The sequence below is a fragment of the Mya arenaria genome, chromosome 12 (assembly GCF_026914265.1).
Source record: "Mya arenaria isolate MELC-2E11 chromosome 12, ASM2691426v1".
Lineage (NCBI taxonomy): Eukaryota > Metazoa > Mollusca > Bivalvia > Myida > Myidae > Mya > Mya arenaria.
The window spans coordinates 45,829,065-45,973,243 of NC_069133.1; the positions used below are offsets into that span (position 1 = coordinate 45,829,065).

At 34.5% G+C, this 144,179-nt stretch overlaps 3 protein-coding genes and 1 long non-coding RNA gene across 13 annotated transcripts; 2 read left to right on the plus strand and 2 right to left on the minus strand.

The window, feature by feature from the left end:
• Positions 1-9,506: 9,506 nt before the first annotated feature.
• On the plus strand, positions 9,507-83,645 carry LOC128211677 (endothelin-converting enzyme 1-like). Of its 10 annotated transcripts, none has more exons than XM_052916684.1 (22): positions 9,507-9,639; positions 63,944-64,001; positions 68,332-68,430; positions 69,508-69,715; positions 70,050-70,259; positions 70,638-70,924; positions 71,139-71,230; positions 72,085-72,277; positions 72,901-73,020; positions 73,749-73,835; positions 74,667-74,824; positions 76,134-76,228; positions 76,554-76,672; positions 77,834-77,932; positions 78,337-78,414; positions 79,415-79,518; positions 79,693-79,803; positions 80,008-80,075; positions 80,382-80,506; positions 80,919-80,984; positions 81,109-81,281; positions 82,195-83,645. In XM_052916684.1, exons 1-22 carry the CDS (start codon positions 9,608-9,610, stop codon positions 82,292-82,294), a joined length of 2,682 nt encoding a protein of 893 aa, XP_052772644.1. In that variant the 5' UTR covers positions 9,507-9,607; the 3' UTR covers positions 82,295-83,645. The 10 variants fall into 10 exon arrangements, with proteins under 10 accessions (XP_052772644.1, XP_052772649.1, XP_052772646.1 ...); XM_052916686.1 differs by lacking the exon at positions 9,507-9,639 and adding an exon at positions 15,618-15,910; XM_052916683.1 differs by lacking the exon at positions 9,507-9,639 and adding an exon at positions 20,855-21,211.
• Positions 26,169-29,338, minus strand: LOC128211678 (uncharacterized). The gene is made up of 5 exons (XM_052916693.1): positions 29,229-29,338; positions 28,913-29,060; positions 27,945-28,187; positions 26,728-26,947; positions 26,169-26,423 (listed from the first exon to the last, which is right to left on the minus strand). Exons 1-5 carry the CDS (start codon positions 29,299-29,301, stop codon positions 26,202-26,204), a joined length of 906 nt encoding a protein of 301 aa, XP_052772653.1. The 5' UTR covers positions 29,302-29,338; the 3' UTR covers positions 26,169-26,201.
• Positions 36,003-37,882, minus strand: LOC128211679 (uncharacterized). Its single transcript, XM_052916694.1, has 5 exons — positions 37,798-37,882; positions 37,398-37,551; positions 36,901-37,137; positions 36,542-36,755; positions 36,003-36,303 (listed from the first exon to the last, which is right to left on the minus strand). The coding sequence occupies exons 1-5, from the start codon at positions 37,865-37,867 to the stop codon at positions 36,079-36,081; spliced, it is 900 nt and encodes a 299-aa protein (XP_052772654.1). The 5' UTR covers positions 37,868-37,882; the 3' UTR covers positions 36,003-36,078.
• A 4,092-nt stretch (positions 83,646-87,737) lies between the features above and the next one.
• Positions 87,738-89,425, plus strand: LOC128210362 (uncharacterized). The gene is made up of 3 exons (XR_008257148.1): positions 87,738-87,848; positions 88,102-88,453; positions 88,946-89,425. It is a non-coding gene; the product is annotated as an uncharacterized LOC128210362 (long non-coding RNA).
• Positions 89,426-144,179: the final 54,754 nt, after the last annotated feature.

The following is a 144,179-nucleotide window of genomic DNA, read 5'->3' on the forward strand; positions in this document are numbered from 1 at the left end:
CTATCGATTAGTTCCTTTTAAGTTTGGAATTCCAGTTAATAAAATAACAAAATGCATAAGCCCTTTATCTTTTCTCTCATTTTCTATATTTTAGATGTAATCTGAAACGATCCTCACCATGAGGCATATGAAAAAATAGTGGTTGTGAAAACTGTAGTTTAGTAGATGTCTGATAAGGTTTATCTCTAAAACTGAAGACATTGAAACTATATCATACGTAATGAGAAAAGCCAATGCTGCAACAAAAGGCTTGGTTCTACCAACTATACACCATTAAAACAGAATTGTACTTTAACAAAATATTGAAACGTTCTATTCAAGAACGGAGTTAATTAAAGAATACATACTATTTAAAGATGCACTCTTACTCCCAAATAAGATTTACAACAATTAATACAATTGTTTTAATTTACTAAACAGGATGAATAAATGTAGAAAACAATGGTTCTTATGAAGGATACCGAGTTTAATTAGAAAGAAAGGTGCAGAAAACACGGTATTTCTACCCTATTCACAATAGTAAATCAAGTAAATCTTTTAGCATTCGCCAATCATTTAATAATTTTGCGTATTCAGCTATTAAATACACGGTTACAATCTTGTTATCAGTTATTAATATTTTCCATAAATGCATTATTTAGTAAGAAATTAAATGTTTATCACTCAAAATGTATGTGGTTAAACATGTGTGTGTATTGATTTTGAATAAGAGTGTCACTTTAAACAAGGAGGTCTGGTACTGTTTGGTTTAATGAAACAATGATTTGCGCTTCTTAATTAAGAGTCGTTTTTCCCGAACATGTAAATCATATGTGTACAATAGCTTAAATTGAACGTCCTGCATTGAAAACCACCCCATAGTTTTATATGGTGTGTATGTTGTGCGTTGTTGTTCTGTGTTCTGGTTTGTGGTTGTCTGTGTTGCTGTTATAAGCTTTTGACTTGGTTTATGTTTATGTTTAAACTTTTTGCTACTGAGCATGTTTCTGTAGCTTTTTGCATATATATTGGCCCGGTGCAGTTGAGCAGGGTTTATGTTTAATATTTCGACCATGTACTTGTTTCTGCAGTTGTTCATATAAATATTGTATCGAACATCTACATAGCAGTATTAATTGAAACCGTTCAAGGTTGTGATTTGATTGTATTTCTATATGTAGATCTGTAAAGTGTTAATGTACAGAAGTTTATAAACAATAAGCTGAACAATAAGAAATAAAAACTAAACAAGATTTGAGCGTACACAGAACACTTTCTGTTGGAAGAGTTCGCTCTAGTGTAAATAATCTTGAACTAATATTAACAGATATTAAAAGTGTCGTTGTCTGAAAGCTTGACAAAAACAGGCCCTAGACGCCACAACTTATAATGCAGAATGTTCACGGCCCCTCGTTGAACCGTTAGTAAATTTTCAAGACAATGATGTTCAACTTAAACTTTTCAGGTTTTGACTAAGGAGAACAATAGATTTAAAAGTAAACTGATGAACCTAATAGGAAACTAGGTAATACCCATCTACTGACAAATTGATTTTGGTACATGAGTTAAAAAAATGTAATGACAGAGGACAAGACAACATTGACACACATTGCAAAAGAGTGATTTAATCAAAGTACATTCAATACAAATATACGAGCGTAACCGTTTGAAGTCTTATAACGAATCTATAATGGGTGTGGACCTGTCATTTTCAAGAAGCTCTTTTATGGAACTGCATGACATTTTGAATAAAGTTATGTAGATCTAGCACACAAAGCATCTGTAAATTTCGTGGTCTTGATTGTAAGAGTAAATAAACGAAGAATTTCATATGTGTATTATGTTGTGTACTAAATACAGCAAAATACATTGTACACAGGGCAAGTTTTCATGATAATACAATGCAATTTACAGAGAACAAACCCATTAGCAAAACATAATTATTAACGATCTAGATTATTTATATGTTAAGTTTATATTGTTTAGCCATTATATTATTTGTTCATTTAATATTTGTTTAATAAAAACATATTGACGCTTCAATTATGATATTATTTAATAAAGGGAGGTAATGAAACACAATTTTACTATCATTATATAGTAATTGAATTACTAAATATTTTTTATATTTAAAAAAATATCGGTGAAAACATTACTTTTTGTTACTTAAAAATAAAACTTTACCAGTAGTATGGTTTGTATTTATAATGTATTGTTACATCAACTCCTTATACTTATATTATTTAGATACAATCCAATGCTCTGTTAATGGTAAATGACGCGTAGAGAATATAAAATGAGGCAGTATGCCTCTCTGAAGTTGAAATTATAGTAGGAAAAAATGTATTCAATTCCTAGAAAAGCCATTGGCCAATAAGCCTTAAGCGATACAGATGATTGAACAACCTATACAAAAATTAAGGGCGATATTAAACTATGGCAACTCGTTGATAAACAAATGCCCAGTTTCATTATGAGTTGACTTCGGGAAACACACTACGATTTTGAATCTTGAATTTTCTCATTAGATTCTAATCGAAGGGTACAAATTGGGTGTGTGATGTGGATTTTTCAAACTCATGTTTTCCGTGTTACGCATTTAGGTAAATGTTTTCATGCCTCTAATTTTAGCTAGTGTCTGAAAAAATCCAGTAAATTATATTGTACATGATGAAAGAGACGAATGGATATATATATAGTGTGAAACTTTGCTATAGCAGTAATGAATTGCAACGGTATTTATTTCAAGAGATGTGGATATGCATATCAATTAGTAGTTTACGTGCATGGTGTTTGGTGTTTTTGAAGTTTGCTCCGACTCATGTGTCGGTGTAGCCAAATGCCAATTTGCCAATTTTTTAAGCACAAGAACATCTACTTCCGCTAAAAATATAAAATAATGCTTGCGTTTAATAATTCTCAATGGACTTATAAACAATGTTTACAATGTTAATTGTTAATATGAGGTATTCGCATTAACTAAACGTAATTAAGACGTCTTTAGACATTTCTAAAATGACTTAAAATGACATAAAATCGGGGTCGTTATGCAATAAGGCTGTTGTTTGAAACTTCAGGTACATTTGCCGAACTTGTTAACGTTCTTCAACACTGGACTTCAATACCAACAGCAATAAGCTATAGGGCACGAGGGTCTCAAACATGGCGGAATACTCGAGGCTTCCACTAGATGCGTAAGTACTTAAACATTTGTCCTTTGAACTCTAATACATATTAAAACACATAATATGCATGTGGTAAAGAAAGGGCCATGATGACTAGTTATGAATCAGTTTATGTCTATTCTCACCGTCACCAATAGTAATCTTATTACAGAGAGTATGTAGACTACGCATTACGTTCGATGCCAAAAGAGCGACCCTCTTCCCCATTCATAACAGTCTACTTCATTAACAGTCAATGTAAATGATCTTCGAAACAATACCCTGTTTAATGTATAAGATACACAAAACATGTTGGAGACAGCGGGTGCTCTGCTATCTTGATAAAATTGGTAATATTAAAGTTTAAAACTGATCAATAATGTTTAAACTTTTTTGAAATACTTAAAATATCTAATGTAACTGTAAGAAAAGTGATCCATGAAAAAATAGTTCTATTATAAAAATGCTCTGTCACTTTTTGAACTTAGCAACCTGGCCTTAAAGCAAGTAACTCCTTATTTTGCACGTAGATTTGGAGAAGAACTTTTTGAGATAAATTTATCATTCGTTCTAATCCTTTTTTAGATTTTAACATGTGTTTTATGTTTGTCTTTATGTTATGTGTGTATACGCTGATAAATAAAATATGTTTAAACTTAGATGAGGTTAATAACCATTATTGCATAACAAGCGTGTTCTCGGTCAGTTGTGCGATGTCTTAACGAGCAAAAACCGGGCAGTATCGGTAGAAAACATGCATTTTAGTACATTAACGTGTCGTTAACGACTGGCTCTTTGTTTTACATATGCATTATCAGGGCCCGCATCATAACAACGGACGCTGAGCGACTTTTGAACATTTTTTTTCAACAAATATCCGAATAATCGATAAGTATTGTGTTAAAATAATCAAAGGAATCCTGTATATTTTCAACAGCAAAACTGTCCAATTGACTGAACTGAAAGAAATGGCGTCGAAGCAAACAATGCAACTGTCGTATATTTTTGCGGCGCTGATCCGGTGTATGGTTAAACCACCGCTAATGACGCCACACAAGTACCAGTTAAAGAGGTTATTTTGAACTAATTGTTTTTGCATATTCATGATATTTAACATATTTTTACACCACAAAAGTAACTGACGGTGTGTTTTGTATGCAATAATAGCACTATTCATTTCTTCGGTCGTTACCACTTGCAAAGGCCCTTAAATAGTTTACAACCCTCATGCTACACACTCGGGCTGTAAACAATTTAACAGACCATTGCATATCGTAGCGACCGAAATAGGTGTACATAAAATTACTAATGTGAAAAACTACAGAAACAAGCTCAGTAGCCAACACTTTAAACATAAACCCCGTTTAATGGCACTGGGTAAGCGCCAAAGACATAGAACACCAAAACAAAGAAATCACAAACCAGAAACATGGAACAACAGCACAAAACTAAACAAACAGCACAGGGAATAAACTATTTAAAAAACTAGGTATGTCTATCAAGGATTGTTATGTACCGCCTTGGAACGGTCAGTTAAATAGAAATTTACTTGGAGTTTAAACCAGTTTGTGTGCACAACCTCACTCTTCTTCCAACGATCCCAAATAAAGTAATTACGTAAATGGTTGAACTTAAATTTCCAGCTGATTCTTAAGCATATGCCATTTGTTTTTGCCATAATTTTGCATAAAAAAGGATTTTTACCGTACGATTTTGGGCTTGATGATTTGATACCAATTATTAATGTGCATAATTTAAATTCAGATTTAAAACTATTACATCAAAGTTTTCAAAACCCCAAATTGTAAATTCCGCACAAGAGAATTTGGGCAATCATTGAATCCAATAAATGTTGTTGTAATGATACTGGGAGAACGAGCTGTCAGAATCTAATGAAAACGCACGTGGCTTTGTTTGTTCTACCAGCCTTGCTTTGGCAACCGATGTATGTAAAATAATCGTGTTATTATAACGGAATAGTTCTAATACATAATAAATTGCTTTATGTTTTGTAAAATTCAACTTAAGGCTGAGCATCATAGATATGAGTCTTTATATGCATGAAAAAAATAACATTTTAATTATCTGTCAAATTAGAAATTATCTCCATAGGAACTGCCAACTGAGCTATAAACAACCATCTCAAGAGGGTTCTTGTTTCCAAAATTGCGAAATAATTAGGTTATGTTAACAGTTTAAGAAATTCCTTGGTGAAATGAAATAACAAATTACGTCTCCCCATGAGGTGGCAGATTCATGGTTCCTATAGCATGATACATTGATTGTTTGGAATATGTGTTGTATTGGCAAAAAGAACAAATGAAAGAGAAGGGCTAATATATCTTATACTACCAGTATTATTGATCAGAAACTTAATTATAAGATCATGAGTGTATTACTTTAGTATTTCCAAGTTCCTGATTGCAAAACACGCAGAACATTTCCTCGATTTTATTTTTGAGCCCTAAATGATTTCAACTTAATTAATGGTGAATGTAAAAGATAAAAATAGTATATTATGAAAAACATATTGTATTCATTTCACTTCTATCCACAAAAAGAAACTTAAGGCGCATTGTATTTATCTGTTTTCCAATGAAGGTATACATGTATCTTTACCATTTAGAAAGCATTAAAAGAACAAGAAAATAACCCAATTGCTGACATAAATATATAGACATGTGACATATCAGTTTTCATGGAAAATGTGGCGTGTTAGTATGCTTGCAGAATTTATAGGTTAAAAAATATACCAATGATTCGATTAAAGGATTTATCGCCTTGTGTGTGTGTTCGTTCTATATGCCTGCCGGAGGGAGCGTGAGCGACGCCATGTTTCTGTCGACTTAGTTTTCTTTTAATGAGATGTAATATGGGATTCACCAAATATTTTCGGTGTTTTTGTTGACCGTTTAGCATCGAAAGTTTACTTAACCTGATTCAGATGTTTATAGTATTGGTTGTTTACACGATATCTTAAACAACAGTCTTACATGTTTTACATTTTTTCCAAGAGACTTAGATTGTAACTAGTTTTCTTAGGCGAACGTACGTAGAAATAATACAATCTTAAACGTTTGTAATGACAGTGATTTCACTATGATCTTTGCCAGCATTTGAAGTTAGTTATAACATCAATAGTTAGAACATAATATGAATACTTGTAATAATCTAAAAGGGGAAAGCGATTGGCTTAAAGTATTGGTTATGCTCAAGGTAAATGTTTTGTGGACACCATTTTTTTAAATTGGTCAAAACTCATATATACACTACAATTTGTTCTTTGCTATATTTAATGGTAATAGTGCATTAAACACAAATACGAATGATTTTCCACCATTGGCAATATAGCATTTTAAATGACTTATGAAACATAGTGTATTGTAATGGAACTTAAACAAATCGTTTATTTTACCATAAGATGAGAATTTATTTATAAAACGCCGTGTTTGGTAGCAGTTCTTTCTCAATTGCAACATCTTGTATGCATTACTTCTGGGTCCCATATATAGTGAACAAAACATTGTAGACAAAACACTTGAACATTTAATTTATTGACTTAAGTGTATACTAGTTTGTACGTGTGGAGATGATTGAAAGCTGATGTGAATCACTTTTGAGTCCGTTGCCGGTCGAATCCTGAACCAGTGTGATCTTTTTGAGGGGTCATGAAAACCATGGTGCGGATAGAACTCACAACCTTTTATGTGAGAGGCGGTCAGTACACCGATGTCTTTCTTACTTACATTCTCATCAAAATCAATTGGTTAAACATGTGTATAATTGTATCGCATGGTATGTGTGTCATTGTAACGTACCATGGCCTCCGTATTAATTGTATTCCTATTACGTGTATTAAACGTGCAAGATATATGTATAGATTGTATTGTGTCAAGTGTATTAAACGTGCCAGCTATAGATATATAGATAAGCTATTTTGTGCGATTCTAGAAGTCAATCTGTAAGGTGTTTACGTTATCCATGTATATTTACCCAGATATTCAACTTCTTGCAATTTTCAAAAAGCATTAAATGTTCTTTGAATAAAAGAACAATGTATTACTGTCACAAGGCTTTGAACTAACCCGTTCCATGACAAAACTTTGTATTTCTTCATATATGTCAATTGATATGTTTTATAGCTAGAAACAAACTGTCCACACTCTCCCTAACCTTTGTTATGCGTAAAAGAGACAGCTCTTGTCAGTGCCATGAATATTGCATACGAGAAAAATCCTGCCCCGGAAATGTGATGATTATTGATTTATTCTCTGTAAATAGTTTCACTTTCAAGACAAAACTGACTGTTGTAGGAACCATGAACGTTCACAAATATATGTTTTGAAAACAATATCTAACAATAGCAACTCACCTTTCGCTTTCTTGACAAATTATTTTTGTGTCTTTTTGCTTCAACTTTGTCATCTGCAACTAACAACTGACTTATACATATTATAATTTCAAATCAACACATACATTGGTCGTCTTTGATGTTTTGTACGTTATGTTTTTTTGTCGTTATAAGTAACGACACATTAGTGGAAAAAAGTATCGGAACATATTTAAAAAGGGTGATTTCATAAAATAACATGCAATACACATATACGAGAGTAACCGTTTGAAGTCGTATAATGAATCTTAAATGGGTGTTAAAGTGTCAATTTCGAGAAGTTTTTTACGAACTTCATCAGTTTTAGAGTTAATTAATGTAGTGTTAGCATGCAATGCATCTTTACATTTCGTGGTCGTGTTTTTAAGAGTACCCAAAACCGATTAGGTTATATGTGTTATTAGCTTGTGTACTCAGTACAAAAAATAAAGTAAATATGTGAAGTATTCCTTATAATACAATGCAAACTACTGGTAACAAACTTAAAAGCCAAACATATTAATGATGACAAAAATGGCAATAAACTGGTTGCGAAACAAATGCATTAAATATAAAAAGTATGTTTCAGCAACCTTTTATCAATGCCTGGCAGTTTGAACCTTATAGAAACAATTTATTAGAATTTAATAAACCTGTCATGGGCTAAGCTATGTTCGATTGGGGGCTCTTTTGAATTCAAGCCAATTGTCTTAATAAATATTCAATTATTTGTGTCGGAGACGTCCGGGCCAATACAAAGAAATATGTGTGTTGATTACTAGTTATCCTCTTCCATTTTTGTTCAGGTCGTGCCACTGATATGAGAACTTTATCTCTGCAAAAGAGCCCTCTTGTGTTCAAGTATTAGCAATGAATTGTGTGGTATTTCTCTCAATTACATAACATCATTTTAGACGTAAATATATTATCTTAAAGTTAATTATCTATATCCCTTTTCTAGGTAACTATTATATTGCATACTCAATTAGTTACCTTTTAGGTAAGCCTTCCATCGTACGGAGGCAAATATGTGTAAAGGCATTGTAGATATTAACATCTAAATTGTATTTAAAACATTACTACTATGATATGGTGAAATAAAGGGAGGTAATAAGACAAAATTTTACAATGATTATGTACCAATTATATTGACGTGTATCCCTTTCGGATGCCCAAAACAACATCAGCAGGCCAAGCGCTTAAAGCCATTTTTCAATTAAATAAATGTTATTTTTAATTTACTTGTTTATCAGTAAAGCATATATATTTCGCCTAGAAAATATCAAATAAGTTAGTAGGGTACTAAAGTTGAAATGAAAGCAAGAAAGAAATGGATTCGTTTGATGGAAACGCCATTAGCCATAAGCTCTAACCGACACTGAGAAAACCTATACAAATATCAAGAGTGATGTTTAAACATTGAAACTCGTTGAATAACAAATGAATAGTTTCACAGTGACTTGACTACGGGAAACAAGTGTTTAAATTGAATCCTGTTAGATTATCATCATATTCTAAACAAAGTTTTATATTGGGTGTGATGTGGATTTGGTAAAACCCATGGTGTTCGTGTTACGTATTAAGGTTAAAATTTTTATGTCGGTGATTAAAACTAGTTTCTTAGTTTATCTAATTGTTTTCAAAATATATAATAAAAAAGACGGATTAATATATCTATGAAAACTATGCTACAGCAGAATTGAACTGCAACGGTATTTATTTCAAGACATGTGTGATGTATATCAATCATAAGTTTACATGAATGGTGTTTGGTGTTTGGTTCCGACTAATCTGTCAGTGTAGCCAAAAAGCAATTTCTCGAGCACGAGAACATCTTATTTCGCGACATTTTTTTAAAAGTAAGAATAAAAAAATAATGCTCGTGACCAATCATTTTGTATTGATTTATAAACGATGTTCACATTGTTAATTGTTACTATAAGTATTAACTAAAATTAGTTTTAATAAGACGTCCAAATATATTGCTAAATTGTCGCGATTAGGTTTGCCATATACGTGCCGTACTTGTGAACGTGGCTCAACATTGGGCTTCAATATCAACAGCAATTAAAAATAGTGCACGAGGATCTCAAACATGGCGGAATACTCTAGGCTTCCGCTAGATGCGTAAGTACTCAAACATTTGCTCTTTGATTTTTATCTCATATAAAAACACAAACTAGGCTTGTGCTAACAATGGGTTGAAACAATAATGAAACAGTCAATCAAAGCAATAACATACGAAACGTATAAAAGTATAGCAGCAAGCATTATGTCCATGTAATTAAATGACTACAAATAATTCAATTTATAGAGTATGCAAACTGAATTTGCAGTTTTTGTTGTCATATGTAGTACAGTCGATTGGGTTTAAGCATATATCAAGTTATTGATATGATGGATATTATTTACAAGAAAATAATTGTTCTACACAACAAGTTAGCTTAAACATTACTTTTGGTAGTTTTACAGCTGACTGAATCAGTTGGAATCAGTATATTTGTATACTTATCGTCACCAACAAATTCTTATTATATACAGTGTGCATACTACTCATCACGTTCGATGACGAAAAAGCTTCCTCTTTACAATTTGTATGTTATGATTCGTTGTAATTTACCTAATTTAACAGGAAGTGCATATATAAATATTCAAAAGAATACCTTTTAAAAGAAGAAAATAACACGTTAGAGAAAGAATCATTGAATCAAATTAATGTGATTGTAATGCTACTGGGAAACCGAGCTCTCAGGATCAAACGAAAAAAAAACATGTTGCTCTTTGTCTGTCCTACCATCTTTGCCTTGGATTAGCAATCAATGAATAAAAATAATCATGTTATAATAAAATTAAGTCCTCTACATGATAACGCTTTATGTTTTGCAAAGCCAACGATTTTAACTTAAGTTGGAGCATTTTTAAAAATGAGTTTTTATCATTTCATATTGGGAACTTCATGATTTTTTTCCTCCACATTCTCCGGTTTCCACAACAACAAAAGACCACACTCTGGTGTAACATCGTGCAAACAAGAACGATCAATAGAATGCTGTAATAACTGTTTCACAATTGTTGTAAAATAAATAAGTTTAAACTAATGGAAAATTATCTTCATAGGAACTGCCAACTGAGCTATAAATAACCAATTCAAGAGGGTTCTTGTTATCTGAAATTGCGAAATTCTTATTGTTATGTTCACAGTTTAAGAAATTTCTGGGAGAAATGAACTAACAAATTACATCTCCCCATGAGGTGGCAGTTTCATGGTTCCTATAGCATGATTCATTCATTGATTAAAATATTTGATGTATGGGCAACAAGAACGAATGGAAGTGAAGGGCTCATATATTTTATACGAATGCTATTTTTGAACAGAAAATAAATTACAATAGGAACAATTATGACTTTAGTATTTCCTTGTTCCTGAAAGTAAAACGCGCAGAACATTATCTCGATTATTTTTTTTGAACTGCAAATGATTTCATTAGGATTTATTCAAACGTGAATGATAATAAATAATATTATAAAAATAGTATTTCCGATTCATTCTTTCTTCAAGTAACGAATATGAACATTTTACGCATTTGATTATCTGCTAATAAATGAAGGTATACATGTACCTTTATCATTTAAAAATCAATCAATGAACAGGATAATAATACGTCTTACTGGCATAAAGATATAGACATGCAAAATATATTTTCAAGAAAAATAAGGCGTGTTACTATGCAGGAAGAATTTAAAGGTTGATAAGACACTTATTTATGATTGGATTTAAGTCAAAATCGTATTTTTGTGCGTGCTTGTTCTATGTGTATGCCGCAAGAGACGTCATGTTCTATGTTGATATAGTTTTCTTTTGATGCGAAATAAAATAGAAACAACCAAATATTTCCGCTGCCTGTATTCGTCGTTTAGCATCTAATGTTTGATACACCTGAATCAAATGTTTATATACTATAATGGTTGTTTACATGATATCTTAAAAATTGTAATACAATACGACATAAATGCTCCAACATATTTAAATTGTTACCAGTTTCCTTTAGGCGAACGGAGGTTTTTATGCTAGTATCTAAAGTTACATAATGAAAGCGATTCCACACTAATAGTTCGGATCATTTAAGGTTAGTTTAAGCTAAAACATATTATAAACAGTCTTAATAACTAAAAGGTAAAAGCAATTGACTTGAAGTACAGGTTATAATTTAAGTGAATATTTTGTGGACAACATTTATTTAAAATTTGTTAGAACTGAAATACAGCATTTTACATCACACTTGTGTTATAAGCTATATTTACTGGTATACGTGCATTTTACAATACGAATGGTTTTCAACCATTGATAAATAACCTATTTGAAGTGAATAATAAAACATTGCGTCTGGTTTGAAACTTCACTAACTCGTTTATTTTCCAATAAGATGAGAATTTATTTGTGAAACGCTATGATTGGTAATGGTTCTTCCTCATTAAGAAAATCTAATATGCATTACGATTGAGTCAAATATATTATGACCAAAAGCACTTGACACAAGAAATCCATAAAAATTCAATGACTTTAGTGAACACTATTTTGTGATGTTGAGTCCGTTTCCGCGTTCGAAATATGTACCAGCGTATCCTTTTAAGGGCCCATGAAGAAAATCATGAACCTGATCTAACACACAACCTTTTGTGTGATTGGCAGACACCTTAAGGCTATACCACATCTCAAATGACTTAATGTCTCCATATAAGGAGAAAGAAAGGATAACAATTGTAAGTGAAGGAAGATCAGCAAAAAAACAATTAAACTGTTATTTAAACTGACAGTCATTTTTTATGAAAAACTACAGAAACAAGCTCAATAGCCAAATGTTTAAACATAAATTCCATTTAATAGCACAGGGTAAACGCCAAAAATATATAACACCAAAATAAAAAAATCACAAGCACAAATCTTCACAAACAACACAGTGCATATATACTATATGAAAAACGCGGTGTGTTCTTTAAGGAGTGTTAGATACAGCCTTGGAACGGTCAGTAAAATGTAAATATACTGGGGGTTGTGAACCATTTGCATTTATTTACCAATTAAAATATGAAGAATGCTAGCTGAGACATTAACAATTTAATCATATTTATTTGTATATGAATTAAATTATTATCAGCTTATACAATGAAATGTCGTTTATCAGATGTCTGATTAGCCTACCCTAAATACATTGAAGCTATATATCCGTGTCTTCTTAGATTATTGTTAAAGCCAATGAAACAAAGAACTGCTGCATCTGGAAAACCTATAAAAGAAATTGCATAGGAGCGTTTCACCAATTTGAATGCAAATTGTTATTTAAGAACGTTGCGAATAGAATGAGACATTGTGTTCCCGGGGTTCTTTTTTCCTCATCATTATCAAATGGTTGAAAATGTGTATAATTCTGACGCAAGTTATACGTGCCATTGTAATGAACCATGACCACTGGATTCCCGTCACATGGGTTCAAAATTTAGCGTTCCACGACAAAACTTGTTCTTACTTTAATTTTCACTTGATATGTTTTTATAGTTAAAACAAGCTGTCAACTCTCTTCCTAGGATTTGTTAAACGTTAACGGGGCAGCTCCTGTCAACGTCATGAAAATAATCCTAATCCGGAAAGGCGATAATCGTAATTTAATTATCTGTAAATATTATTACTTTTAAGACAAAACTGGCCGATGTACGGAACCATAAACGTTCACAAATATATGTTTTGAAGACAGTAATTACAACGAAAGACTTGGTTTTAAAAAACCTTTATACCATTAATAGCAGAAGCGAACTCTAACAATACATTGAAACTTGTTATTCACGAACTTTATGGATTAAAGAAGACATACTTTTTAAACCTCTTTGGTATATGTGGTAACATGACTTTTGAATGAGATTGATATTTGACTTGAGTAATTTCGTGATATTGGACTCGGCTTATATCAGTAGTTTTTCATATAAATATTGAAACGAACCCTGCCGTAGCAGTGTTATTTGTATCCCTGTTAATTTTTTAAAACGTGCAAGGTCATGATTGCTTTGTAATTCTAGATGAAGATCTGCAAAGTGTTAGTGCACAGAAGTTTATAAACAATTAGCTAAAATTAACAATATAAAGTGTATATAAGAACACTTTGTGTTTAAAGATTTTGTTGTAGCTAAAATGTGCTTTTACGTGGCAGTTAAAAAAATCGTTGTCTGGAAGCTTGATACAAAAGACAGACCTTAGACGCCACAACTAATATGGCAGAAAACTCAAGACCGTAAGTCCGTTGAACCGTAAGTTAACTTTCTAGACAACGATGTTGAATTTACATTCACCAGTTTGTAACTATGGAAAACAAAACATTTTAAAGAAAATCTATGAACAAAATAGGAAACAAGTTCATACACAGCTACTGACAAATACGTTTGGGTGCATGGTCTTAAACTAGGACTAGGTCTTAAACAAGGAACGATAATAAAGAGGATAAAACAGCATTAACATATATTAAAAAAGAGTAACTTAATAAAAAACATTCAAAACAAACATGAGAGAGTAACCGTTTAAAGTCGTATAATGAATCATTTATGGGCGTGGAACCGTCATTTCTGAGCAGTTCTTTTTAGAAACTTGATCAATTAGAGAGTAAATTTATGCAGAATTAGCACGCAGTGCATCTTTAAATGTCTCGTTCTTGTTAGTAAGAGTACCTAAAACAGATTAGTGTATGTGTATTATTAGGTTGTGTACTAAATACAACAAAAACACAGTAAATCAGGCAAGTTTTACTTATAATAAAATGCAAACTATAGGGAACAAACCCATTAGCCAAACATGTTAAGGATAACAAGATTGGCGATGAATAGGTTGCGAAACAAAGGCATTCAATATGAAAAATATGTTTTAACAACGTACTATCATTGCCTGACGTTTTGTACTTGATAGAAACAATTTACAAGAATTACTGGTCTTTCTGTACATTCATATTTCTGTATCATGGGTTAAGTTATGTTCGACAGAGGGGTGTTTTGAATGCACCTTTTTAGATGAATAGTATGATGTTATATTCAATGAAATAACTTTATTTTAGATGGAAATATATCATTTTTAAGCTAATAATCGATATCCTTTTTTTGGCAAGTGATATTCTACTGCATACATAACTTAAGGCATTAAAGATATCAACATCTAAATTATTTCTAATTTATATGATTAACCATTTGTTTTACTTTGCATATATTGCATTATTGAAAATCACCATAATGACGCTACTACTAAGATACGATATCATAATGTTTTACTATGACTATTTAGCAATTTGATAAAATTATCTTAAATATCATAATGCCTAAGTATAAAATAAGCTATCGGTGATCACTTAACATTTTGGTACTTTAAAATGAATTTTTCCAGTACAATATTTTGTATTTATGATATATCGCTCACCACAAATCCTTATACTTATATTATCAATATACAAGCCGATGCTTTTTCAATGGTAAATGTCGCCAAGGGAAGATTAAATGAGGCAGTATGCTACTCTGAAGTTATTATGATAGCAGGAAAGAAATGTGTTCGATTTCTGGAAAAGCCATTGGCCATAAGTCGTAAGCGATACTGATGTGTAGAAAACCTATAGCAATATTAAGAGCGATGTTTAACTATGGAAACTCGTTGAACAGCACATGCCTAGTTTCACAGTGAGCTGACTTCGGGAAACACACTTTGAATTTGAATCTTGTTTTTTTTCTTCATAAGATTTTAAACGAAAGGTACATATTGGGTGTGCTGTGGATTTTTCAAACACATGTTGTCCGTATTACGTATTCAGATAAACATTTTTGTGCCGCTGATTTTTACTAGTGTCTGAATTAATCTAGTAGATTACAAAATATATCATAAAAAGACGGAAGGATATAACTGTGAAAGAAACAATGGTACATCAGAATTGAACTGCAAAGGTATTTATTTCAAGACATGTGTGATGAATATCAATCATTAGTTTACATGAATGATGTTTGGTGTTTGGAAGTTTGTTCCGACTCATCTGTCAGAGTAGCCAAATAGCAATTTTATCGAGCACGACAACATCTTATTTCGCTACAAATAAGAATATAAAAACAATGCTCTTGACCAATCATTCTGGATGGATTTATAAACGATGTTCACAATGTTAATTGTGTTAACTATTAGTATTAACTAAAATCAGTTTTAATAAGACGTCCAAATACATTGCTAAATTGTCTGAAAATCAAAGTCATCACGCGATCAGGCTGTTGTTAGAAACTTAAGATAGACGTGCCGTACTTATAAACGTGGTTGAACATTGAGCAACAATTAATAATAGTGCACGAGGATCTCAAACATGGCGGAATACTCGAGGCTTCCGCTAGATGCGTAAGTACTCAAACATTTGTCTTTTGATTTTTAACTCATATAAAAGTACACACTAGGCATTTGCTAACAATAGGTTGGAACAATAATGAAACGGTCAATCAAAGCAAGATCATACAAAACGTATAAAAGTAAAGCAGCAAGCATATGGCCATGTAGTTAAATTACTACAAGTAATTTGAAATATAGAGTATGCAAAATGAAATTGCAGCTTTGGTTGTAACACGTATTAAAGTCGATTTGGTTTGTGCATATATCAAAATATTAATATAATGGATAATATTTACACTAAAACAATTGTTCTACACACCATGTGAGCTAAATTCATGAAGACTAGTTGGGGTCAGTATATTTCGGTCCTTATCGTCAACAACAGTATTCTTATAATAGACAGTATGTAGACTACTGATCACGTTTGATGCCGAAATGGCTATCTTTTTCCAATTTGTATGTTATGATTCCTAGCAGTTCACCTTACTTAACAGGCAGTACATATAAAATATCCAATTGAATACTCTTTTAACGGACAAAAACCATGTTAGAGAAACATCTACAGTGCTATGTCATCCTCATAAAAGTTGTATGTATAATAGTCTTAAGTCTATACTGAAATAAATTGAAATGTAATTGTAACAAGAGATCAAAAGAAAACACATGTTGCTGTTTGTCTGTTTTACCATCTCTGCTTGGATTAGCAACCAATGAATAAAAAGTAATCATGTGATTATAAAATTAAGTCTTATACATGGCAACGGTTTATGTTTTGCAAAGCCAACGATTTTAACTGAAGTTAGAGCATCATTAACAACAGTTTTTATCAGTATATATTCATGAAATTTTAAGTAGAATTTGAGTGTTTTAATTTGCTATGAAAGTGAACTGTATGAGCGTGTGCTAGTTTGTTTTCACCAAGCCGGACAAGTAGGTTTCCTCCGCGTTCGCCGGTCTCCCCAACAACACAAGACAACACTCTTCCGTAACATCGTGCAAATGAGAACGATCAATACAATGCTGCAATAACTGTTTCACAATTGTTGTAAAATAAATAAGTTTAAATAATGGAATATTATCTCCATAGGAACTGCCAACTGAGGTATAAACAACCATTTCAAGCGAGTTCTTGTTGTCTGAAATTGCGACATTCTTATGGTTATGTTCACAGTTTAAGAAATTTCTGGGAGAAGTGAACTAACAAATAACATCTCCCCATGAGGTGGCAGTTTCATAGTTCCATTAGCATGATTCATTCTCTGATTGAAATAATTGATGTATGGGCAACAAGAACGAATGGAAAAGAAGGGCTTATATATTTTATACGACCGCTATTATTGAACAGAAAATAAATTACAATAGGAAAAATGATGACTTTAGTATTTCCTTGTTCCTGAAATCAAAACACACAGGCCATTTTCTCGCTTTTATTTTTTGAACTGCAAATGATTTCATTTGGATTGATTGGAATGTAAATGATTATAATTTATATTATGAAAATAGTATTTTCGATTTATATAATCTTCAAGTAATGAATATGAACTTTTATCGCATTTGATTATCTGCTAATAAATGAAGGTATACATGTACCTTTATCATTTAGAAGTCAATTATCAGACAAGATAAAATCCATCTTGTTGGCATAAATGAGGCGTGTTACTGTACAGGCAGGATTTAAAGGTTGTAAAGACATTTAGTTTAGATTGGATTTAAGTCAATGTCGTATGTTTGTTTGTGCTTATTCTAAATGTATGCCACAAGCGACGCCATTTTCTCTGTTGATATAGTTTTCTTTTGATGCGAAAAAGTATGGAACCAACCGAATATTTCCGCTGTCTGTATTCGCCGTTTAGCATCTTATGTTTCATACACATGATTCAAACGAACGGATTTGTATGCTAGTATTTAAAGTTAAATAATGAAAGTGATTTGACACTAATCTTTCGGATCATTCAAGGTTAGTTTTAGTTAGAACATATTATAAACAGTAATTGTTATTAAAGGGTAAAAGCAATTGGCTTGAAGTACAGGTTTTATAATTTATTTAAATGTTTTGTGACACACACACACGCGCGAGCACGCACGCACGCACGCACGCACGCACGCACGCACGCACGCACGCAACCACGCACGCACGCACGCACGCACGCACACACACACACACACTTATAAATTGTTCAGAACTGAAATACAACGTTTCATATCACACTGTTTTAGGATATATTTACTGGTATACGTGCATTCATCAATACGAATGGTTTTCCACCATCGATGAATATCCTATTCAACGTGAAAGATAGAACATAGCGTCGGTTTTGAAATATCACGAAATCGTGTATTTTCAAATATGATGAGAAATTATTTGTGAAACGCCATGTTTTGTAATGGATTTTCCTCTATAAAAACATCTTATATACATTACTTCCGAGTCAAATATATCGTGACAAAGCGCTTAACACAAGAAAACTAATAGAGTTCAATGACTTTAGTGTACACTGTTTTGTACTCTTGAGTCCAGTTCCCCGGTCGATATATGTATCAGTGTATTCTTTTACGGGACCATGAAGATATCATAATGCTGATCGAACCCACAACCTTCTGTGTGGGTGGCGGACACCTTAAAGCAGTACCACAGCACAAATATTTTAATGTCTCCATATTAGGAGAAAGGAAAGGATAACAATCGTAAGTGAAGGAAGCTCTGCAAAAAACAATTACACAGTTAAGTAAAATGACAGTAAGTATTTATATAAAAAACTACAGAAACATGCCCAGTAGCCAAAGGTTTTAACATACTAGTAAACCCCGTTTAATGGCACATGGTAAACGCCAAAGACATAGAACACCAAAAGAAAAACAATCACAAACAAAAAACATGGACCAATAGCACAATACATCACAAACAACACAGTGCATATATACTATATAAAAAACGAGGTGTGTTTATCAAGGAGTGTTAGGTACCGCCTTGGAAGGTCAGTAAAATGTAAATTTAATTGATGGTTTAAACCAGTCTGCGTGAACAAACCTCACTCTTATTACAACACTCCTGAATAAAGTAAAAACGTTAAAGGTAAATCTTATCAAAATATGACAAAAATGTACAATAAAATGAATTAAAATGGATGATTAAATATCCGAATAGTCAAATTTTAGGTGTACAGGCAGATCCAATTTTAGGTTTGCTTATTTCGACAGTAGTGAACAATTTGCATTTATTTACCTATTAAACCATGAAGAATGCTAGCTGAGACATTTACTATTTAATCATACTTCTATTTGTATATGAATTAAATTATCATCAGATTATACAATGGAATGTCGATTTAAAGATGTCTGATTAGCCTCATTTCTACAATAAAGACATTGAAGCTATATCTCCGTGTCTTCTTAGATAGTTGTTAAAGCCAATGAAACAAAGAATTGCTGCATCTGGAAAACCTATAAAAGTAATTACAGAGGAGCGTTCACCAATTTGAATGGAAACTGTTATTCAAGAACGTTGTGAATAGATTAAGACATTTTATTCCCGGAGTTTTTTTCCTCATCATGATCAATCGGTTGAAAATGTGTATATTTATATTGCAAGTTATACGTGCCATTGTAACGTACCATGAAATTCGCGTATTTTGGTATTACTGTAAAATTTATCAAATGTACCGTCATTAGATTTTCCGTGCGATTCTAGATGTCAATCTGCAAGGTGTCCACGCTATCAATGTACTTTTCGCCCAATATTTAACCTTTTGCCGTAACAATATTCCCGTAACACCTAGCGTTCATAACGTTCATAGTATGAGGTAACAATGGATTCGTGTCAAATGGCTTTGAAATTGCGTGTTACACGACAAAACATTGTATTTACTCGTACTTCAAATTTTCACTTGATATTTTTTCATAGTTAGAAACAAGCTGTACTGTACACTCTCCCTAGCATTTGTAGTACGTAAATCGGGTAGCTCCTGTCAGTGCCGTGGATATTGTATATGCAAAAAATATTGCTACGGAAAGGTTGTTATCTTGATTAAATTCTCTGTAAATAGTATTACTTTTAAGACAAAATTGTACGGAACCGTAAACGTTCATATATGTTATGAAGACATATTCTAGCAACAGCAAATCGACTTTCGCTTCCTTGACTAATTATGCGTGTCTTTGACTATGTCATCTTACCCTAACAACTGACTTGTACATATTATATTCCAAGTCAACACATGCATGGTCTTATACATGTATGTGTAAGACATGTTAAGTGTGTTAACGCAATAGTTTGAATTCAGATTGAAAAAGCTTAAGCATCCAGAGAAATCTTGTTTCACTGACCGTTATAAGGCATTAGCCCAATTGTTTGCCAGTGGGCATGCTTCTATGCAAGTGAGGGTTGTCTGTGATGGTTTGTACGTTATGTATTAGTCGTTTAGTGTGTGTTTGGCTTTGACAATGAGATTATCGTTAATAATACTATCATCGTTATGCTTTAGTTTCCGTTGCGTTCTTGTAAAATTTCTTCGAGTAAACACCGGGTTTATTTTCCAGTCGGTACCTTACACTTTGGTTGAACTCCTGAAAATGTACAACACTTATATTTTAATGACTGGAATTATTCCTCAGGGAATACAATTGTACAAATCCTTTACTTAACTTTGTACTGAAAAAAGGGTTAATAGTTTTAATCATTGATTTTGATTCATCACTCAAACGTTGTGAACATCAAGTTAATAAAATATTAAATTGCATAAGCTCATTAACTTGTCTCCCATTATCTATATTTAAAACGTAGTCTGAAACGATCCTGAACACGAGGCATGTCAATGAACACAATGGTTATGGGATTTGTAGATTAGGAAATGTCTGATAAGGCTCAATATGACAAGGAAGACATTGAAGGTATATCATACGTAATTGGAAAAGCCAATGTTGCAACGAATAGCTTGGTTTCAAAAAACCTTTACACAGTTTATTACAGAAGTGAACTTTAACAATATATTTAAATGTTTTTAACGAACAGTGTGGATTAAAGAAGACATAATATTTAAACCTGTTTAGTTGATGGGGAAACATGACTATATATTTAGATTTAGATTTGACTTGAGTATTTTCGTGATATTGGGCTTGACGTGAATCAGTAGTTTTTCATATAAATATTGAAACGAACTGTGACGTAGCAGTGTTAATTGTATCCTTGTTAAATTTCCCAAACGTGCAAGAAGATTGAAGCTTATAGCAGAACACTTTGTGTTGGAGGAGTTCGCTCTAGCTGAAATGGGCTTGAACAACTAACATGGCAGAAAGCTCAAGACTACCCGTTGAAGCGTAAGTTAACTTTCTAGACAAAGATGCTGAATTTACCTTTTACCAGTTTGTAACTACGGAGAACAATAGGTTTTAAGTAAACCGATGAACCAAAAAAGAAACTAGGTCATACCCAGCTACTGACAAATACATTTGGGTGCATGGTCTTAAACAAGTGACGATAATATAGAGGGCAAAACAGCATTGACACATTTATTAAATAGTGACTTAATTAAAGATATTCAATACAAATATACGAGAGGTACCGTTTGAAGTCGTATACTAAATCTTTAATGGAATGGCATTTTTGAGAATTTATTTCTAGGAATTTTATCAATTTAAGAGTAAATTTATATAGAGTTAGCACGCAGTTGTTCATCTTTTAAAAGTCGTGGTCTTGTTTGTAAGAGTACCTAAAACAGATGATTCTATATGTGTTATAAGGTTGTGTACTAAATAAAACAAAACCACAGTAAATCAGGCAAGTTTCATTGATAATAAAATGCAATCTATAGGGAATACACCCATTAGCTAAACGGATTAAGGATGACAAGATTGGCAATGAACAGGTTGCGAAACAAAGGCATTCGATATGAAAAGTACTTTTTTACGTACTATTATTGCCTGCATTTTGTACTTGATATAAACAATTTATAAGAATTACTGGTCTGTCTGTTCATTTTTTTTCATTGTACCATCGGTAAAGTTATGTTCGACAGAGGGCTGTTTTGTATGCAAGCTTTATTTTAAGATAAATGTTCAAATACTTGCGTATGAAACTTCCGGGCCTACAGTTAGAATAGGTTTGACAATACTATTTAACCTCTACCACGTGCTTTCTTATCATGCTACTGTTATGATTATTAAACTCTGCAAAAGAACCATTTTGTGTTCTTGTATTTGCAATGAATAATTTGATGTTATCCCCAATGAAATAACGTCATTTTAAATTGAAATATATCATTTTAAAGCTAATTATCCATATCCCTTTTAAGGCAACTGATATTCTACTGCATACTGAACTAGGTACCCTTTAGGTAAGCCTTCCATCATTAGGAGGCAAAAAGATGTGTTAAGGCATTAAAGATATTAATTTTTAGTTTATTTTAAATTGATAATGATTAATCACTGTTTTGGATGGATTACATTATTGTAAATCACCATAATGACGCTACTACTTTGATATGATATCATATAAAGTTTTACTATGATTATATAGCAATTTTATAAATTTATCTCTTAAATATCATAACGCATATATATAAAATAAACTCTCGGTGATCACTTAACATTTCGGTACTTTAAAATGATTTTTTCCTGTAGAATATTTTGTATTCATGTTGTATTGCTTACCACAAATCCCAATATGTATACTATTAAAATACAAGCCGGTGCTTTTTCAATGGTAAATGTCGCCAAGGGAAGATTAAACGAGTCAGTATGCTACTCTTATATTGAAATGATAGCAGGAAAAAAAAATTGGGTTGGTTTCTGGAAAAGCCATTGGCCATAAGCCCTAAGCGATACTGATGTGTAGAAAACCTATAGCAATATGAAGAACGATGTTTAACTATGGAAACTCGCCGAATAGCACATGCCTAGTTTCACAGTGAGCAAACATCGGTAAACACACTTTGAATTTGAATCTTGTTTTTTTCTTCATTAGATCCTTAATGAAGAGTGCATATTGGCTGTGGTGTGGAGTTTTCAAACCCATGTTGTCCGCGTAACGTATTCAGGTTAAAGTGTTCATGCCGCTGATTTTAACTAGTGTCTGAATAAATATAATAACAAAATATATGATAAAATGACGGATGGATAGTGTGAAAGAATCTATGCTACAGCAGCAATGAATAGTATTCATGTTAAGACATGTGTGATGCTTATAAACCATTAATTTACATGCATGGTGTTTTGTGTTTGGAATTTTGTTCCGACTCATCTATAAGTGAAGCGACATACCAATTTTCTCGAACAAAAAATATCTACTGCCACGACAAACACGAATATAAAATACGCCTTGTGTACAATCATTTTATGTGTTTTTTTTACAATGTTATTTGTTAAAATTAGTTTGAACTTTACGTAACTAAAACGTTCTAAGACAGTGCTAAATTGACTTAAAATCGGGGTTGTCACGCAATTAGGCTTTTGTTTGAAACAAACACGTTCAGTACTTTTAAATGTGCTTCAATTGTGGACTTCAATATCAACAACAGTAAGATATAGTGCACAAGGATCTTAAACATGGCGGAATACTCCAGGCTTCCGCTAGAAGCGTAAGTACTCAATTCTACATTAACAAATCAACTATGGGGTGTTGATTTCATATCAAGGATTAATAAACAAAATTTAAATTGAAACAGATTATTACTACTTAAATTTAAAACAAGACAAAACAACAACAGGAACTTCACTTCCATATAGGAATTTTTGGTCAAACACTGAATCAAGTTATTGTAACTATAATGAAACTGGGAGACCAAATTACTGTATAAAAAAACACATGTAACTCTCGAACCTAGCCTGCTCTTCAAAAATACAAAGAAAACAGCAGGGACAAGCCCAAAAGACGAATATCAAAAAAAATAATCCTGTTTAGATGCACATGACAAGGGCCCTTAAGACAATGCAATAGATATACAATCGTAAAAACACCACAAACACAAAAAAAAACTTACAACACAAGCAAACCACACACTCCTCAAAATAACTTTACCAAGACATGCTATGAGTTGCTTTGTCTTGCTTAAGTTAATTGGATGTGTTTTGATACAGTATTTGATTTGTAAAGGTAAACATGTGCCAATTCGTCAGAGCTGTCTGAAAGCTACCAGTGTTGATAACTTAGTAATAGTTGATGATGAGCTCATACATATCAATTATCCAAATACAACTCAAACAGTTGTCTCAAACCTTTGCAATCTTGCACATCATAAATGTATTCATTGAACTGCTTGACCAGTAACGATTTTAAAATTATCAAATATGACTAAATTGTTAACTTTATCGAAAATCTTAACAATCGGCCCAATATTAGAATTTACATTATTATTTTCAAGAACTAAAATATGTGCTTTAAAGTCTTGAAATGTAGCTTCTTTGTTTTTAAATTGGGTGTTTACTGTTGTTGTATTTCCAAGTCTTTCGCAGTTGCCAACATAGTACGCTGACGGTTTAATATTTTAGTGAAATATTGCTTAAATCACAATTATAATTCATTTTGTTTTTTCTAATATTTTAAACACTTTAATGATAAGAGTTTAACCTTAAATGATAAACAAATAAAACAGCTCTTTTACTGGAATATTAAATTCCTGTTTTTCTCAAGTATACATGTATTGTTGTTTTGTATTTTGAATGATTTTAAATGTATTCCAGTTATGTAGGGCTTTTCCCGAAAATCATGTGTATTATTGTTTGATGTTTGTTCTTTGTTACCTGCATTGCAGGACTTTTCTTTAATTCGAGATAAAAATGGTTTAAGCGAAGTGGTTGTTGTGATCGAAGTGCACACCAAGGTCTGAAATATCAACCTCAAACTTTTTGAGAATATGATATACGTCTTAGGCGTCATAATAAGGCTCGTGTTTTGCAAATAGAACCAACTTATCTTTTGTGTGAGCTTCATTAACACGAAGAATCCACATTTTTTTATGATACATTGTATATTGTGCTCTTTGCAATTCTTTTTGACAATCAGCGTATGAACTAGTATCTGCATACAACAGGAGGCAAATGAAAACGCCCCACCTTCTGTTTTGGCCAGCGTGGTGATTTATATCTGCGATTAGAGAAATAAATTTATACTGACTGCATTAGCTCTCGTGAACGTTTCTTATCAGCTTTCTGCCTGATAACGTAAAATCGATACTTTTGTAAATGTGTATCATAAACATAAGCATTTGCATGTAAAAAAAACGTTTATTTTTATTTTCTTATGTTCAATTTTATCATTATATTAAAAAAATACATGTTTCAATTTGTTTTCCTCATACTTTCTTAAAAATAAAAACATAAAAGGTGTAAATATATGGTCTCAAGTTCTATAAGGTCTTGCCAAACCCCGCCTGTTTTTCGCAGAACAAATTATGGCATTCTTTATAGTTCCTGAGGCTTGTAGTAAGAACATTGTTAAAGGTTCACCAAAGTAACAAATTGTGATGATTTTTTTTATTATTAGTTATAAAAAAAGTTTATCTGCACCATTCGTATCTATTAATAAAATAATACGCTGACTCGTAAAGTCAAGAAAATTACCTGAATCCTACACACAGTTAAATACACGACAAATGAGAGATACAAATTCATCATTGTCTCCATATTTAAAAACTCATTCACAATACTATCAAAAGAAGATAGTATATTGATATTTGCAGACTCTTATTATTTTTTTAACGTCCCTGAAGCAAATTACGTTTACCGTAGCTGATAAATGTTTTAACCAACACCAACTTTTGAGTGAACTGCATTCCCCGTTAAGACCACTTACGAATTCTTCAATAGTCCTTAAATGGAGTTTTAAAAAAAACGGCCGAGCGTGGATACCATGTCAACGGATTTGATACTCTACAAACAATTATCTGTATGGTATTATTAATGGAAAAACAATGTTAAGACATGATCGGTTAACATTACTTAAATCCTCCGCCAATGGTGTTGCTTCCGGGCAATGTAAACCGGTGTTTGCGCCCACATCTGTTTTGAAGATAAGCTTTGGTAGCTTCGAATCGTGTTTGTAATTATTGCGGTTATTTTCTTTTCTTTTTTTCTACTCATTTAAACTAAAACAAAGATTTATTAATATGTGATGTATTTCTATGGGATCGACATGGTCGTAACTGATTTTTTTTTTCAAAACCAAGTGTTGGGGTTCCAATATAATAGTTAACGCGTACCATCGTGCATATAAGAAGTATTAAGATTATTTTCAACTACATCGTAGTTTCACAATTGTATTAAAATAAAAACACATATATGTATGCCAGCAGTCCATTTATTCATCAATCATTCATCCCACAATATCAGTACTGGTCCTTCGATGGTAGTAAAGTGCAGCGTTTGTCCCCTCACTTAGCGTGTAAAATCCGGCCCCTGACGGCTCCCAAGCCACCGCCTCTCCCTGCTGCTCAGGTGTGTATGATAATTCCGCCGGATATGACGTCATGTGACTGTAGTAGTTTCTGTCTGGTACGTGCCAGTAATACACGTGACCGTAGGCTTTCAGGAGAACCTGCAGCGACAAGTGTACTCGTAAATGATTATAAAGTTTAAAATATTTCATACACCATGGACATTAGCTAAAAATATGGCCGAACTACGTTTTATACTCTTTCACATTGATAAAGTGAAAACTATTAATGATACGTAGAAATACACATTCCACGCGCCATTGCTAGAACGAAAAAAACTCTCAATTTATCTAAATATCTGCTTAATGATAACATAAATCTTAACAGATCCATTGCCTTCAATTATTCTATTTAGTATACATGGTAGCTCGTAGAGACAGTTAAAAAAGTTCTGATTGGTTCAACCTCTGTGCCATCTGGTGAAATGTCTCCACCCACTGGGTTGTAAGATCGTGACGTCACAGAGAGGTAAACGCCCTCATTTACATACTCGCGCTGATTGGTTCCCCATGCGTGTGATGGAAGATGCACAAGCTTAGCATGGTGCCCGGCGCCGACCTTTGATACAAGGTATACTTCCCCCTTGTTGTCCACCATTACTGTTTCACAGTCGTGCTGATCCCAACTGTAACGAATAAAATACATTCTTACTTCTGATAAGATAACCACACGTGATACGATCCCCCTTTCCCACCTCATATCCGGTTGGCGATATATCCCCGCCCAAAGGATAATTCCGAATGCTGTCCAAATGAAGATGGGTGCCATAGTGGGACATATTAAGTCGTTTTCACGCGCTACAAAAACAAAACAAAACACGGCACCTCCAGGCCACCTTACATTCACGACTTGTAACATTCATTCAACATTTTTGCTTGATAATGTCTCTGCATGTTTCTGCTTTGTATGCGCATTTCATTTTGTTTATTTTGTTACGGATTTGAGCTGATGTATGAAACATATGGCAAAGACTGTATAGGATATTTTCATATTTTCTTTGGCAATGCTCATTTTGAGAATGTTTTTCCCATTGGAATATAAAAGCATGTTATGAAACAAATAAATTGTCTTGATCTAAAAGAATGTAAATACTCTGTAAACAAAGCTGATATTTTTGATTATGTTTAATTAAAGAAAAGGTAACCGAATTCCTATAAATTAAAGAATTGTGTGGTAAATTACTACGACCATGTCGCTCTTCGCTCGAAACGATCAGCCTAGTAAGATCTTTAACACATACGCCCACAAAAACTGTTTTATTTATATCAGCCCGGAATTCTTTTGATGGTGGCTTTAAGATGGCATACATGTGATGTTTTTATCTCGTTAAAACGACTTGTATATCTCGTTTAGACGTCTTAGTAACTCGTTGAAACGACTTTTTAACTCGTTTTAGCAAGTCGTTTTAACAAGATACGTTAGTCATTTTAACGAGTTACTACGTTGTTTTAACGAGTTAGAAAGTAGTTCTAACGAGAAACGGAACTCGTTTAAACGAGATAAAGAATAACACGTCTTTCATTGTCGGATGTTGAATACGGACGATTCTAAGCAGCGAGGCAGCCATTTGTGTATCTGCCAGAATGCATAATTTAGTTTCACTTTGAAAAATAATATACAACCTGAACTTAAGTACACTATCGACATGTGTGTGCATCTCCCCGCCATTGCCGTTGTTCAAATCCTGCGTCGGCTCGTGCACGCGGTAGATTGTATTTGAGTCTCCGCCGGCGTTTCCGCCCGTGTCGGCGATGTAGATACAATGTCCACTGCCGCCAGTGCAAGGCCCACACGCGATATCTTCCCAGTCATGCGCGGAGGCACCGTCCACGTAGATGGTCATCAGACGCTGGCCAGTTGTGGCACTGAATGAGAGATGGCGCCAGGAGCACTTAAACAGTGAAAATTACAGGGACAAACCAGTAATAAAAAATCTAAATATAGCCCCTGTTTAGGGACACACGACAAGGGATCAAACGGCACGGAACTAGAGCAAAAAGTTCCAACACCACTTACACATGCAGTGGCGTAGCTACATATAGGCATTGTAGGCCTGGGCCTGAAAAATGACAAAATTTAAATAACCCCAAAATGCATTTAAAACTAGTAGCTACTCAAACACTTTGAACAACATTTTTTTAACCCTGGCAAGTTTGGTGTCCATTCAAACTACATGTTTGTGTAGAGTGTATTACTAATCAGATTGAGTGTGTGTAATATGAAAAATTATAAAAGTCCCTAAACTTACTTACAAATCATCGGGCCTACAAGTTATCAAGACCCCAGCTGTGCCCCTGACATATACTTATACCACAAACAGGTCACACACTCATCACAATAGGTGTACCGATACATTATGGGCGCCGTCTTCGAACGGTCCGAGAAGCACGAGTACGCTAGAACACGAGTCGTATTTGTCGTCAGTGTTCACGCCATGCTATTTTTGGTTCGAAGTGTTATTTCTATTCGTTTAAAGATGACTAAACATATGTTGTTTTAATGGTGGAACCAAAGGTACGACTGTCGAACGTGAATCTACGACTTGGAAACCATATTTGAGTAGATAACTACACGGTAAAACATAATTCACCTTATGGCAAAGATCCTATTGGTATCCCCGGAGTCATTGTGGGTGTACAAAACGTTGTGGTGCTGGCGACTCGCGCACAAACCGGAAGCTTCTGTGATTGAGTGGCTAGTCACGTGACCCCGGACGACACCATGGTCAAATGTTGCACCTACAAACGATTCAAACAAACCGTGATTATACTTAATTGGGGAGTCTCCAAACTGGACAAAACACACAAGACTTACTTTTAGCAAGAGAAGAAATTATTTCTGTTTGTAAGATACTGAATTAAACACTACATAGAAAACATGTTAATACAAGGCTCCTTAATACTTACTTCTTTTCACGGGAGCACAGCTGACAGCAGCGACGAGAATTAGACAAACATCTAGAAAAAAGTAAACTTGCATAGTCGTTTCATTGAACACTTACCGCACGTAGTTCTGAAATATGTATGGTTCACGACTTTGATTTTAACCCCTTATCATTATTAGAGATGACCTAGAAAGAAATGATTATAATAAGACGTCTGCAGCAAAAGCTGCGAAACTTATCTGCCTATAAATGTCACGATACTCTCTAGAATATTCATAGTTGTTGGATTGGCAAGGAATCACATATGCGTTTTTTGTTTGCATTATTAATCCCTGGCTTAAGCATCTCGTGTTGTAGACATTGAACGGGCGCCCATTGACCTAACAACCTAAGTTATTAGAGTGGAGTTTGTCGGCGGACGGACCTTCGGCTGGGCGTCAACAATTTGTGTCTAGGCTGTTACTTGGTCATGCATTGGTGACCAGAGATGCCGACTCATGTCTGTTGACCAGAGGCCAAGGTCATTCTTAAGGGTCATTTGTAAAGAAAATCTCATATGTTGGCTTAAAAGCTGGTTATGCATTGGGTGATTTTGAAATAACTTTGCACAAATGTTCGCGTAAGATGTCGGCATGTCGGGTAAACGCTCCATGTCAGTCGGTCAAAGGGTAAGGTTACACGTAAGGGTCATTTAAAAACACAATCTCATATGTTGGCTTGAAAGCTGGTTATGCATTGTGGGAAATTGATATTACTTGGCACAAATGTTCGGATAAGATGTTGGCATGTCGGGTACAAGCTCCATGTCAGTAGGTCGAAGGTATAAGTCCCACTTAAGGGTCATCAGTATAAAAATCTCATGTTTTGGCTTGTACGCTGGTCATGCATTGGGGGATTTTGAAATATCTTGGAACACATTTTCGCATTAGATGTCGGCATGTCGGGTGTAAGCTCCATGTCAGTAGGTCAAAGGTTAAGGTCAACTTTAAGAGTCATTTTAAAGAATTCTTTTATTTTGGTTTGTAAGCTGGCCAAACAGTTTCGCCTAAGACGCCGGCGGGTCGGATGCCACCTTAATGCCAGCAGGTTAAAGGTCAAGCTCATTTTTGCAACGAGGTCAGTTTAAGCTTGACACGGATTCTAGATCACCAGAAACCCAGATCCGTTTTACATACGTACATAGTGTATGCACTTATGTGTGGATCAATAAGGATCGTGAAAAATTAACCTGTTCATATTACAAAGAATGCTAGTTCGCTGACTATATTTTAAAGAACGAGTTGAGTTTTTATATGATTTTTAGTTAATGTACATGTAATCGAAAAATGTTGGAGGGGATGGTTTGATGCGAACCTATGACGAAATGTCCCATGTGGATGCGCCCTAACTTCGGGTTCCTCTATTTTGTGTATAACGTAACACATATACACTTTTATATGCTGCAAATTGTCTATTATGTTTCTAAACTCTGACATGGACTAGTTTGTCAGGATGTTGCATAATTTCCAAGTTTTGGTCACCATGTTATAGTGTTTAATACAAAACAAACACATGTCAGAGTCTTATACCGATGTAAGACGGCAATTTATTAAGAAGTTAAGAACACAACAACAGTACCCGTTATTTAAAACTGGGTCAATAGCAAGCCCCACAAAGCATACCAGATTTTGATAATAATCTTGTTTCAAGTAGCAAAATTACTTATTCCTGATGTTAAATGACATATCATGGTTTCGTTTCATAGTTATATTTTAATCTCTTAAAAATGTCTCATAACTTTTAAAAATGAGATAATAACAGAAATTAAACTAAAACAAAACCATTTAGCTGAGCTTGATACTGTTATGCACCAGTTAATTGTTACCACGCCCCCATCCAGGTCCGGTTGTATACCGGGGATAGCTGGGAAAATGGGCCGTGTTTTAACCTTCCAGGTGGCCCTGCAGTGCCGGGTGAATGCAGTGGTTTTGTTTTCGCGCGAAATATGGCGGGAATGGGCCTTATTAGGGTCCCTGGGCTGCGGGGGCATTTTGCGGGGATTTTACCAGCAGTTCTTCTCCGCAGGGCGGGGATTTTACCCGGGCTTGGCTGGACCGAAAGTTAAAGTCAAGGCAAGCCAAGGACAGGGGGCGTGGTTACAAATGACCGGTGCATTACTAGGAACTTAAGCTTGTTCGAGAAACTGGGGCCATGGGAATGTACAAGGTGTATTATCCAACAAATGGCAGCGCGCTTGTACGGCGGTAGTAGTACAGTCTGGGTTGGTTGCCCTCGGATATGGTGTAATATCCGGTTCCGGTTGGGTCCCAAGCGACCGCCTCCCCCTGGGGCTCCACGATGTATGGGACTTGAGAAGGCGGCGTCTGCAGGGCGTGGTAGTAGTTGCCGTTGGGCACAGGCCAGTAGTACGTGTGATTGTAATCCTTAACCAACACCTAATTTTGTGCAAAGAAAATATATCAAATACATGGACAATTTTCGAACAGCTGCTTTTAGAATATATCGTTGCCAAATGGATAAAGTATAGCTGGATTTCGGCTATATAAACATTATTTTAAATGTTTTATTTTCTCTCTTTTTTGATAGCGTATATCAAATTTCAATTATTCAAGGTGCATTGAGGTTAAAATACGTTTGTGTAATTTGAAACTGATTAAACACATTATTTATTTATCCATGGTCACGTGATTTGCATCGAAGCATTGTAAGGGAAGTAACACTGCACGGAATTTGGGAAGATCTCAACAAAGGCACTGACAAGAAAGAAATAAAGCCATTTATTAGTATGATTGTAAACTTATGGATATTTCGAATTATTTAAGTGCTTTATTTTTTTACAATGCATACATATATTAATGCTTCACCTCGTGGCCATTCGGCGAGATGTCTCCGCCCACAAAAGTGAGCGCGAGCGGTATCATTACTCCATCATCAACCTGCACGCGGTGGTTGGCGTTCCACGCACTGTCTGGAAGGTGCACGAGCTTCGCATGATGCCCGGTCGCGTCAACCCTCGATAGTACATAAATCTCGCCATGTGGATTAACCATGAGGGTCTCGCAGTTATGCTGGTCCTAGCTTATTTCGGAATAAACATTTGTACTTTTGTTCAATTTATATTTAAAATGCATCAATGTATGCGTAAAAGATACGGAAACAATGTTTTACACGGTGTGTTACACGGGAAGCGGGAAATTTACACTCATTATCCGAAGCTAGCTTGACTTGAAATAAATCAAGATTTAAACGGTATTAGAGCCTCGATCACCATTAATGAATAATGCAAAACATAATCATCTTCATAAGAAGCCGACTTAGCTTTTATGACGTTATTTATCACATGATTAACACGTTTTTGGTGTGCACTATCCATGTAGATTGTGACCGAGGTCCTTTGTTTTATCAGCGTAACAATCTACCTGAATTTTAAAACCTCGTCAACTTGCACGTGCATATCCCCACCGTCCCCGTGCGTCAAGGTCACTGCTCGGCTTACGTATCTGAAAGATGGTATTTGCGTCTCCACCCGAATTCCCGCCCACGTCTCCGATGTAGATGCAATTGCCGCTGCCATCCGTGCATGTACCGCAGGCGATATCTTCCCAGTCAAGAGCGGTGGCTCCGTCTATGTAGATGGTCGTTAGGAGTGTTCCATTTTTAGCGCTATTGACGTATATCGAGAACAAAAATAAATCAACTAATTACAGTTTTTCTTGCTGAGATATTTTCTTTATTCAATTCATTTGCATTTTGATTTTAAGAAACTTCCTTACATCGCGTCGGTATGTATAAATGGATCAGATGTTTGCTACTGTTGGTAAATTGTGAAAAAAATGAGCGAAGCCGAATGAATACATCATCATACGTAAATCTTATAAACCCGTATTTTGTGAGATACCGGGATTGTTCTTGAACTTATATACCTGATAGCAAAGATTCTATGTGTATCCCCGGAGTCATTGTGCGTCTACAAGACGTCTGCGTGTTGGCGGCTGGCACACAGACCGGAAGCCTCCGTAAGCTTTGGGTCAGTCACGCGGGCTACTACATGACCGTCAGCAAATGTTGGTACTGTACGATTCGAACTTGTTTGCTTTCGAGGACTTCTTTAAACTTATATTTTACATTTTTAGTGCCACAATTATAACAAAATTCTAATTCCCTTTTACGATACCACCTCCTGTGTCATCAGCGCTTGAAAATTGCTTTTAATTTCAAATACTTTCATCAAAAAGTCCATTTGAATTTACACAATTTAGATCTTCGATGTAATAATATCATATAATGCCCTACCGCGTCTGACTGGCGAACAGTAAACAGTAGACCCTGTGCAGAGAAATATGATCAGTAGAATGAAAGCCATATTGAGCAATTTCGAATGCACATATGCACATGAATGTCTTATCTATCCACCATGTCGTTATCATCGAAATTATATTTAAAAAATGGTGTCGTTTAGTGTAAGTGATCTCGAAATGTGAATTCTACATCAGCACTTGTTGTGGCTTCCATCGCACCGATATCATACGGAGTTATGGGTTACTTCCCTTGGAAAATGTCCATAACCTTCTTTCATGGGTATCTCCTTTATCAAAAGTATGAAACAAAATGGCGGTGTTTGATAGATAGTTGATTTTTTTCCAAAAATCAAACATCGGTGGTAACAGTTACTAAACCAATTCATTTTAAAAGAAAACATATAAGTCGAACTATAAGTTATATTTTCCAATCTCTTCGAATACAAATGCGTCTGAATATCAGAATCAATACTGTTGAGAATTATTATATATTTGTCTAAATCTCCCTGGGAGCACTAGTTGTCAAGGGGCATCTGAACAGCTGGGACTTTGGCAACACTTTCACTTCAAAACTTGACATCTGAAGTTCAGATAAGTTCCAAAGGACACTAGGTCGCTGACTAATATTTTGTAGAACGAGTTAAGTTTTAATATGATTTTTATGAATTTATGAACATGATATCGCCAAAAGATTGAAGTTTTTTTGAGATTAGAACCTTTGACAAAATGTCCCTTGTGAATGCGTCTTCAATTCGACTGAAACATCATTTTAGTTTCATAATTAAAACAATCCTTTTATAATTCTCTTTTTACGATACCTTTACTAAGCCCAATCATTTTAATAGTTACCATAATTATTAAAAAAACAAGTGATGTTTACGAAATTATTCAAATACAAACTTGTCTGCATATTAGACCCAATACTGTTGAGTATTATCATATATTTGTCTTATACTCACTAAGAGCACTATTAGTCAAAGGGTATCTAAAAAGCTGGGACCATGGCCCCACTTTCACTTCAAAACTTGATCACCCCAAGTTCAGATAAGTTTTGGACACGTACATAGAGCATGTATAGAGTATGTACTTATATGTGGGTCAATAAAGATAAAGTATTTTTGAATAGTTTGCCTATTTGTATTCCAAAGGTCACTAGGTCGCTGACTATATTTTTAAAAGGAGTTGAGTTTTAATATGAGTTTTGTTATGTTACTGAACATGTTAATCCCAAAAGTTTGAGGTGAGATTCCAACCTTTGACAAAATGTGAATGCGCCCTCAATGCGACTGACATAAAAAACAGCTTCATTATTATAAGAACCCTGTTTCTAAGTCTATTTCTAAGAGAACTATCCGTCAACTTAAACGTCAACGGAAAGTGTCATCTGCGTTTGTAAAAATACTTTTTATTTCAAGCATATACCCACAAAAGGTAGTGAATTTGACAATAAGCAATTAGATTAACCATGTTTCTTTATTGTATAATGTCTAACCGCGTCTGACTGGCGAACAGAAAAAGTAAACCCTTTGTACAAAGATATGATCCATAAAATTCAGATTTCACATATGCATATGAATGTCTTATTTATCCAGCATGTCGTTATCATCGAAATTATACTTCAAATAATGGTGTGATTTGGTGTAAGTGATCTCGAAAGTGGAATCTATGGCACCACTAGTTGTGGCATCCATCACACGGATATTATACAGAGTCATTGGTAACTACCCTTTGAAAACCTTCATAACGTACAGTTATGGGTAACTCCTTTTTCAAAAGTATGAAACCAAATGTCAGTTTTTGAAGCACAGTTGAAACCTTTGAAAGCCATTTTCACAGTTACTAAGACCTATCATTTTAGAAGATACCAATTCAATCCAACTACAAGTGATATTTTCCAATCATTTCCAATTTGTTTTATTAACTAGTTTTCTAAATAGAATACAAATACATCTGAATTTCAGACCCAATGCTGTTGAATATTACTATAGTTAACTCTTAGACTCCATGGGAGCATAAGTAGCCAAGGGGTGTAAAAAAATGGGACTCTATGGCACCATTTTCACTTCAAAACTTGATCCGCCAAAGTTCAGATAGGCTTTGCACACATATATAGAGTATGTACTTTTATATGTGGGTCAATAAAGATAGAATATTAAGAAAACGGTTGCCTGTTTATATTCTAAAGGACACTAGGTCGCTGACCGAGTTGAGTTTTAATATGAATTTTGTTGATTTTATGTACATGTTAACGCCAAGAGTTTGAAGGGATGGTGGGATTCACACAATGTCCCCTGTAAATGCGCCCTCACTTAGGGTTCCTCTATTTTGTGTAGAACGTACAAATGGACCCCTTTATATACATGGATTGCAAATTGTTTATAATATTGGTAATCAAAACCAAAGAGGGCTGTGGTGAGGTGTTGAACCCCAAAATTCAAGCTTTGGCAACCTTGAACTGGCGTTGAAGACCAAACAAAATGCACCAAAAAAGATTGTATTGTGAACACAATATTATGCTTTATTTAAATCTGGGTCAATGTTCAAGAAATTCAGGCCAAGGTATTTTAAGGCTTATTAACCAACAACCGGCGCGCTTGTACGGCGGTAGTAGTATATCTTGGGGTGTTGGCCCTCGGAGATGGTGTAATATCCACTTCCGTCTTTGTCCCAGGCAACCGCCTCCCCCTGGGGCTCCACGTGGTAGGGGACTTGAGAAGGCTCCTGCGTCCTCAGGGTTTCGTAGTAGTTGCCGTTGTTAACGTGCCAGTAGTAGATGTGGCTGTGATCCTTAACCAACACCTACTTTTGTATAAAGAAAATATATCAAATATATCGACATTTCATCGCACAGTTGCTTTTAGAAGGTATCGAAGGTTTAAAGCTCTCAACAAAACGTCCTGACAACCGCACTGATGAGAAATTAATGAAGCTATGTATGAACATTACTGTAAACTGATGGATATTTCGAAATATTAAAGTACCTAATTTGAAAGAAATGCATACATATATCCAAAGTATAAAACCACAAATGCATCACCTCTTGTCCATTCGGCGAGATGTCCCCGCCAACAAAAGTGTGCGTGTGTGGAATCATTATTCCCTCATTAACCTGCACGCGGTGGTGGGCGGTCCATGCGCTGTCCGGCAAGTGCACGAGCTTCGGGTGTTTCCCGCCCGTACCAACCTTCGACAGTACGTAAACCTCGCCTTTTGGATCAACCATGAGGGTTTCGCAGTTATTCTGGTCCCAGCTTATTTCGAAATAGTGTTTTGGTTAAAAAGTTTCATCTCTTAAACCATTCCATTTCTACTTTCATTTAAATAAGGGTTACAGGTTAATAGTATGTAGTTGCAACAATATATAGTGACAATTGTGTTTTTGCTTTGACCATATACCTGAATTTTAGAGTTCCATCAGCGTGTACATGTATATTTCCGCCGTTCCTGTTGAGGGTGGCCGGCTCGTGTATCCGGAATATGGTGTTCGCGTCTCCACCCGCGTTTCCACCCAGATCACCAATGTAGACGCAATTGCCGCTGCCACCCGTGCATTTACCGCAGGCGATATCTTCCCAGTCCTGCGCGGTGGCTCCGTCTATGGTGATGGTATTTAGGAGCGCCCCAGTTTTAGCGCTATTGGTGTATATCGAGAACACAAATAACTCAATTTAGTACAGTTTTCTTTCTGATATATCTTACGTGGTTCTTTTCGTTATTCCATTCATTTGCATTTTGATTTTAAGACTTGTTGCGCGACGCAAACTTCCTTACATCGCGTCACGATGTACAAATGGATCAGGTGTTTGCTACTGTTGGCAAATTGTTAAACAGTTGAGCCAAGCCGAAAGAACAGTGTGATGGGAGATAGTGAGCTTGTTCTTCAACCAATATACCTGATAGCAAAGATTCTATGTGTATCTCCGGAGTCATTGTGCGTATACAGGACGTCCGCGTGCTGTCGACTGGCGCACACACCGGAAGCCTCCCTAATGCTGGAGGCGGTCACCGTGGCTTCTACATGACCTTGGGCGAATGTTGGTACTGCAGCTTTAAACATAGTTTTTCCGATTCAGACGTGTTTGCCTTCAAGAACTTATTTTGTATTAGTTTAATAATTATAAATGTTTCGAATTCCCTTTTTACGATGCTATCTCGTCGATTTAAAAGTCAACGGAACGTGTCATATGTGCTTGTGAAAATACGTTTGATTTCAAACATATGCTCACAGAATGTAGTGTATTTGACTATACACAACTTATATCTACCATGCATATTTATTGTAAATTGTCTTACCGCGTTTGTCTGGCGAACAGTAAACAGTTAACCCTGTGCACAGAAATATGACCAACAAAGTGAGAGCCATCTTGAGCAATTCAGAATGAACAGATGCTCACGAATGTCTTATCTGGCGACAATGTCGTATTATATACGGAAAAGAAAATTGGTCGCTAAGGCAAATATTAATTGATTGTTAGATTTTCATCACTTCTTTTCAAATGATGGGAGGGGTAACATTTTGTTTGGTGTTTTGTATATTTCTTAGATGACTTTTTCACCTTTGAATCTGTTCATGCTCATTCTTATTGTATACATTTGCTTCAGGACAAACCACGACCACCATCATAACAGAAATCCTGCTTTAACATGTGAATGTTTACATCAACACCAGCTGTAAGTTAAATAAGCCGTTCCCGAACAATACTGGACCGATACGCAAATACAGAATCCAGTTCAACATTCTTATTTGAATCAATATAATTTAAAGGGCGGCGGGAAAGAGAGGGATGAGAGGGGATGAAAATCTAGCAATGGATTTATAGTCGCCTTAGTGTAAGGCATCTCGAAATGGAAAATGTATGGCACGACTAGTTGTGGCATCTATGAAAAGGATATTATATATAGTCATGGATAACTTCCATTTGAAAACCTAGCTAACCTACATTCGTGGGTACTTTTTAAAAGTATGATACAAAATGATGGTTGATGATAAACATTTGAAACTCTGAAAACCATTGTTTTTAACTGTTACTATTAAAGCTGTACTCTCACAGATTTACCGTTTTTACAACTTTTTATTTTTTGTCTTGGAAAGAGGAGATTTTTGCGTGAATATCTGCAAACTAATGATTAATGATTACTGACAAAAGACCAGAGTGCAGATTTGCATATTTCCGTTAAAAAATAAATGTGTTATGGCTTACAAACAGTTTAAGAAAAATGCATAAAACATGAGTTCTGAACTTAAATATGAAATTATGCGATCTTATTTTTGTCAGCAGTCTTATATCACTGGTTTCCATGAATTTTCGCAAAAATTGGCCCGTTCCAAGTCAAAAAATAAAATAAAGTTGTCAAAACGTTCAATCTGTGAGAGTGCAGCTTTAAAACACTTATAAATTTAGAACAAAACATATTAGTCGTACTTCAGGCTCCATTTCATCGAAACTCCTTAAGTCCCCTATAATCGGATTAAGCTTTTCTCACTATTTTTGTTTCCCCTATAATTCATGTTATATTTTCCTTTTACAGAGATTTAAGAATTTAAATAGGAATCATTTTCATGATAATCACAATAAAGAATGGTTCATTTATTGAAATCAAAATTTAAATATGCATTTTGGCTTCTTGAAATAAGCTACTTAAGCCAGTTAAGCGTAAGAAGTTTTGAGAAACGGAGGCCAGGTGATGTTTTCTAATCCCTTCGAAAACGAACGCATCTGAATTTCGGACCCTATGACGTTGAGTTTTACTATTAGGGAGGCAAACGAATGGCAAAACTTATGTTCGAATATTCGGTTATTCTTTCGATCGAATATTCGATTACCAAAATACATATTTAAGAAGATGTAGTTAACAGCTATAATTATTCGCTTAAGTAATAGCCGAGTCATTTTTCTCTACTTTGTCGTAGCCAGTGCGCGCGGCGGATTCCGATTTTTCCCAAATGAGCCTTTGATTTCTTTTCATTATCATGACGAAAAAAGCAATACATTATGAACAAACAAACAACAAAATCTTAAAATTACAATTCCGGGGCCTTTATATTTCTAAACAATGTGAAATTAGATGGATCCCTAGTCAAATAGCGTTTTGCACCAATGAAGAGCCTTTCCATAGAAAGAGCAGCCTCAATCTGAGATTGACCTCTTAATTAACTAAATATAACTATCCATTACAATTCGGGAACTAGTAAAATAATAAAACGAAAACAAACGTGGATTTGACTCATCGATTGTAAAACACTATAGGAAATGTATCATAAAACGCTAAAATATACATTTAAATTTCAATGCACGAACATTGTAACGAAACATGGAAAACCGTTTAAAGTATATGTATGTCACAACATTATTGTAGCACATGGCCTTCATATCATCACGGCGAATTGAGTTATGTTTATTTTGCAGCCAAGACAACCCATCGATGATGTTAAAGCCGATTCCAAGCCAGTTATTGTAAAACTAGGGGGACTCTTAATATAGTAGCTGACGATATGTTGGGTTTATTGTCATTACAATCACACCTCTGGCTTAAGGGATCTATCGTTGTAAAAACAAGACAAGCGAACTTTATAAACAAAAACAGGTTTGTAGGCAAAAGGTTTTTTATTCTCTTTTTGCACCATTTTTTCGAATATTCGTATACCGATTTTGACATTCGAATACCAAACGTTTGATCGAATATTCCAAATAAGATGTACCACAATTAACACAGTTGCTTTAATTTACCCAATAGGATAAATAACTATTGAAAACAGCGGTTCTTATAAAGGATAGTTTATTTTGAAAGGAAGGTGCGGAGAACACGGTAAAACCTGAAAGGTTAAAACACGGCCCATTTCACCGGCTATCCCCGGCATACCCCCGGACCTGGTGGGCCGTTGTTACAATTGACTGGTGCATTAAAAAGTCACCCAATATATCATTTTGCTGACACCTCATGTGAAAGTTCTCGACCAATCAAAATTGCGTCTAAATGCCCGTTACGTAATGTTAGTTTATGAAGTGATGTAATACGTGCCGGAGTCATGATGACCGCCCCGATAGCTCAGAGGTAAAACGTTGGATGCTAATGCGGAAGGACGCGGGTTCAAACCCTGGCAGTGTCAAATCGAAATACTTAAAAAAATGGTAACAGTAGTTCCTTTGCCTAGCGATCAGCATTAAAATGCTAGTACTGGATATACTAAGCATTGGTTTAAACCTAAGACTAAGCAAGTAAAAGAACCAAGACGTCTCTTCTCTTTGCACCTTTCTAAAATCTGGATTTGACTTGGAAAGGCAGTCACTTGTTTTTCATGTCAATTATGTTATCTGAACACGATTTGTGATGACGTCACGACGGGTTTAAGCCATAGTGCAATCCAATACACTCAATAAAGAAACAGCCGGTAGCCTTTTCGAAAGGCTATGCTCAAGTGCTCTTGATTGGGCTCGAGCCCGTGTTCTCTTGGGCGAGGGATGGATAACATCACTTACACGTTTTTGTTCTGTATATCGACTTACAAGTATGTTGCTAACAAGTATTTTTTTCTAGGTTATGTTAACACATATATCACACACAAATTTAGTTATATATTTAGGCCGAACATTAAACAATCTTCAGGCAGAGAAAACATAGTTTTGTATTGTGTACATATAGATTTTTTAGGATATACGAATGAAAGTAGTCTTTGAGTGGTCGTTTTAATCATGATAAAACAATCGAAACAGAATTCATTGACCTTTTATTTGAGATGTCAAATCAACCAACAACTGGAATTGAATGAATTCTCTCATAGAACCACAGGGGTTGGTGGGTTCCTTCGCCGAGAGTGTAATACCCCCGAACATTCGGATGCCAGGCAATGGCTTCTCCCTGACGCTCGCGCTCGTACGGAAGTGATGAAGGCGATGACGTCATATGTTTCAAATAGTCACGATCAGGAACGTAGTAGTAGTTCACTTTGGTGATGGTTTTGATAAGAACCTGACGTTGTGAGGAAAGTCACTCGCCATTACATACAGCTTTCTAAATAGTAAACAATATTTGGAACATAGTTTATTGCGTGACTTCAATGACCTACAGACTTTGGGAAAAAATGCCAATTTTATCTTTGTGACATAAGGTCACTGACTTTTGCCCTTAAGAAGCCAATTTAAGTTGCAAGTCATTAACCTCCTACGTAAGAATTGCTATTCCAATTAGTGTCATATTTCTTAACAAAGAGTTTTTAAATAACATCTATGTTTCATTTAAACTGTACATATGTCTTAATCCTTTTAATCTATTTCTAGCTTATTTTCATGTATTTGGTGTTAAAATTACGTTAAAATCAGCTAGAAAACGCTTTTTTGTACCAAATCTGAAAAAAATACTTTGTAGCTTTTTGAAAACGAAACATATACTACCTTAACGTGCATATTGTGTAGCCCAATTTTTTCACCTTAAATGACAGTGCATTATTTATAAAATATACACTGATGGTAGATTCTTGTCAACATTGTTTTTAATATATACTTATGTAAAGACATCTCATACGTTTCAGATTTGGATTTAGAATTACACCAGTTCTCTAAGAAAAAGATTGTTTCCTGACAATGCTATAAGGCAGCAGGTGGCCTTGATAGTTTATTGGTTTGTAAATCACAAGTTTCAACACCTATTTTGTCCAACGATAAAGCTACAAGTATATGTTATTGATATTCTTTTTTTAGTTTTCGTAGTAAAATTTGTCGTGCTCAAACATAAAACGATACGTTTTTCGTTAGCAAAATCAGCAATTGAAAGGAAATAAATTCCCTTCTAAATGCTTAAGTATTGAATAACAAATAAGACATAAAACCTGTGCCATAAATGATTGCTTACGATTATAGTGGTGTTTTTAAAAATAAATCTTATTCAACTAATCATAACTTTCCAAACTGAAAACCGAAACCACCCAAACAAAAGCTGCATAGTATATTCTTCAATATATATTAAATATAGGTTAAAGTATTCTCAAAAATGTCCATTCCCTGCTAACCTCATATCCGGTCGGCGATATATCCCCTCCGACAGGATCGTTCCGAGTGCTGTTCAGATGAAGATGGATGCCGTGATGGGTGGCGGCGCGATGATGGCTCCCCCAGGCACTGGCCGGAAGATGCACCATGCGGCCGTCGCCGCCGTCCACCTTCGAAACGACGTAAAGCTCACCATTGGGATCCACCATCACTGTCTCACAGTTGTGCTCGTCCCAGCTATGGGGTTGGGAAATATATTATCATATATTACACGACCAAGAACTATAATATTATCGGTGATTGTTCACTGTGTAAACGTTGATCGCCAGTCGGTCAAGCCTCTGACAAAAGTTTCTTTTAGGAACGGTCCTGTTTCATTTGATTATGATCATTTCAGCACTGGTATTTGAAAAGCAACATAGTTTATAGAATAGCGTGCAAGTCATTCACTGTTTCCTCAAGTATAAGTTTGATTTTAAACTAAATTTAGACTGTTCATACTAAACGGTAACTTGTCCAAATTAGTACCATGCCCCAACTCTTTAATACGACATGTCTACCATATTTACCTAAACAGCATAGTTGAGTCCAGATCAACAGTTATATGCGATTTCAAAGTAGTCGGTTCCTTGATTCTGTAGATGGTGTTGACCGAGGCATGGACGTTTCCGCCTGTGTCGGCTATGTAAATGCAGTACTCCCCCGTAGATCCGGCACACGGACCGCACGCTATGTCTTCCCAGTCGCGATTCGTGGCGCTGGAAATGGTGATTCTTGACACCTCGCTCCCGTCCTTTGTGGAGATCGCGTAGATGCTATGCGTGCGGGTAGAACGAATAAACTTAGTTGTTAGTATAAACATGGTTTAGATCGCGTCGATACTGCTTTTATGAGTAGCATAAGTAGCTGCTAAGCTAGTGCTGTAAAAAATATGAATAAAATGTTGTGCGGTTAAAAAATAGTGCGTAGGGAAAGACCAGCTTGTACGCATTTTGTTATGCAATGTATAAATCATTTATTTAAAAATAATGACTTACTAAAAAAATCCCAAATATAAAGTATTTGTCTTTTTCTATTCTACCGCGAGAGTTCTATAAACAATGCCGGCCAAGGAAAATCATTTAGGCAATATTTAGTTTTTCAATACAGTATGGTGAAATACACTCGTCAAACATGATCCGTATATAATTTATTATGCCAGCCAAACCAAATGCATGAAATTGAATGCACTGGACATGTTAATGATGTTTATGTTAAATAATTTTATTTTCAATGACAGTATCCTCTCAAAAAAATCCTCGGGATCGAATCCTGCACGCACTATTAATTTCCTTTCTGGATGTATGTATCGTGTACAAAATGAAGATGTATGTATTTATATCAGTGGTTTATAAGTATGCGTATGCAACTTGCTCCAGACTCCTAGCTGAAAATACTGAGACAAACTTAGAAACCTTCATACACTTTCCGTTCCATTCAGCATTACATGTTTACACCAATAAAGCGTAACAGGCCTACAGCCTTTCAACGCTCTTAGCGCTTTGATTATGCTATAAAGCGAAAGAGGAAATTGCTGTAACGTTTTACATTCCAAGAACAAAAACAATGTATACCATTCGTTAGTAATATTACCGTTAAGTATTACGTACGGGTGAGAGAGAGGGGTGGATTGCTCCGAGTATTTATGTTCTAAATATTTCATATATATTGCCATTGAATAACTACTTAATGCTGTTCAGTTCATAGATGAATGTCATTGTAGAAGTTTATTGTATTATTTATTGCTGCAGTTGAAAGAGAAGACGAGTCTGCGCTATATATAAATATCCTGCCAAAAGCGTAAAAATTAATGACATGCTCCTATAGTTAGTTAAAATACATAACTGATTTCTAGTGTATTTCGTGTTTATGCCACAAAGAGTTTTATTAAAGGAAACCCTTTAAATTATGTATTGCATTTGTATGTTGTAACAGTATATAGTCGCATAATCTACTGTATAGCTACAACTTGACGTTCATATTGTATGAGCTACTAATAAAGTTCATGGTTGCTGATTGGATAAGCGCGACGGCATTAAACAAATGGTATTCTGAGTTATACCAACGGTAGTAAATGAGGGTGTAAATAATGGCTCTTAGCCTCATATTGATGAGTAAACCAGACGTTTCTGTTTAATGGTATGACACGTTTCACTTATTATTCAGAACTTAATTGAAATGTCCGCCATATTCCAGGGTTTTGAAATTTACAGGGGGGTCAATTGATTATACACCGTACCCATGCGACCGTTCTTAACCAATCGGACATCGCCATGCAAGAAGTGAGATATGCCAACAACCTTTCTTTAGCAATACATACTTTTTTTGCAATGACGAATAACCATGCTAATCCCTTTTTAACATTCACCTGTGGGTGTGATCCCCGGAGTCGTTGTGTGTATAGAGGACATGCGGATGCAGGCGGCTGGCACACAGACCGGAAGCCTCCCTCACATCGGAGGTCGTGACGGTGGCAAGTTGCACGCCCGAAGAGAAATGGGGCTCTGGAATAAAAACATACATGTAAAACAATAAACTATTAATCAGATCTTCGGAGTCGGTATGTGAAAAGACGACATCCGGCTGGTGCGCAAACCGGAAGCCTCCCTAATATCCTGTCACAGTTGCCAGTTGTTCGTCGGTCAAAATGTTGGGCTCTGAAATAAAATTCGATATATTGTTTGGCATGTGAATGCGTTGTCCGTAGCTGTGTGTACAGAAAATATCCGGATGTAGGCGGCCTCCCTCATATCCGGGACCGTCATTGTGACTAGCTGCTTCCCCATTTGTAGTACATATGAGTACATGTATTAACTCATCACATAAAAAGCAAGTAGGATAGCTCTTGCATTGAACATATTGATATATTTATTGTTCCCTTTTTGACCTTCCCGCATAATCACTTAATAAGTACATGCACTTAAATAAAACAGGAAATATTAACTGACTCTTAAAAATGGATGAATGAACGCACATACAAACGAGCGAAGTAACGAATGAAGGCAATAATGAATGAATATATTAACAATTTTTTAGTCCAAAAAAATATTTAAATAAAAATAAACACATGTATACTAGACTCTACCATAACGTTTCGATGCCTTTCCATGTGTAGATAGCACGCAACATGCCGCTAATAAAATCGCAACAAACCAAGTCGACATTTTTGGTCGCAAAACCGACCTCTCTGGTTTTTCGTATAAAATGTCGATGACAACGATAATGAATCATGAAACTTTCTTATCTTTGTACCTTATGTAATTAAATATTACAAAAGTATCACATTTGCTAAATTGTCAATGTCCCCTTTTTTGGCGGACTGCAATGTACTACTTCTAGTCCGTTATAAAAGAAACATTGAACTAATAATTATGAAATGGAATACTTAGGCTGAAGCTGTCGCCCTGGGCACTTTGCGGGTCGGGTGGTGGGGAAAAGCTTTCATCGTATAAAAATCATATATTTTAATACATCTCTACACTTTGTAGATTTAAAAAGGTCGGTTGCAGATAACCTTATAGTGTTACTCTTGGTGTGGCAGGGCAACGATAGTGAAGCAGATCAAGAAGTCATAGTGGCTGGCATTGCCCCCCCCCCTTTACCTTTTGTTTCATAATACAGGGGGCGTAATCATTTGACTCGCACCCCTCCCTCAGAACCGTAATTAAAGTTTTATTTGCTTAAACATGTCGGCAGAAGGGTACTCCCCCCCCCCCCCCCCCCCTGAACATTTTAACAATTGCTAGTCCGAAATAGTTCATTTATTATTTGTTCTCCTATTTTGACATAAAAAGTAAACTCGGGTGATTTAAGTTAGGGCGCACGCCGGTTGCGCCCCCTCCTGGATCCGCTTGTGTTTTATACCATTGGTTTATAATATTGAGCTTGTTTTGACTCATTATTAACAAACCCAGTACTTTATTTCGTTTACACTACATTGCTCAAAGAAGCTGAGCGTTATTGGGGTATCAGACGATGATTGTGACAAAGTCACAATGCATGGTGTCACAAATGATTACAATACGTCTAATGTTTACATATATGGTTATAATTTACCTCCGCAAGACAATCAATATGCGTTACTGGAAAAAGTATGAGCATTATACAATGGTTTGATCAAATTCCTAGACGTTTCCATATTTTAGTAGGCAGACTATTTTCTGTCCCAACAACAAAACTACATTTATGAAAAAAAGATCATTTAAAAGAAATCTCAATTTCTGTCTTAAATGGAAATCCAGGTTTTTCTCTAAAATACTCGGTCTAAAATCTGTAAATGATCGTTAGCAATAATATTAATATTATATATGTTTATGTACATAATTTGAAACTGGACGTATGTGAAACTTGACGCATGTGAGTTTGGTGTGTGGTCACCAACTGGACATATGGGTTTCCTCCGACTTCTCCGGTTTCCCCAACAACACAAGGCCACACTCTCGCGCTACATCGTGCCAACAAGAATGATTAATATAAATGTTGTTATAACTTGTTTCGCAATCGATGTTAAAAAAATAAGTTTAAACTAAACTTATTCAAAACTCCCAAGAATAATATTCCCCAATGCTTACCTGGTTTGTAACACCTAGAGCGTTCAAGTGTCTTCTGAATTGTAATCATCAATAGTTTGCCGCCTACGTAGATGTATTACCCGACTGCTTCCTGGCTGGGGAAAATTCAACAATAGATTCTGCAGATTGTTATGAGGCCTGGTGGTAATTATACAATAAATCTATCACACAGGTATTATCATTTTATAGCAAATAGTTTGGATGAAAGATTTATAAATACAAAGCTGTGCAATGCTTTTATTATAATCTATATCTGCATGGGGTTCATTATCGCAAGTGGGTATACGTCAAAGGAACTTCAATCATGTGCAAACTCTGCTTTTCATGTTGAGTTTCACGACCACTTAATCTGTTACATATATGGCTTTTATCAGATACATAGCTTCATTTATAACACAATATTTTATCCTTAAAGGGACACACTGTAGGTTGATACGATATTATTTGTTTTACTTTTAATGCATAATTATGCTTAACTCATTTGACTGTAATGGTCAAAATAAAAGCATATGAAATGTGTACAGATTAAACCATATTGGCGATATTTTGGTGCTATTTTATGTGAAAAATATGTGGCCACGATGCTAATAATTGATAAAGTCAATTGAAATAGGCCAATACTTTTTTATCTGCATTTTTGTTTTGATCATAAAAGTCAAACTTTAAAATCATTTTTTTTCTTCAACCTTCGTTGTGCCCCTTTAATGTATCGCTATAACAATCCATTTCTTGATCGTTTCTATTATTATAACAGCGAAGAAATAAATTGATATCAAAACCGAAGAGTGTTAAAGTTGTGTTATTAATTGCAATCCTAACTTCGAAGCGAAACAACACTATGTATTTAACAATACAGATGGTGTAAGCGAAGATTTCAACAACAATCGCCTGTGGCTATTTATCAAATGTCATATTGTGTAACATCTATTCAGTACTAAAGGGCTGTTTATTTACTTTTAACAATAAAGACGCCTTTCAAAATTTCTTCATGAATCATCGCTTGTCAAATTCAACCTTATCGCCAAGGGTCCTTAAGAGATATCGATAAAACTTTTGATAGTATACAGCGAGACACAATCGTAACAACTCGGCCATCTCCGGCAAGCTTCGAGATAGATACTGGCCGAGCTGTTCCGATTGAGCGAAACACGGAAGGTTATCGGCCTTGCTTCGCTCCGGGACATTTCTTTTATATAGGTGTAAGCATGCCTTAAGTGGTATGTACATACTATTGAATAGAGACCGCATGGATATTACGTACGTGCACATTTACATAGCTCCATCTCCAATAAAGTGATTTTTAAATATAAGAAAGCGAGTTGGATAACGTAATTTATATAGGTTTAGCTGTATGGATTTATAAAGTTCCTATTTATCAACTGGTGTGTTAAACAAAGTTGCGTTTGAATAAACTTAAGTAGATGTATTACGCACTCGTATATTTCGTTCGAATAAAGTGACAGATTGTGGGATACATTTATGATAAAATTCATAAAATAACCAAGCCAGTGAAGATTTTGTGTAATGATCTCTATATACATGAGCGGATAATGATTGAATATTCAAAGTGATCATCAGTCGCGTTAACCTTTTGAGTGGTCAAACTGTACGGGTTATATTCTACAAGTGACAGATAGCCTCATTACACCGTGATGAATACGTAAATAATAGTGGCTTCCGCTGAATTCGTCTCTTCGACGGAACTAGAAGATTAAAGCATCCATTGATGGCTATGCAGCCTTAATTTAACCATTTTGCCATTTCTGCATAATTGCCGGGATTTTAAATGCCAATCATAGACAACTTCCATCGGAAACAAAACAAATCTGTATAATGACAGGGGACGGTTTAAAATAATCAAGGGCGATTTGAAAGGTTCTCGCAAAAAATAAATAAAATAATTGCATGTAAAATCTGCATTGAAGGCACGCAACAGCTTTCGACACGATAAAGTTTCAGTTCATTGTGACTTCTAAATACAGGACTGTAGATACAGATCGTTTGTTGCGAAAGAGCAATAACGACCTTACTGTGCAAATATATTGACGTACATGCTTGCATTTACAGAATATATACCGAGAATAAAACACGAAGACATTTCCGCGATTGGAAATTGCATGTTTATATGCTTAAACCGTCGTATAAATTAATACCTTTCCACACCCACTTGATAACTGGATATCACCATGGCAACCGATGGTATAGAAATGTGAGTACAATTTTACTTAGTTATATCATAGTTTCATATTGAAATACATTCTGTGACAGGGGTGGTATTCAAGATGCATCTTATGTCAATTTTATGTTCATACATCATTGAATTCAAGTATATAGCTATAACTATCTTTGATTTAATAAAGAATTTAATAGTCACAGGTTCATAAGTATTCATCGGTAGAATACAAAGATATTTAAATTTATCACCTTTACATACTCATGTATATATTTACATGTATAAAAAGAACATTTCTTTTTTATCTTTTACGCATGACATGTAACTTCAATATTGTCAATGACAAACATGCTAGCTTATAAAAACTACTATTTTTGCAGTCTTCGAAGTTAAATGTGAACTATGTATTGGACTATTCAGTTCAACTTAAAATGAATGAAGTCGCTCTCCTGAAACAATGTCTTGTTTGTTTGTAATCATATTAATTTATTATTGGTTTGTGCATGCCATTATGATTCTTTTGATGATGATAAGATATGTGCTTGTACCTAAATAAATGTTCTATTGTGTTCTGTTCTGTTCGAAGTTTAATGACACATTTGCATTAAAGACAGTACATTAGATCATAATATACTACAGTCGAACTCCGATGGCTCGAACTCCCAGGGACCCGCATATATACCTCGAGCCTTGTAAAGTTCGACCCAAACAGGAATGCTAACATTCAGTATAAAGAAATTGGTCCTTTTTCATCCAGTTCGAGCCAACGGGTAATTCGAGCCAAGCGAGTTCGAGCCAACGAGGTTCGACAGAAATAGTAAATACATACATGTAATGTATAAAGAACACTCATTTTTGTGTTATAAAGATGACTAAGAAGGATGTTTATCTGAATGCTACTCATGTGCACCCGGCCATCTCCGGTAAAAGCGTCATACCCGAGTTTCGATGGATGTAAACCTAACCATGTGATTATGATGATGTAATAATGAAATTACTAACGTCTATATGCATGCAATATTTTCGTTTTTCATGCACAAAGCTTCAATAATGACTATAATAATAATTACATGTAACTACTGTGATCTTAATGATAATGATTAAGTACCGCTTAGGCTGAATTGAGTTCAACTGCATAATTATCAATGGTATGTGTTTCATTCCCGATTCTTGAGTTTTGTGTAAACTTAAGACTAAAATCAAGCTGCAAATCATTTGTCTCAATTCATATGTCTTGGTCGATGTTATAATTCTTTTTAAAATGTACTTTTACGGTCACTGGCTTGCGCCGGATGCATATTGGATACATGATGTTGTGTAGAATTTATAACAGTATGGGAGCGTATACCGTACATACAGATAATATGATAATGTTATATTGTCGACTTGTTTTATCTCGACTTTCGAGTTATAACACGGCATGTCGACTTGTTCACTTATTAACTAGATACGGCGACATGATCAATGCGACATGTCATGTTATAGCGCGCAGTTCTTCATAAAACAAGTCGACCTGTAGGGAATATTTTTACTTAAAGTTCAGTTTATCTTGGTTTCAAATATAAATATACACATGTACTATCTTTAAACACTAAATCAATCATAAGTTTTTGTTTCAAAAAGTGATTGATACCATTTTACTTTATATAGTAAACTTTGAAGATTTCATAAAGACAGTTTGATACATTTTCAAATGATTTGATCAATGATTGAACAAACTGTCGCATTCCACTGAGTTTGAACGTCTCGGTTAAATAAACTTTGCATATTGAAAATTTAATTGAATCATTGATATTTGTTTGGTTAAATTTATTTGATCTCGTTACTGAAACAAAATGTAAGAACGTGTATTTTATTTATGCGAGACAGAGAACCCTTTATCTTTATATCACTAAATCACTTGAAATACATAAAAGCCTGAGTTTGATTAATTATTGATCGATTTTGGTATTAGTATATCATGTTATTTATCATGATATCTTGATAAATGATGTAACTTTAAGGTGATATTCAGTGCACTTACCGTACATGATCAGTATATGTTTTGAAGTGACTCGGTCATGGTTTGTAAAATACACTTTTTTAATTACGAATGATTGTGGTAAATCATAAGGAGTGTATAAACAAAAATACCAAAAGCTGGAAACTTTCAGCAAATGTTGATGTTTACTAAAATATCGACTTTTAAGGCCACGATTTTCATTAGTGTTTATAACGCGTTTGAAAATTAATTACGGTGGTGTTGCGTGATTGGTTGATTGACATTTTCACGTGATGTTTTCAATGTATCCTTAACAGGTCAACCTATCTACCACTTTTGTTAAAGTCCAGTTGGCCGTGTGTACTAGCCGGCTGTTTTTTTATATTTTTCTTGACTTTACCGGCGAGTGTTCGAACCCCACTAAAACCAAAATACTTGTTTTATGCTTTAACTGTATTGTTTTCTGCAGATTCGATATCATAGAGTAAAATAATGATAAAATAAGTGCTTTCAGATGCGTTACCTGGAAATCTAATTTTTGATCCAAAAACATGAGCGAGTCACTTTAAACCAACGAGCAAACATAATGTATGCATTTCATTTCCTCTGCAAACATTAAAAGAAAATATGAATTCAATGTAAGACCATGTTTAAACATAATTTGCCAGTGTGCGTATATTGTACATTTAGAAACTCTTTGTGTTATTGTCTGTTATATCGCTTTAATGAATAATTGATGATGCTAGACATCGCAAACACCTTGCTTAACACATAATGATATGTATATTTAGGCAGAAGTAATAAAGCCTCCGTTTATGGGCAACAATTCACCTGGTACAAGTTGTAAAGGAGTATTGCCATCTGTTCAACCATTGTAAAAGTAAAGTGTCTAGGAAACAGCTGACTAATTGATTATATTAGTCAATTCATAAGTAATAAGTTTACCGTCAAAACGACCCAAAGTCTTTTTTTTTCTAAAATAAGACACTACGGCGTTGTTTTTAAATCAAGTCACACGATGGGGTAGAACAGCTGCAAAAAGGTATGAAGTTGAAATTAACCCGTAGATGGGTCAATAGTATTAGTCTGGTATAAACAACTTTGTATTCATCAGTTAGCCTTTAATTGCCCCTTGCTTACATAGGCAATTTAAAGTTTTTGAAATTCAGACATGTCATGTTCAGGTCAAAACCATGCTCATGATGTTTTTACAACCAATTTAATCTACAAAGACTCACTGTAGTTGCACGCAATACACTTTCATATACACTCCAGTTTTGGAAACATTGATATTGTGCAGGTAAAATATAACAACTATTTCAAAATGTTGTCAGTAAAACATTCACGCGAACATGACATTCCGAACGGAGACTTAACAACTGCCGCATTGTGCATTAAATTGATAAAAAAATCCAGTCTACAACGCATTGTGCATTAAATTGATAAAAAAATCCAGTCTACAAATAAAGATCGCGCCATACACTCATGTACGTATGTACGTACATGCGTTGTTTTTTTGTCAACTAAATGTTTTCTCTGCTTGGTGATGATAACGTTATGAGTCACAAAATTGATAACAGTGGTTGGATAAAACTTATCGAATCAGTAAAGGGTCGCAACTACGTTTGACAGGATTGCAAATTCAATTTTAAATTATCTCCCTTGTATGCATGAATCAGGATTGGCGTTCACGCTTTCAAAGTTCCAAAGTTTTACCATTTAAAAAAAATCTTGAGCAAAATCATCAATCAAACGTGTTTCTATTTATACTATCACTAGATTTCTCTGCTTTTCATAATTTAATTAAACAGTAATAGTTTGACACCGTGGTCATCCTCCAGGACCCATATCTGTGTTTAAATTATGTCCCCTGTTGCATTGAATATTACAGAACATCTAAAGATTCTTTATGAACATCGACACGTTATTCTCCCCAAGTCTGGTGATGCCATGTTCCGTTGTTTGTTTTGAACTTGGGTGTATTTGTAATTGTATTACCTTAAAAATGTACAATTCATTTTTATTTCGTGCTCAAGCATCACCTTCTTAAGGTAAACAAGAATGTATTTGCCAAGTATTGCATTAAAAATCATACCTGTTTTACATGTGTGAATGTATAATGACTAACTGTTAACCCCCCTTAAAAGTTAGTTTTTGATCACGTAAAACTACGTAAACATCAACCTATCAGGATCTCTCTCACAAGAAAGCAATCTTAAACCATAAGACTTAAAGAAAATACTGCATTTAAGACAACATATTCAAGAAAAGTAGTGTAAAGCATCTACAATTCACAAGCACTCAGACAAATGAAATATAGGGGTATGAACATAACACAATGTACCAAACAATTACTTCCAAGACTGAACACAATTTTAGCGCACCAAGTACTTTCTAATAATCATAATTTCCAATAATAATGGCAATAATAATAAAATCGCACTAACATGTAAAATATCATTTATTGTAAACGTTTCGGCATAATGCCTGTCACAGTACATTTTTTCAAGAATATTGATGAAACTAGTGTTTTAAACGAAACTGTCATATTTAGTTTTATTGTTACGTACATACAATACACTTCTGATACAGTATCAGTTTTGCAAATTATACTATTTTTTTCTATTAAAAAGTTTACAGGATAGTGGAAAACCGTACAAAAGGCAAAACATTGTTGTTTTATGAAATATTAAAAATCAAAAGAAAAACAACTTACTTTAATTTTGAAATCTAAAGGCAACGTATATACACATGCTTTATCCCTTGTTAAAGCCTAAAAGGAGAAATGGCAGTAGATGGCAACCGGCTCAGTATAGCCTTACTACTTAAAAAATACAGGTGTAGAAAATTCCTCTTGGTGAAGGGGAGTCACTATCTGGCCAATAGCATATGACATCTGTCCTATTGTTAAACTTTCGAACCTAAGGATGTCAGCCCGAATGGCTATAAATATTTGGACTTGTTTTTCTGTTAATTGATTGCTAAAATACATAAGTTATGAACTACAATCAGTTGATCCTTCAAGTTATGAAACAAACTCACACTTGTTCTTTTATTCTAATAGTCTTTCATCTATTGAATTTGCCTGTTATTTGTATTTATCGAGATATCTTCAGACACTTTTTTCTTTGAATAAAGGTTCAAATATCTTTGCAATATTGTTTTTGATTAAACATTCAAACATTCATCTGATCGGGTTGTAACTAATGCAAACTACAAAAATATCCTTAGAGTCATTATCAGAATATTATATTTTGCGCTTTTATGCTTCCTAGAAGGTGGATTAATGTTTTACCTCTGCAGCAAGCTATTGATTTGTATCAAACAATTATCGAGTGCTTGCTCTCAAAGGCGCCATTATGCTTCGCAGAACTCATTATACTGCAGTAAATTAATACGCGATTTCTGCAATTCAACGAATGTCCAATTAAATTGCTTGCTTTAAATGAAAACATAAATACTTCAGTGGAAACAAATTAGAATTATGGATTTGCCGTGCTATGATTTGATTACAATCAATTGCGACGGCAAAGCATGTTTGGTTTTGCTGTTGCACAAATAAAGCGAAATTGAAGAGTATTTGAAGCTGCGTACTTAAGTTCTTGAGTTTCCAATTGAACATCTGATCAGTATGATTACATCAGGAGATCAGTTTGTATTTCGAATTCATTATTACCCTTTCGGTAATGCGTGGTAAAACTATTGTCATCGATGACATTTACAAATGATTGATATTGCTGCAGAAAATATCATCAATATCCATTTGGATGCTCCAAACAGAAACAGTAGACACTCTCCTCAGATGACACTGCCAGAGGTCCCCGTGTCCGCAGGTTTGTGCCAGGAGTATTGTTAGACTATCTCTCATCAACCAAAATATGTAATAATATTTACTGGGTCTGATAACATGTTGCCAATTATTGCTTACCAACCATTTTTTATCGTAACATCTAACAGGGTCTGATAAGTTTGTTTAATGGTACTTGTTGTCACACAATCGTTATGGCAGACCTTTACAAATTTACATATTTGAAATGATGATGTCCGGTTATAACTATATGGAAGTCACTGAATAAGACACGACATATTCCCCTAACGTTTCACTCGTGTAAAAGAAGTACGTAATAAACTATATAACATATGTAATCTAAGACAGACAGGCAATTTTCTGGATCACAAATTGAATCAGATATTTATTGTCATGATTGTTCTAACAAGGACAATTATTTTCGACTGGAGACACTGCTGAGGAACTTTTTTAGTAAATAAAGTATAGTTTATTTGAAACATAACTACCGTGTTACTTGATCGATCGAACATTATATTGGTAAAAGGAATCCGTCTTAAGACTGTCTGTGTTACCTTACTTGCTATACTATATTGAAAAGGAATGTTTTCTGCATGTGTGTGGTAATATTCTATTCATTTTTTCATTGTCTACAAGGTGATGCTGGCCCCGATTAAGCAAATAATTTTAAATTTCGCATATATTCATAAATGTTAATACGAGCTTGAGGTGAGTACTTACTTTAAATAAAAAACCCAAGGAAAAAAACGAAAAGTTATCTTGATGTCAAATGGAGAAGACCACGACTGCCATTGTGATATATAAGTATCCAACACAATATCATTTTGCATGTTTTAAGACGTCAAGTGAAAAGTACGTCGAATTCGATCATAGTTTATATGGATTCATTTTAGCTCGATTGTGCGAAAAACTGGAAGCTGATATACCTCCCTTTTGAGTTGGTTTCCTGGTCAGAAATCTGTTCAGTGTCCTTTGTTGAGAGATAATGAGAAAGTTCCCGTGGTAGTCAGTCGGGGATCAAATTTGACATCTCTTGGAATTTTCTTGTCATTTTTCTAATCCTCAATTAAAACACTGATCCATACGCAGAAATGGTATCAGCATAAATATGCATGCGATTATAGCAACTTCGGACGTCTAGAAATGTATCCACCTGCTTTATCTACGATGTTTATCGTTTATCTAACAACTTTTAACGTTGCTATATTATCTATCTTGAATTATTGTCCATCCGATTGTCTTAAAGCCCGCGACAGCCCTAGAGGAATTCATGCTTATAAAATTGCCCATTATTTGTATATGTTGGTCGTCATCAGACAAAAACACATCGGTAAGTGTTGATGCGAAACTATTGATACATTTTTAGTATTCTGTATACGACATTATATTTTACGCCTGTATGCTTTCATGAACGTGGAATATTTGTTTTACGTCTGTCGCAAGCTATCGATTTAAATAAAACAATTATTAAGTGCATGCTCTCAAAGGCGTTATAATGTGACACATAATGACAATTTAAACTTTCATTACCGTGCAGTAAATAAAAAAATCGTTTCTGCAATGTCACGATTGGATCGTCTGCCTTTCATGAAAACATAAATACTTCAGTGGAAAGCAAACTAAAATATAGATTTGCCGTGCTATTATTTTAAAACCAACATTTGCTGATTCGACGCATGTTTTGTTCTTAGGTTTTACAAATAAAGAGAAACTGAAGGATATTTGACGCTACGTACTTCAACTGTATTGATGTTACCAATGTATCTATTAGCCAGTATGATTATATGTATATCAGATTGTATTACGAAATCATTCCGGTGCCCGTTAGAAAATAATTTCACTTGAGAATTTCTACAAATGACGTAAATCGGAGCAGCAATTATTGATATCAATTTGTTCAATGTATTAGGATGGTCCAAGTATGTAACACGTGATACTCTGAATCAACATAAAAGGGATGTTAATTTCATATTAGCGTGTGTTTTTTTAAATCGTATGTTATCCAAAAATACAATGACAACTACAGGGCCCAGTAGTCAAACATTAAAATATACACTCAAAATATAGTAACAAGTCAAGTGTCCAAACGACAATAATCTAGAGACACAAACACCAAATACACAAAACGTTAAAGACATGATCATGAATAAAACATGTTCAGGAAAAAAAGAAAGAATGAGCTCTAAAATACCGGAAATGCTATGCCCACATACGAACGTAGTATAACAATATTGACCGAACTACATATACGGAACTATTTTGGGCATGTTTATGTTGCATCTTGACGTTTGTGCGAATAAATAGGACAGATAATTAGTGTCAGACTTTGTAACCAAAGAATCAATAGACTACTATTAGTGTATTAACTCTTTTCCCAGACACGAACTGTGAAAGAAAGTATTATCACGGTCTCATGCTAGTTGTATGATTAGTTTTAGATAAACAATGTCACACATCTTGATGCAATAAAACTTTTCCAATGCAATGGATAATACAGGGACAGCACCCGTAGCAAGAAAGATTATTGATACCTTTTTTTTTAAATTTTCCGGATGAAATTAATTAATACACCGTTTTCCCACTATCAGTTTGGATTAACGTCTGGAAACGCCTATCCAGGAATGTGGGAGGGTATGCAATATTCGGCATTTAAATCAAGCAATATTTTCTAAACCTTTATATACCGTTTTGTATACTATAAAAGGAACATTATCTTGTATTACACCAAATTTTAACTGTTAACTGATTGTATTATTTAAGAACCGGTTGCTTAAAACATTCCAGCAAATAGCTCTGTTTTTTTCTGTTTTTGTATTGATGTTGGCGGGTCTTGACAATTGGGAAGTTTCTGAATAATTCAGGACATATTCATCTTGTCAGCCTTTTCAGGGTCAACAATAAATTATGATGTGTGAATAAATACAGTCATGGTCCTAGTTTTCTGTGCGAAAACTAACCTCAAGCATAATATTTCAATCCTTGTGCTCTGGAGAAACTATAGCTTAGTACCTTTTTGGAAGATTAATTGGGAAGTTATAACATTATTTTGTAAAATTTGGTATCCAAAGGAAACTAACTTTTAATTGCTTTGGGATCTTTGGCATAACCCATAACGTACAACGGACGGTTGAAAGTAGGCAAAAAACAACGTTTCATTGTATACAAGTATATTCAAAGGATGGCCCGCCGGATGTTTGTATTTTGGAGGAATCCGTAACGTTTGATTTGAGAAATTGATATAATCAGGAGAAAATATTTTACTTGTGTAGTACGAAGCCAGGTTAAAGTCCATAGAGATCAGTTCTTAAAATCCCTCTGGCTCCAACTTGTCATTGTCTGATCTATAATAAAAACGTTGATCCATAGACAAGAGTGGTTTAACCATTCATTTGCATGTAATTATCAGGCGTCTGTGTACGTTTACATACTTTCAGGAAAGTAAAGTGCAATATCTACGATGAATATCATGTTTTCTAAGACAGAATTTTGTATTTGGAACAGGCCTACATATGTTTGTGAGTTATATTGCTATAATATTTATTTTTATATATGTTACTTCATCTGTCCATTTGTTCATAAAGTTCTACAATAAAACAGATGAGGTGCAATCGACATCTATATCTATATCATTCACGTGTCATATAGAATTGAGCCTTTATTAACATACGTGTACATGGGAGGAGTGGTATGACTAAGCAGTACGTATTTCAAAACTACACTGTGATATTATCTCTCGTTAGGGGCACGCAAAAGGCTGACTAGGGAAAATGATCTAAACTTTATTCTGCCGAACAAATGGCTTGAATATTACACCAGGGAAATAAGCAGTTCGTTTGTAAAACTCGTATAAGGCAATCATAAAAGACAAATTATATTCATTAAGAAAGTATTAGTTAGGAACGATATATTATGATGAAGTGTAAATGTTTATTTTATGTATTCAACAAACGTCTTGGTAAACCAATTATCAACTCAATTGTAAAAATATTATTATGCATGGTCAAATTGATTGAAAACAATCAACTATAATAACAATTAGACACGTTGTAATTTAAAACACTTTTAGCGATTTATCTGTTACCGCAACTTTGTCTATGATCAATTAAATTAAATAGTTCTTTAAAACTGAACCTTGTATACTCGATAGAAGCAGTATCACTTATCTTCATGGCAGCGACATATTTTTGTTAGACTTTAAAGCATAAATTTTCCCTTCGTTTTTAATCATTTCTACATTTTTTATGAGATATATGAGCTTATTGTATAAGTCTCTTCATCTCCATTGATTGATTTGGTGATATATATTAACTTTATCTCGAGTTTTACCCTTTCCCAAAGATGAACCACTCCATCTCTTTGACGATATTGGAAAGCCAAACAATTGATTCCAATTCAACCAACATCAAAATAGCAGTAATGCAGCCTCTGTGTTCTTCATATTTTGGGCTTGCTATATGGTATTCCGTTTAGATACACAACTACGTAGTTTGCATTGTTTTGTTTGGGTCAAATATCTTTTTCAATAGTTAATCTTTTTCGTTGGGCAGTAACATTTCATTGACAACCGTTTGCGAGAACATGCTTAAAGTTTATTTCATGTTATATGTGAATAATCACATTTCTAACGAATATAAGACAGATGATAGGATTTGTTTTCGCTTTTGATAGGGTAACTTATATTTTACCGAACGTTGAAAAGCAATCCAAGGATTTCAGTCCTACTGCCTTATAACATACTGCAGAAAACGTCCAATACAGTTTGTTGTATTGTATCAAGTCTACTCCTCTCCCACGTAACGCAGTTCACCAATAGTATTCTCAAATTGCAAACCACCGGCTAATGTGTACGATCAACTCCCAACAAATACAACAAGAATACTTTCATTATTGGATAACATGCAAGAGGTTGGCACCTAAGTGAACGTCTCTTAATATATTGTTAAAAAGCCTTGGTTTTAAGTTGTACAGTTCAGAGGATATACTGGAACTTATGATGAAGTTTTGTTTGATATTGTGTGTTCATTGACAACTAAAAACGTGTCTACTCTTAGTATTTCAATAACTAATTGCGATGCATTCAAGGTACTAATTATGGTAGTAATTGTGGAACTATGTTGCACGTGAGTTATGACGTCATATGGTACACATGAAGAGTTTGATGATATACCGGATGTGACATTTGTTTGCAACAACAGGACTCCAAACTCACTAAGGTATTTATATTTGATTCTCAAAATGCAAATACATAATTCAATATAATATTTCGTCCAAAATTGTTTTAACATAAATTCATTGTTAAATACTCTCACTTTACACTTATTACACATGCGAGATCACCGAATTAATCAAAATTAATTAATAAAAAATTATAAAAAAACCTTTCCTATTGTTTTAGTTGGTTAATAAAATACATAAGCAAACTGCCAATAACACTTAGAATACAAAATCAATGCGTAGACTAGGTCGCAAAAAAACTTACTATTACTTACTAACGTTTACTACAAACACTGTTTGGAACCACATAACCTAAAGGACAATAATATTTTTTGCACATGTTGTCATTAACTTAACATACAGGCACAATGTCCAATGCCTGATCCTAAAGGGCCGGAAGATAATGGAACTATGGTGCATGAATTAACCTGTCAACTCCTGAAACACTTTAATTAGCATATAACCGCAATATAAACAAAACATGCAATGAACTTCCCTTAACGAGACTCTTAATAAAATATTCATTATTTCACAATGCCCTGACATGGAAAAAACCGTTAAAGCATATTCATTAAAGTAAATCTAATTTGCTATAGAAAGTGAAATGAATAATTTACATGATTGACTAAACAGTGGGATGCAATACGCCTATTAACGTTTTATGTTGTACCTGTTAAATATTCATTATGGAAAATAGTTTATGCAAAATCTAATGTTGTTCTTGAAGTTATATTTTTCCAAACATTGTTTGAAGTAAATTAGGTTCTTGCATTGGTATTGTAAATTAAGTGATTTTGACAGAGTGCGTGTTCGTATTTTCTTCGAAAGTTTTAAAAGGAACTGTGTGAAGGCAATGCGAACTATGCGAGCTTTTTAAAGTCATACAGCATATAAAATCACCTTTTCTAGAAATTTAAACTTTTTAGAACTCGATGCACGTATTGATATTGTCATGTTAGGGCTCAAAACGGATTGCCTTTGTTCATTTTGTCGCATTATCCGAATTCTGATTGGAACAGTCAACGCTGCAGGAGATTAAATCCCTCGATAAGCGCGCAATTAAATGGCATATTGAAATTGAAAGTTAAACTGTGATCAAATTAATGTTTTGCTCTAGTGCGTATTCATTCAATGGTAAAGTATTTTTTCAAAAAAAAATCATGCTTTAAAATATACACTGTTTTGGAGTTGAGTGTTTTTTGTTGTACACACGACGCCAGTGGTAGTGTACTAGTATTACCAATCAATACTTTACATATTTCTTATCAACATAACCACTAGTTAACCATCTTAGCTTTGTTATTCTAACCTATTGTTAAAACCTTAACCCTAAAGTCACATGCATTGTCAAGACATGTTGCGTGCTGTTCAGGTCAAACGTCGAACATGCGTGCAACCAACAGCAAAGCTTGGTCACGAACTATTGCAATTTTGATGAAAGCTCAAAATGTGACCGTTTAAGTCTATGGAAACTTAAACTATGGTATCAACATATGAAAAAAAAACAATTGCAGCTGAATTACGATTAGGATTAAGACAACAAAATGTTCAGTTCGTCTAAAATTCCCGACTTTTGCCGTTGCCCACAAGACAGGTGGAGCTAAGCATTGATCTAGGTGAGTAAGTCTGCCCTGCTTCTTGACATGTCCTTAGTTTATTCATACAGTGATTGATATTTGATTGACATTATTGCTGTACTCGTGCTTCAAGCTTTTTGTTTTTGCTTTGTTCTTATTTCACTAGTTTTGATAAAATAAGAACATTTTATCTTTTATGCGTTTGTCATTTTTAATACTAAAATTATCATGAAATAAAAGACAAAGTATGTAGTCTAGCATTAAATAACATGTCTGTTTAAATGGAAAGGTTTGCAGACATGTTATTGTATGTTAGACTCCTACAAATAACCAGGGGATAAAACTGTACTTTTCCGGTGTGATTAATGGTGACTCGAGATAAGATTTCGCACGTATCTTGTCATGTTGGTGTTGTAATAGTTTTGTCTGATATCATAATTGTCTATACTGATGGATTTAATTTTTACAGAAAGTTCTTGTTTGAATTAGATTTTTTTTTCTTTTTAGAAGACTTTAAGAAGACCCGTCTACGTATATGATAGTTTGTTTTCATAGTATTTAACATACATCTGCTCTTTTTCGATTTTTTAACAGAAGTCTATAGGATGCATTAGTCGAAAGATTATCATCATGGAAATGTTAAATGATCTTACAAAATATCGGAAAACAAACGTGGGAGTAAAGATGTATTAATTTGTCTGTTAAATGTTCACTGTTTCCGGCGAATAAATGGATTTTCTCTTTAAGATAGAGGCAAATTGAACATTTGCATTAGAAAAACTTCATGGTTTGTATAATGTATCAGCCCAAATGTACTGGAATTAACAGGCAAAAGCTGAAAATGAAAGTATCAATATCCGCTAATGTTTTAAAAAACAGCTTGTTGCCGTCTACGGTGACATGGTAATTTCCCGGAGTATTGAAAACATACGTCGATGACAGAACATAAGGCTTGTTTTGAGAATGTTGTTATTGAATTAAACCTGCAAGTGTTGCCAATTCTGTGAATATCAATCAAATATGAATGTAGACAAGTGATGTGTTGCATGTATATTAAAGTCTGCCCAGTGAGGAACTTGAAAGAAATTATCTACAATTAGAATAATCGAGCTTTTTATGCAAAGCTTTGTAGTTGTATTTGGTGCTAGACAAATCTACTTAAATAGTCATACAAAGTTAACAGCGAATGTGTCAACCTCAACATGTTTATTTTTTCCCCTCAGCATCACATATCTCGCGTGTCTGTCATGTCCAGGTGCCTTATTGAAGGACCTAATTGTATGTTATATCCGCTAATATTCTCCAAATCTTTAGAGATGCAGTAATTTCTCTGAATGACAAAATAGACATCTTGTTATGAGAAGACAGTTGATTTTAAAATAAAATAAAACCCAAATATGTTGCCATTGCTTTGGATGTCAATTTCAATCAAACATGGTTGTAGACAGATGATTTGTTGCATGCACATTGAAGTTTACTTAGTGATGGATTTTAAATAAATGGTCTACCCTTGGGTTAATGAACTTGTTATGCAAAACACGTAAGTTATATACAGTGCAATGCAAGTCTACTTAAATGGACATAAAATGAATGTGTCAATTTCAGTATGCTACGTGTTCCCCTAAGCATCAGAGAGCATCACAGTTCTGGCGTGTCTGACATGTCTAGTTACTTGTTTTAGGTCCTTATCATATGTTATTTACGCTAATGTTCTCCAAATCTGCTTGTTTCCGTCTTTGGAGACTCGGTAATTTCCCGGGATATTGAATTATACGCCAACAGCAAATGAGACGGCGTGTTGTCAAAATATGGTTATTATTAAAACCAATACATTTTGCCATTGCTATGAATGTCTAAATCATTCTAAACGTTAACATTTAAATACTTCTGTTATACACTTATTTTCATTTGATATAAAAGAGAAAGTAAAAATGGTGATGTCTTAGAAAAACAAACTCAATGGGTGTGTATTGTAGCTGTTAAAGTTACTGGTACATTATCATATCTTTTATAAAGTATAGGGCGAGAATAGGAATGATAATGATATACCAGTCAGCTATGAATTTTAATGGTAACATAATTCTCTCTTCAGGACGACGTGCATAGAAGAAAGCGAGCCACTTAATGAAAATGGACGTGCCAACATAAAGGTAAATATGTACGAATTAAGGCATATATGTGAGTTGTTTAGATGTTAGATTGCCTTTTGCACTTGTTCTACCAATGCCAGTTAATGTATCTGTCAGCAATACGTTTTGAAATGATTTTAAAATTGTATATGACCACCAGGTATCATAATTAAGCATTATTGTAAATGACTTGATAAACTGAGAAACTTAATGGTACATCGGATACCTTAAGTATTACCAGCGTCTACATCTACATTTGCACAAAAATAAACGGTTCCTCTTAATATCTCCACGTCTTTCAACGAACATTTAAACAGACACTGTTTCTCAGTATTTGCTATAAAGCTTCTTCATCGTCAATATATGTGTTGTATGCTCATCTTTTTTCCCATTCTATGCCGTGTTTTACATAGTCATCATCCTAAAATAAATTAACACGAAACGTCTGTTAATGTCAAATCCTGTCAACAAGACTTTATTCAGAGACTGAACAGCAGTAATATTTACATTCCGAATCAGTATTATGCTCCACGTAAAATTGCACAAAAAGATTTTTATAAATTAACTTTCCAAGACTATCACTCTTTAATCAGATTTGTGAAATAATTAAAGTGTCTCAAAAACGCGATTAGGAGACAATGTACTAAATTGGTTCCTGTTTCAATCATCGGTTGTTGGTGTTAATGTTCTTTTAATATACAGGGCATAAGCTGTTTCATTAGATGCGTACAATCAAGGTGCTAATGTCATACTTTGTTATCAATGTATTGTTGCAGCCTCTTTTGCATGTCCACACATGGTACTAAACAGCAGCCAAATAAATAGAAATAAGGCAGTTTTACTCCCAAGTTTAGTAGTTAAAATATTTGTCCATGAAGACAAAATTCTTACAGCAGCTGGTAATTGTACTTGTCCAGAGTGAGTTAAAAATTTCATGTAGATCTTAAAGTGACGCGCTTGTAAAAAACATTATATTTTAATATCTTTGGCTGATACATTTAGATGTAAGCATGCCAGTAGATTCATAGATTCATTCAACATAAGTTTATACTGGATGACATATTAAATGGAATCTAAACACTAGTTCAATATTAACAAACTTAACCAACATATAACATTAAAAATCAGTCTTATCCTATACGATAGGCGACCACATAAATTGATACTAAACTTATGTTTACAAGTAATAAACATGATTATCAGTGTTGTTAATCAGGTAAAGCCTATACGGTATGCGAACAAACTAAACACACTTTGATTTATCAAAATAAGTCTTTCCTAGAAACGTGAAGGTATTCTCTCGGATACAAAAACATAGTTTTGGAAGTTTAGCACGCAATTTTCTAGGATAAATTAATTGTCAGAGCATCCAATCGGCTTGGAACAAGCGTTAAATATCTCATTTCATCAGACTAGTGCGCTTAATGCGATCATTTGTTTTCGGGATGATCTAGGAGCAATCAGAAAAAAGTCACTTGTTAGAGACAGATTGTGCTGTCAACTGGCAAGGGGAGTAATCAGTTTATTAAGATCAATAATGTGGGACACTCTGGCTAATTTGGACATCGAGCTCCGCTGTGTGCATACATCCTGACCGTGTTGGGAGACATACACACATTTCTTAAACCTTGTGATGTTTTAGAGCAAATAAGTAAGACCAAAACATAATGTTAAATTACAAAGGCCGAACAATTAATGACAAAATTAAATAAAAAAGTTTAGGCCTAACAGCCACAGAACGGAGTGACACACAACAGGCAGTCGACATTTGCATCACAATATAAGCATTGATAAATATTGGTTCTAAAAGTTCATTTTAAATCATCAAATCAACACATCCTCCTGAATTTGTTTATCAAGTATATGATCTTAATAAAGTGAAACAAAACCATGCATGTGGACCCACCAAGCAGCAAAATACATAGAGGTATGTATATGCAACTGGTATTCAACTGAAAACCGTTAATAACAGACCACCTTCTTATAAATATACTCAATTTAATAATCATATGTTTATTCAGTTCTTTTTATAAGAAATGGTATGATCCTTCATTATCAACTTATTTAAAATATACCTATGTTTGATTCAAAGACTCCGAAAACTTTAATACCACAACAAAAGAGCAACCGAACAGAACTCAAACAGGACACCATTAACAATTTCATTTCTACGATAAAAAAACAAAAAACTAAAAATATACAAAAATTGAAAAAAGGCATGAAATGTCTTCGGGGGAGTGGAGTTCCTTTCCCTTACCCTTTTTCTACTCGCGTCATAAGTTTGTTTTCCAGAAATTTCTCTGCGCATTGTATGTTTTGGTATTATTCGTATCTCCGAGGTATTGTAAGACATGATGTATGTCGGCTCTTTGACACTGGTCAGTTGTAAAACAGGCTTGATTCGAGTGCCTGGTCATAAAAGAGGCTTCCTTTGGAATACATTATTGTTTCTTATTGACTATATTCTGAATGCGTTTGAAGATGAAACCATGTATTTTACGGGACTTTGTATATTGACATTTGTTCGTGGAAGAAAGTGTAAATAGGATATATTCAGTGAAGATTAAATTTTCCTAGTGGATTGTTGAGTCAACTTAACTGGACATCGGTGATAAAAAACCTTGTGATGTTTACATGATTGGCTTTAAAGAGAACATACTAATTTTACAGAAGGAACATGTGAAACACCAAATACATATTGAACTGACAGTTTCATAAAAGTGACCACAATAAACGTTTGAAACTAGTTGAGATTGCTGAAATACAGTTTTCACATGCATTTCTGGAAGTGATTTCATGTGTACCAAAAAGCCATTATTCTGTATGATGGTCATGTGATATTTTTACGGTCAAGTCTGCTCCAGGAAATACCGTTCTTTCTTCTGTTCCACATTAGGAAATACTTGAGGGTATGTAAGATCTTTTATCACAATCCACTATGTTTAACAACAATGAACATACCGTTATTTTAAACCTCATTAGTTTGATCATGTGTCCGAGAATCTTACAAAATCAGGCATTAAAGTTAAGGATCATATAGACCAGATGTGACACATAAAAAAACTGCCAACACAGCGGCAGATGATTTTCGTCGGTAAATTAGAAAATAAGTGTTCTGACATCCAGTTTTAACATGATGATGTGAATAACGGAGATGCGGTGTATTCTTAATGGGATTCAGATTTGATAAATGTGGAAATTCGTGACTTTTGCGAAATTTCAAAATGACAAAATCTCGTTGTTGCAAATCGATGATGTCAAAGTTATTTGATGTTTTTCAAAATAGATACGACTGACATGATACCATTGTTATTCTAAAATGTCAATTAAAATGATTGAACAAATTGATTTGCGATTTAAACATGAGATTTAAGTACCTTTAAGATGAACAATGATTAATATTTTGTATTAACTCTCTATAAATTGCTTCACATACTTAGGAGTTAAAGCGAAAAATATATTGAGATAAGTTGACTTGAATGGAAATGTCACTTTGACGATGCTAACATTTCTCTTCATACAACCCCCCCCCCCCCCCCCCAATCAATTTCATTTAGTGCAAAATGACTATAGATACTGTAAAATGATCTACTTGAAGTTTTTTTTAAAGTATTGTTTAAATATATAGGAGAATTTAATCAGCTTACCAATCTAAACGTGGATAAAACTGAAAAAAAAAAAATCGGCTGTTTCGGTATTGCACACTTTCAGGCTAAAATTAATGCTCGCCTTGGAATAAAATGCATTTTTTTCTACATCATAATGCACATGCATGGTTATATTTTACCTTCAATACATCCGTTCAACATATTATCTTTGCTTTATCGCACGCAAATGTCTTCAGCTGCTAACGTTTGAATGTGAACAAAAATGTTTCTTTATTTTTTTACCTACGGTTGCGGTTTTGAACGTTACCTCACAATTTCTTTCATAGATTCTGGACCGGTTACTGTTTATAGCATATGGACTTTTGAAAAGTCTAAAAATATATTTTGGTTTTACTTCCACATCCTAAACAATCAAAATATGTATTGCCATTGTCAACATCATTGGCCTCTCATCATCAAATGTCATGATGAACATACATCTATTGCATTATGTAAGATTGATGTATTCAACATCTTAAGCTGTTGTCTTACGTGCGGAGTTTATTTGTTTACACCCTTTTTTAAGTTGTTTCATTTTCACTTTTCCATGTTTTGTAATCTTATTCTTATTTGGTCGCACAAAGGCATTCACTTTTATTTATTTGTTCGTTTAAAGTTCGTATTTGCATTGGTTCCATTTCTTTGCATGTTTGTTTCTTGTTTTACCCACTTTGCACGTGATTGCTTTTCCACACCGTCACTAGGGCAACAAAAATAGCGACTACAGCGAGTCGGCACGAGGGCTGATCAAACATTTCAAGAACTCGACCTACAATACCATTTCCGGCGCTTCAAGAGGGGAGGTACTTAAGTTATGAGAACTAACAAAAACTAGTGTATGAACTAACACATCTTGGCATTAAATGCATGTCCTTGATCTCTTTTCTCTGTTTTGGTCGTTAAAAGGATATATACGATAACTTTCAGAAAGAAGGTTATCTGACTGTACATTTCATATTCAAACAAACAAATGCAACGTCCATGTACCAGAATAGCACCATTCACCGCGGGTACACTCGTCTAAAACTGCAGCTTACACCGTAAACACAGTTTATCACACACTATTAAAAGTTGAGTTTAACTGTTCAAAGCGTTTTGGATGATACAACATGACCTATTTTTCAATGTAATTTTAAAATTAAAACAGGGTACAACAGATTAATGTATTAGGGTTAATTGGAACTGCATTGGTATGATGCTTTGTGTTTGTTGTGTTCGATATTACGTATGTTTGCCTAAATTGCATCGCATCAATTGTTTTATCTTTTCAAGGTCAAGAAAAAACCTAGACATACTGACAAAAGCATGTTTCGCTAACAATAAAATACACAATACGTGCATAAGCAGTTTTATACTGTATCCGTTGATGTAAGTATGCATATAACATAAATAAGTTCTGCACAATTCCTTGATTGTCAACTATATTTGTCTAGATAGTTCGGTGGCGGTGTGGGTATTGGTAGATCCAGGAATGCGCTTCCCTATAGCGCTTAAAATACTTGATCATAGGTGCTGGACGGAATAGAGTCAAGATGAAATTCAAGGATAAGCAAATTAGTTTTGGAGTAAATAAAATGCAAACAATCCTTACGGTTAAACTTTGTAATATGTTTGGTGTTAATAAAATAGTACACGTGTTCGTACATGCAAATACTGTATTTTCTTCTTTGTACATTTTCAATCCAGGATCATTCATTGATCGTGTGCATTATTCTGTAATAGAATATCATCTTTTAACCAACGGTTTCATTATATTTATACCAAACCCAAATATGTTCCAAAGGTATTTGTGCTGGAAGGATATTGTTAGCATATAGAATTTCTTTCCGGATTCTGGATTATGTACATAACAATAAACATTCTGAGCCTTTTCCTTTCAGATGCAGGAGTCGCCGTACGCAGACAATCGGTGGGGCTCTGAGGATGATATGCTGGAGTACGAGGACGGGCCTCTTTGCACTTGTGGTCCGTGTAAAAGGCGGCGCGCTCTGACGGGCCCCGAGAAGGGCCTCATCGTGCTGGCGCTCGTTGCTTTTGTCGTAATTATTGTGCTCGCTGCGCACATGGGTGGGAAGGATGAGGTCAAAGGTATACAACGATTAAATAAGGACTTCTTATATTTTGAAAGCAAAAGGATCCCTTTCTCGAAAGTTCGAGGGAATGGTATTTAAAAACATTTTATTGCTATGCTTGAATATTGACTTTATTCTTAGTGTTCTTCAAATATTTACGATCACTGTAAGACATATTAAAATTGTTTTTCTTTCAAGATATTCAGATATCAGGAACTATTTCCCCCAGTACCGCCTTAATATGAGTACCCGGGTTGCTTGCTAGCGGCTGACTATCATTCCGCCCTGGGCTCGATTGCGGACCCTTGTGAATACTCCAACCAGATAACTTTGTACGACTTCTTTTCCAGTACCGCCGAAATGCGAGTCCCCTGGCTGCCTGTCTGCGGCTAGTTCCATCCTTTCTGCCATGGACCCGAGTGCCGACCCCTGCGAGGATTTCCACCAGTACGCATGTGGTGGTTGGCTGCGGGAGACGCCCATTCCACCCGGGTACCCCATGTGGGACCGCTTCCAGGAACTAGCGTATAAAAACTGGTTCATGCTCAAAACATTCATCGGTAAGTAATTATTTGTTTAAGAGATTAGAGAATGCAATAATTAAGCTTTAAAGCTACTTGTTACCTTCAACTAAAGAACCATACAATGCTCAAAAATATGAAGCGATAAATGAATGCCTTAAAGGTCCTTGTGATTCTCTTGCTGCACATCATTATGATTAGTTTCATTTTTCCATGGTCCATATTTCACTGACGCATTCATTTTGAGAATCAAGACTCAAACCTATCAATCTTGATTTTCTAGGAAAACATGTCAATTGATGGTGAAAGAGCTGTACATCTTATAAACAACTACTTAATTTTAATATACCAATTATCCTTCGTTAGCACGGATGATGTTGATGCATTTTTGTTAGATTACCCGTTTATCACTTGCAGAAACACACAAAATGGATGGAGGTGCGCAGAAGAAGGTGCGTGACTTTTACAGAAGTTGCATGGCAGAAAGTCAAGTGTCGCGTGCAGAAACGCTCAGCGAATTTCGATCACTGCTCACCAACGTCACTAGTGGCGGCGGGGCAGGGGCGCTCCCTGGAGCAGGCACTACGCATCAGAAATGGGACATGACTGGAACGCTACTGTCCATACATAAACTAAACACCTGGCCGCTATTCCAAGTTATGATTGGACCGGATGAAAGAAACCCGAACGTCAATATCATTAAGGTACATCGAGTCGCAGATCTTAATTATATCTAAAATGTCAATATTCAGACAGCCATTTCAGCATTTAATTCGTCACGGATATATCAATATCAGACACACACTTTAATACCTCGCTCGAATTTGCCTCACTATATTAAACTGAAATTTAGAGGAATACTATTTCTCATTTCTGCAAAGAAATTCTTTGGAAGTAATCCAACCAATATACTTTCAGATTGAGGCTGGTCACTCGCCGTTCCCGTACAACATCTTCAAACAGGAGGCCGAGAGGGCGCTCAATGAACGCAGCTCAAACAACACAGACAGGTATCAGGCACCTCCTAAAAGTACCACTTAAACAATCAAGTGAATGTGGAAGTCTTATACTTTCAGACCATACCATCCACTTCGGTCTGCATCCAGGCGAAGAATGCAGAGTACTAGTACGATCATAGTGCACATGGTTCTCAGAGTGTGACGTTCTTTTCTTAATCAACATATTTATGAGTGTAGTTGATTAACGAAAAGTATGCATAACGTTAGATTGTATTTTGATATTTATTAAGCTATTTGTAAAGATTCTCCCTGACAATAAAAGTGCAAAGAAATTTGCATTTGAAGCATTTAAGGAGATGTTTATTCGTCCAACTTGCAACTTCTTACAAATCATTGGGCGCTTTCATTAAGAAAACTCAAGAAACTAATTTATCCACTGATAGTTTTTAAGCAAATTAAGAAGTCACCAGAAATACAATTTCAGATTACAACCGGTTGAGTGCAATTATGGATATTCTAGAATATAATTACAGTAACAAATGAGGTCTGGTATCTGCTTGTCTTTTAAATGGTTCTTAAAATATGGGCAATATTTGAATAATTATAGGTCATTTGCGGTTGTTGGTTTACCTCGTGATTATGAGTTTGGTTTTTGGAAAAGTATGTAGGTCACACTGCGAGGGAACTCTATACATTACAAGTATCAAAGAGGAAAATATATCGGTCGTTTGATTTATTTTGAAAGTTTGTAATTTATTTACTTAAGAAATGAATGAAAGAGTCCCATGAACAGCTTTGTTTAAAGAACATAAACATATATGTTTAAAACAATGATAATATTATATTAGTACGTTAATAATTATCATTACAAGAACATCAATATCAACGGTGTAGAACCTTTTCAGTGTCAACGGCACTGATCCCGACGCTACATCACAACCTCAAGTAAATGGAACCAAGATCGAAATGACTGACAACAAGACAGACTCCACAAACCCTGAATACAACATCGATACCACAGACACTCCTGAACCTACCACAACGAAGAAAGCACACATTAAGGATACGCATCCACATCCAACGGAGAATGTAACCGAGGTATGTAAAAAGCAATGTAAACGATTCCTTGTCGTTAGCCCCCACTAAATAAATCTCATATATATTCTGTCAATTTATCAAAATGACCACATTAGTTGTAGGAGTCTGAGATGGTATAACGATGTTTTAATTCCCTGCTATGTGCTAACAAAAGAAGAAATATAACGTATTACACTGAGTAGACACTTCCGAATTGGTCTAATTTGCCCTCATTTACGAGTAGAACTATTTTGCGGTGCAAGAACTTTGAATCTTTGTTTCAATGTTTCAATCTTTGATCTTTAAAAATTAGTCCAAAAGAATACATGACATCTCTTTGAACTCGTACGGAATTAGTGAAGACTTACACGTCTCTGAATCTGAAATAGACCCACAACAAAATACAAAAGGTGTTAGAAATACGCTGACATGTGCTTTTATTTCTGCAACATAAACGAAACGCCCTGAAACCTTTACAAGAGGTATGTAGATAAGAATATAGCGTATTGATGCAACAAAAATTAGAACCAAACGTTTGTTTTCAATAAGTTGAATGCAGACTCTAAGACAACGTTACTCAACCAAGCCCAGTCAACCTTTTCATTTTTTTCTCGTATTGTCATGTTGTGTTGTTTTGATTCCAGCTGGTAAGAGACTACCTACGCGAGACGACAGAATTGCTCCAGGCGCTCTGGGATCAGACTAAGGAGCAAGCTGAAAAGGAGGCACAGAACATCCTAGAGCTTGAAAAACAACTCTCGCTGGTATATGGCTTGTCCGCAATTTCTAAACAACAAAAACGCATACACTGAAACAAACAAATTTAAATAACTTATTTCATTCATCAAAAGTGCTTAAACGTTATTAAATAGTTAATCGAGATTATAATAAATACTAGTTCCTTTAAACTCTCAGAATTCTTTAAGCAGTGAATAATACACACATAATACCAAAAAAAATAGCATGCTCTTAGCTTAATCTTTTAATAAAGGACTTCGAGAAATGGGAGCCAGTTTCCATTACTTCCAACACTTGACAATATATATATATATTGAACACCAGTTAAAAAGAGTCAAAATTCAACTCGGTGTTTTATATGACGGGATTTTAGCATTATTGAAAACAATGATATGTTAGAACGGGTGACATCGTAACGAGTGCACATGATTTGAAAGGGGAGTTTACACAAAGTTACACAATCGGCAATGTGAAGTTTCCTAAGCGAATAATTAACTGAATTCAGAATTACGAAATTTGAATCGAGTCACTGCATTTCTGCAAAATTTAAATTTCATTCCAATCATTAATTTGTAATCATAACTAATGATGCGCACCGTCCGCAATTAATCATCAGTGTTCCTTTCGAAGACAAACACATTAAAATTTGTCATTAGCAAACTAATAAAACACTGCTTTCATTTTATCATGAATCATTTCTAACATTTGTCTGTCCGTTTACTGGTCGTTTTATTGCCGCAATTTCCTTTAACAGGCTCATGATATAGAACTACACATCCACAACCGGACACAGGCATATAACGCCATGGCTGTGAAAGATCTGCAATCTAAATGCACTATGGTGAGTACTTAATTAATGATCAATTTTGTTTCATAAATATTTACTTTGGAATCTAATTTCACTTTATTAAAAGCTTTACAAATTGATGCATGCAAATAAATTGCTGAAAACAATTGATTTTCTGCGCGCTGTTATAACTTTGTAAAAGCCTCATAATATGTTGCTGTTTATAAAGCATTGCCTTTTCACGAGGTAATTGTTTTAATGACCTCCAATCAATGTTCAATAAAATATTGTTTATGTAGGAGGCAACATGTTAAATAAATATAACTTGTTAGTTGTGTTAAAAATCAACTGTTGTTAATGTTCCATATAGGAGAAACCTGGTCACCAATGCCTTGGGTTAAGTTTAATTATAGGACTATTGTTTTATTCATTAACCAGCCGAATTAGACCTTTTATATGATTAACTATCAGCACAACTTTTTATTGTTCACAATATTGCCAAAAATGAACATTTGTCATATTCCATAACTATGAATTGTGTTTTATGTCTTTGGCGTTTACCCTGTGTTATTAAACGGGGTTTATGTTTACACTTTTAGATCGCATTTCTAGGGTCATCTCTAAATCATTGAATAATACATGAAGGTAATTCAGTGGGATACAAATCATATTTAAAGTTAACAGTAAAATGCATAAAAGAAATCCTAAAGTGTAAAGTGCTATTCTTTAAGATGTCTATCTATAGACGCTGTTCTGGTTTTACCCAAGAAACAACACAATGAATGAACATATGCACTCCCCTTTTATCCCAAGTGGGCCTACAAGATTAAGTATAACTTAACATTTTATGATAAACCGAATACATTGAACACATCATTGTTACAGATCAACTGGTCGTCCTACATAAACAGCCTCCTGTCGGCCGGAAGTGAGGCGGTCCCTGTCGTTAACCCGGAAACGGAAGTGATAGTCCTACACGAGAAGGCGCTCGAACAAGTCTGTGATATTGTGCATGAGTACTCAAGCAACGACGAGAAAAAGAGGTACAAATCAAAATGTATAAAGTAGGGAAATGATGTGTTCTTAAAAAAACTGAGTAGGAGAGAATTAAGATATAAAGATATATACATATTATAGGTTACTATTTGAATAGTTCGTAAGCATTAAATTTAAAACGCTTTTCACAAAACAGTAAGCCAAACGAATTTTAGTATGACAAATGATTCATAGTTAATGTAATGTATTTGTGAATTTAGAGTGTTTGGCAACGGCATTGAATCTTGAAGGTTCCAGAAGTTACATAACGTGCATTTGGGATGATTTAAGTTTGAAATAAATTTGGAAGTAACAGTCATAACTAAAGTTGGAGTCCAATTCAGCGATCTACTTAAGATAGAGCGATCTACATGCAGTATGCCCGCTCGCCTTTCAGTAGATTAACAAAATTGAACTCTAACATAAACATACAATTTGTGAACATGTTTGTTGCTGGCGTTAAGTGTCTATCTCCAATGGATTCCTGGTTGCCGGCATGACATTGAATACATTACTAGTTGGTTTAATGAGAAAATGCTTTATGTACCAGGTATACGAATGTATATTATATGGTTACCGTTTGAAAAATCCACAGTACAAATTTACATCCTACATACTGTCATCTACATGTATTTATAGTGATGTAGAATGAAACACCAATGACTTTTGACTCTAATTGTCAATTCAGCATCAGTATTTTGATCTCTCTATTCATGCATTTATTTAGAAAGAGGTTCTTTAAGGAAAGTAAAAGTAAGTTCTTACCCCGGTTTTATAAAAGCATTTTTCTATAATCAAATGAATCTTTAAAGGGCACCAGACAGTGTTAAATACCAATTGCAAACTTGTAATATAATATCTTGGTCTAGTTAAAAAACGAATTTAAAATGAGATTTGCATGTATTTCATTAATCAAATGTTATTGGAGTCTGGACAATCTTCAAATTTTTATTCGGACATTGTTTTTAAAGTTTAAACTTGATTAAACTTAACTTGATTACAGGTCAACTTAAAGAGTATGAACCGTTGTTACATCCAACCACAAATGTACCCCTCTATACAACAGTTTTAATAAAAAGGGAATTCTTTCTTAAAAGAAAAGAAGCAATTTATCTTACTTGATGGATTTGGCTCACTTTTTTCACAACAGTGGTACCTTGTATACCCCGCAGATAAAGTGTAAGACGAACTTCACTACCTTCTTAACTTTATCTGAGGTTATGTTTTCATACTAAAAGTCGGGTCCGTGATCGAAGCATCACCTTTAAGCCTGAAATCGTAGCATATTCTCTCAAAATCTCAATTTTACCTTTGCAGCATACTAGAGAGGTATGTTTTACTGGGCCTAGCAAGGTCCATGAAGCCCTTCTTTGACCTCACAACATTTCAACCCGATGTCAACCACGACGAAGGTAATAACTTATCTCGAATCCTACTTGTGTGTTGAAGATAATATGATATGATTCATTGTTGCACTTTGATGGAAATTAAACCTTATATAGCAGTTTGTAGACAACAAATATGAAAGAGCTTTGACATCACCAATCTGAACTGATGTATATCGACATACATCATTTCCTGCTTCTTTCTGGCAAAGATATGGTCATTTTATTCTCGCGTCAAAACTACTCATTACCGCTATATAATTGAATGCGACTAAACAGTAAACTACTCACGGCTCACTCGCTGACGTACTACTTATGACTACTATGTTGACGTGTGAATTTTGTTTTACAGAAATGGAGGCTGAAGGTGAGCATTGGCGTCGCTGTACCTTTTACACCAACAAGGCCTTAGGACTCGCTACCGCTGCCGTATATGTTAACGCGACGACAATCGACGCGTCTCTTGCTCAGGTACACCCTCATATTTACACTCATTCCTTATACTTGCGAATAAACTATTTCATATTACCTATTCTGTTTCACGCAAGGAGAACAAGTTGATTGCAGAAAAGTGTGTGCTTAACTACACTTTTAACTTTCGCTTTTTATACATTGACTCACTTTAATTGAATTGCATTTTAATTTATTTCCATTTATATATGAGATTCGGAAATGTAATGCAATAGAAACCATGCCTTACAAGTTGTATTATGTTGTTTTTTTCCTTTCGCTTACTAGTTCACATTTTGTTAGTTAATGTAACCTTACCGTAAAACAACTAATTACATACTGTACCAATGCATATATAGCTGTTGTATTAAACAGTTTACATCGCATTGTTGTAACATTGTTTTAATGCCAACCTTTATAATGATCTGATTGCCTTCCAAAGGGTGATGAACGCATAAAAAAGGTTTGTAATTGTGGTTCAATACAAGAACCCCTCTGTATCCAGATTATGTCATCCATCCATGTATCCCGATTTATTTACCTTGGATCTTATTTAAGAGCATTGTTAGGATAACAGTTAAAAAACTAGAGGTAAATGTAATTATTCTTAAAAATAGAGACCAATTGTAGTACTTTGTTGTTTAGGAGGCAAAAGAGCTTCACGAATTTTGCTTGATTTTCAAACAATGAAAACGATAAAATTACTTATGATAATTAACAAACTTTACTAAAATGTCAAAATGTGAACTTTTTTCTTTTTAAAAATATTAACTTGAACTTGCTTAAGTTGGTTTAATTTTATCGATATTCAATTTAGGGTTTGCATTTTGGTCGTCTAGCACTGATATGTTTTGCTTTAAGTAGATTTGGTTCGTCGTGCATGTCCTTTTTTGGGTTGCTTGCATTATATATGTGCACATATTTAGGTTCGATTCTATGTTAATAACTACAACAGTATGGGACCTAACAGTACAAAATGTTCCGTGTTTATTTCGAAGGTTAATTGTTCAATTATTATGTTCAATTAATTGCTTGCAACTATTTTTGTTAAAAATATATGCTTTTGAGTTTTGGCTTTTAGAGCGGCTTTTTGGCCAGGTTGTTGCATGAATTTGCTGTAAAACATTCCAACATTTACTATTATGTAATTTAAGTTAATGATATAGTAACAAATACTTGTAGATAACAACCCTGGTAACGTATGTGAAGAGGGCCTTCAAGGAATACCTCCTGAGAAAGATATGGATGGACACAAAGACAAGGGAAAATGCCGAGAAAAAGGTAGATAGCAGCTTACTATGTCTTTATCATTTTGGTTAAAAAATGAAACATAATATTTATAATCTAATAATAATAATAATAATAATAATAATAATAATAATAATAATAATAACAACAACAATAATAATTATTTTTGAAAACGATAATATTTTACATTTGCCTTGAATTTTTTTTTCCTCTTTACTATAACTCCAAAATACAGTTTGACTAACAATCTATCCTTGATTTCAGCTAAACAAAATGATGTGCATTTTAGCAATTCGTATTCTTTATAATATACGCAACATATACGCTCTTTACACGTAAAGCTTCTTCAGGTTAATTACGGTTAACAAAGCTATTTCTATAACAAAATATCTTTTGAACACATAATGCCTAACCTAACCTAACCACTTGAATTCCAGCTGGACGAGATGATTGAGAAAGTGAGCTACCCGTCTTTCATTCTCAACAACACTTTCCTTTCCGAGTTCTACACCAATGTAAGTAGTTCTTTAAGAGGTGTCACGCTGTTCTCCTCTTTTGGACAGTATAATTTTCTAAATATATACTAAGAGAAACTCATAGCGCCACGGATTATTTTCGGTTTAAAATGACCTCATCTTTTTAATATATTATGGCAATATAGTTTCTAACCATAACAGATATCTGATCATTAACAAGTATTTACTTTTCGACATCACACTTATCGCGGTCAGGAAGACTTAGCTTATCTTGCGTACTTCTTAAATCGTTAACTTTGTTATACCTTATTCTGTATTGCATGCGTTAAACTGAAAAAAAGATAAGTTTGCTAATAGGGAAATCATGCAAAATTGATTCACAATAGTTTACAAGAATAGAGTGATTAAACGAGCTGGTATAGGAGCATTTGAAAGTCTGAACAGCATTCAATCAAAACATAAACTTTATTCATTTGCTAATTTCTGCTTTTGAACGTATCAGATTAAGAAACATTTGACTCAGTGAATAATACGTAAGGGGGGTAATTTTGTTGATTTAGAATGTTTTGAACATCTGTGGAAAAAAGGTGATACTTGCCATCATATTCGAAATTTTGATGTCAAAGTTAAGGTGGAATTGATTATTTGGGTGTACAATAAAATCAATATTTAGCCTCCCAAAGTTCAAATTGTGTATGCCAACATTACAGAATCCGTTCGAAACTTTCTGAGATATCCAGTGAATATTTCATTCATTTAATATTGAGCAATGGTTGTTGCCTTAATTGGAATAGTAATTATATTTTAATTTAATATTAGATGGAACGTTAGAAGTTTGTTTCAGAAAACATTTGTCATGAATACTCGAATTACACTACATTCGTAGGATCGATTTTAGTATAATAATTATATCATTAGTTATTCTTTATTCATAGTCAATTGATGCTTTCTTATTAAATCGTATTCTCATGATGAATTATTGTCCCTTTTTCAAGTGACGTTAACCCTACAACGTATATTTACAAAATTATCTTTTCAGTTTACTATTGGCAATAACTGGTTCAACAATTTGCTCAAATGGAGAAGGTTTACTATTACGAACATGGTTAATTCTCTGAGTAAACCGTTCGACAGACTTAATAGGTGAGTAGTACCGTGGCATTTTATTTTCAAAAATTTACATTTTCTTATCTTTGCATCAAAATAGAGTTTTGCCAGACGCTGCAAGATCCAAAGTTCAGACATCTTAATGCATTTGTGAAATATGTTCCTGATATATTCGGTACTTCGGTAAATTTACTCTATCTTGTATTACAGCTGGATTAACCCGCCAGTGACAGTAGAGTCGGACTACAGTCCTGTCAGGAACGATATAATATTTCCCATTGCACTTTTCCACCTTCCCATATATAGTCATGAGGGGCCCAGGTACATTTTAATCTCACTTAATTGTTACTCTTTAGTATTTTTTAAACAAAAATGTGAAACTAAATAATCAATTTTTTTTTTATCAATTTCCTATTGAATAGATAAGTTTAAATTTTTGAAAACAATTGTAAATTGAAAAAATATAGCTTCAAAGATATATTATGTAAAAACAGTTGATCTCAATTATTCCGATGTACGTTTCAGCGCATTGAACTTTGGTGCGATTGGATCAATAATAGGTCACGAAATAACACATGCATTTGATATTCAAGGTATGTGTCATTTGTTTAGCACGGTATTACTAACACAGGGGTATTGCAATCATAACTCGAGGTTGTTTTAAACATTGGAGTACTCTAAATCTCCGTTTGGTTCCGAACGTCCTCGAAATATTGCCTGTTTTGTGTAATAATAAAATAGTTGTGGATATTTTATACACTCTATTAAAGCACGAGCATTGATTAGATTTCTAGTCAAATATATGTTAAGTTTTATTTTCTGCTTTAATATTAATTAATTCTAGAGCACTGTTCATAAACGAAGATATAAACTCATTAATGTGAACTCATTTGTCCCAGGACGGCAGTACGACGGTCAAGGTCGTTTGCGAGACTGGTGGGATCCTGTGACGGCCGAGATGTTCAACGAGACTACCCACTGTATGAAGGACCAGTATGACCACTTTAAGATAGGAAACATGACGGTGAGAAGTGCTCTATAAATATAGTAGAAATGTAAACGTTCCATGACAATTGTATTGCTCCATCTTTCGCTTCATTTATGTACACGTACATTTTTCTAACAGAAAACAGGTCTGGTTTTCAATTCATACTCATGGTTATTTGTATATATAAAACAGTGGAATCAACATGGACACGTCATTTAGCCTGAAATGCAACTTATATCCTGATCAATGGCAGGAGTAATGCCAGTCATCCAACACCAACATTAAACAAGACCCATTGCGCTATATAACTACTCGATCTCCCAAGAGTGATGTAATTCGAGAACTCGGTGCAATATATGTTTCTCAGACGTAGAATAAACGCTCCCCCCGAATACTTTTTACGTACAGATTGACTTTGTCTTACTATGCATATTTCCTTTTTTTGCAGATACACGGAGCTCAAACGTTGGAAGAAAATATAGCAGATAATGGTGGTTTACGAGCTGCTCATATAGTAAGTTTATGTTGCTGAGATCGATTTACCATGTAAGAGCAATAGCAAGAAACTTGAGCTTAATTTCGTTGTTCAATTGAAATAAGAAATACATTTTTAATCGATGATTTAATCGACCGAACAGGCGTACGAGTTATGGATGAAGGAGCACGGTGAGGAGGAGCCGGTTGCAGGACTGGACCTTGACGCCAGACAGTTGTTCTTCGTCTCCTACGCCCAACTGTACTGCTCAAAGTGGACAATGTCTGGAGTAACGGACTTCCTCATGAGGGACGCACACAGTCCTGGTCCTTATAGGTGAGCGATAAAACATTCAGTATAGCTGTATATACCATATATAGGTGAGCACGTAGTGAGAACATGTGTAGTATATCGCAGCTGTACAGATCATTCATTGTTGAGTGAAAGGTATATATGCTTGTAGTATATCGCAGACGTTCAGAGCAGTTATCGTTGAGTGACTGTTAATATTTGTTGTGTATTGCACCTGTTCAGATCATGACAAAGTGGGCTAGGTTTGGAAATACGTGTAGTGTATCTGAACTGAACATGTAAAGCTAGTTGTTTAAATAAGTGTATTTATCGCAGCTGTACAAAGCATCAATAGGTAAGCGTGTGTTAAGAATACGTGTAGTGTTTCGCAGCTGTACAGAGCATGTGAAGGTGAGCAAGTGGTGAAAAAACTTGCAGTGTAATGCGTTTGTACAAAACATTCACAGTTGAGCGTGAGGTGAGATTAATGGTAGAGTATCGCATCTGTACAGAACATATATAGTTGAGCAGTCGGTTGAAGAACGTAAAGTATAGCTGCTGTACATTACATGTATGGAATAACGAGTGGTTAAAGTACGTAGTTTAGTTTATTGCAGATTTATAGAGCATGTTAAAGAGAGTGAATGGTTCCAAAACGCGTTCATTATAGCAGCTGTACATAACTTGTTAGAACAGCAGGTGTTGAGAATACATGTCGTGTATAATAGGCGTGCAGAACATGTATAAATAATCTATGAATCTCCAAGGGATAATGTGTAAGGATGCATAATTAAAAGGTCCGATATAAGTGTATTTCTATTCTGCAGATTATTAGTTATGTGTTTATTATGTTTCCTGTATATTATGTCCTCTCTGATTGTTCTCAATATTTACTCGGATCAGACTACAAACATCCTTGTTTTTAAAATATGGTGACAATAAAATGTTTTATTTACAGAATCGAGGGTGCCTTATCCAATTCACTTGCATTCCCTGATGTGTTCAAGTGCTCTTACGTAGCGAAGTACAACCCGCCTACCAAATGCAGAGTTTGGTGAAGTACCGACTAGAATTGTATGTACATTCATGAACCATGCAATGCAAACCTACAAGGCACCATCAAAATACATTCTGATTATGATTATGATGGTCGAATGAGATGCTTATCAAGTGTTGTGTTGTGTGAATTTGAAAGTGAACTAAATCCAAATTGTTTGCGGACTGCGTCGGCAGGGCAGATAGATCTCATATTAAATATTGAATGGTATACGGCGCCTTATTGTTACGGCGTCTTCCTGGAGCAGATGCTTCTTTTATTTAATGGCTGCGGAAGTGTGTGGAATGTTAACATTTGTTTCTGATGTTGGCTTTGAGCATATCAGATAAAACAACAGTCATAGGTATATTTTATTCTAGTGGACAGATTTTGTTTAAAGTTACAATTAAACAGACAGTTGAATTGCACATATTTCTTTATTCTGTTACACAATCATTGTGCTTGCTTTGACTTATTTCAGATACACAGCTGCTATTTAGCTTGGAAGTTGTTTTTCACACAAAATGTTCATGACATTCTTTGATCATATTGTTTATACACGCTAACAGTTCAAATAATCAAAGTAAATTATGCGCTTGTTAAATTATAAAAGTCCATTTAAAGGCATTTCTCTCTGACATTGAAATATATTCCAGATGTGTAGTTTAGGTGCCTTACCGATGAATGTCTGTCTGTTAAACATTGAATAGAGCAATTAATGAAATTGTAGTCAGTTCGTCTTTTCGTCCGTGTGTCTCTTGTTGTTTTTCTCCAAGTTATATATGACAATGCGGTGGTTGATATAAAGATGGGGAGCGTAAATGTTCTGACTATTATATGTATACTTGTCATATAAAATAGTATATGATGTGCACCCTTTATTATGTATATATGTAATTTTTATAATGTATTGTTTTTTCTATGCATATCAAGATCAAAGAATTTGAAGATCAAAATGGGATACCTATTGTATGATTGTGTTAAATTCATTTGGCGTCACAAAGTCTTAAAACTCTCCATTCAGTACGGCCCATATTCACTTTTATAACATAATAGCAGCAATGGTAAAATTGATGCATGCTTTTAAAATAACATATTTTACAATAATTGGTATCAATATTAGTTATATGAAGGAAACTTTGTAATATTTTAAACATCACATTACTGAGTCTTAGTCTCAATTTCAGGCTCAATATGTTAGCAAATATGGGCCCGGTGGATGAATGTCAGAAACTATTTGTTAAAGTGTTTAATCAAATGTTTTGTATTTCTAACTTATTTCATTGTTTGTCAAATTCGCTTTATAATGTTAAGCTGGTCGCATGTAGTTTAAATTGCTTTTTAAATTCACAATAAATACACAACATGCTCAATGATCTTATGTGTTTTGCTATGTACGAGAATGAATGGTACACATGGTTATATACGGTTTAACACTATGCTTGAATGAAACCAAACAAATGTTATGTCTTTATGTAGAATTATTCTTACTTAGTGGTGAGACTATTTTTTAATGAAATGCTTAAAATGTAACGTGTTTAGACAATTTATTTAAACTTATATGTTTTAGCTAAATGGCTAATATAACTCATGGTCGAAATCCGAAATGATTATTTAAGCCAGCTTGATGGACATTGCTACAAATGTGCGAACTGTCGCTGGCAACGTGAATACTAAGATTCATGTTAATATCTTGAACGTTTTACGATCTAAGTTAAAGTTCCGTACACCTGTAATACCTCGGCATTTTTCATCGAAAAGGAACAAAACAAAAACAGACACGTTTAAACAAATAAAACAATATCGTTTTTACGGTCGGCACTAGCTTCCATGTGTAACGTAAACGACAACATTTATTTAACAGCTTTCTTAAACTTTCTTTTTGCTATAATCAAGTGATTATTAAATTGGAGTGGTTTTCTTGTACGTCTTCCTGCAAATCCTCAAAATTTCCTTTTGGTTTTTGTGTGCTCCCTGTCAGATCAAGGCTATGGAGTCATTATCACTTTCTAACACTGGATACAATGCATTTGTGTCCATCCCATGAATGCTCTTAACTCTGATAAGCTTTAATGAATTACCTGAGTGCAGTTCGAGAGGAATTAATCATTTTCCATTTCATCGAAGTTGTAATTCGGTGCGTCTATCGAGATAGCTTATAGTCCAGTCTGTGTCAAACAGCCATGCTTAAATTCTCCACAATATGCTTCACATTTGATAAAATTATCATAGCTTCAAACATGTTTATGACTTCATCCATTGTTTTTTTTATTCACTTTATATGGGTTATCGGACTGCGTTCCGTACTTTATTTCTACTATCTCTCCATTATTTGAAATATGGACTGTTCGAAATTTTGTCAATGGACAGTCATTATTCAAGTAATGGACAGTAAGTAGAAATAGTAATATTGTGTGATTAGCATACTGTAAAATCAAGACGTGTGTTAACAGACTTGTTTTTCTTGTAAATTATATATGCATATCTTATTGCGAATGCATAAAGACCCATTAGGTAATGCAATACATTTTGATGCGTGGTAAAACCTTTTTTTCATGATATTTTACAAATGATTGATATTACTGATGAAAAAGTATTAATCGCAGTAAGGATAATTAAAACGGAAAATTAGTTCACAATCTCTTCACTGTTACTGCCAAGGGTTCACATGTCTGCAAGTTTCATCTTACCGAGGAAATATTATTGACTTAAGACACTGCTAGGCAACTTTTTGACTTTTTGTGCTTATAAAATATATTTATTTAACACAGATCTATATCGACCTGTCGAACATTATATTTGTCGAATGAATCCGTCTTAAAGCAATCTGTGTCTCCTAACTTGCAAAATGCAATTGTAAAATAGAGTTTTTCTATATGTGTTTGTTAAAAAGTTATGTATTTGTCATTGTCTACAAGTTGATGCCGGCCCCGATTAAGTAGCTTGGCTCTTGCGTGTTACTGTTCTAATCCTTATTGAAAACTTTGTTGCATACGCAGAAAGGATATCAGAATACATGACCATTCGATAATAACACTTTCGGATTTCAAAAATATATATCGTAAATTTAAAAATATTAAACTTTGCTATATTATCTACTCCCTCCGTCTGTCCATCCGTTCGTCCTACCGTCCACAACAACACTGGAAGCATTTATGATTATATATTACAATTTCATTAACTATATATTAAAACGGTAAAAACACATAAAACATTTTGATAAATATTTCATATATGTTGAATGTTGTAACAAAACTCTTTTAAACTTATTTATTTTATAACGATAAAAACTAGCTTAAACGTATTTATTTTATAGAACAGAACAGAAAGATGATTTATTGGGATTTAAACATATTGTTTCTCATCCATGCAAATAATTATAACACAAAAGGTTGGTAAATAAATACAAATAATACAGAAACAAAACATATTAATACAAACGAGTGTAATTAAAGGATAGTATTTATAAGCGAATTTCTTATTTCATTAGCTTTGCTTATATATGTACACAATCGATTTAACACCGATATTTTATTTAATGAAAACAACTCAATCAATTTCCACATACTCGGGTTTCTAGTGTAATACTTGCTTATATAACGTTTCCTAATGTCTTTGTAACAATAACATTTTAAAATAAAATGAAACTCATCTTCAATGTCTCTTAAAGCATTAACACATTATACACATTGTCTATCTTCTCTATTGACACGTTGCGGTCCATATCGTCCAGTTTCCACACGTAATTTGTGACCAGATACACGCATACTCGTTAAAGTGCTACGCAGTGATTTGTTTGTAACAATGTCCAGATATTGTTCGTATTCAAGGTCATGTTTTAAATGTTTGTACACTGTCAACACATCATTATTTTGTAGACTCTCTCGCCATTCTTGCATGTAATTGTCTATAATTGTCTGCTTAAACATAGGTATAAACTGCGTAGTAATAACAATGTCTGGATTACTCCATACATAAGTGAAACCAAATTTGTCGAGAATACTCTTAATATTGCTACACCAATTATGTTTTCCATTAACAAAGTCGATATATGATAGATCGTACAATGATTTAAAAATACAATTGTCTGTATTGAAAACCTTAAGCCAGTATTTAATTAGCCGTATATATCGATTTATATGCAATGGGTATCGACACAGTTCTCCGTAAACGCTACAGTTACTTGTGGAAAGTTTAACGTTTAGTAGTCGTTTACAAAATCTTAAATGCAGCCTCTCTAGTTCCTGAGACTTCACATAACCCCAAACTTCACATGAATAATTCAATATTGAGCTAACAAATGCATCAAAAAGTTGACAACATGTTTTGGGTGTAAAGTTAAATGATTTTAAATTTGACATAAGCGTGTTCATAGCCTTAAGGCCTTTTCCCGTTAGCATATTCTGATTTAAACCGAACGATCCACTCGAGCTGAACACCATTCCTAGATAATTGAATTCATTTACTGTATCTAAGTTTACATTGTCATATGTCCATTTTTCATCTTGTCTCAAACGAACTCTCTTTTTAAAAACGATGACCTTTGTTTTGTCAGTATTGACTTGTAATCCCCATTTATTGCAATAGTTTTAAGCGCATTCAAGCTTTCCTGTAGATCTTCCGGAGATTCGGCTATCAAAGCCATATCATCTTCATACATAAGCAGAGGTAAAGTCAATTCCTTGAATAAAATTCCACTTGTACGAAGTGTTTTAATATAAAGTTCCATATCCTCTACGAATAATGAGTAAAAATTCGGAGAACACACATCCCCCTGCTTCAAACCGACTACTACTTCAATAAAATCGGACATCTTTTCACAATGTTTGACTTTGCACCGCACTTTGTCATACATAGACCGTACTATACGAAGCATTTTCCCAGAAACACCGAGTCTATATAGCTTATACCATAACGCAGAGTGGTTAATAAAGTCAAAAAATCGTTTCATGACGACCATGGCTATATACAAGCGTTTGCCGTTGTTTAGCATATGCTCAATCATGCAATTTAAACTGAATATTGCGTCCACTGTTAAGTAACCCTTTCTAAAACCGAATAAGCTATCAGGTAGTTTTTCATGTGTATCAGGGGCCGTATTCAATATACTTCTTAGTTGAAAATATTTCTAAGTTTGTAATAAAATTTCTTAAATAAGCATTTTTTTCCTAAGTTTTAACGTTTTTTCTTATGTCTTATTCAAAAAGCATCTAATGTAAGAAATTTTCTTAGTTTGCCTTGAAACTGCCAATTTTCCCCTTAAATATTGAGGAATCACTGTAGGTACCTTAGACTGTAAGAAAATTTCTTAAATATGGCGGCATTATATTGAAAACTCACCGCAGACGATCGATATAACCTCTTTTCTTTGAAAATTCATCATCGTAAGGCAATTTATGGCATTTTTATTTCGCCAACTTAATTCTGTAATGATTTTCGTTTGAAAGATTCTATTTACAGATGGTACAGTCGGTCAAGGTCGTTCAATCGGTGATAAACACTGTTGCCAAAATTTAGCGTTCTGTCAGCTCGCAACACATCGCTAGAAAATACGCCATGAGGGAAAGTCATTGTCGGTATGTGTTAATCATTATGATGTTATCATTTTTTTCTAGGTCACCTAGGTTGAGTCAATAAAATTAAAATGTATCGAATTCCATGGGGTCATTATTTAACACAGTTTAACGAATGTCAACACTGCTGAAGGTTTTTTTAACGTTTGTTCAATAAATATTTTTCCACTGAATTTCAATATTTCATCTTGATGCATAACTTAATTGTTCATTTTGTGTGAACTTATTCATACCAACAATTCATGCTCATTTACAGGAGTGATGTACCACCTACTTCCCTGTTGTGTATTTAACCCTGTGGCCTCCGTAGTTGTGCTCCCAGTACATGCAGTATAAAGCTGGAAGCCATGACTGCCGGAACAATACAAAATCTCTCCAACCAACTGAGCTAGCTGGGCGGCTGGACCCAACCCACACACACTACTACACCCGACCATCATCATAATCATCCATTAACTTTTAAGGCAAATGAAGGCCTTCCTGCCATTTACCTCTGCCACCATTTAAGTAAACCTAGGTGGAAAAGTGCCCCCAGTGTGAGGCTCAAATCCACGACCGCTGGAACACAAGCACGACAAAGCCTGTGATAGTTCAACAATCGAAAAAAGGTAAAGATTGTTTATTTTTTTATGTTGATTGGGGCACATTTTATACACATAATCAACCATATCAATTAACGTTAAATAGTTGGTTGAAAAAAAAACACAACAAATAAATCGGCAGTTTGCTCATGCCGGGTTTCAAACCCACTAAGTACTATTAACATTACTTGCATGTTATTCTCTTTGTGCTTTTATTCATAGTTTATGTGATATTTTGAATTAATAGATTTCAGTAGTACATTCACGGTATCCATCCTATGTACAAAAGAATGATCTTTTATGGCTCAATATTACTTTGATACAAATTAATTTGTTAAAATAATCACAAAACCCTTCCAAATTAGATCAAAAGTGTATGGGGTCACAATACCTAGCCCCCAAATTCAACATAACTGCTATGTTAAGAAAAACACAGTTTGTTTGTAAATCGGAGACCTAAAGTTTTTCTCTATAATACAAATGAAATTGAATACTGAATTCAATATTTTATTACTTCAGCATCCTGAATACCTTATGAGTTGGTGTTTACTACCAGATACAGAGCCAAAGCTGCTTCACATATGTCGGAAATCACGCAACTTTCTGAGGATCAACACAAATGAGGAAAATTGAGGAATTATATATATATTGTATACAAAAACTATTGTGTCATTACAAAGTGAAGGATTTTGAAGAAAACTATAAAAAGTGCTAAAAGAAATTGAACATGATTGATGTTTATGTTAGTTTGATTGCTTCATCTGTAAGATATAATCAATGGATGGAATTGTACATAACAATGTCATAGCATATTAATTTGCATCTCTAAATTGAACATGTTTCTTGCTGAAGGCAAATAGTTATATGGAATTCAGTTAACAACAGCTGGATAATGATGACACTATTTTGAACCCCCTTTTAAACATCCTGTGTTTATTTCAATTTGATTAAATACATTTAGACTCTGTTGTAGATCTATATCTGTAGAAATAAAATGTAAACAAACGTTGTTTGTCTATTGATGTATAACACCTTTTTATGTATTGGTGCATTCGAAATGCATCTAAAAATATGTATATGATAATCAATGTGGCTAATTTTAGCAATATAGTTTGAATATTAATCGTTATTGCAAATGTAAAGTTCATCCAATCAGAACATAGCCGGTGATCGTACTTATTTCTGAACTCTAGTTGTTGTGACTGTTACTGACTTGACCACAAACACTAAATACAAATTGATGTGTGGAAAGCATGAGGTTATGTGGGACCACGCATCCCGGTTAAGTCGTGCAGCGTCGGGAACAGGCCAGTATATACACTCCGGTATAGTAGGGTGGTCACCGAGCCCGAGCCACACAGTCTAAGGGGCACGTGCAGTTTGCCATTAATTTAGGGAATTAGCTGGCACAACTGCGAGTCACCGTTTAAATTCAGATCACGTTTAATCTTTGAATTTGATTAACAACTCCAGTCCAATTTAGATGTTAAAAGTTGGTTCTTTATTAATTCCACACAAGTTTATATAGTCACAATAAGGGTGCTTTTCAAAATAATGAGGCTTTTTCTTTTATCTCTCCTAACTTTTATTCCTTTCACTTTTGGGAAGTGTTTTCAGGCACATTATGGGCCTATCAATCTTGTTAAGAAAATTGTTGAGTTTCAAATGGATGGCTCAATCAGCAAAAAAGTTGTGTAACAATATTATTATGTTGCTAAATTTGTCTCCTGTGCACCCAAAAAAGTGTGATGTTTTACATGAAGACCTTTATTCAAATGTGTTTTATTTTTTGAAACTGAATGATATAGTATTTTGGTATTGTTTTTTATACATACTTTATTCCATTGATTAGAAATTTAGTTTTGTAGGCTCTAATGTAATATTGCAAACATTTACAGTATTGTTTCAAGCTTTACTGAAAGTTCAGTTCCTCTTATTGTAAAAATGTTTACCAGGAAAAGTCATAAGTCGAGTGTTAATAATGCTAGTAAAGAGTTTTGCCATTGAACTCATAAGGGTAATCCCTCTAAAGTTTCCTCGTCGCCTTTCTTGTACACGGGTACTATGATAGATTCCAGCCAACTGTCTGGAAAATATCCACTATTTAATATAAGGCTAAATAAATCGGTTAAATGGCCAAGCACTATATCTCCGGCTTCAAAAAAAAATCATTGATAAGTCCGTCTTGAGATCCCGCTTTCGCTCGTTTTAATGATTTTATCGCTTTTGTCACTTCCGCTGGAGTAATGTCATTGTCAACCTCCTCATATATAGGATCGTTAGGATTTGATGGCTGTTCCGAGAATTGTTCAGCCTCAGGATTGGAGAATCCATTTAAATCGTCCTACAGCTTTTGGAAATACTCTTGAAAACTTGTATATTATTCGCGCGCTTTGCCTTACGCTTTGAAAAATATTTCCAGAAGTCCTTCGGTCTTTTCTTCTTTAGCCATTCAATGTCTTTCATTTTAGTTATCGTGTGCGACCTCTTTTTATTCATAGTCAATAGTTTATATGCCCGTTTGGCTTCAAATAAAAGTTGACGGTTTTCATCACTTTTTAAGGCATTAAACCGTTTAACGGCTTCCATATAGACCCTTTTCTTTTCATAGCACTCTTTATCAAACCAGGCTGCACGTTTAATAGGGTCAAACGAAGCATGATTAGGTTTACCAGTTTTATGTCGTATCTTTGTGAATAATGGCATTGCGACACCATTTACATTGGTTTTATCCATTGTGTTAATGTTCAATGATATTTCATTTAGTTTCGGTAGTTGGGAAATTAAACCACGTCTAAATTTCGTTTTAAGTTCATCATTCCATCTGATATATGTATGCTCATCTTCATCATTGACACGCTGACCTACTTACTATTCGATCACTATGGAGTACAACATGTAACGGTGCGTGATCAGAGTAACCGTTAAAGTCCATCACTTTAAAGACCGTAATACAATTAAAATCTGCCTCCTTCGATAATAAATAGTCTATTGTATTACTGCCAATTTCACTCAAGTACGTAAATTTACCGCTTTGATCAAGACGATCGTTACATATCCTTAAGCAAGTAGCCTTACATAGATCAATTACCTTTAATCCCTGGCCGTTAAATGTTTTATCTTCGTTTATCCTAATCAAAGGTCTATCAGCAATATAACCACCAGGATCCAAGTTTGAATTAAGATAGTCATATGGAATATAATGATATACATATAATGATAATGTAAATAGTTATTACAACTATATTAGCAACGCTCGTTCGTACGATGTTACGCGAAAATGCGGTGTTGTTTTATTGTAGAATTTGGAATACCCGAGGGAAACCCACTTGGCCGGCTTGGTTTTAACAAACTATACTAACATGCGGATAGGCCGGGAATTCAACCTCTCCGGGACGCTTTGGTGAGAAACGAGTGCGCGAATCATTACGCGAACCGGAGTACCTATGAAGTTACGCAAAACTCAAAGCTCTTCCTACACATCACTTTGACAGATATGCTTGTTGTCATTTACCACAGTTCCCTCAAAGTAGAACACAATTTGATCCCGAATTTAACACATTAGCGACGCGGGTTCCTGGTAACGCGAAACTATTAATTTATTTTCAGTTCTGTTTACAAAGCTTTATATGATGCGTTTTTTATTCCTTTAAGGCAGTAGATTAATTGTTTTACCTTTGCAGAAAGCTATTGATTTGTTTCACACAATTATAAAGTTCTAGCTCTCAAAGGCGTAACAATGTGCTAGCGCTCAAAGGCGTCATTATTGTGTGTCGCAAATTGAACTTTAAAACAGTCATTTTATTGCAGTTAATTAATTAGCGATTTCTGCAATTCCATAAATGACTAATTGAATTGCTTGCTTTTAATAAACACAACTACATCAGTGGAAAGCAAATTATAAGTATGGATTTTCCATGCTATGATTTTTTAAAAACAATATTTGATTTTTCGACGCATGTTTTGTTTTACAGTTGCACAAACAAAGCGGAATTGAAAGGTAATTGACGCCGCTTACTTCAACTCTTCGTTTTCCAATGGAACAAATGATCAGTATGATTCATATTAGGAAATCAATTTTCATTTTGAATCCGTTATTAATTATACGTTCTCGCTCATGCCATCCATTTCGGTGCCCATTACAAAATTATGTCAGAATTTTAAAAAACGTAATAGTGGAGCAGCAATTATCGATATCAGTTGGGATTGTTCAAATAACTTACACGAGATACTCTTTCAACAATTAAAGAAATATCAGGTTCATATAAATTGTTTTAAATGTGTACAAAAAAAATACATTGACAACTTTAGCGACAAGGCCAAGACAAAGCAAAGGCCTAAACAACAAATATACTAGAGACACTAATGTATACACATCAAATACACAAAGAAATAATTATGAATCAAACAAGAATAATCAGTCAGAATTAGCTCTTCACAATGATATTGCTTTGCCCACATGCAAATATGCTATATCTAAATTGACAAACCTTCATATATGGATCTATTTCAACATGTCTATTTTGTGCGGACGAAAATTGACAGTTATCATCAGACTTTGTAACCAAAGGTTCAATAGCATTCTATCAGTGTATTACCTCTTTTCTCGTAAAAAAAAATAGACAAAGAAAGGATTATCAAGCTCTCAATCATGTGAGCGAGTGGTATATTTAGTAAATGAACAATCAATATTTTTAATGTAACACTTTATCAATACAATTGATAATACAGGGACAGTATTATATACCGCTTTGTCACTATCAGTTTGGGGTATCGTTTCTCGGAACTTCTTGGGGAAGGGGGTGGGGTGTACCAAAGGGAAAAATGTTTGGCAATAAATGAATCAATATTTTATTAACCTTAAAAACCGTTTTCTCAATATATAATGGGTTACCTCTTAAGAACTCATTTCTCGTATTACACCAAACAGTGAACGGTTTATTGTTAATTGATTGATAATATTTTTGATACCGGTTGCTTACAACCATCCGTCTCAGCATTATGCTGTGCTCTAAATATGATGTTGGCGGGTCTTGACCATTGGGAAATTCTTGAATAATACAGGATATATTTGTCTCGTACATTTCACAGGATAACCAGTGAATAGATTGGGGGGGGGGGGGGGTTCCGAAAAAAATAAATAATCTCAAACAAAAGCTTTTAATCCATGTGTTCTTGAATGGGTTCTCAAATATTTTAAAACCAATGTTGTACTCAATTACAAATAGTTGAGCATAGGCAATAGATAAGCATTCCTTACTGCCAATATTGAGTTTTCCACTATAATTGTAATATCTGGTGTCAAAGTTCAACGGACCATTAGTAAATATGAGATCTTTGGCATCACCTTAAAGACATAACAGACGATCTGAAACATTATATGATGGAACGTTAGATGCAAATAAACCATGCTGAAGTATATGTCTTGCAATTATACGATAAGCGCGCAATGAAATGTCAGAATAAAATTGAAAATCAAGAGCTTTGTTGATTTTTGCATCTGTCATCGTGTTTAAAATTGTATTGAGTGAATTATATATAGTTAATCTTTGATTCATGCAAAACAAACGTGTAAATCATAATAAAATAGTTACAGTCACATTTAAACGAAATTGAAATAATCATTGCAAAGCGGGGCTATTTGCACACCGGAAACGCAAGTGAATATGAAGTGAATAAGTGTTTGAAATTCTAACTGGCACCCCGAAAGCCAGAAATTAATAAAAAACATAATTGTATCCTTTAATCATGGGAGCGCAACTGAGTACATGTTGTTTTACACAAATTAAAGAACAAAATGAGAAACATTTATCCTAAAAGAGTGCTGTTAAGAGGATTCCAGCAAGCCTCTTGACCTTCTTCCTCACGTGTTCTCGGTCGGAATTTTTCACGTACTGGGAACACATATGGTATACATCACATCCAAATCAATTTCATATCATTCGCTTTAATACTTAAGTTCACAGTATTGTCTGTGCTCCTATGTCAGAAGCAATGTTGTAAATTCCAAATGATTAGGTCGTTTGCAAAACAACAAAAAATAACTGCCTTGGAATCTTTCAAGGCTAACGATATATACCAACCATGTTGTCCGCTTCCAAATAATCTCTCAACATCTATATGCATATGAAAACAGCTGAGAAACAGCGCCCATTAGAGTACATCGCACTAATAGAAGCAGTCATTTATTACCATAATTGCTCTGACCCGTACCATTATCATTGTCTGGAGACAGTGGTGTTTTCATGCAAATCCAATAAATCTTGTTCAACAGAATATATCCTAGTTCCTGAAAGCGGCGATAGTTATATTATATTTAATGTATACCTTGCATTAAAAGGGTTTCAACATCATCTGGCTAAACTATATTTTCGATTGAAAGACAGTTTTATTCCTCTTAAGTTTCATTCAGATATTTCTGAAAAGCTACTCTGCTTTACCCAAAACATCTGGGACGGAAATCATTAAAACTAAAAGTCATTTCGTAACAGAAGTCAGTTTATTTCTTCATTTTTCATTGCCATCATATGTTTGGTGAATACGTAGTTATTAAAATGGAAATAAAGTGGACGAAAACAAAGTCTTTTAAAAATGATAAAGGACCAGTGAAATACTGAAGTAAGGAAAAGAAAAGCTTATTAGGACACATTGAAAGATAACATAGGGCTAGAGAAAATCTTTTATTTTCTATCTTTCTTTAAGCAATTGGAAAATACACAGTGATTACTTGATTACTTCCCCAAAATGAACAACTTAATCTCGTTAACAGGGATACTGGAAAGGCAAAAAAATGGTACCAGACACTATGGGATAAATATATTTGCCGTTTTGTGTTTCAGAAATTTATGTTGTCCTTGACAAAATGGCTGAAAATTTAATATATTAATTCCATGCTTAAAATTGGAGCATTCTTCAGAATTACTTCTTTGTTGTTGCTGCTGCTGTCCAAACGGATTTGGAACTGCAGTACATGAAACATTACGTAAATCATTTAAATGTTCATTCATTAAAAGTAATTCATTAATATCCTGTATCACAAGATTTTTCAATATTAACAATTATGGATCTATTGATGTTCTGTCGATTGCGGGCCATGCCGTACAACGATATTGCCTCAGCGTTTTAAATTAGTAGCAAATTTTGCCTAAAACTTCGACAATAAGTGTTGTCCAACTACGAAATCCTTTCAAACATTCACAAAATACAGTATACTGTCCTTCATTATTGGATTATACGGAAGAGTTTGGAATATAATTAAACATCGTGTTTTGTGTAATCAAAGGCACTTGAACAAATAAGTCAGCATTTTTTTTATTTTTTTTTAAAGTTGCAGTTCTGTGAACTCCTTATCCAAGAAAGACAAACACAAAGGATTATTGTCGACAAAAATTTAATAGCTGGAAGCAGTTTGATCAAAATTGAAGAATAGGTTAAAAAAGTCTTAATGGAGCTATGTTCAACATACCTTATGACATCATATTTGACGCATGATCCGTTTAATAAGTTACCGAAAGTGATATTTGTTTTAAGCAAAAGGACCCCAAAAATCACACAGGTTTGAGTCTTAGTCTGTCAGACTGTGCAGATTGTTTGTTCCACATAAATATCATTTTTCAGATATAAAGTTAAAATGCGGTTAATCGAAATCAGTTTCACTTTTCAGTGTTTCAACGTTTAATCAGTTGGATTGTCTATGTTACGTATTTTGGAATGACTGTATACAACCTGCATAGTTATATTGACATATGTATTTGTTTGAAAATATGACTTATGTATACCTGAAACAGAAGCAGGCTCCAGCAGTCTGCAGACGATCCTTTATGACAAATATATCTGTTGGTGGATGCTGATTTAGACCTGTCCAATTGACACTAATGATCTAGCCTGCCTCTCAAATGCACCACTGTTTATCATTCGTAGCAATGTTTTTATAATGTTGTAGCACTACTAATTAGGTATAAAAATAAGGTCACATGTATTGAACGAAAAAGGTTGCGTGCTGATTGAGTGCGCATGCAAGGAACATCAAACATTTAAACATTTGCATAAACGCTCAAAACAACATATGACCATTTTAACAGTCAATATAAACAACACGGAAGCTAGCTTCAAGGGATGAAAATAAATATTAACAAGCGAAAGTGACTCCAAACAACGCAACAACTCGTTTGGACAACAGTTAGGTTGAATATTAATGAACTAGTTTATCTGCTCCACCTCCTTAGCAATCCCTGTGAACACCTGTTCCGCTTACCTTTTTAAGGCGTTTACCGAAAACGGTTATCAATAGTACAATGAAGATTACAGAGTCTAGCTCGGTAGACGAAAATTCAAAAATAAACCCTGTTAAGGAGTACAAGGCAAGTGCCAAAAATACAATTATTTAAAGACACAAACCTATAAACACCACATACACAATTACAGACTCAACAGACAGGCCAAACACTCATCAAAATTTTAAACAGCTTTACCGATAACTGACGGAATAACCGCCTTGCAATGGTCAGCAAAACACGAATTCACTGTTACCTTGAGTGTATTGGGGTCTATTGTGTCAATGTTATTTCGATGCATCTTTTGACTGTCGATTTTGTTTTATAATATTGTTTCTCTGTCATTTAGTATATTTTAGTTTATATCAGTTTGTATAAAACATTTGATGCGATCTTCTTCGTTTTAAATATGCCATTCCCAACGTTCTCCGAAATGTTCAAATGGAATAGTTGCAGCCAACCTATTGAATCTGAAATCCTTACAAATAACCAGGATAAGAGGATAAAACTGTACATTGAAAGTGTGATAAATGGTTGCTTTGGATATCGTTTTGCACTTCTCCTCTCATGATAATAGTGTTGTATTGGATTAAAATTGCATATCGACAGAAACTCTTTGTTGTTTATCGTTTCATTCGTAGAACTCAAAGTCAAACGTGTATGAAGTATTTGTTATATTGATATTTGTTAAACTCACTTAGGATCAAAATGTTGAGTAATTCAGAATTCGTTGTTGAACTTATTATAGTAAAGGTAAAACTGACAGCCGAATATGTATGTGAACAAATGTCTTACAAATGAATGTAATTCATTCGAAGGTTCTGTTGTACTTTTAGAAGCAAGCAAACACAAGTATAGAATCCTTGTTCAGTGGTGTTGTGTCAACCGTATGTTATTTATCTCACTTCATATGGGCAAATTAGATTTCCATTTATGAATATGCCGCAACAGTTTTGCATGTCAAGGCATTGAGAAGTATTGAATATTTTATTCAGAATCTCCCCAAAGAAGACATATGGAAATGACGTTTTTAGCGTTGCAGATATCTAGCTTAAGATCAACTGTTTCTGATGTAAATTATAGGACATGCGATGAAACAATATTCGGCTTATGAAATAGTGTTCCCATCAACCACTAATTTCGATTATATTTTTGTAAAAGTTGTTTAAAGCAGGTTTGTTATCTATTCTGTTATGAATCACTAGAAAGAACGTGGTTGTATGATGTTTAACGTTGTCAATCGCAACGAACTCAGAAGCAAGATAAAGCTTCCGTCTCAATTCTCTCGCGATGATTTTGTTTTGTGCATTTAGCGTTAGTCTAGTTAATCCCAGACTCATACCTTGTAAATTTGAAATTGAAATTATAATATTAAAATAAGTATAATTTACACCAACGAACGTTTTCAACATATTTTAGCTTTCATCACAAATTTGTGCTACGGAATCAATTTTCATTAACCAACTAGAGAACAAGTATCTCTAAACATTTGTGTTACTGAAAATTTTAACAGAGGAAAAGAAAGAATATGCACCATAAAGTACATTCATACACAAATGTGTTTTGACAAATGTGCCTTTGCGTTTTCTCTGGCACAGTTACTATGCCCATTTGAAATAGTCAGTTCTTCAGTAGTACATGCTAGTTTGAAATTTGAAGGTCATAGCCTAATTCTTTATCTGTGATATTTGTTTAAACGAGAGAGATTCAGAATTTCATCGAGAGCAATTAAACACTAAAAGAAATTGTGCTTTACTTTTCTTAATTTACAGGGAAATTGCGTTCTAAGAAATGTCACTGTTATCGGTTTCTTTACCGCTTTAATACCATGGCAGTTATTTACAAAATAATATATGGCAAATATGGTAATGAACTACAAGCGTACATGTAGATATGTTAAGAGTACAAACATTTTCTTTTCCTTTTTGAGGCAAATCTAATTGATAAATTATACAACACAAACACTTACCAAAACCTGTTGGGAAAACTATTTACGTTTTTGGATACTATATTGGAACATGAGTATTTGAGGCAGACGCTTTAACAACGTTAACTGGATATATGTATGGTATTGTTTGACATGATTAGTTCGAAAATGGATGTTTATTATCCTATTCTCAGACCAGTTTGGATGTTGCGATTCCAGTAATGTTGACTTACAATCTAATAAAAAAACTTAATTTAATTTAAGTGAATTCAAGTATAGCAGCCAATTTAATAAAACTGTTAAATTCCTTGGTCACAAAATTACTATCAAACGATAAAAGCATACAGTATTGCAATGGATGTGCGTGATATATAGATAAAGCATTTCGTATGTCTGTTAGGATGTCTGTATTTTACTACTATTTATCATTATCTGTTATTGCATGTTCATGTCAGGAAGCTTTAAGGAAGAGTTTGAAATTATATGTTATTTGGATCATTATTGTTTTACAAGTAACGCCACTTCGAACTATTTTGTAAACATCTTCTTCAAGACACGTATTTATCTTCGATTCCCAGAGGGTTGAAATTTAATCATTGCTGTTTTGTAGTGAGTAATCCCTATATCCGATGCTTGAAGAGAAACCATTTAAATGAAACAAGGTTAAATCAGCCGTATAAATAACACATCTCATTTCCCCCGAACAGATTGGATTCTTATACAGGCATATTTTCCGACGGTTTAACATGTCCGAGCATTGAGAAGGAATTGCGATTGATTTCACTCGTCTTTGAAATGAGGATACATCAATCGTGTACGTTTATGAAACAACATCTGTTGACCGAACTACTATTCTTATTTAGGATAGTACGTGATATGCAATATTGACATGACTAAACTATGCCCGTATCGTGGCCCGAATTGACTAGTGTACTTACACTATAGAATCAACAAAAGCTGAATATTATACAACTGGTCAATTTTTTAGACAAAACGATCGAATATCAAAAAAGGTTTGCTTGACAAGTTATCACATTCGATTGTTTTCATTGACGTACATAATAAAAATAATGTTCTGGACAAAAATTATGATTTTGAATATAATAGAATCCAATACATCGCTCATTAACTCAAGAGAAGTATCTGTGTATAGTAATATCTCATAAAGTCTTCCATTTTTAAACATTATCGTAAGATGTCATATTTTGAGAATCATGAAACCGATCGAGTTTGTTTTCTCCGTGTCTGATTGTTTAATAGAAATCTAGCAGATATATAAGTCGGTAGCTTATCATCATCAAAGGTTAACAGAACCAACATTAGCATACTATCTGTATGCATTGGATCATATAAGTTAAGATGTATGAATTTGTCTGTTATGTGTTCTCTCCCTCCGTCGAATTTTTGTATTTCCTCCTTTTGGCAGTGGCAAAAATTGCATTAGAATAAGAAGCATGTTCCTTTTATCCCCAGTATACAGTCCTTCATTAATGGATTATACGGAAGTGTTTGGAATATAATTAAACATCGCGTTACATGTGATCAAAGGCCCTTGAAGAAATAAGTCAGCATGTTGTTTTTTTTAAAGTTGCTGTATCGTGAACTCCTTATCATAGAAAGAGAAAATCAAAGGATTATTTTCGACAAAAGTTAAATAGCTGGAAGCATTTTTATCAAAATTGAAGAATTTGTTAAAAAAAGCTTTTTGTTTTAAGCAAAACGACCCAAAATTTTACACAGGTTTGTGTCTAAGTCTGTCAGACTGTGCAGATTGTTTGTTCCATATAAATATCAATTGCCACATATAAAGTTAAAATGCGGATAATCGAAATCAGTTTCACTTTTCAGTGTTTCAACGTTTAATCAGTTGGATTGTCTATGTTACATATTTTGGAATAACTGTATACAACCTGCATCGTTATTTTGACATATGTATTTGTTTGAAAATATGACTTATGTATACCTGAAACATAAGCAGGCTCCAGCAGTCTGCAGACGATCCCTTATGACAAATATATCTGTTGATGGATGCTGATTTAGACCTGTCCAATTAACACTAATGATCTAGCCTGCCTCTCCAATGCACCACGGTTTATCACTCATAGCAATGATTTTCAATTTTTATAATGTTGTAGCACTACTAATTAGGTATAAAAATAAGGTCACATGTATTGAACGAAAACCGTTGCGTGCTGATTGAATGCGCATGCAAGGAACATCAAACATTTGCATAAACGATCAAAACAACATATGACCATTTTTACAGTCAATATAAACAATACGGAAGCTAGCTTCAAGTGATAAATCACAGAGAGCGAAAGTGACTCCAAACAATGCAACAACTCGTTTGGACAACATTTAGGTTGAATATTCATGAACTAGTTTATCTGCTCCACCTCCTTAGCAACCCCTGTGAACACCTGTTTCGCTTACCTTTTTAAGGCGTTTACCGAAAACAGTTTTCGATAATACAATGAAGATTACAGAGACTACCTCGGTAGACGAAAATTCAAAAATAAACCCTGTTCAGGAGTACAAGGCAAGTGCCCAAAATACAATTATTTAAAGACACAAACCTATAAACACCACATTCACAATTACAGACAAAACAGACAGGCCAAACACTCATCAAAACAGCTTTACCGATAAAGGATGGGATTACCGCCTTGCAACGGTCAGTGAAACACAAGTTCACTGACACCTTGAGTGCACTGGGGTCTATTGTGTCAATGTTTTTTCGATGCATATTTTGACTGTCATTTTTGTTTTATAACGTTGCTTGCCTCTTATTTAGTATATTTTAGTTTATATCAGTTTGTATAAAACATTTGATGCGATATCCATCATTCTAGATATGCCATTCTTGATGTTCTCCGAAATATTCAAATGGAATGGTTGCAGAAAATTTATTGCATCTATGACTATTACAAATAACCAGGGGGTAAAACTGTTTATTGTAAGTGTGATAAATGGTTGCTCTAGATATTGTTTTGCACTTCTCCTGTCATTGTAATAGTGTTGATTTGGATCAGAATTTTATATTGACAGAAACTCCTTGTTGTTTATCATTTCTGTCGCAGTACTCAAAGTCGAACGTGCATGGCATTGTTACAATGATGTTTGTTAAACTCTCTTCCTAGAATCATACCATTAACTAATTCAGAATGACATCTTTGTTGAACTTTGTAGTAAGTCTTGAATATAAAGAGCCTTAGTTTAAGACATATGTCTTTATGATTGAATTTAATCACTGCCCGATATTATATATGTCCTTATTGTTAAGGCAGGCTTTATAGTAAATGTAAAACTGACAGCCCAATATCTATGTGCTAAAATGTTTTACAAATTAATGTAATTCATTCAAAAGTTCTGGTGTACTTTTAAAGCAAGCAGAAAACACATATAAAATCCTTATTCAGTGGTGTTGAGTCAACCGTATGTTATTCATGCATCCCACATACTATGAGAAAATTAGGTTTCCGTTCATGACAATGTTTAAGCAACTTTCCATGTCAGGGCATTGAGGAACAATGAATATTTTATTCAGAAACTCTTCAAGAACGTCGCATGGCAATGACGCGTTTAGCGTTGAAGATATCCAACTGTTTCCGATGTAAAGTATTTGACATGCAATGAAACATTATTTGATCATGAAAGTGTGTTGCCAACCCACACTAATTTCCATTATGTTTTTGCAAGATTTATTTAATGCAAGTTTGTCATCTATTCCGTGAAGACTCACAAGACGATGTAGATGTATGACGTATTACGTTGTCAGTCGCAACTCAGAAGCGAGATAAAGCTTCCGTCTCAATTCTGCCGCGATAAGTTTTTTTCGTGCATAAACAAACTGTCTACTTTTTGCCAATATTGTCACATTCAAAGCTTTGACTTTTGCTCAAACTTTGTTAAGCTGAAAATGTTTTATCAAAATAAATGGATTTTAAACCAACGAACGTTTTCAATATTATCTAAGCTTTTATCACCGATTTGTTATAAGGAATCAATTGTTCTTTAACAACTAGAGCAAAAGTTTTCCTTATTTACATCTGTGCCTAAGATGTTACGTGTCTTACATCGTACTATCTGCCATAAATGTTATTTATTGTTACTTTAAAGGGAAATAAAGAATATGCATCATCAAGTACTTTTATACATTAAGTTGCTTTGACTAGTTTGCCTAATTTTTCTATCGCACAATCGCTGTGCTTATTTGAAACAGTCAATTCTTCAGTCACTGTGCAACATTTCATTACCACTTATGATTCAGTGGTACAAATTAAAACATTTTAAATATGACGATAAAAAATACACAAAACATAAAATTAGGTATGATAAGAGTTCGTTTTTTTATACTATATTCAAACATGCGTATTTTAGGCAGACGCTTCAACACTGTAAACTTGATATATGTGTGGTATTGTTTGACATGATAAGTTCGAAAATGTATATTGACGGTTAAATTCTCAGACCCATTTTGATGTTGCGATTCCAGTAAAAAAAGACTTATAATAAAAAAAAACTTAATTTATTTTAACGAATTAAGTCAAGCTGCAAATCGAATAAAATGGATTATTACTTGGTCCCAATAATAACTATCAACCGATAAAACAAAATAAACTTGCATACCGTTCTTAGCATACATAATTAAAATGGGTTTTTGCATGCTCTATAGTTAAAATACTAGGTATGTCTGTTAGAATGTCTACATTTTACTACTATTAACCTGACATGTTCATGTCAGGAAGCTTTGAAGCAAGCCTTTGGAATTATATGTAATTTGATTGATTATTGTTTTACAAGTTCGAACGATTTTGTTCACATCTTCTTCAAGACACACAGTTATCTTTGGTTCCCAGAGGGTTACAAATTATTTATTGCTGTTTAGTAATGAGTAATGCCTATATCCGATGCTGTGAGAGAAACCGTTTACCATATTACCAAGCTTAAATCAGCCGTTTGAATAACACATCTCATGTCATCGAAACAGATTGGATTATTGTACAGGCATATGTTCCGACAGCTATGACATGTCCGAGCAATGAGAAAGAATTGAGATTTATTACACTCGTCTTTGAAATGAGGATACATCAATCTGGTACGTTTATGAAACAACATATTTTACCAAACTTCTATGGGGAAAAACTAATTTAGGATAGTACGTGATATGCAATATTGATGTGACTAAACTGTGCTCCTACCGTGGCCTGAATTGAGTAGTATACTTACACTAAACGATCGACAAGAGCTGAATATCATACAACTGGTCAATTTTTAAGACAAAAAAGCAACTATCAAAATAAATGTGCTGGAAAAGCTATCACATTCGATTGTTCGTTGCCGTTCATACATAGAATAATGTTTTGGACAAAAGTTGTGATTTGAATATAGCAAAAGACAAATACTCGCTAATTAGCTCACGAGAAATATCTGTGTAGAGGAAAGCCTCATTGAGTCTTCCATTTCCAAACATTATCGTAAGACATCATATTCTGAGAACCATGAAACCAAATGCGTTTGTTTCCTCCTTGTCTGATTGTTTAATAGAAATATAGCAGATGTATCAGTCGATAGGTTATCATCATGAAAAGGTTTGCCCAACCGACATTAAAATAATATCTGTATGCATGGAATCATGCAAGTGAAGATGTATGAATTTGTCCGTTAAATGTACTCTCCCTACGACGAATTAATACATTTCCTCCTTTTGGCAGTGTCAAGTTGAACATTTGCATAATAATAAGTTCGTGGTTTGTATAGTGTATCAGCTAAACATACTGGAGTTGACAAAACCAAGTTGACATTGGCATATTCCTGTCACCCCCTCGGCGAAAGTGGTACGCACAGTTATCCGGTGTCAGAAATGTCCAGATGCGTTGTTGGAGGTCGGTATCATATGCTATTTTCCCTCAAATGTTCCCCCAATCAGATATCTCGTTTCGTCTTGGTGAATTCCTAATTTCCCGAGATATTAAAAACATATGCCAATGGCAAAATGATTAAAGTTTACTGAAATAAAAGATGTTTTAAGAAAACGGTTTTTCAATTGTTGAGGAATGGGCTTCAATATGGGCTTCAATTTGTTTCGAGTTATTTTGCTTTATTATATCAGCAATTAATTCAGTCAGTTCGGTACTAGTGTTTCGTCTTAAAGCCTTTGTTTGAATGCCTTTTTATAGTTTGGTTCATTGCTTTTGTTAAATAGCAATTACACATAGTTTAAAAAACATGAACCAATTGAAAAATAATCCATTATCTTCTTTAAGGGTTTTGTTTAGTTTACTGAATTTTGGAAAGTTAATAAAGGTTTAAATCCTACTGCATGCCTTTATACTGAAGAAAACGTTCTATACGATTGTTTTATTTTGGCAAGTCTTCGGCTCTCCAACGCAATATAGTTCATCAATAGCGTTCTTCAAATACAAACCACCGGCTTAAGGTATTATGGGTACGATCATCTCCCAGGAAAAACAGTTTTGAAGACTTTCATTATTGAATAACATGAGGGAGGTTAGATATTTGTTCAACCAGTCAAAACACTTCTACGAGTTGCATGTGCTCGGAACAAAGTCGTTAGAGTGGAATTTATGATGTAGATTTGTTACATTCTATATTACGGCATGATTGACAAGAGATGGTAAATACAAACTGATTGGTTTTTAGTCCTTGTATAGCAATTACCCCTGGTGAAGCATTCAATGTACTTGCTTTCATCAAGGAAGTCATCATATCAATATGTTTCACGTGAATTATGGTGTCATATTAGAAACAGGACTCGTTTGATTATATACCGATAGTAACTGTTATTTGCTCCTTGGGACTCGAAACTCACTACTGTATTCTTGTTTATTTTTGTTTTTTATTCGTTCGAACCAAGTACATTTTTCGACCTACTAACTGACTGGGACTGGAGCGGGAAAAAACATCCGTTACAGCAAACAAAATGTTTCAGGCTTTTTTATTATGCAAAAAGAATTAACAAGTCACACATTTGTCCACAGAACCTGACTAATGTGTTTTTACATAATAGGTTTATCCTTGACAACTACCTCTGTCAATTATTTATGTAATTTGCCATATTGTTGTAGTGGAATGGGGCTTATGTCAGGGAAAGATATGTTTATACATCGAACGGTCTGCGTGTTATTTATATCACAAATGCCGGACTGTATTGTCTGCGGTAGGTTTAGTCAGAAGCAGGTTCGACATTAAGTTCCAGTTTATTTTAAGTAAATTTCTGATACAGCAATAGAAATATCTTACGAATGTCAAACCTCCGAATTTCTATGAACATTCTGTAAACTCAACTGTGTCATCAAATGTACGTTGAAAGATATAAAACATGCAATTTACAATTACAAAATGTAAGACAGACTTAAAATGTTTTTCCGACATTTTATTGCTTCGTACGGGTCTTAAAACATCCTCCTTATAAAACTGTACATTTAAGTGTTTTTGGCGGTGGATTCGAGTATAATTTCGATCCTATTCTGTCGTTCTGATGTAGGAAATGTAGTTTATGAATTCATAACTCAATATGCTACAATCATTTTGCACTTTTACTTTTACTTTTGCTTCATTCAACTCTCAGATAGTTAGGTAAAAAGAAAAGCAAACAATTCAACCCGTTTCTTTTGCATTCCTGAATATAAACAAATAAATAAATAAAATGGTCCTTCAAACATATAATTGAATTAATTTGGATAAGTTATATTTTGGGTGAATAAAACAATTATTTGCAAATTTGAAAATATAAAATACAATTCTTTTTTAAAAACAACAACAGTGGAATCTATAAATGAACAAGCCCAGTGGCATCAGGAATTTAACCAATATATTTTTAAAGGCGCATGAATAAAATTCAAACAAAAAATTAAAACGAGAAATAATGCGACAAGGCAACAAACAACCAACGATCCTCAGAGGTTTAATATTGGGGTAAGCAGCTTTGTACGGTTAGTGAAAACTACGTAAGAGCTCACTTGAGGTCTATACTGGTATGGATCACGTCTTAGAATGGTTGTTTACCTGAAAAAACAGCAACTTCCAGACCAAAGTTTAGCATGCCAGTAAAACCGTATGTAAATGATAAATGCAACACAGCGTTGAGACAAGCTGAATTATGCATCTCTCTTCCTATGAAAAAATTATATTACCGTAATATTACCGTCACTTCATATAATTACCTACATAAGAAAATAGCGCAACGCGAGTGTATCCAATGGAATATACGATACTGTTGCGTGCATGCACCCAAAAATGGGTAGAAAGTTGCAACTACTTTGTTATCTATAAATTCTAATCAAATTAAAAACGGATTCTTTATTCCCGTGCCAGACGTGTACATAAAACTAACGAAGGTGGTTCATAATTCCTACATACTCTATTTTTAATTACCGCCTTCAAGGCTTGTTTTTAAAAAAGAGACTTTTTAATTAACCTGCGAGAGCAGCATTCTTGGCATAACATTTGTCTAGGTTTTTGAAGATTTGAAAAACACTTTGTGGAGTCAATGAGAACATATGAAGCTAATGTTGTCCTTAAAGTTTTATTTTTCATTCACACTGTCTAATATATTTTATTCATGCGAAATGGTTTACGCATTGTTACTATATTTAAGTGATTTTGACAAATATCGCTTTGTATGGTCTGTGAGAAATATTGCGAAGGCTATAAAAAAAATCTTGTTACAAACACACGTTTTAATACTCGGATAACACATTGGTTTTGTACTTTCCCTCGTAGACACTGTATGCTGTTTGGAACTGACAAAAGATTGAAATACTCATTCTGTGTGACAGAATACTATTAACAGTTTTGGGATTTGCAGAGTTCTGTATCTGTCGGTTCATTTAAGATTGCAATAAGTGAATCATTAATTCATGCAGTACCAAATTTTGAAACCATAGTTCATAGTAATTTTATGCTCCTATAAATTGCACAGATGTTGGTAATTCCGAAACATTGAGATGTTTCCAAAGAAATAATTTTGGATCTTTTAATGCAACGTTAATCGCTACACATATCGAGCATATGTTCATGTCAAACAAAGTAAGATATTTTCTCTGACCCTTTAGTTCGCATATGGAAGCTTAAAACAATAACATGCATGTCAGAAATGGTTTCTGCCAGTTACGACTTTTGCCACAGTTGTGAAAGCCAGACTGTCGTTCTAATTCATCAGAAGTTGCATAAAGGCTGCAGTATCTTAACCCATTAGCATTTCTTGGCATACACAATTGAAATGGATGTGTGCATGCTTTTATGTTCATTAGGCTATTGATGCTGACCTGTATACCAATCTTATATGTCCCTGTCAGGAGGTTAAAAAGCACGCCATAATATGTAATTTGATGGTAATTAGTGAAAATTATTCAAGGCATGTACGTTACATATAATATTGATATGATTATTTCAAATAATTCACTTTCTAAGACAAAATAAGCAAGTGCTAAAATATATTCCTCGGTAAAGGCAAAACTAGCCAATCATTTCTTTTGCCATTTCCGTACAAAAGATGAAAAAATGTACAAAAAATGTTGTTTGCATTGAACAGAAACCTTTTTTTTTGTTTATTGAAGAATTTCTCGCAGAAGACTCTCATTATCAAATCGCTTTTAAAGTCGACGTACTCTTTTATAGCAAACAATTAACAAATAAATTAAATCTTGCGATAAAAGGTGTATATTACTTTGTCTGTTAAATGTTCTCTCCCTTCGGTAGAGGAACAAATTAATTTCCTCTTTAAGGCAGTGGCACTTCGAACTTTGCATTCGAAATACATATTGGTTTATATTCAGTAGACAAAACAAAATCAGCAGACAAAAGTTGGCAATGCCAGTGTCAAAGTGTCAATCTTAGCATGTTCCCACCCCGCCCAGTAAAATAAGATGACATTACAGTTATCGCATGTCAGCCCTGTTATTTTCGGTTTTGGTGGTCCAAATCGTATGTTCATTATGTTATGAATATCCGTTCCATTGAAAATATTTTCAGTGCTGCTGATATATAACATGTATATTTAAGTCAAATCAGTGATGCATTTGAAAGTAATGATCTGAACTTGAAGTTAACATAAAAAATACTTTGAAAGTGTTCATCTCAACATGATCTTTTTTTGCATTCAGCTAAAATGAACATCACAGTTATTTCGTGTCTGCAATGCTTAAGTCGCGTTGTAGGAAGTCCTAATTATATGTTATTGCCCTGATGTTCTCCAAATATGCCCGTTTCCGTCTTTGGAGACTTGGTAATTTCCAGGGTAATTGAAAAAATATGCACCAACGAAAAAAACAGAAGGCTTTCTGTGAGAAGGACATTTATTGAATTAAAATCCAAATATGTAGCCATTGTTATGGATGTCCATATCAATTAAAGAGTTGCATGCATATTAAAGTCAAATCAGTAATGAATTTGAATGAAATGATCTACCTTCTCAATTGACGACATATGTATGTAAAGCTTTTTAGTTGTTATCATTGCAAGACAAATCTACTTTAATGTACATAAAAAGTTTCAACCTCAAAATGCTCAAATATAAGAATTGTGGTAGCCGGGATGACCCTGTATTATTGTGCTATCCATGAAAAAGTTTGTCAAAAAAGGTAACAAAAAATTGGTATTAACATTATTATAATGAACACGATTTTTTGGCCATTTGATTGCAAAATATGATATTTTATGTCCGCCTACAAGTTGAAATAATGAGAAAAGACTTCAACAATCTTATGTATGGCGTATTTCCGGCCATACTTTGTACATGTAAGATCACAGTAAGCAATATATTTTTCAAATGATTACAAAAATGTATTGGGTCACCTGATAATATGCATTGCATCTACTTTTTTTACCAATAATAAAATTATAAATCTTAAAATGTCCACTTCTTTAAACGTACATTTTTGTAAGTATTTGTCTCATAGCCTTTTTATCGAAATACGCTTTATAGAATATTTTGCTTGTCGTGTTATCATTTTATGTCGTGTTTTAGTTTTACATGGTCACGATTGTAAAATAAATTAACACGAGTCCTTTACAAATGTCAATTCCTGTCAAGAAAACTTCAATTCGATACAATATCCCAATGATATTTCCATTTACAATTTGTTTTATTTTCTTCGTAAATTTCAACAGAAATGAACACGGTTTTCCTACAAATGTCAATAAAGTCTAGTTATTTTTATCAGACACTGTATCCGAGTAATGAGAGCAAACTCCTTTTTGCAAATAATCTTTCCAAGGCTGGCACTCTGGAATCATCTTTGTGAGAATTTATTGTCTCAAATCAGCGATTAGGTGAGAATGTACAAGGTTGGTTTCTGATTTAATCGTGGGTTTGTGTCCATGTTCATGTTATATACGGAGCATTAGGTGTTTGATAAGATTCGAACGTCCAAGATAGCTTATTTTTCAATGTCATGATTTTTAGTCAATGTTATGTTGCAGCCATTTTTGCTTGTCCTAGGCACAGATACTTGAATGTATGATGCAGATCCCAACAGCTGCCCCTGGCTTACTTTTAATAGTTTCCTGTGGCCTCAGTTGGGTAATATCAGTCTTGACCCTGAAAATAAAGAAAATACAACATTTTATGGGCTGCTTAACACGTCATGGAACACAATTCAACTATTAAACATGATTTGTCGACGTTATTTCATTAAAAAATCTAAAAATCCACTAGGGTAATATAATTGACAAGAGAAGAAACTCTTCAAATAACAATTCGTGATGAAAACGGTACACGTCCAATTCGGATATGAATTTTATAGTAAATATACGAATACTAAGCGTATCACTGCGGTATGCGCAAAGATTAATCATTTTTACATCGAAATGACACAACAATCTTACCAGTTATTCCAAATTGAAGCAGAAATCCGATTTAAAATATACACACTATCGCCAAAAGTTCGCCATACACAGGTCGTTTCGACTTATTCGACTACCGTTATGAGCGTTTGAAATGATCCCGACGATACGATGATACCATTAAATTAAAATTTTCAGCAGTTGTTCACACAATTGAGATCTGTTCTATTGTTTATTCTTAAATGAAGGATGCTTTTGAGACAAAACATGCAAAATAATGAAACAAGATAAGATCAACAATAATTTGTTATGGTCATGTTTCTGACACAAAGTGTAAATGTATTTACAGTTATATGCAAAATAATGATTTGCAATGCTTATAAGTTCTTGCTGAATTTCAGCAGGACCCTGTTACATATGTGTTGGACTGATATATCAATCACTAAATATCAATGGTATAAGGTCAAAGAATTAAAGAGTCATTATGCAGAATGACCACTGTTTGTCATGACCATCACCTTTGACCAACAAGCTTCACAAACAATACTGGTCATGTTCTGGTCAAAGAAAACCTACCATTAATCTTTCGTGGTCTGAGGTCAACCTACAAAATGTATTTTCAAGTTACTTACAAAAATAAAATGTGTCTGTTTGCAAACATATGCTAGTGCATATGCCCATTGTTTTTTACATATAAAATACATTTACGGTCAATAAATCAAAAACACAAAGCAGCCCAGTTTTTTTACATAACAGATTCTCTGCAAGCCAAGCTAAGGTAATTCCATCCAAAGTGCATTCAAAATGTCAACAGCCGGTTGAAGAGATTTTCCTGAGGAAAAATCCCGGGGATTCATTGACTTCCTTCTGTCAGAGAAGAGACGTTTCAATCTGACAGCCTGCAATATAAATGTACTCATTTGAAAACTTTTCATATTCACAATGACTTTTTTGATGTTACATCAAATGTTGCCCATGTACAATTAAATGATCAAACAGACTATCATTAAACAGTAATTTTACAGGTATAAAGCTATGGCGTTTACAACATTTAAAAAATACACACATTTATGAAACAAATGATATAATTTACTTTGTCTGTATATAATTATTTATAAACTAATAGGTTTTAAACAGGTTATTATTGTTAGTTTTAAATACAGAAATGTTGATGCTGAGGTCTTGGAAAGTTTATTCTTACACAAGGAAGAGGTGCAAAATGTATGCATCCATAGGTAGATGTCATTCCGTTGATGTTGTCATGGCTGCTACTGTGATTCTGGACTCAACGGCTAGGTCAAGTGTTGATCCAAGCAGCAATATATCTGCCATCGCTGTGGAAGGATCTGGATGAAGGACGGCAAAGGTCCACGACCAGCTCCTAATAGCAAATTCAATTATAATTAAAAGTATGAGATGCATTGTTTATTTAACATGTACATGGGTATATAATTTAACACTACATAATAATGTACCAGTCAATTGTAACCACGCCCCCCACCCAGGCCCGTGGGTATACCGGGGATAGCCGGGGAAATAGGCCGTGTTTTTACCTTCCAGATGGCCCCGCAGTGCCGGTTGACTGCGGTGTTTTTGTCTTACGGCCAAATATAGCGGGTAATGGGCCTTACCTAGAGTCCCTTGGGTGCTGGGGCATTTGGCGTTGGTTTCACGACCAGTTTGTTTCTGCAGGGTGAGGACTTTGCCCGAGCTTGGCTGGACCGAAAGTCAAAGTCCCCGCTATTCCCCGGACCTGTGGGGGGCGTGGTTACAATTGACTGGTGCATAATCAACACACATATCCGCCAACTTTCAAGAACCAGTTGACCAAACAGCATATGAGATGATTATGGTACGAGCAGTTCTACTCATAAAACGTCACACATTGATTTCTATCATTTTTTTTATTTTCTATTATGTGTTCCGTGTGCAAACAGCAAATGTCAATAAGAAATATGCATCGAAAAGGCTTTTAAAGCTTGTAAAATTACCTTTGCCTACAGGATATATCCCTGTACATTAGTCAGCCAGTAGTGCCATTTCCGTACAAAAGATGAAAAAATGTACAAAAAATGTTGTTTGCATTGAACAGAAACCTTTTTTTTTGTTTATTGAAGAATTTCTCGCAGAAGACTCTCATTATCAAATCGCTTTTAAAGTCGACGTACTCTTTTATAGCAAACAATTAACAAATGAATTAAATCTTGCGATAAAAGGTGTATATTACTTTGTCTGTTAAATGTTCTCTCCCTTCGGAAGAGGAACAAATTAATTTCCTCTTTAAGGCAGTGGCACTTCGGACTTTGCATTCGAAATACATATTGGTTTATATTCAGTAGACAAAACAAAATCAGCAGACAAAAGTTGGCAATGCCAGTGTCAAAGTGTCAATCTTAGCATGTTCCCACCCCGCCCAGTAAAATAAGATGACACTACAGTTATCGCATGTCAGCCCTGTTATTTTCGGTTTTGGTGGTCCAAATCGTATGTTAATTATGTTATGAATATCCGTTCCATTGAAAATATTTTCAGTGCTGCTGATATATAACATGTATATTTAAGTCAAATCAGTGATGCATTTGAAAGTAATGATCTGAACTTAAAGTTAACATAAAAAATACTTTGAAAGTGTTCATCTCAACATGATCTTTTTTGCATTCAGCTAAAATGAACATCACAGTTATTTCGTGTCTGCAAGGCTTAAGTCGCGTTGTAGGAAGTCCTCATTATATGTTATTTCCCTCATGTTCTCCAAATATGCCCGTGTCCGTCTTTGGAGACTTGGTAATTTCCAGGGTAATTGAAAATATATGCACCAACGAAAAAATCAGAAGGCTTTCTGTGAGAAGGACATTTATTGAATTAAAATCCAAATATGTAGCCATTGTTATGGATGTCCATATCAATTAAAGAGTTGCATGCATATTAAAGTCAAATGAGTAATGAATTTGAATGAAATGATCTACCTTCTCAATTGACGACATATGTATGTAAAGCTTTTTAGTTGTTATCATTGCAAGACAAATCTACTTTAATGTACATAAAAAGTTTCAACCTCAAAATGCTCAAATATAAGAATTGTGGTAGCCGGATGACCCTGTATTATTGTGCTATCCATGAAAAAGTTTGTCAAAAAAGGTAACAAAAAATTGGTATTAACATTATTATAATGAACACGATTTTTTGGCCATTTGATTGCAAAATATGATATTTTATGTCCGCCTACAAGTTGAAATAATGAGAAAAGACTTCAACAATCTTATGTATGGCGTATTTCCGGCCATACTTTGTACATGTAAGATCACAGTAAGCAATATATTTTTCAAATGATTACAAAAATGTATTGGGTCACCTGATAATATGCATTGCATCTACTTTTTTTACCAATAATAAAATTATAAATCTTAAAATGTCCACGTCATTAAACGTACATTTTTGTAAGTATTTGTCTCATAGCCTTTTTATCGAAATACGCTTTATAGAATATTTTGCTTGTCGTGTTATCATTTTATGTCGTGTTTTAGTTTTACATGGTCACGATTGTAAAATAAATTAACACGAGTCCTTTACAAATGTCAATTCCTGTCAAGAAAACTTCAATTCGATACAATATCCCAATGATATTTCCATTTACAATTTGTTTTATTTTCTTCGTAAATTTCAACAGAAATGAACACGGTTTTCCTACAAATGTCAATAAAGTCTAGTTATTTTTATCAGACACTGTATCCGAGTAATGAGAGCAAACTCCTTTTTGCAAATAATCTTTCCAAGGCTGGCACTCTGGAATCATCTTTGTGAGAATTTATTGTCTCAAATCAGCGATTAGGGGAGAATGTACAAGGTTGGTTTCTGATTTAATCGTGGGTTTGTGTCCATGTTCATGTTATATACGGAGCATTAGGTGTTTGATAAGATGCGAACGTCCAAGATAGCTTATTTTTCAATGTCATGATTTTTAGTCAATGTTATGTTGCAGCCATTTTTGCTTGTCCTAGGCACAGATACTTGAATGTATGATGCAGATCCCAACAGCTGCCCCTGGCTTACTTTTAATAGTTTCCTGTGGCCTCAGTTGGGTAATATCAGTCTTGACCCTGAAAATAAAGAAAATACAACATTTTATGGGCTGCTTAACACGTCATGGAACACAATTCAACTATTAAACATGATTTGTCGACGATTTTTCAACTTTTTAAAAAATCTAAAAATCCACTAGGGTAATATAATTGACAAGAGAAGAAACTCTTCAAATAACAATTCGTGATGAAAACGGTACACGTCCAATTCGGATATGAATTTTATAGTAAATATACGAATACTAAGCGTATCACTGCGTTCTGCGCAAAGATTAATCATTTTTACATCGAAATGACACAACAATCTTACCAGTTATTCCAAATTGAAGCAGAAATCCGATTTAAAATATACACACTATCGCCAAAAGTTCGCCATACACAGGTCGTTTCGACTTATTCGACTACCGTTATGAGCGTTTGAAATGATCCCGACGATACGATGATACCATTAAATTAAAATTTTCAGCAGTTTTTCACACAATTGAGATCTGTTCTATTGTTTATTCTTAAATGAAGGATGCTTTTGAGACAAAACATGCAAAATAATGAAACAAGATAAGATCAACAATGACCCTAATTTGTGATGGTCATGTTTCTGGCACAAAGTGTAAATGTATTTACAGTTATATGCAAAATAATGATTTGCAATGCTTATAAGTTCTCGCTGAATTTCAGCAGGACCCTGTTACATATGTGTTGGACTGATATATCAATCACTAAATATCAATGGTATAAGGTAAAAGAATTAAAGAGTCATTGTGCAGAATGACCACTGTTTGCCATGACCATCACCTTTGACCAACAAGCTTCAAAAACAATACTGGTCATGTTCTGGTCAAAGAAAACCTACCATTAATCTTTCATGGTCTGAGGTCAACCTACAAAATGTATTTTCAAGTTATTTACAAAAATAAAATGTGTCTGTTTGCAAACATATGCTAGTGCATATGCCCATTGTTTTTTACATATAAAATACATTTACCGTCAATAAATCAAAAACACAAAGCAGCCCAGTTTTTTTACATAACAGATTCTCTGCAAGCCAAGCTAAGGTAATTCCATCCAAAGTGCATTCAAAATGTCAACAGCCGGTTGAAGAGATTTTCCTGAGGAAAAATCCTGGGGATTCATTGACTTCCTTCTGTCAGAGGAGAGACGTTTCAATCTGACAGCCTGCAATATAAATGTACTCATTTGAAAACTTTTCATATTCACAATGACTTTTTTGATGTTACATCAAATGTTGCCCATATACAATTAAATGATCAAACAGACTACCATTAAACAGTAATTTTACAGGTATGAAGCTACGGCGTTTACAACATTTAAAAAACACACACATTTATGAAACAAATGATATAATTTACTTTGTCTGTATATAATTATTTATAAACTAATAGGTTTTAAACAGGGTTTCACGACCAGTTTGTTTATGCAGGGTGAGGACTTTGCCCGAGCTTGGCTGGACCGAAAGTCAAAGTCCCCGCTATTCCCCGGACCTGTGGGGGGCGTGGTTACAATTGACTGGTGCATAATCAACACACATATCCGCCAACTTTCAAGAACCAGTTGACCAAACAGCATATGAGATGATTATAGTACGAGTAGTTCTACTCATAAAACGTCACACATTGATTTCTATCATTTTTTTTATTTTCTATTATGTGTTCCGTGTGCAAACAGCAAATGTCAATAAGAAATATGCATCGAAAAGGCTTTTAAAGCTTGTAAAATTACCTTTGCCTACAGGATATATCCCTGTACATTAGTCAGTCAGTGGTGTATGCTCTGTAATTTCAATCGAACGATCTATTCGTTTGTTGATAATAACTCATTTGAAGACAAACTTCCCGCATCTATCATTTCCAACGAAAAAAAAAAGTACGGATGTAGACGGGTAATTTTGGACTCTCTCACCGTTTAACCCACGGAAACTGCCGAACACCTGAATTTGCTGTCGAGAGTTGTCTCCCGTATATAGTAATTTGCGCTAGAATTTGACATTTTTATTGGTTCCCTGTAATGTTATAATGCACTTACCAGAATTAAATTTTCGTTGTACTGCGAATTTACATATTTATTACTGTCGTGTGTGTTGGTTTATTATTTTTGCAGGGAAACTGTTCTATAAAAAAGAACCAAGTGGCTGCAAATATGAATAATGTTAATTCCAAAAGGCAGTAACAATCAATTTAAGAAATACGAAAGATCCACAAGGTAGTTAATTGCTCGTTACATTCAGTAGGCGCGAAGGAAAACATAGAATGCAGTTATGAATAGTATAAATAGACATGTAAATATTGCAGTAGCATACAAAAAGGTAGAAAGCACTTGTCAATCATATGCAAGAATGAATGCTATTCATGAAAGGATTGTTTCCTTAACAATAAGAAGCAAGAACGATGAATTGCTTGTACATCAAATGTAAGAAACTAAAATGCAGTTGCCATATTGCAGAACGCATATGCAAGTTAATAACATCACAATGTCATTTAGCAGTATGAATGTCCTGGCGGATATTCCCTTCCGCCCTAGCATACAGAAACTTTACAGAACTGTTACATGTCAGCTATGTCAGTTCAACACTAGTGACATTATATTACATATTTTATGTGAGAGTGAATGTTTGCGTCTTAAATACTTGCTTTTATAGAATCCTTAGATATAATTGATGCCTCCGCATTTAACAACGCCACCGTGTTATCTTTTTTCGCCTTGCTATTTAACCACCAAAGAAATTACTACAGAGTCGCAATGTACTTCGTACATGAAATTATGCAGATATATGGTTTCAGGTATTAATCCCTACTTTCAACTTGCTGTAGGTGTTAAGTCTGCCTATTGTCCATATACAGTTAAATGCTGTCTTTAATTATTGTGTAACATTAGGGTCGTTCTGATTAAGTGCCAATATCTAAAAGATAATATACATATAAAGACAACGTCTGATGACCGACACCATAAATAATCTATGTTCTCGCTATGTCCATTTTAAAAGTGATATAGCATTTTTGAATTAGCTGTCTTTCTTGTCAATAATAGTAATTATTTAGCAGTGAAACACTTTTTATATAATTTTATGTTTCATTATTGATCATTAAATTAACAAGTTCAATGCAAATAACATTCCAAAAATATAGACTGTTAAGAAAAACTTTTTTCATGAGAGACTGATGAGAAACTTCTGCGCCGTACAGTATTGTTTATGATAGATGATTGCAGATAAATAATATATATTTTATCCTTGGAACTTCAAAATTTAATGAAACACATTTCATGAATCACAAATTTTAGATATAAAAGCCAGCAAAATTGTACCAGGTTATTGTTTCAAGATTTCAAAAACCTTTAAACTACCAGGAGACAAAACGAGTTGTCGTTTTAATAGCATGTGCTCGAATCGTATCAAGTGCTTTGCAAAAATGTTTTAGTATGGTGGCTGCCATATCGAATCACCTTGAACGAACTATTTACTGTAGTCAAGCCACTTTACGGTTGTATGGATAATTGTGATAGGCAATACAGGTCGTATCATAATCTATGACCGACAATAGCTCCAACGTGAACATTGGTTTGAGGGTGGTGTTAAAATCCGTACTCGGTATAAGGAACAAAATATTAATTTGCTGTGGCCTTAAGAGCCAATGATAATTTAAAAATTAAATTCAGGTAGTGGTCGGCAACATCAGGAGTGAACAAACACATCCAACGGAAATGATTTAAACTTATTGCTTAAATTGTGCTTTTGTTTTGCTGGTTTCTTTTGTCTTTTTTGAAAATGTTTTACAAAGAATTCCAATTTAAATTGTCAGACACAGAATCAACCCGTTGCGATGAATGAAACTACCGCAGTCAACTAAGTGTTTAAAGGTCCATTTATAAAGTGATATCGTTATTCTGATTTTGTGAAAATAATGAAGTCAAGTGTTAAATACACTGTCGCATTTTGCAAATTAGCTACCTGTCTTGTCAATTATTACTATTATTAAGCAACAACAACAACAACAACAATTACCTTTATTTGGCATGGTAACATTTGTTAAAACAGACTATAGAGCAATGATAAATTTTGTTTCTATTATTTTATTTCTCATTATTGACCATTTCATAAACAAGTTCAATGTAAATAACATTTTTCAAAAATATAGGTAAAATATTACATTGTCAAGAACATTTTGGCACAAACGCATATTCATACTGTTAAAAGACATACTATAGTTATAATATTAAATCATCCATAAGATTTTGACACAAATGTATATTCATATTATTCAAAAACATAATATAGTAAAAATAATAAACTGACGAACATTTTGACACAAATGCATATTTATATCGTTAAAGGGGCTGTAATCCGTATGATGAAACCGAGAAAATAATATAGAAAATTGTCGAAACTAACAAACTTGTCGTCGATGAGTACAATGCATTGAAACTTACTAAATGAAGTATCACAATTATGATATCAAAGAGTGAAAGATTTTATCAAATAATTGTCCTGAGATTCGTTACAAAAAAAAATTGTTGGTTGCCAATCTGGTGTACAGTCGCTTTAGGACATAATACAGTAATAATAATACATTGTCTAGAATATTTTGACACAATTGCAGTTTTATATTATTAAAATAAAGACATAACAAATCGTTCAGAGCATTTTGACACAGGTACAGCTTTAAACTGTTAAAATACCTTATATAGTTATAATATTCTATTGTCTAGAATAATTTGACACAAATGCAGTTTTATATTGTTAAAAAAATCGTTTAGAACTATTTAACACAAATGCAAATTTATACTGTAAAAAGACATACTATAGTTATAAACATTCATTGTCTAGATCATTTTGACACAAATGCATCTTCATATAGCCAAAGACATGTCAGTAAAATACAAACATAATTTCTTCACATCTGATCCATTTCTCTTCCGTACCATTTCAAACTTATTGCTTTGGAATTTCATAGAGACGCACTTGGGTGAAACTGATAAGCATAAACAGTATGAATTTGCAACATGAGCTTACAGACGTGGTCGACTGGCCGAGGAACAACTGAGATAAAACCCTCTCTTTTTGGGAAAACTCAGAAACCTCCACCCGTTTGTCATCCAGAATTACAGGATTTGTCTCGTACCACTAGATGTCGGGCCTCATCACCCGTAAGCTCCCTAACAACGATGTATAGAATACAGTTCAATTTACATGATTAATGTATACGCGAGATATCGAGTTGTCCATGAGTAAATTCTATCGTTATTTTCTTCGTAGAAAGGTTAAAACGTTTTGATGACATCCTTCTTCCCTGAAAAAAATAAAGTATGAACACAATCCATCATCATCATCATCATCATCATCATCACCACCACCACTCAAAACAGCAGCAGCAGCATCAACAGCAAGAACAACAACCACAGCAACAACGCAACCGCCACCAACAACTACAACACAACCAGCCCCTACGTCATTGTCACATCAAATCTTAATTCTGGTACAATGTCATTATCCGAGGTTTATACACAACGCTCACCTAACTAATCAAATCCTGCCATAGAACCATTGAGACATCATTGAGACCTCCAGAAACGCTCGGGGGCCGGGAGGGGGCCGGGAAGGGGGCCAGGTGGGAGGAAGGGGGCTGGAGACGCGGCTGTTTGGCATCTTCTGCAAAATAAATACTACTATTGCTCATATTAAGTTAAACATGTCATATTTTTACTAATTTTAGTAAATTTAAAATAACAAAAACAAAATCATAACCTATGACACCAGCTTATGTCTTCATTACAATTTTAATCGTCAATTATTTTTTTTCATTTTTTGTTTGGTCGCCCTTACTCAAACGAAAGCAGTTTAATTCATACAATGGCCGTTCACTGAGCAGCGATTCATGTGACAATGGGCACTTCTTCCAATAACGCTCGGGAACAAGGAGGGGGTCGTGGTTTGGAGACGCAGTAAACACTCTTCCCTGAAAAAAAGTATGAACACAATTATCATCAACACAAACATCATCATCATCATCATCATCATCATCACCAACACCACTCCAAACAGCAGCAGCATCAAAGGCAAGAACAATCGTAGCAACAACGCAACCACCACCAACAACTACAACACAACCAGCCCCTACGTCATTGTCACATCAAATCTTAATTTCTGGTACAATGTCATTATCCGAGGTTTATACACAACGCTCACCAAACTAATCAAATTCTGCCATAGAACCATTGAGACATCATTGAGACCTTCAGAAACGCTAGGGCCGGGAGGGGGCCGGGGGCGGGCCAGGAGGGAGGAAGGGGGCTGGAGACGCGGCTGTTTGGCATCTTCTGTAAAAAAAACAAATGCTACGACTTTTTCTCATATTAAAATAAACAGATCATATGTTTACTAATTTTAGTAAATTCGTAATAACAAAAACAAAATCATAACCAATCACACCAGCTTATATATTCATCACAATCTTAATCGTCATTTTTTTTCATTTTTGTTGGGTCACCGTTAATAAAACGAAAAAGGCAGTTTAATTCATACCATGGCCGTTCACTGAATGAGCATCATTTCATGCGACAAGGGGGACTTCTTCCAGAAACGCTCGGGAACAAGGAGGGGATCATGATTTGGAGACGCAGTCGGGAATTATCTGCAAAAAGTATAATAAGACTATCACACATGTTTATTATCATATTTCTGCTACCATAAGTAAACTGAAAATACAACAACCAGCTAGTCTCCTTCAAGATAACAAAAACATAATCAAACCAACCATAATAGCTTACATCCTTAAATTTTTAATTATCAACTCAAATTACAATTTTATTATATTTCTTGAGGTGGCATTGCTATACAAATCCAAATAAGCAGTTAAATTCATACCATGGCCGTTCACTGATTGAGCATTTGTGGCAAGAGGCATTTCTTCCGGTTTGGTGGAGGGACATTTCCGGTAGCGCTGACACTGAAATTACGAGCCCTTTTATTTCAGTTCAGCACATATTGTATATATATTAGATAACAAAGTGAAAAATATGGTCCCACATATTGATTTCAATATTACCCGTTCTGGCCATCCGAAAGTTTTGAGAATTTCATAATAAATAGTTGTATTTAATATAAGACTCTTGCCCGGGGAACACACACGTTGGTACCCATTGAGTTGCATTATAAATTAATATCACCAAACCCCCTTTTGGTGCGTCAAAAGGTCAAGAGAAGGTTTTGTCAAAAGGGGCGTCACTTCCGGTTGCGGAGATGGACACTTTCGGTACAGTGGATACTGAAACATCAAACTGTTTTATGAATATTTATTTTAAAAAAGAGCTTATATCATATTCCATAGTAAACAATTGTTTAACTCATACATATAGGAAGAAAATAATACCAATTCAAGCATAATAAAACAATTATTTTTAATTTTTTGAAAGAAAAAGATTGATATTTACTTCATATTTAATAGACCGTCTTTAAGTAAAATTGAACCCAATTTAAATAAAAACAATCTCACCCAAACCCGCACCATTATGTGCAATAAATATGGACATACACGAAAAAGAAATAAAATGTTTCTGCTACACGAGTTTAGTTAAAGAAATCTTGGGAAAGATGCTGGCACCTTTGAGCATTTTCACTATAAAATTTCTAAAACCAACAGAAATACATTGTTCGATTTTCGTGTATTTCGAAAAAACTAACTAATTTATACTTTCTGATGAAAGAAAATAAACAAAATTAAAACATAAGTAATAACACTTCAATTTTATGAAACTGGTGCTATTGTTTTTTTTACTAACTTACTTCTACTCTGAGCTTATTGAAGTGCGCGTGTTTTCCTTCATATATGAACTCATAATCAGTGAAGAATGTTAAGAAAATTATATACAGACTTGCATATATAAATGAAAACAATCGCTTTGACCCTACTGTTTGTTATTACTTTTTTCTATTATTAAATTTCCTTGTATTTGCTTAACTTTTAATTGTTTAACTTCCGCCAAATCTTAAATGCGAAACATACTGTATGGCTTCAAAAAAACTTCTAGAATTTAAGTGAGCATAATAAAACTAACTTTTGCTACTGTTCCGAGACGAGATTCTGTCGACGAAGCATCACTCTAGGCGGCAAGGGACATCACTTCCGGCTACATGAGGAGTCTCCTCTGGGACGGTGGATGCTTAACTAGCTATCGAGCCAATTTATGTTATTCTGTTGCAATATAAAGCAGATAATTTATAATAAAGAAACCAACTAAATACCACGTTATTTCGAGATTGGTCATATGAATAAATTCTTATTTGACACATGAGGTTGGCCTCTTAAAAATGAGTTACCAACCGTGAGTTGGTCGATTGAAAAGAAAATCATTCAAACATTATAAAAAACATAATTTAACAATTATTTTTAACTTCTTGAAATAATTTCTTTTATGGCTTTTCACTCAAATTTGATGCACAGTCCTACTGTTGAGTATGAAATAAACCCCATTTCAGATAATAACATAACCTCAAACAAATGAAGCCTCCTACTGTTGTATGCAATACATTAGTTTAAATATAAACATACACGAAAACGAACAAAGCGTTTCTGCTACCCTTTCGGTTAAAGAAATCTTGGGAAAGATGCTGGTACCTTTAAGAATTTTCACTGTAAGATTTCTAAAACCAACAGAAATGCATTTTTCCGATTTTCGTGTATTTTGGAAAATATTATTTTATACTCTTAGATCATCCCCTCCCCACCATCCACGATTAAAACATATATAACTACACTTCAATTTTATGAGACTGGAGATATATTTCTTTTTAATAAATAACTTCTATCGTATTTTTTTTAAGTGTGCGTGTTTTCCTTGATATATGAACTGATAAACAGAGATGAATTTTAAGGAAATTATATACAGACTTACTTATAAAAATGAAAACGATTTTTGAGCCTACTTTTTTGTTATTACTTTTTTCTTTAAATGATCCCTGCATTTGCGTGACTTTAATTGTTTTACTTTCGCCTAATCTTAAATGCGAAACAGACTTGATGGCTTCAAACAACTTCATAAAACATAAGTAAGCACAATGAAACTTATCTTTTGCTACTGCTCCGAGACGGGATTCTGTCGATGCGGCATTACTCTAGGTGACAGGGGACATCACTTCCGGTTGAAAGAGATTTCTGTTCTGGTAGAGTGGACGCTAAACTATCAAATTAATTCATGTTATTCTGTTTCAATATACATATGATAATTTGTCTAAAAAGAAATCAACTAATATTTTTTTTATTTTGAGATTGGTCATATGAATAAATTCTTATTTGACACATGAGGTTGGCTTCTTAAGATGAGAGTAACCAACCGTGATTTGGTCCATAGAAAAGAAAATCAAACATGATCAAAAATCATCATTTAACAATTATTTTTAAATTCTTGAAATAATTTCTTATATGGCTTTTACTCAAATTTGATGCACAGTCCTACTGTTGAGAGTGAAATAAACCCCATTTCAGATAATAACATAACCTCACACAAATAAAGGATCCTACTGTTATATGCAATACATTAGTATAAATATAAACATACACGAAAACGAATAAAGCGTTTCTGCTACCCATGTTCGGTTTAAGAAATCTTGGGAAAGATGCTGGCACCTTTTAGCATTTTCACTGTAAGATTTCTAAAACCAACAGAAATGCATTTTTCCGATTTTCGTGTATTTCGAAAAATATTAATCAGGTTAAACTTTTAGATGACCCCCTCCCTCCCCGCTCCCATCGAGAATTTAAACATAAACAACTACACTTTAAATTTATGAAACTGGTGATATATTTATTTTTAATATATAACTTCTGCCGTAAGAAAATTTAAGTTTGCGTGTTTTCCTTGATATATGAACTGATAAACAGAGATGAATTTTAAGAAAATTATATACAGACCAACTTATAAAAAAAAACGACTTTAGAGCCTTCTTGTCTGTTATTACTTTTTTCTGTAAATGATTCTTGCATTTGCGTGACTTTAATTGTTTTACTTTCGCCTAATCTTAATTGCGAAACAACCTTTATGGCTTCAAACAATTTCTTAAAACATAAGTGAGCACAATGAAACTTATCTTTTGCTACTGTTCCAAGACGAGATTCTGTCGATGAGGCATCACTCTGGGTGACAGGAGACATCACTTCCGTTTGCATGAGGAGTCTTTTCTGGTACAGTGGACTCTAAACTATCAAATCAATTCAGGTTATTCTGTTTCAATATAAATATGATAATATAAAAAATAAAAAATCCACTTAATATCATGTGATGTGAATAAATTCGTATTCGACACATAATGGTTGGCCCATTAAGAATATGAGATAAACCAACCGTTAGTTGGTCCATCGAAATGAACCAAATCAAGTAATTATGTTTCAATATAAAGCTGATAATATGTAATAGAAGGAAACAAACTAAATAACACGTCAATTCGGGACTGGTCTTATGATAAGATACGAATTTAACACATGAGGGTAGCCCCTGAAATACAGATAAGAGTAACCGTTGGTAGCTCAATAAACTAATATTGGAAACACCCGCTGGATCCATCCCTAAGTTTTGGGGTCCTCATAATAAATATTATGTACTTGATATCAGACGCTGGCCCGTGAAATAAATACATAGATACCTCGTGAGTTGCACATAAATAGAAATAAGGACAATGTCTCTTCTTCCTTCAATAGGTGAACACGAAGATACTGCATCCATAACTGGAAACGTGACATAGTTTAGAAGGCTTCAAACGAAATAGAAGTGCATGGAAGTGCGAAAAAAACAACTTATCTTTTACTGTTCTTGTTACCCAAGTCAGCTGGGGCGAAGACTGTCCGAGAAGAGGTCCTGTCGATGGAACATCACTTCAGGTGGAAAGGGACATCACTTCCGGTTGCATGAGGGGACACAAGAAACTAAAACATGAAATCAAATCATGTAATTCTTTTTCAATATACAGCAGATATTATATGATAGAAAGAAACCAACTAAATAACACGTCAATTCGGGACTGGTTGTATGATAAGATACGTATTTAACACATGAGGGTGGCCCCTGAAATACAGATAAGAGTAACCGTGAGTGGGCAAATAAATTGATATTGGAAACACCCGCTGGGTCCATCCATAAGTTTTGGGGTCCTCATAATAAATATTTTGTACTTGATATCAGACGCTGGCCCGTGAAACAAATGCATTAATACCTCGTGACTTGCACTTAATTAGAAATATGGAAAATGCCCCTTGTTCCTTCAATAGGTGAACACAAAGATACTGCATCTTTAACTGGAAACGTGACATAGTTAGGAAGGCAAGTGTAAAAAAAAAGAAACTTATCTTTTACTGCTTTTGTTACCCAAGTCAGCTGGGGACGAAATCTGTCCGAGAAGAAGTCCTGTCGATGGAACTTCACTTCAGGTGGCAAGGGACATCACTTCCGGTGGGATGGGGAGTCTTTTCTGGTACAGTGGTTGCTAAACTATCAAATCTATTCATGTTATTCTGTTTCAATATATATATATATATATATATATATATGACAATATAAAAAATAAAAAACACACACTAAATACCATGGTATTTCGGGATTGGTCATGTGAATAAATACGTACTCAACATGAGGTTGACCCCTTAAGAAGATGAGATTAACCAACCGTAAGTTGGTCCATCGAAATGAAGACCATTCACATTACAAAAAATAATCATTAAACAAATATATTTAAATTCTTCAAATAATTTCTTACATGGCTTTTCACTCAAACTTTATACATTGTACTACTGTTAAGTATGCAGTTAACCCCATTTTAGATAATAACATAACCTAATGAAGCCTCCTACTGTTATGTGCTATCCCTCAGTATAAATATAAACATACACGAAAACGAATAAAGTGTTTCTGCTACCCATGTTCGGTTAAAGAAATCTTGGGAAAGATGCTGGCACCTTTTAGCATTTTCACTTTAAGATTTCTAAAACCAACAGAAATGCATTTTTCCGATTTTCGTGTATTTTCGTGTATTTCGAAAAATATTAATTAGGTTAAACTTTTAGATGACCCCCTCCCCCCATCGAGAATTTAAACATAAACAACTACACTTCAATTTTATAAAGTGGTGATATATTTATTTTTAATAAATAACTTCTACCGTAAGAAAATTTAAGTGTGTGTGTTTTCCTTGATATATGAACTGATAAACAGAGATGAATTTTAAGAAAATTATATACAGACCAACTTATAAAAATTAAAACGTCTTTAGAGCCTACTTGTCTGTTATTATTTTTTTCTTTAAATGATTCTTGCATTTGCGTGACTTTAATTGTTTTACTTTCGCCTAATCTTAAATGCGAAACAACCTTTATGGCTTCAAACGACTTTATAAAACATATGTGAGCACAATGAAACTTATCTTTGGCAACTGTTCCAAGACGAGATTCTGTCGATGAGGCATCACTCTAGGTGACAGGGGACATCACTTCCGGTTGCATGAGGAGTCTTTTCTGGTACAGTGGACTCTAAACTATCAAATCAATTCATGTTTTTCTGTTTCAATATAAATATGATAATATAAAATATTAAAAAAATCCACTTAATATCATGTGATGTGAATAAATTCGTATTCGACACATGAGGTTGGCCCATTAAGAAGATGAGATAAACCAACCGTTAGTTGGTCCATCGAAATGAACCAAATCATGTAATTATGTTTCAATATAAAGCTGATAATATGTAATAGAAGGAAACAAACTAAATAACAAGTCAATTCGGGACTGGTCTTATGATAAGATACGTATTTAACACATGAGGGTGGCCCCTGAAATACAGATAAGAGTAACCGTTGGTAAATCAATAAACTAATATTGGAAACACCCGCTGGATCCATCCATAAGTTTTAGGGTCCTCATAATAAATATTTTGTACTTGATATCAGACGCTGGCCCGTGAAATAAATACATTGTCCATTGTTCCTTCAATAGGTGAACACGGAGATACTGCATCCATAACTGGAAACGTGACATAGTTTAGAAGGCTTCAAACGAAATAGAAGTGCAAGGAAGTGCGAAAAAAACAACTTATCTTTTACTGTTCTTGTTACCCAAGTCAGCTGGGGCGAAGACTGTCCGAGAAGAGGTCTTGTCGATGGAACATCACTTCAGGTGGAAAGGGACATCACTTCCGGTTGCATGAGGGGACACAAGAAACTAAAACATGAAATCAAATCATGTAATTCTTTTTCAATAAACAGCAGATATTATATAATAGAAAGAAACCAACTAAATAACACGTCAATTCGGGACTGGTTGTATGATAAGATACGTATTTAACACATGAGGGTGGCCCCTGAAATACAGATAAGAGTAACCGTGAGTGGGCAAATAAATTAATATTGGAAACACCCGCTGGGTCCATCCATAAGTTTTGGGGTCCTCATAATAGATATTTTGTACTTGACATCAGACGCTGGCCCGTGAAACAAATGCATAAATACCTCGTGACTTGCACTTAATTAGAAATATGGACAATGCCTCTTGTTCCTTCAATAGGTGAACACAAAGATACTGCATCTTTAACTGGAAACGTGACATAGTTAGGAAGGCAAGTGTAAAATAAAGAAACTTATCTTTTACTGCTTTTGTTACCCAAGTCAGCTGGGGACGAAACCTGTCCGAGAAGAAGTCCTGTCGATGGAACTTCACTTCTGATGGCAAGGGACATCACTTCCGGTGGGATGGGGAGTCTTTTCTGGTACAGTGGTTGCTAAACTATCAAATCTATTCATGTTATTCTGTTTCAATATATATATAAATGACAATATAAAAAATAAAAAAAAGATTGGTCATTTGAATAAATACGTACTCAACATGAGGTTGACCCCTTAAGAAGATGAGATTAACCAACCGTAAGTTGGTCCATCGAAATGAAGACCATTCACATTACAAAAATGATCATTAAACAAATATTTTTAAATTCTTCAAATAATTTCTTACATGGCTTTTCACTCAAACTTTATACATTGTACTACTGTTAAGTATGCAATTAACCCTATTTTAGATAATAACATAACCTAATGAAGCCTCCTACTGTTATGTGCTATCCCTCAGTATCAATATAAGCATACACGAAAACGAATAAAGTCTTTCTGCTACCCATGTTCGGTTAAAGAAATCTTGGGAAAGATGCTGGCACCTTTTAGCATTTTCACTGTAAGATTTCTAAAACCAACAGAAATGCATTTTTCCGATTTTCGTGTATTTTCGTGTATTTCGAAAAAGATTAATCAGGTTAAACTTTTAGATGACCCCCTCCCCCCATCGAGAATTTAAACATAAACAACTACACTTCCAATTTTATGAAGTGGTGATAAATTTATTTTTAAAAAATAACTTCTACCGTAAGAAAATTTAAGTTTGTGTGTTTTCCTTGATATATGAACTGATAAACAGAGATGAATTTTAAGAAAATTATATACAGACCAACTTATAAAAATGAAAACGTCTTTAGAGCCTACTTGTCTGTTATTACTTTTTTCTTTAAATGATTCTTGCATTTGCGTGACTTTAATTGTTTTACTTTCGCCTAATCTTAATGCGAAACAGACTTTATGGCTTCAAACGACTTTATAAAACATATGTGAGCACAATGAAACTTATCTTTTGCAACTGTTCCAAGACGAGATTCTGTCGATGAGTCATCACTCTAGGTGACAGGGGACATCACTTCCGGTTGCATGAGGAGTCTTTTCTGGTACAGTGGACTCTAAACTATCAAATCAATTCATGTTATTCTGTTTCAATATAAATATGATAATATAAAAAATAAAAAAAATCCACTTAATATCATGTGATGTGAATAAATTCGTATTCGACACATGAGGTTGGCCCATTAAGAAGATGAGATAAACCAACCGTTAGTTGGTCCATCGAAATGAACCAAATCATGTAATTATGTTTCAATATAAAGCTGATAATATGTAATAGAAGGAAACAAACTAAATAACAAGTCAATTCGGGACTGGTCTTATGATAAGATACGTATTTAACACATGAGGGTGGCCCCTGAAATACAGATAAGAGTAACCGTTGGTAAATCAATAAACTAATATTGGAAACACCCGCTGGAACCATCCATAAGTTTTAGGGTCCTCATAATAAATATTTTGTACTTGATATCAGACGCTGGCCCGTGAAATAAATACATTGTCCATTGTTCCTTCAATAGGTGAACACGAAGATACTGCATCCATAACTGGAAACGTGACATAGTTTAGAAGGCTTCAAACGAAATAGAAGTGCATGGAAGTGCGAAAAAAACAACTTATCTTTTACTGTTCTTGTTACCCAAGTCAGCTGGGGCGAAGACTGTCCGAGAAGAGGTCTTGTCGATGGAACATCACTTCAGGTGGAAAGGGACATCACTTCCGGTTGCATGAGGGGACACAAGAAACTAAAACATGAAATCAAATCATGTAATTCTTTTTCAATATACAGCAGATATTATATAATAGAAAGAAACCAACTAAATAACACGTCAATTCGGGACTGGTTGTATGATAAGATACGTATTTAACACATGAGGGTGGCCCCTGAAATACAGATAAGAGTAACCGTGAGTGGGCAAATAAATTAATATTGGAAACACCCGCTGGGTCCATCCATAAGTTTTGGGGTCCTCATAATAAATATTTTGTACTTGATATCAGACGCTGGCCCGTGAAACAAATGCATTAATACCTCGTGACTTGCACTTAATTAGAAATATGGACAATGCCCCTTGTTCCTTCAATAGGTGAACACAAAGATACTGCATCTTTAACTGGAAACGTGACATAGTTAGGAAGGCAAGTGTAAAATAAAGAAACTTATCTTTTACTGCTTTTGTTACCCAAGTCAGCTGGGGACGAAATCTGTCCGAAAAGAAGTCCTGTCGATGGAACTTCACTTCAGGTGGCAAGGGACATCACTTCCGGTGGGATGGGGAGTCTTTTCTGGTACAGTGGTTGCTAAACTATCAAATCTATTCATGTTATTCTGTTTCAATATATATATATATGACAATATAAAAAATAAAAAAAACACACTAAATACCATGGTATTTCGGGATTGGTCATTTGAATAAATACGTACTCAACATGAGGTTGACCCCTTAAGAAGATGAGATTAACCAACCGTAAGTTGGTCCATCGAAATGAAGACCATTCACATTACAAAAAATGATCATTAAACAAATATTTTTAAATTCTTCAAATAATTTCTTACATGGCTTTTCACTCAAACTTCATACATTGTACTACTGTTAAGTATGCAATTAACCCCATTTCTGATAATAACATAATCTAATGAAGCCTCCTACTGTTATGTGCTATCCCTCAGTATCAATATAAGCATACACGAAAACGAATAAAGTCTTTCTGCTACCCATGTTCGGTTAAAGAAATCTTGGGAAAGATGCTGGCACCTTTTAGCATTTTCACTGTAAGATTTCTAAAACCAACAGAAATGCATTATTCCGATTTTCGTGTATTTCGAAAAATATTAATTAGGTTATACTTTTAGATGACCCCCTCCCCCCATCGAGAATTTAAACGTAAACAACTAGACATCAATTTTATGAAACTGGTGATATATTTCATTTTAATAAATAACTTCTACCGTAAGAAAATTCAAGTGTGCGTGATTTCTTTGATATATGAACTGATAAACAGAGTTGAATGTTAATAAAATTATATACAGACTTGCATATAAAATGAAAACGATTTTTAGGCCTACTTGTCTGTAATTACTTTTTTCTTCAAATGATCCTTATATTTTCGTGACTTTAATTGTTTTACTTTCGCCTAATCTTAAATGCGAAACAGACTTTATGGCTTCAAACAACTTCTTAAAACATAAATGAGCACAATACTTATCTTTTGCTACTGTTCCTAGACGAGATTCTGTCGATGAGGCATCACCCTAGGTGACAGAGGACATCACTCCCTGTGCATGAGGAGTCTCGTCTGGTGGAGTGGACGCTAAACTATCGAACCAACATTTTATTCTATTTTAATGTTTTTAAATTTTTGAAATAATTTCTTATATGTCTTTTCACTCATATTTAATACACCGTCCCACTGTTAAGCATGAAATAACTCCCATTTTAGACAAGAACATAACCTCACACAAATGATGCCTCCTACTGTTTTGTGCTATACCTCAGTATAAATATAAACATACACGAAAACGAAATAAAGTCTTTCTGCTACCCAAGTTCGGTTAAAGAAATCTTGGGAAAGATGCTGGCACCATTTAGCATTTTAGATTTCTAAAACCAACAGAAATGCCTTTTTTCGATATTCCTGTATTAAGAATAAAAAATAATAGGGTTATATTTTTTGATTAACGAATAAAGATAGCGAATTGAAACACTAACGATTACACCTTTACTAAATCTTTTGAGATTGATGAAATTGTTTTGTTTTTAAATGACCCTGCCAAAGCAAATTTAAGTGTTTGCTTTTTCCTTGATAATTGAACTGATAAAAAAGATGAATGTTTAGAACATGATATTCATACTAATAAATTGGTAACAATCGTTTTGGGCTAGGATGTTTGTTATTTTGGCTTTCATTAAATGTCCCTTAACCGTCAACTGTTTAACTTGAAGCATTTCTGAAAATTTGACTTTTTGGTTACAAACGATTTCTAAAACATAAGTGAGCACATGGAACTTATCCTTTCTTAATGTTGCTTTAAACGTACGATGGCTTGAAGACTGTCCGAGGAGAGGTCCTGTCGATGGAACAGCACTTCAGGTGGCAAGGGACATCACTTCCGGTTGCATGAGGGAGCACAAGAAACTAAAACATGAAATTTAAGCATGTACTTCTATTTTAATATAAAGCTGATACTATGTAATAGAAAGAAACCAACTAAATAACACGTCAATTCGGGACTGGTCTTATGCTAAGATACGTATTTAACACATGAGGGTGGCCCCTGAAATACAGATAAGAGTTACCATGAGTGGGTCCATAAATCAATATTAGAAACACCCGCTGGGTCCATCCCTAAGTTTTGGGGTCCTCACAATAAATATTTTGTATTTGATAGCAGTCGCTGGCCCGTGAAATAAATACATATAAACCTCGTGATTTGCACCTATACAGAAGTATAGTCAATAGCCCATAAGTCCTATCATATGTAAACACGAAGATATTGCATCCATAACTGAAAACGTAAAATAGTTGTGTCGACTTTAAACTGATTCAGTTACATACAGGTGAGAAAAATGAAACTCATCTTTAACTGCTTTTGTTATCAAGGTCAGCTGGCGCTAAGATGGAGCTTGCTGAAGGTATGTGCCAATGGGTCTGGGGGAGATTGCGTTGATGGAACTTCACATCAGGTTGGCAAGGGGCATCACTTCCGGTTGCATAAGGGGTAACTTCTTGTACAAAAGAAGCTAAAACATTGAACCAATTAGTGTAAATCTATTTCAATATAATTTGTGTAGATTATCACATAGCATAATATTTTGCCATCAAATAAACAAATTGATTATTCTTTCGATAATCGAACTGAAGAAATATGTTTTGAATATATTTATTACAATAAAGATGCCACACTGCCTTTGACAGTTTATTTTATTTTCGGAACGCTTTGTTTACCGACAATTATAGCAAGAAAAATCATAAAATGAATAGAAACATTTCTGTATAACCCGAATATTTAGATAAAGTATCAGTATTAAATTGAATAACAAACAAGCGAGTAAGGTACGCAACTTACCTGCAACCTGGAAATGTTGCACGGTGGCCGCCAGAATGAAAACTGATCAATGTGTTGGCAAGGTTGAGGAAATATCTCCCAGTTCACTCAAACTTATGTCAACATGTCCACGGGCTAGAAGGTATTGTTTGAATTCAAAAGAATCTTTATACCTGTTATTCTTGTTATGGTGCTTGAAAGTAGACTTTGTGCTGTCCTTGTGGGGTGAAGTTGTCGTGTATATGTATATTATATAAACCCCAATACCATTTTATAGCAAACTCCACCTCAGCTGTCCTGTGGTCATTTCGATCGAATCGTTCTTATCAACACATTTCACACTAACAATTCGCGCACCACTGGTTATCATGTGAATAGTGCAGATTTATTCGCATTTGCTACGTACATGTACATATTGTTATAAATTATATTCTTAACGTTAATGTATGGTATTTGTGAATGCATGACAGTGCATTTTGTAACATTGTTTCAAAATGTATTTCGAATTAGATCTAGTCTTATTTGCAATTAACATCGTTTGTCCAAGGAATTAAATTAATTTCGAGTTAATTATATCAAATGTCAATTTGTAACATACAACCGAAAACTTTTTTTATTATCATAGATGTCATTACTCATTGCACTTGTCATATGCATCTAGACAACCAGTAGAACTTATATATGTATTTGAGGTTTGTGACTGCAGTTACACAATATAAAGTACCACACTAGCTGAAATGATATGCCGACTTGGGTGCATCTATATTTACAACAAGAGCTGTCACAGTATGTGACGAATGCCCCCGATTGTGACATTGACCTATGAACAAGGTCAGTACATGAAAAGTTGATCTTGCCTTAACATGTCAAATACATATGGCAAGTTATTTTAAATTGCCTCTAAACATAAAAATACCACCCATACTTGACAACCGACACTGTTATGTCCTTATATATGCAACATTCCATTGTGAATAAACACCCAAGTGTGACCCTGACCTTAGAGATAGGGACACGGGTCTGTCATGCGACACATCGTCTTGGTATGTGGAACACATGTGGCAAGTTATTTTCAAATCTGTCCATACAAGGAAAAGTTACAGCCCGGACACGACAACTTATACTCTATGTCCTTATATGTAGCACTCCGTTGTGAATAAACACCTAAGTGTGACCTTGACCTTTGAGGTAGGGACACGGGTCTTGCACGCGACACGTCGTCTTGGTATGTAGAACACATGTGGCAAGTTATTTTAAAATCTGTCCATATAAGGGAAAGTTACAGCCCGGACAAAACAACTTATAATCTATGTCCTTATATGCAGCACTCCGTTGTGAATAAACACTAAGTGTGACCTTGACCTTAGAGGTAGGGACGCGGTTCTTGCACGCGACACGTCGTCTTGGTATGTCAAACACATGTGGCAAGTTATTTTAAAATCTGTCCATACAAGGGAAAGTGACAGCCCGGACACGACAACCTATACTCTATGTCCTTATTTGCAGCACTCCACTGTGAATAAACACCCAAGTGTGACCTTGACCTTAGAGGTAGGGACACCGGTCGTGCACGCGACACGTCGTCTTGGTATGTGGAACACATGTGGCAAGTTATTTTAAAATCTGTCCATACAAGGGAATGTTACAGCCCGGACACGACAACCTATATTCTATGTCCTATATGCAGCACTCCATTGTGAATAAAGACTAAGTGTGACCTTGACCTTTGAGGTAGGGACACGGGTCTTGCACGCGACACGTCGTCTTCGGATGTGGAACGCATGTGGCAAGTTATTTTAAAATCTGTCCATACAAGGGAATGTTACAGCCCGGACACGACAACCTATACTCTATGTCCTATATGCAGCACTCCATTGTGAATAAAGACTAAGTGTGACCTTGACCTTTGAGGTAGGGACACGGGTCTTGCACGCGACACGTCGTCTTGGGATGTGGAACACATGTGGCAAGTTATTTTAAAATCTGTCCATACAAGGGAATGTTACAGCCTGGACACGACAACTTATACTCTATGTCCTATATGCTGCACTCCATTGTGAATAAAGACCTAAGTGTGACCTTGACCTTTGAGGTAGGGGCACGGGTCTTGCACGCGACACGTCGTCTTGGTATGTGGAACACATGTGGCAAGTTATTTTAAAATCTGTCCATACAAGGGAAAGTTACAGCCCGGACACGAGATATTGAGCCGGACACACGGACGGACGGACGGACGGACGGACGGACAGTGCGATTTTAATATGCCCACCTTCGGGGGCATAAAAAGTGACCGTGTTATTGGTCTGTTGGGGAGAATTGGACGCCCCCACCCTAGTGAACATTTAAATACATATATTTACCTTCCTATTTAAGTGAAATTCGAGGGAGTCATATTCACATATCCAAAGTTTAAATTTCTATAACCTCACCCGCATGAATGAAAAAAAAATCCATATGGATGGGTTTCTTATAAATGCCATGTCACACCCATCCTCGGCACCCAAGCGTATCATAACCTATATGATACCCTTGGTAAATTGGCTAGGGAAACTACGTAAACCTTGAATATTCATAGGCATTTTCTGACCTTTTTTGTTCACCTTATATATTATTCATGAGTACGAGATTTTTACAGCTGATTTGCCCAGGGGTATCACATAGGTTATGATACACTGGAGTGCCGAGGATGGTCACACCTAGCCGCCTTGCCACTGCCATTGCACGGCGATGTTAAATTTCCCAGAGTGCTGAAAAAAATGATATTTTTCATGAATATGGTGATGTCACGGCGTTCTCACGGCGCACTTGGCGTTTCTACGGAGCTTCATGGCGTTATATTGCGTTCCTACGGAGTTCCATGCCGTTTTACTGCGTTCCTACGGAGTTCCATGGCGTTCTACTACGTTCCTACGGAGCTCCATGGCGTTATACTGCGTTCCTACGGAGTTCCATGGCGTTATACTGCGTTCTTACGGAGTTCCATGGCGTTCTACTGCGTTCCTACGGAGCTCCTTGGCGTTCTACTGCGTTCCTACGGAGCTCCATGGCGTTCTACTGCGTTCCTACGGAGTTCCATGACGTTCTACTGCGTTCCTACGTAGTTCTATGGCGTTCTACTGCGTTCCTACGTAGTTACATGACGTTCTATTGCGTTCCTACGGAGTTCCATGACGTTCTACTGCGTTCCTACGTAGTTCTATGGCGTTCTACTGTGTTTCTACGGAGCTCCATAGCGTTATAGTGCGTTCCTACGAAGATCTAGTTGGCGAGTGTCTGCGGTCTCATGGCTCTTCCAAGGCGTGTAGTTGTCAATGAGCGCGCATTGCATATGCATTGCGCTTTCATGGCGCTCACACTGCGCTGTCGGCGTGTTATTTTGCAATGCATACTAAAACGATAACCCCATCTGTTCTCCATACCTCCATTTGCTCTCGAACAGTTTGAGACCATGCTGCAACTGCCTACCTACGTCCATGATCAAACCCAAAGGGACTCTCCTCCGTCGTTGTTCCAGAATGTGACGCAAAGCGTCTGAACCATCCTGGATCTGCTTGTCCGACATACAGGCAAGCAGTGGCCCTGCATGCTGTTGCACATCATTCATGGTGGACTGCCGACTGAGGCGGTAGAAACGCATTTGGAGCGCAATGAACGACGTAGTGACTCCGTACAATCGTTGTTAAAGCGCAGTAAGAAAAATGAAACTCGTTGTTAGCGTTGTTCAAGCCCCGTATACGCACGATGGGGACACCGTGGCATCGCAAAGAACGCTGAACGATCGCCGGGCAAGCGCCACCGACAACCATTACGTTCGCTACCTCTGAGCGCACCAGCGGCCCTCCTATGGCATTGTAGGAGACCTAACTGCGCTCGAGTACGCCGAGCGACGGCACCTTTTTTCTTTCTGTGCATCCCACCGCGTTCACTGGCGATGCCACTGCGTTGCCGAGCCGATTTCACTGCGCGCAGATCTGCGTTCTTGATTTTTCTGCAGCGCCATTTGGACTCGGCCCTAGTGTGACAGGCTTTTTACCATTGGAAAGTGGGATTGGCGCAATATGTATTTTCTCATATTCAAATTCATTATAAAAAAAGGTACGAAGAACCTGCAATGTGCTAAATGAAATACAGATACAAATTAGATATATATATATATATATATATATATATATATATATATATATAGTGTATTTTAATGAATCTTATCTTATTCTATACATTGTACCCAACAACAACAACAACAACTTTTCATGCATTCAGTTTACGAGCACACAGGTAAAATTTAGCGAAAAGCATAAACATAAAATGTGAACAAAAAGATAAATGATTGTAAGTCAGTAATAGTGAATTATTTTGCTATTGAAGGTAAATCTAGAATGCTTATATAAAACATTTTGTTTTTAACAATTTGATAGAACAAAAATTTAAACAAGTATTCAAGTCCGAGTGTTTGTTTAACAGAAGTTAGATGGAGTAGTATTTATTCAGTCGTGAATATCATGAGCTAACTCGTGTTTTTGTATGTACTCAATGACTTGACACCCACGTGCTATTTGGTACTACAACCAACTTTCTATGAATGAAAAATATTATACATTTGTGAATGTCATTCCAACCGTGGATATAAAGTGAATTAGTTGCAGCAATGTATGGTAAGTTGCAATACTTTGTATGATATAATTCATATGTAGACTGTCAAACTGGTGAGATACCAACTTGTACACATAATATCATATTACTTTCGTGTGTTAAAAATTAAACAAATTACATGTTTACGAGTACACACATATAGACACGTTCATTTTAAATAACCCCATTCTTCATTACAACACCTGACATTCATGAAATCAACTTATTATCATTTAAAAAAAATCTTTTTTTTTAACAATGATGTATTTTTATATTTTTTTTAAATCACATGGTATCGGAAAAATCTATCCGGTGTCAGAATTAAATTTCAAATTAAGTTATTAAGATGAACACTGTGTTAACTTCGAACGTCTTGAAAATATTGTCCTATAAGACAACATTATTTATGCTATTATATTTCCGTGTGGTAAGGTCGTCTTTACTTTAAGCCACGAAGGTGTGCATATTGAAATCGCAACGCCCGTCCGTGCGTCATTTCGGTTACGGGACTGTTATTTTGACACGCATGGAGGGATTTCGAAATTATTTAGCACACGTTTTCGTTATAGGGCCATTTCACTAAGGATTTTTTTGTCCCGAGAGTACCGGATCCCTTTTTTTAGTCGGTCGGCCCTATTTTTGCAAAATAAGTCGGGAATCTGCGTGCACTAACGTGCACTAGCCTATACCTTCGGGGTAAAAACAGTAGCCTATCAAAACCGTCGGCCCGTGGTCGCCTTGGTCGTCCGAGGGTCCTCTGAAGGTCCCCTTGTCTCGCCCGCCCTCTTGAACCCTCTGGAGCCTTCTGGAGCTTTTGTTTAGCCTCTGCCGCTCTCTTCCGAGGGTCATAACACATAGAAATCCTTTTAAATGTCACAAATAATTAATTGTTACTTAATACAACAGCAACGCATATATTTTCTCAAACTAATTATAAATAATAATAAATGTACAAATTAAAACCAATGCCAGAGAACTATAAAATCTTTATATTAAAAAAATAATATCGGCCATACAACGCGCGAAGATCGCTCACTTGCGCACGAGATACAGGACTCTACCGGGCCTTTGTCTTGTACCTGCGGGTACTTGCGCATACTTCCGCCCCTAAAACGTGTCGATCGCACGTCTGTGAATCGTTCCTCGCCGTGGTTCATTGGTCGGGACTCAATCGGCTTAAAAATTGGGGACGATTGGAGGCGTTTCAGGACGACAATCTGGCCGATCAAAAAAATAAATCATCGGGGTTAATCTTGTACAGATCTGGCCGATTGGAAAAAACTATCCTTAGTTAAATAGGGGTATAACATAAAGATGACGTGCCGCATGAAAGACTCGCGTCCCTACCTCTAAGGTCGACGGAACACTTACAGGTTACTCATGATGAAATGATTCATATACAGACTGTATTACAGTTCAGTCGTTCGCGTCCGGGTCGTAACTTTGTCATGCAGGGAGTGATTTTAAAACCATTTATCACATGTGTTCGGTACATTTAAAGCGATATGCTGTATGCAAGACTCGCGACTCTAATTTAAAGTTCAAAGTAACACTTACGTGTTCCTCTTTCTTAAAGTTCAAATTAACACTAACGTGTTTCTCTTTCTTAAAGTTCAAAGTAACACTTAGAGACGCAAGGTCGAAAGAAAACAAAACGTACATATACACAAGTATTTGATAAATTGTTGACTGTGTACATGAATGTTGGTGTAACGTAACCGCTGTCACTCTGGCATTTGCATAGGTCGACAGACCGCAATCCTTGAACATGTGCAAGCTATGCCTTTCATGAATCAATATCACAACTGCTTGTATGCCAACGATGTGTTTTGTCCACTTTAATGTTAAGTCTTTTCTTTATTTTATCTCTACCAATTGTTTTTAACTAGCGGATCCGGGGGGGGGGGGGAGTGGGTACGCCCCTTATGTAGGCCCTCTCTAATGTCTAATTCTAAATCCTCCACTGCTTTTAATTCGTAAATTCGTATGACTTTTAGTTTAACTTTTCATCTTGAAGCCATGTGATCACATCTATAACGTAAACGTTGATCCATAGGCAGAAGTGGTATTAACATTCATTTGCATATAATTATCAGGAGTTTGTGTATGTATGCAGACTTTCAGAAACCTTCCGTTCGTCCAAACATTGCATTTGTGTGTCGACATGAAACCAAATAATATTTGAGTATGTGATTCTGATGGAGCAGTACATATTTGAAAACTATACTGTGCTATTTATTTCTCCTTAAGGGCATTCGTATTGGAATTGATTAATCGGTGCAACAAATTGTTTCACGTTTATCATCGTATTATACCGGGAGAGTAGCATTGTGTTTGTGATACTCGTATGAGAAAATTATACAGATTATGTTCCTTCAGAAAGTGTAACTTTGAAAGAATATATAACGATAAATAGTGAATGTATAGTTTATGTATTTGACATACGTCATATAGAAAAGCCATAATAAACTCATTGCATACAACCAGCTAATGGGTACGATCAACTCCTATACTAAAATATACAACCATTTCGCAGAATTTCATTATCGAATAACATGCAAAACGTTGGCACTTTAGCGAACGCCGCTCAATATGTTATCAAAAACCTTGGTTAGATTTCATGTGTTCAGAAGAAGTACTGGAACTTATGATGCAGTTTTGTTCTACAACTAGAATGATACGTTTCTACTGTTAGTATTTCAATAATTATAAGCGAAGCATTCAAGGTGGTAGTGTGTGATAATCAAGGTAGAATTATGATGCACGTGAATCATGACGTCATATAGGACACATGACCAATTTTATTATAAACTATAAGTGACTTTTGTTTGTACTAACAGGACTCACCACTAAGGTAGTTGTATTTTTTTTTAAAAAGGCCAAACATTTTCTAATAAAACATATTGTCCAAGGTAGCTTTGAACGATATAGATCAGACACGAAACACTTAAAGTGACACTCTTATTCAAAACCAATACATACACATGCATAACAAACATCAATTTTGACTGATAAACCTTTAACTACTTACTAAATAATGCATTTATGGAAAGTATTAATTACTGATAACAAGATTGGATCCGTGAATTCAATACCAGAATGTGCAAAACTATTAATTGAATGGTGAATGCTAAAAGATTTACTGTGGTCTACTATAGTTTCATAAGGTAGAAATGTTGTGTGTTATGTTCATTTCTTTCAAATTAAACTCGGTATCCCTCATAAGAACCATTGTTTTCGACATTTATTCATCCTTCTTGGAATATTAAACAATACTATTTATTGTGGTAAATCTTAATTGTGAGTAAGAGTGCATCTTTAAATGAATATTTTTTTTTTCATTTAAATATAACTTTAGCAGCCTCTCCTATTGTTTGTATGTAAGTTTGTAACATTTTATTTTATTTATTTCGTACTTTACAACGTTTTAGACATTACTCATTTTCATTCATGACTGCATGAAAGGAAGATGTATCCTAATATTGTATTAACGTTTTCAATATTATAATTCGAGTGAATGAATGTACAATGAATTTTCGGCACGACCAGTGCAAGTTTTACAATATATTACTACATATAAACTGAAAAGGTTTATAGGCCTTTTAAAGACACCGAATGATTTTTTTCCATAACACATATTGAACATGTACAACATGTTTCCCAAAGAAGCTGATTGCAACGCAATGTTAATTAATTCATGTAAATGATGCATGGTACTTTCAGTAGCAAATAATATTTTCTTTAATGTCAGCGCATATTTATTCAAAATCCCGTTCAGTGAAATTCACTCCAACGATTTTGAGTTACGACCATATACTCAACTGTTACAGAGGTAACATATTATTATTTGACATGGCTTTTATAAACCACGTTTCGTTCACAGCGTGGTTACCTTTCTTGTCCTTTGGGGGCATTTAGAACTTTAAAGGCATTGGACATTGTACATTTTAGTAACATAGATGAAAACATTTGCGAAACCTAATCTTGTTTTAAGTTATATGGTTTCAGACATTATTTCAAGTAAGTTTAGTTCCTTCGACCTGTTTCATGCATTGTCATTGTATTCAAGTGATTTTGGCAGAATCCTTGTTTGTAATTTGGTTCTAGATGAACAGTTAAAGGGAAACTCTGTGAAAGTAATGAGAAAAAATGTGAACATTTAAGCCTATCTTGGTACCAGCATAGTTATAATAACAGGGTCTAGAATGTTAAGTATTTTTTTATAACCTTTACACGTATTAATAGTGTCCTTTTAATGTTCATAACTGATTGACTTTGTACTTCCTCTCGCATTATCCGAATGCTTATTGAAAAAGTCAGCGCTGCAAGAGATTAAATCGATATGCGAATATTATAAATGGAGTGACAGAATGAAATTGAAAGTAAAGGGCTATGCTGACTTCTGCATCTGCTACTTGAGTTTAGATTGTTGTTTTTTTGGTGAATTTGTGTATCAGATTTGAACTAAAACAATTTATCATTAATTCATGCAAAACAAAATGTGTTGTGTTCAATACCAAGCTGGAATCACTAGTTAGTTTTTGTCATACTCATTTCGAAACAAGTTTTCTAGCACACCGGATTAGCATTTCAGGTGAATACAGCAGTGCTGAAAGATTGTCTACCATCCCGATATCCAGAAGAGTGACACGCAACAATGCGCCACTTCTTACTTCTGTTATTATGTGGCTGATTAACACTTAATTTGAAATTATAATCATGAGAACGCAACTAAATACACTCTTTATACAAATTATTATATCAGAATTAATTAAATCTTTTTAAACACTGTCAACATTAAATTAAAAATTCTAGCAACTTTGCCGGCAATAAACAACGCACGCACTTTTTTGTAAATGTTAAAAATGTAAATCAATTTTATACGCAAATTAACTATATAAGGTATGAACACATAAAAATCAATCATGTGTTTCCGATCCAAAATATCTTTCCCCTTACATATATCGACCATGTTGTCCGCTTGCAAATCATCTCTCAACATCTTTATGTATATGAAAAAAACTGAGAAACTGCGCTCATTATGATACGCTGCATAAATAAATCAGTCATTTATTACCAAAATTGCTTTGACCCGCACCATTGTCATTGTCTAGATGTATTTATGCAAATCCAATAAATCTTGTTCGACAGAACATATTTTAGTTCCTGAACGTGGCGAAGCTTGTATTCCAACAAAACAGACTTAACTTTGTTCTTATTTTTAAGACAGTTTTGTTTCTCATAAGTTTCCTTCACATTTTAATTTACAGCTTTTCTTTCAATTGGGCCGGTTTTTATCTTATAATTTCGTTACAGAAGTCAATTTTTCTTCGATTGTCATTGCCATCATATATTGAGTGGATAAGTGGTTTTAACATTTCAAAAAAGTCAACGAGATTACTGAAAATTCAGTGAAAAGTTAGTATATCACAGGGTCATTAAACTACTGATGTTAGGAAACGACTAAGTATGTATCAGTCACTAGCTTGAAAACACAAAAAACATCATGTCAAAAAATCAGGACAGCTTTTAACCTTATCCATTAGAAGATATTCAGGATTTTTTCGTTTAAATAGGGACTGAAGAAAGGTCAGTTTGTTTGATTCCCAGAGCAAGAACAAAGTCCTCAGTGATAAATATATAACGTACTAAGATTATCCTCAGAATGAACTACTCGATCTTTTTTTAAAGGGGATATTGGGAAAATGGCTCCTAACCAACTGACAAATAAATAATGTTTAGGCAAATGCTACGTTTTAATATGTTGGAGTAGTTTCATTGCAGACAGTGTTTGCAATTTTGGTTTTTAGGACGATACGTTGACTATGAACAATCGTCTGAAATTTTAAAAATATTGATTTCATGCGTTTACAATAGAATGTTTTTTTTTGTTGTTTGTTTTTTTCTAAACACGTTTGGAATTCAAGAACACACAATATAACATTAACATTTTAAGGAATTAGTATCCTGTAACCTATAATTGTTCAACAAAAGAACTCTAGTTCTATGGAAGTTCTATTGACAACGGCAACACAGTACAGCCTAATTACTACAATTTTTAACAGCGTTACAAAATTTTCTAATACTTGTGGACTCAAATTACAAACGTCCATCACACTAAAAATGTGTAAATGATACAAATGATTATTTCCATATGCAAGTTTGAACGTTTCTTCGAATGAATGGATATTATTTTCCTTGAGTTTCATTTATTTTCTTTTAAAATAATTGAATCATTATGTTGTCGCGTTAAACCTTGACTTTTGATTTACGCTCAGATATATA

Bases quoted from the DNA above. Each gene is read 5' to 3' on its own strand.
- LOC128211678 (XM_052916693.1), bottom strand. From the start codon at position 29,301: ATGCAAGTTTACTTTTTTCTAGATGTTTGTCTAATTCTCGTCGCTGCT. The intron at 26,948-27,944 runs GTTGTATATTAT...TATTCGTTACAG, and splicing joins GATAGTGTACTTAAGTTCAG to TTGGGATCAGCACGACTGTG. The intron at 26,424-26,727 runs GTTGAACCAATC...TTGTCGCTGCAG, and splicing joins TTTCACCAGATGGCACAGAG to GTTCTCCTGAAAGCCTACGG.
- LOC128211679 (XM_052916694.1), bottom strand. From the start codon at position 37,867: ATGGCTCTCACTTTGTTGGTCATATTTCTGTGCACAGGGTTAACTGTT. The intron at 37,552-37,797 runs GTAAGACAATTT...CTATGTTTAAAG, and splicing joins CTGTTCGCCAGACAAACGCG to CTGCAGTACCAACATTCGCC. The intron at 36,756-36,900 runs GTATATGGTCAA...TTTCGAAATAAG, and splicing joins GATGGAACTCTAAAATTCAG to CTGGGACCAGAATAACTGCG.
- LOC128211677 (XM_052916682.1), top strand. From the start codon at position 60,188: ATGACGTCATATGGTACACATGAAGAGTTTGATGATATACCGGATGTG. The intron at 78,415-79,414 runs GTAAGTAGTTCT...TTATCTTTTCAG, and splicing joins TTTCCGAGTTCTACACCAAT to TTTACTATTGGCAATAACTG. The intron at 81,282-82,194 runs GTGAGCGATAAA...TTTTATTTACAG, and splicing joins CACAGTCCTGGTCCTTATAG to AATCGAGGGTGCCTTATCCA.